The sequence below is a fragment of the Rana temporaria genome, chromosome 1 (assembly GCF_905171775.1).
Source record: "Rana temporaria chromosome 1, aRanTem1.1, whole genome shotgun sequence".
Lineage (NCBI taxonomy): Eukaryota > Metazoa > Chordata > Amphibia > Anura > Ranidae > Rana > Rana temporaria.
The window spans coordinates 154,232,104-154,376,282 of NC_053489.1; the positions used below are offsets into that span (position 1 = coordinate 154,232,104).

General features: G+C 39.4%; 1 protein-coding gene across 3 annotated transcripts; it reads right to left on the minus strand.

The window, feature by feature from the left end:
• Positions 1-15,445: 15,445 nt before the first annotated feature.
• On the minus strand, positions 15,446-118,544 carry ZNF608 (zinc finger protein 608). 3 transcript variants are annotated; one of them, XM_040344502.1, is made up of 10 exons: positions 118,376-118,544; positions 112,913-114,008; positions 76,058-76,310; positions 28,091-28,178; positions 24,326-26,774; positions 22,758-23,163; positions 21,102-21,277; positions 19,633-19,786; positions 18,531-18,612; positions 15,446-16,450 (listed from the first exon to the last, which is right to left on the minus strand). In XM_040344502.1, the coding sequence occupies exons 1-10, from the start codon at positions 118,414-118,416 to the stop codon at positions 16,444-16,446; spliced, it is 4,752 nt and encodes a 1,583-aa protein (XP_040200436.1). In that variant the 5' UTR covers positions 118,417-118,544; the 3' UTR covers positions 15,446-16,443. The 3 variants fall into 3 exon arrangements, with proteins under 3 accessions (XP_040200436.1, XP_040200453.1, XP_040200444.1); XM_040344519.1 differs by lacking the exon at positions 18,531-18,612 and having other exon boundaries at positions 118,376-118,543; XM_040344510.1 differs by lacking the exon at positions 15,446-16,450 and having other exon boundaries at positions 18,527-18,612.
• Positions 118,545-144,179: the final 25,635 nt, after the last annotated feature.

The following is a 144,179-nucleotide window of genomic DNA, read 5'->3' on the forward strand; positions in this document are numbered from 1 at the left end:
TTATTTTATTAATATTTTATTTTTTTACTAGATTACGCTATGTGCACTTTTGTTTATTTGCTTGTCATGAGCAACATTCAGATGGAGGTATGCAGAGTGTGCTATTAACAGCCATCCAACATCCACCCACGGATCCAGCCTCACCTGCTGAGAACAAACAGTAAAACATACGCTGTTAACCTGTTACCATCTGGTAAGTGTATTACCTTTTGGGGGATTCCCATACAACCAATAAGGATATTATCTGGAATTTCGATCTGCAGAGATTTGGGTTTTTCAACAACTTTTTTTCGTTTCAATAGTTTTTATTAGTTTTAACAGTTTTAAACATAAATGACATGAACAAAAATACAAAGAAACATATCCGTGAGATGGATCACAAGGTGTAGAAACAGCTTATCAACACAATACTATGATGGTATACATAACAGATGAGAGTAATTGAATTCCTGTAACCCATCATGCCCGAGGGGCTAGTTCTCATGTAGAACCAAGGTACTAAAATGAGATAGTACAACTGAAATAACAAAAACAAGAAAGAAAAAAAAAAGAAAAAGAAAACGGAATAGCAGACTAAAACTAGGGCATTAGAGACAGACGCAGTCAGTCACCCTTAGCAATGGGCGATATATCTGCCTTGTGTCAGGCAAGAACTAACTCATGGAGGGCCAAGCCTGGATTGAACCTTATACCATTCGTTCCAAGGTTCCCAGAATTTATTAATCTCTGTGTAGTTACCTACCCCGGAGGCAAATAGTTGTTCGTATGAGCCATGGGTATTGATTATTTGGATAACTTCAGATAGTGTAGGTCGTGGAGTGGTCTTCCAATGTCTGACCAAAGCTAGCCTAGCAGCTAGAAGTATGTGGGATAGCAGCATCCTCGAATGATAAGGGATCTGATCTATACCCAAGGAAAGTAGCGCCAGCCCCGGGGACAGGGTCAGATTAAGTTTAAGGACCTGTGCAACAAGGTTTTGGATTAGCTTCCAGTATTGCATTACAGTGGGGCAGGACCATAGAATATAGAACAGCGTACCTGTTCCCCCACATTCCCTCCAACACCCGGGGGAAAGAGCTTTACCGATCTTGGACAATCTGAATGGGGTGAGATACCATCTCAATAAGATTTTTTGGTATAGTTCCCAAAGATTAACACATTTGGTGGAGGAGTATGTTACCCTCAGGGCCGTCTGAAACTGATCGATTGAATATACTGCATTGAATTCTCTCTCCCAGGCTTGCATATGAGAAGATTTGGTGAATGCTAATTTGTCCTGTAGGTAAGAGTAGGACACTGATATGCCTTTGATATTTGTACGTTTCGCTAGATAATATTGAGCTATATGCCACGGAAGAAAAGTACATAGGCCGGTTTGTCGTTTCAGTAGGTGTGAAATTTAAACATATCGAAAGTATTCAGTCATGGGTATAGAGTACTCTAGTTGGAGAGCTCTGAATGTTTTAAGTGCAGGTCCCACATATAAGTCCTTCAAGTCTAGTACCCCACCCGGACTCCAGCCTGCCACAGAGATATCAGGGATAAGAAAGGATAGAGCAGTCAGCGGAAATCTCATTGGGGTGAGTTTATACTGTGGGGAAGCTTGCAAAGTTAGTATTCGCCATGCATCAGTAGATGCTCTTATAGTCGGTCCAATGTCCGGGGGAGGGTCTGGACGGAGGTTGCTCGTGATGAGATAGTCATAAAGATTCCGGCCCGGGATCTGCTGTTGTTCAAGAGCAGCCCACAGGGATGGAGTGGAGTAAGGAAACCAGCCCTTCAGTTGGGCTAAGATTGAGGCTATATAGTAATCCTTGATATGGGTATGGCCCATACCTCCCGCCCTCCTATGCTTGATAATTTTGCACATCGCGCCCGTTTACCCCCCCAAAGAAAGGAAGAAGGAGGGTGGGACCGGGATGGGCAAAGTTCTAAAGACATATAGTAGTTGTGGGAGGACTTGCATTTTGAAGGCGGCCAGTCGTCCCGACCAGGGTAGTTCAAATTTTGCCAGAGCCTCTAATTTAGTATGTAACAGTTGCAAAAATGGGGTGTAGTTTTCCCTCACTAACTCAGAGGTTGAGGATGTGAGAGTTATACCTAGGTATGATATACCTTTCTCCTTCCATGTAAAGGGGAACCTCGTGCTGAGGGCGTGTTTAGTTCGGGCAGGAATACCCAATCCTAAAATATGCGACTTGGTTTCATTGATCTTATAGTGTGACACTGTCGTAAATAATTGCAATACCTGGTGAGCCGAAGCCAGAGAGGACTCAACATCGGTGAGCATCAAAATGATGTCATCCGCAAAGAGGCTTATGGTATGTTGTATGCCTCCAACCATGAAGCCACTTATCTGGGGGTGAGAATGTATATACGTTGCCATGGGTTCCATAAGGAGATTAAATATAAGAGGGGACAATGGGCACCCCTGGCGGGTTCCATTAGAAATGTTGAATGCCTTGGAGGGCATCCCCGATATATACACCTGGGCCGAGGGAGTCGTGTAAAGTGCCATAATAGCCGAGTATATTTTGCCCTCGAACCCAAATTTGGAAAGCACTTTGGCCAAGCAATCCCAATGGACTCTGTCAAACGCCTTCTCTGCGTCCAAAGCAAGGAGCAGAGAAGGCGTCTTCATTTGATTAGCTAGGTGCACGATATTAATTAGATGCCTAGTGGCATCGGATGTCTGTCGGCCCTTTGTGAACCCCGATTGGTCCAGGTGTATCAATGACGGCAAGAGGTCCACCAATCTATTGGCGAGGATTTTGGCATACAACTTCAAATCGTTGTTGAGCAGTGAAATGGGCCTAAAATTCTGGGGTGTGTCAGGGTCCTTCCCGGGCTTCGGCAACGCCACAATCATAGCCCTGAGCATCTCCGATGGAAAAAAGGACGAGGAGGCAGCTTGGTTAAAAATACTTGCTAAATATGGGACTAGTTCCATTTTAAATGCCTTTTAATACTTCTTGGTGAAGCCATCAGGCCCAGGAGCTTCGTTGTTAGGAAGGGAATCTATGGCTTTGGCGATTTCAGTTTCTGAAAAGGGAGAATTTAAATCCTCCAGTTGGGCAGATGATATTTGGGGGAGTTCAATTCTGTTCAGAAAGTCTGAGATAATGGGTCCTGTGGGTTGGATTGTGGAAGGGTCATCTTTTAAATTGTAGAGTGAGCTATAATAGCAACTGAACGCATCAGCTATCGCTTGTGGGTGAAACAATTTATCACAGGTGAAGGGGTGACAAACAAAGGGGATATTGGTCTTATGTCTTAATGCTCTAAGGCGGTTGGCCAAGAGTTTCCCAGCCTTGTTGCCACTTACGTAGTATGTCATTTTAAGGCGTTTGGAAGATTTTTCTAAGTTGTCAAGTAGAACCAAGCGGAGCTCGCTTCTAAGTTGTGTTAATCGACTAGAGACTAGCGGGGAGGCATTTTGCTTATTCTGGGATTCTAGAGTGTGTATATTAGAGATGAGAGTTTGTATCTGCTGCCCCCTCATCCTCTTGGCCCTCGCACCCATCTTAATCAAAACCCCTCTTATAAATGCCTTATGGGCATTCCATAATACCATAGGGTCCGATACAGAACCGACATTACAAGAAAAAAATCAGTTAGTTCCTTCTGCAAGGTCTTTTTGGAGTGGTCAGCTTGAAACAACCTCGGGCTGGAACGCCAGACGAATGTAGTATTCACGCCCGGCGAATCAGTAACCAAGAGCATCACAGAGGCATGATCCGACCATGTGATAACATTAATTTTAATAACCACAATTTTAGGCAACAACCATTTGTCCGTAAGAAAAAGATCTAATCTCCTGTAAACGCCATGACTCGTTGAGAAGAAAGAATAGTCCCTCTCAGTGCTGTGGAGACATCTCCAAACATAATATTGATCCTGAGAGTGTAGTGTTGATTGTAGAGAGTGATGGTGTCTGTGTGAGTGTGACGTGGAGTCCATCTGAGGATCAGGGGGGAGATTGAAGTCTCTGCATAGGAGAAGAAAACCTTTTTGTACAGGTCTAACACTCCTGAGGACCTTTTCAGAGTCCCTAATTGCTGTCATTACCCCCCGTTTCTTAGCTGAAGTACTGGCTTTAAAGATGTGTGGATATTTAGGATGGGTACAATTAGGCGTTTTGTCACCCTGAAAGTGGGTCTCTTGGGTGCATAAGACATCACAATTAAATCGAGTCGCCTCAGCCCACAATGATTTCCCTTTGGCTGGGTGGTTGAGGCCTTTAGCGTTAATAGTCAAGAAAGTGATAGTCATCCTGGGACAGCGATCCGAGTTGATAAGCATAAAGAAAAATAAGTAACACTTACATCAGGTGGCTTAGTAGAACATACCGGTGAGCCAAGAAGAATCGCCTCCATGGTCAGAACAACTTTTTTTAAAGTAGACTATCAGTTATCCTGCATCCTGCTTTTTTTATTGACACAAGTGGAACTGTTATGCCGTGTACACACGATCGGTCTATCTGATGAGAACGGACCGATGGACCGTTTTCATTGGTTAACCGATGAAGCTGACTGATGGTCCGTCGCACCTACACACCATTGGTTAAAAAAACTATCGTGTCAGAACGCGGTGACATAAAACACAACGACGTGCTGAAAAAAACAAAGTTCAATGCTTCCAATCATGCGTCGACTTGATTCTGAGCATGCATGGATTTTTAACCGATGGTCGTGCCTACTTACGATCGGTTTTGTCCTATCGGTTAGGAATCCATCGGTTAAATTTAAAACAAGTTGGCTTTTTTTTAACCGATGGTTAAATAACCTATGGGGCCCACACACGATCGGTTTTGACCGATGAAAACGGTTCATCAGTATCTTGCCGGTCCTCTGTTTAACCTATCGTGTGTACGAGGCCTAATATCTATACATGAACTTCCTAAGCGCTACTAATGTTTTAATGATTTATTTATTTGAACAGATTTTTGTGGACCATGTGTACCTTGCTGCTGACTGCATGAACCAGCGACTTGGAAACATTGCCTTCAATGTGATAATGAAGGGCAGGGATAGCTGTACAGATAATAAAAAGGAATCTGCCACTGTGGTACAACACAAGCCGCATATTTCCAAAAACAACCAGCTGGAAAGGCAGACATTGTAAAGCTAGCAATTTGGCCAAGATTCCATTTAGGTGCTGGGCATGGCGGTGATTGGTTATGTATTATTTCCTCTCTGGGGCAGTGAAACTTGCCTTCTCAGTGCTACAGCTTATGGGGTAGGGTTGACAGAATCAGAGCAAATTTTCAGCTAATGCTTGCCCCTACACTATGTGGCCAAATACAGACCCTGTTCCATGCTAGAGGAGCTTTAGGATAAAAATCTGACACCCTTGGGTTGGTGTCATCCACCATACAAGATCCACTAGAACCTATAATAGGAAAAAAAAGTATATTTGCTTTAGTGAAGTGACTTACTTGATAAATCTGCAATGAACTCCTTATTGACTTAGTTTTGTGCATCTTAACTAATATGAAGTTGTTAATAAGTATATTTTAATTGTATAGATCCTACTTCAGTAAAAGGTTAAAGTCTAACTCCATGTTTCTTGTGACTTTAAATAGTTCACTTGGTCCAGACTGGTTCAAACAAACTATTTGCTTCACTAAAATATGTGCTTGCTGAAAAACCGTACAAACTGTTTGTAGCATCTGCTACATACGGTTTACAGTGAGTGATGTGTTCTGAAGCTACATACAGTTTACAGTGCTGTGTTCTGAAGCTACATACAGTTTATACAGCAATCCCAGGCACATTTGTTAGTAAAGCAAATAGTTTGTTGGGACCAGCTTGGACCAGTTTTTCTTTTAAGTCTGAAGAAACAGTGAGTTAAGCTTTAAAGGAAAAGAGCAGTGCATTTTTAATAGGAACACAATTCAAATTAATGTTTTTTTTATTATTTCATGTATTTGTTGATGTATTGATTGCAGAGATTTGGAAATTGGCCTCCAAGGCAAGGTCAGCTCATACAATTTTTTTGTCTCTTTGCTTTGCCATGGCTGAGGTACATGTACATTTAAAACGTTAAACTATTCACAGGAACAAGTTTTGTTTTTAAATGTATTTTTCTTTCTTTCTTTTTTTTTTGCATCAAGCTGACCCTTTTTACATATTTATCATAACCACTTTAAGACAGGCTGCCATTGTTTGATAGTGGCACAGTGGCTCTCCTGCGTGAATTGTCGTAGGTGTACAGCAGCTTGCGTGGGCTCAGTTGCGGGTGGGACGGGAGGACTCGATGTCCTCCGGTGGCTTGCGATTGCCTTATAGACGGGCAGAATGAGGAAATGTCAGGCATTTCCTTATTCTGACAGGTGATGTGACAGGGATCCACTGCTCCCTGTCATCAGGAGCAGTGATCTCTGTCATGTCTTAGGTAGCCCATCCACCCTTCAGTTAGAACACAGTGAGGTAACACAGTTAACCCCTTGATCGCCCCTAGTGTTCAAACCCTTCCCTGTCAGTGTCATGTATACAGTAATCAGTGGCTATTTATAGCACTGATCATTGTATAAATGAAAATGATCCCAAAAAAGTGTCAAAAGTGTCCAATCTGTCCGCGCAATGTCGCAGTCACAAAAAAATTGCAGATAACCTTCCAGGGCTGAAGTATTTACAAAAATAAAAAAGACAATACAGCACATTCGCTTTACGATCTAGAATCCTCTTATGGATTTAAAACCAGCTTGATGTATGTTTGGATTTGCTAAAATACAAATCAGACTGAGAGACAGATATGGTAGTTTAATAATAAGTCCATGTTATTACCTTTACTTGAGGAAAAATAAACATCTGTTCTCTGAAGGCTAGTGGATTTCTGTGAGGAAATGTGTCCACCAAACTGTAGCTGTATCCAATCAGATGCGGCCACTATTTCGGTTTTCTGACGGGCCCAGCTGCAAATTGTCAAAATACAATAGCCACAGTAGAAGATTCCCTCATCCACACTGTATAATCTATTGATTTAACAGATTTTTTTTATGTGTGTATACCCAGTTTTAGTAGTGAAAGAAAAACATGTGCCTAGAATTAAAAGTATGAGTCCATACCTCCCAACCGTCCCTGATTTGCCGGGATTGTCCCGCAAATTGGTCCCTCTCCAGGAATGGCCGCGGGGTGTGTGGGTTGCCATGGTTCTCTCGGACTACACTTTTATGGCAGCCGCATCTCTCCCCTCTGCCTCTGACACACACAGACACTGCAGGAACCCGCCCTCTGTGTACAGGAGAACATCACAGCACAGGAGGAGGGGGAGGGGAGAGGAGATATCAGAAGATCGGACATAACATGCAGGTAACCCTTGCACTGCCGGCACAGTATCTCTGCATGGATCATTTTCAACTTCAGCTGAGCTTTAACAGCATTTTCCATTTTAGGAGAGTGCTGAGGGGTTTCATGCTATGCTCTTCAAGTTTGTTAGGTGGTAGAATTGTCGCTGTGTGAAGACCGGCCCCTGCATGACACCAATTTTCAGAAACAGATTATATTTAATTTCTTATAATTTCTTATAACAAGCATCCTGGCAGTGTTGCCAGGGCTGGAGAAAAGTGCTAGCTCTTGGGGTTTTGCAAAAAGCATGTGCACTTCCCTCAAAACTTACAATACAGTGCTTAGTACCTGGGGCCACATGTAGCCCATTGCCACTTTTTGTGTGACCCATTGGTCCCTTGCAGACACTTATTTGTAATATGTCATGTACTATGTCTCCAGTCTATGATTGACTGCTGAAGCATGCCCCAGTCTTCAACATAGTCTCTGACAGTCTCTTGTATCATGTCTGTAGTCTCGGACAGTCTCTTGGAGCATGTCCTCAGTCACTGAAAGTTTCTTGGAGCATGCCCACAGTCTCTGACAGTCTCTTGGAGCATGCATGCAGTCTCTGACCATCTCCTGTATCATGTCTGCAGTCTCTGACCATCTCTTATACTACGTCTGCAGTCTCTGACCATCTAGTGTAATTTGTCTGCAGTCTCTGATCATCTCATGTATCATGACTGCAGTCTCTGACCATCTCCAGTATCATGTCTGCAGTCTCTGACCATTTCTTGTATCATGTCTGTAGTCTCTGACCATCTCTTGTATCATGTCTGCAGTCTCTGACCATTTCCTGTATTATGTCTGCAGTCTCTGATCATCTCTTGTATCATGTCTGCAGTCTCTGACTATCTCTTGTATCATGTCCGCAGTTTCTGGCCATCTTCTGTATTATGTCCATACCACTGCTATGCAGTCCCTGACAATTTTAATGAAGTTCTTTTAGTTAGGCTCAGACAAAGCAATCAAAGCATATTTTATAAGTACAAGGAAGCACAGGTTTTGTTTAATTACATCTCTTAAGCCCTTCCCACTGCTAGGCAATTGACCACACCCACAATTTGCTGCCACGTAGCATGCTAACCCCCATCCTTTATGAATAGATCCCTGAGTCATTTATCTGAACAAGTATGCAGATCAGTAAAGTCACAGCTCCTTATTTGCTACACTTTACAGGTCCATGAATCAAAGAATGAAGGTAAGATGGTCTGAAAGGCATAACAGCAACTAGCATTTTTAGAAGCAGATCTCAGCAATGACACCCCAATAAATTTAGTTCAAGATTATATGAGAATAAAAAAGTAAGAGAAAAAGGCATATTTCAGCAAAGCTTATTTCCTAATGCACTGTGCTTTTTAATAGCATATCCCCAAATATTGGCCCCACAATATTATGGACAAAGCTTATTGGCTGCAGGGACATCACATTACGTGTGTTTTTTTTAATGTAATACAGTGGAGTGTGAAAACCCAAACGCAAAGGCCTTTTCTTAGTGCAGCAATCTATTTTAGGTGTTATATCTAAAGCACAGAAGTAAAAAGAATGTCTTTGTGAAGTGTTAATAAAGCACTAAGGGCTTGTTTACACCAGTGTTTTTTATAATGTGTGTCATGACCTGCATTGCAATGCATGTTGTGGCAGTGATTAGTAACACACTGTAGGTGTGGACTGCAGTGCAAGGATAATAGCATTATGTTTTTGACCTTTTTTAACAAAGTTAAAAAGTTGTCCTGTGACCATGCTTCTTCCTGATAGTGGAGGGTCTATAAGGGGCTGGTCTCCAAATACATCACAAACATGTTGGCCATTTAAATTTACAGGAGGCAAGATACAGGCTGTGATTGAGCAGGGGGCATGTGCAAGAGGCATGCAGTAATTAGTTGGGGGTGTGTGCCATAGGCAAGCTGTGATTGGAAAGGTGTGTGTGCAAGAGCCAAGCTATGATTGGCTGAAGAACCTGGTGGCTTGACAGACTAGGGAATACAGGTATGCTGTGCATCTGCTTCTGTGCTTTCCCTGGTCAGTTTAGAAGAAGGAAGAAAGGTGACATCATCAAGATGGATGTAGGTTCAATAGTCCTGCATTGGATGTAAGGATTTAAAATTCCAATCGTTTTTATTAGGTTTTAACAATTACAGAAAATAAAAGCAAATAGGGGGGGGGGTGTTTAGATAAAGATATAGATCAACAGCTTAAAGATCATATGAGCATTGAACAAAATTTGTCAAAACTATGTTTGTACCGTACATTTCGGGTGTGTAAGTCAAGAGGACCAGTTGGAAATACATTTCTTCATTTCTGTGTTTTTCTAGCTATCTGATCCCCCCCCCCCGGGAGTTAAGGTCAGAGACTGTCTTGAATAATGTAGGAGTATCTGTGGTTCTCCATAGTCAGTCAGATGCAGTAGTGTTAAAGTCAGGTTGGGGGCGATAATTTGGCCTGTGATAGATAGAACAAATATTTGTTTCCAGAAGGATGTAAGAGATTTACAGAACCAAAGAGTATGGGCTAGGGAACCTATGCTGCCACATTGTTCCAACAGTTGGGGTAGATACTAGGGTACATCTTTGAGAGCTTGTATGGGGTTAAGTATTACTGGTGAAGAGTTTTCTGGTAGGCCTCCCTGTGATTGGAGCAAGGGGTGGCTTTGCAAGTTGCTCTGAATAAACTCTGCCACATAGTAGGTGTACACGATTCATTAAGCTTCTTCATCCATTTTGTTAGGGAAGTGACCGGTGTATATGGTTGATGGTTTCTTAGGACCTTATAGAAGGATGCAATTATTATCTTTGGCTAGGATGGGCATGTGAATAAGTTGTATATGGATTCAGGAATCTTGGTCGTTGGTGGAAGTTTAAAGGTGTTGAGGAAGTAGGCTTTTCTCATGTAGGTGTAGATGTCTGTGGCCGGGAGGTTAAATTCTTTGCACAGAGTGTCAAACAGTTTTAGAATCTTGTCTATGATAAGGTCTGGTAGTGTCATGATGCCATGCAGCTGCCAGTGATGCATCGGGTATCTGGGTGCTTAGAGCCCTCAGAGGGATTGGGAGTTTGCGGATAGGGAGAGAAGATAAGTGTGTTGAGGAAAGTTGCTTCCAAGCCTATAAGGATGCAGTGATGGAGGGAAAAGAGGATGTAAATCTATTGTAGTTAGAAGGAGGGAATTGACTAGCCCATTATGTGGATAGAGCAAGGTCTCTATGATGGACCATATTTTTTTCTGGGGTGGGATTCCACAAATAATATATTTGGTCCAGAGCTATGGCATGATTGTAGGTACAGATGTGAGGTAACCCAACACTTCCCTTGTAGTGATGACTGGTTAAGGCAGAATTAGCATAATATGGTGGTTTTGAATTCCATATAAATGTAGCAATTTGCTTTTGTAGTGCTGTAAGATATGAGTGGGGGACAGGTATAATTAAAGTGTGAAAAAGGCAGAGGAGCTTTGGTAAAATTACCATTTTGAAGGAAGCTATTCTACCTAGTTTGGAGACACCATTAAGGTGGAGAGAGATTAAAAATTGGTGAAGGTGGATGCAAGGATTTTAAGGGACAGTTCACTACTGGAGCCAGGTGACCAGAGGATCAAGTAAGTAAAAATGTGTTTACCTCCTTAGAAAAAAAACAAGCCGTTAACTGCATGGGTGTGACAACGCTGCAAGGAAGAACTTTTCGTTTCCCCAGAGTTGGGCTTTAAGCTCACATGTAATCCAAAAGTTTTGGCATTATAAACCTTCCTACCTGTACCTTGTGTTTTTCAGCTGTATAAGAGGTTTGTAGTTTCATGGTGTCATTCCTTGCTTTGTACTCACAGCCTATAATAGAATACATCTTTACATTCCTTTGTAAACCATTTCTGTTTGTGTTCAAACATAAGGCATGTGGCATGGAACTGCGGTTATTGCATGACCTCTGTCTGTAGTCTGAGAACTGACACTTCCTGTATCATATCCCACATTTTCTGGGTCTCCCAGTCTAGTGTTCTACAGGCAAAAACTAGTAATTAGATCTGTGTCAGAATCCTTTATTTCTGTACATTTATCAGGTCAGCAACTCAAAGTTCTGAAAACAGTGCATCAGCATGTCAGCCAGCAATCTAGCATTTTTAAAAGTAGAAGCCAGTGATAACAGCCTTCATTAATTTCTTACGACAGTTTCTCTTTCATTATAAAGATACTTCCTGCAACTTAAGTCTGGATTCATAATGGTGCACTGTGGTATGCACATAGTGTGAGCGTTTGCATAGTTTATGTGTATTTCACATACATTTTAATCCACGGTCCTATTGACTTCAATTATATGGTGCATTTTTGCCTCGTATTATGAAAATGCATCAGAGATGTGGCATGCAGGGCTTTTGATGCACTTTCAGAAAATATGCCAAAAACATGCAACGTAATAAAAGTCATTGAGACATAGGCTTAAAATGCATGGTGAATGCATGTAAATTGTGCATACAACTGTGCTGCGGCCAAATGCAGCACACCCAGCCTTAAAGCAGTTGTAAAGGCTCCTTAAAAAAAAACACTTACCTGCTTTGTGCACTGGACCTCCTTTTCTGGGGTCCCGCAATGGCACTCTAGGCTCCTCCTCTTCTCATGTGCACCCATAGGAAACCACTACTTATGATGTCACACCTGCAGGCTCATTCCTGAACCAGGCTGTGTGTTTACTGACACACACAGAGTGGCTTGGACACACCCCCTGCTCCCTCCTCACAGGATTTGATTGCTAGCAGCCATGGCTCAGAAAAGCCTGTGAGAGTGGGAAGAAGGGAGAAAGTCAGTACATAAGGACACAGTGCCGGATCAATTTAGGTAAGTATTTAGGGAGGTAGGGGAGGGTGATACTGCTACTGGGAAATGTTTTACCTTAATACAGGGAACGCATTAAGGTAAAAAGTATCTAGACTTTAGGATCACTTTAGTTGTATCCAAACCCCCCCCCCCCAAAAAAAATGAAAGTAATTGCAGATTACCAATTTTTAGATGTGGCTGCACTAGTTTTTTTTAGCCATTTGTTTCTTTTATTTTCACCTGTAGATACTATTAAAAACAAACTTCCTGTCTTAAAGCGGAGTTCCACCCACTTTTGAGAGGTGGTATTAAATGAAAGACCACTCCTCATTTTGGATATTACATTTTTTTCTTTCTTCTATTGTACCTTTTTTATGAAGTAAATAGTGTACTTCTGATCCATCCGGGCACAGCGCAGAACGTCATATCCTTTTGTGTGTCCCAGAAGACAGCTGGCCATTCACAAAGCGCTGTGCGTTTTGCGCAGTAGGAAATGGGAAATGAAGCCGCAAGGTTTCACTGCCGGTTTCCCTTAGTTAGAATGGTAGCGCCGGCACCTGATCCGATGGATGGATCGGCCTCGGGGGGACGACATCACAGGCTCCCTGGACAGGTAAGTGTCCTTATTAAAAGTCAGCAGCTACAGTGTTTGTAGCTGCTGACTTAATTTTTTTTTGCGGGAGGAGCACTGCTTTAAGCTGGCCATACACTAGTAGAATCTGATTCAGTTTTTAATTTTAAGAATGTTTTTTCCACTTTCTAATCATCTGTGGGATGTTGGCTTTTAGATGATCCCTGAAAACCCTCCTCTTCAGAGAAGCCTATCCTACCCACACCTAACAACTGCGTTTTAATTTTTACCATTTGATCATCCTCCACAGCTATTACCTTTTGTTTTACATTACCCTTCCTTCTAGACTGTAACCTCTAACAAGCAGAGCCCTCTGATTCCTCCTGTATTGAATTGTATTGTAACTGTACTGTCTGCCCTGATGTTGTAAAGCTCTGTGCAAACTGTTGGCGCTATATATATCCTGTATAATAATAATAATAATAATAATAATAATTTGTGGGGTCAATTTAACATACATTTTTGTTCAAAGTAAATTTGAAGGAGCAGGGCTGAATTTTTTTTAAACACATTTTTAACAGTGCATATGGTTTTCATTCATAAAATTGTATTATTTCCAAAATGGAATGTTAACAGCAAACAAAATGTAACAGTCATAGAATGTACTGAGACTTGTCATACAAGCATTTGTATGAATATTTATTTGAACGTTCATTTGAAAATCTTCTAGTGTATGGCCAGTTTTAGGGTCGCTCTACTTTATGAAGGTGAAACAGAGGCTCCCTAGGACATGAGCATTGTCGACTGGTGAAATGTGTAGTGTTAGGTGCAGTTGCAATTTTAGATGGAAATTCTAAATACAGTTTATGTTTCCTTTTGGGATAAAGGTTTTGTATAAATGTATAAAAGCTGCCCATTGTCCAGTAAGCGTTAAATGCTTTTTTTCAACCCCCTAACTGACACTTTTCTTGAACAACTTGGCCTCTTTAAGGGACTGGCTACCGCTCATTGGCAGGGATCGAAAACTGCTCAGCCTTACAGCACAGAAACATGAGCCACCAAGCAATGCATATGCGCAGTGTGTGGGTATTAAGGCACATCTCTATGTGTTACACTAGTGGCAACAGTTTAATTTGTAGATGGGGTCTGGTCTCCTCTTAAAACAAAGTTCCACCCATAGTTTCATCTTTATCAATTCCTTTCTGCTCGCAAAACATTTGACCAAATGTTTTCCCTAAGGCCTTGTACACACGACCGAACATGTCCGTCGGACCAGTTTCCGTGGACAGGTCCGACCGTGTGTAGGGCCTACCGGACAGTTTTCCGGCCTAGCAGACAGGTTTCCAGCGGACAAAAGTTTCTTAGCATGCTAAGAAACTTGTTCACTGGAAGCCTGTCCGTCTGTCCGTACTGACCATCGGACATGTCCGCTGGCCCGAAATCCCACGCATGCGTCAAAGTGAACCGTTTTCATAGGACATGTCTGGTCGTGTGTACGAGGCCTAACTGTATCTGTCTTGTTGCTTGGTCATCCTCTCTAATCTGCCATTTCCGGGCGGCGGCGATGTATGTCATATCCTGCGGCACCTGTGCTCCTAAGAGATGTGTGTCATCATTTTTAGGAGTCAGTGGGCATCACCTGCAGTATTTGTTGCCATAACAACGTGCGGGCCCTTCCTCCATCACCGCCCATTGTGATGGAAACCAGACACACTACCTGCACTACACCCTGTTTAGATGGGGAATGCGAAAAATCAGGAGGTGCAAGATGGGTAGCCAGCAGCACCTTATACCGGAAGAGAGTCCTAGTGGGCTTCATATGCCCACAATCAAGATGGAAGCACTCAGAAAGACGAAAACTAAGGTAAGTAAATTCTAAAAAGGATGTACTCAAACTGGGATTGCATTATAGAGATGATTTACTGTATATTATTTATAGAAGCAGCGGGGATGTAAAACAAACAAATATGTGGGCGGAACTCCAATTTCAGTGTCTGTTCTGTAAGGTAAATCAATGTCATTCACTTAACCTTTCCATATAGCGGAGGTTCTTCAGGCCTCATATTATATTTGCTGTCCTTTGCTAGACTCTTTCTAGGACATCCTTTTTGTTGGAATTCTTACCATGGAAATTTGTTTCCGACATTTGTGGCATTCCAGAGCTTTTACTGGACATAATACGCAAAGCAGTACAGTAACCCCTTTCCCTTTATTATCCAAAAGCAACCTGTCTTGATAGGAACCTGGATGTTTCCAAATCTGACCTCTACATTTTAAAATGCATTATTAAGCATACTTTTGTTGGATGAGTTTCTCAGAAAGTACTGAAGTAAACCCTTACATAAAACTAGTATTTGCTTCCATTAAGTCTGTTAAATAATCAATTGAAAGCATCTGCTAAATCTGTTTGATAAATGCAAAAAAATAAAATACTCACAATCACTCTGCTGGGGTTATCTCAAGGGATCTAACCAAACCTGCCTAGCTCACTTCTCTAAACTATAACCCCCTCCCCATATTTGTTGTGGAGATAAGAAGGGAGTTCTTTTGTTATATTTGAAGTGTCTTTAAAGGAATAAGACAAGGGGATATTGCATGTATTGCAGAATGTGCTGCCTTTTTTTTTTTGCCCAGAAATACACTAATAATTTCAGAAGGTGGTCAGCTAAAACAGCACCTGTGATTTTCTCATGAAAGTTTTCTAAATGAAATGAAATAACAAAACTACAATGGACAAAGCAGTACAAAAACAACTTCTTTAATTCTGATTGCCAAATTATTTAAGGCAGGTATAAAAAGAAAGCGTTCAATATACATTTTACATAAAATAAACTAGATTACAGCATAAAACAAGTAACCAGGCAATGGCATTATATTCTCTCTTCTAAAACGGGATAATTGTAAACATTAAAAAAAGACTGCAGGACTATTCAAGTAATAGAACAATCACAGATGTCTTGTGGTATGCAGGTCTTCAGGTTATTTGTCATTCAAGATTAAAAGAGACATTTTATTATTCACAGATGTTCATTATTTACTCAGATTTATACAGTATGTACAGCAGATTTACTTATACCATGGTACTGGAAACCCCATGCCTTCCATATGTACATTTTCACAATACACAATTACAATAAAACAATTATTACAATAACATTTTACACCGATGCATCTTAACGGGAGCCACCAAAGAGACATCTACATTGTACCAAAGTGTCCTCATTTTACAGCCTGCCTTACAGCCTATGGCCAATATGATTAGTTTCTGAAAATTTCAGGCACGTGAATACATAACAATATTTACATTATAAGGAAAAAAATAATCAACAGCCATTTGTAGTAAACACTAGTCAACATGACAGTTACATTTTTTTTTTCTTTTTAAATCGGGTAGTGTGCAGATTAGCAGCAGACTCTATGAGTGTTTGAGCCTGGTTATAGATACAAAAATGTAAAGAATATATATTTATTTATATATATTTGTGTGCATGTTAATATACAAACATAATGCTGTATGTATTGTACTTGCACACAGACATTTATTACAGGAACATATTATTCCGCTATTAAAAGAAAATAAAAATAAACAAGAATCTGGAATTTACAAAAAAAAAAAAATGACATGACGTGTTTTGCCTCTCATTTAGGCATTCTAGGTAAACACCATGGAACTGATGTCTGTAATTAATCACTCTCCCATGTGATCCAGTCACATGATTTAATGTACATTTTCTATGTATTCATTCCCTGAAAAAGAAAGAAAATAATTATCATTACTATTATTCGTTTTATAATTAGGGGAAAAATTAGTTACATACAAGTACACATATGCTGCTCTTTAAACTGCACTGTACAATGCACACATCCTAATCATGAGGACATTTTCATTTTATTATCACAGAAATGTTATTGCTGGTATACATTCATTTATTTATTTAATACTGAGTGGATAATCAAAGAGAAATATGGGAAATTCATTTCTAACAGTCTCATGGGTGCCCTTTGAATTGTTATCAAACAAGCTTGATTTCATGGTTGGAAAACTTCCCATTATACATACAATGAAATTTATCCTGCTGGGTCTTGTAAACCCAAGTTGCATAATTCTAAGGTGTACAGGGTTGACCAGCAAAAGGGAGTTTGAAAAATGCTCAACGATGACTTACATAAATCTGCCATTTAATTCTTATACTTTGTTTTTCAGATTCCACGTACAACTATTATTGTGGGTGTTCTTTAGGTTATCTAAATAATCGGCTCTTTATTCATTTGTTTATTGTTTTATGTGCTGACAATAATTCTTACAGAAGCAAGCACACAAATGTAACTGTTCTGCAGATTAAAGAGTAATTGTCACTTTCATATTAATCTTGGACTAAGCAGCACAAAAATGTTCAATGAAACTTGTGCTTTCGGCGATTAAAGCCAAGCATAGGGTGCTTATAGACCTGAGATGGCTGCTGCCCAATTCATCTTTTTTTTATTAGATTAGGTGACAATCTCCTGCCTGTGGGTGGCCCCTTAGGCTGCTGACTGGCCACTATCATTTGGGATCTAGTGATTAGACATGTTTACTATTGTATTACCTTCTTTTAGTAAAAATGGTGGGCTCATTGGAGCACTATTTCTAAACTGTGCTATGCTTACAGCTTGTGCATGGCACAATGTCTGTGATCACAGTGACATAAGCACAGATCAGACAAAACAATCAGAGCCAATCAGAGTGCCTCTGTATCTCAACCGATCAAATATATCACAAGTGTAAATACTGTGTGTGTTTACAAATATTCACCCCATTCACAATGGAGAAAGGGAAGGATTAAGGATTATAAGAAGGAATTAATTGGCAGCAGACTTTAGGTGTGTGAGGGGGGGGGGGGAATGAGAGATTAAAATGTCACTGACCACCAAACAGTTTTTTTAAATGTGGTTATTAATTACCACAAAAGTAAAGCATTACCTGTCTCAAACATGATGTGCAGTTCATTTGGGTAATCTACCTGCTAGTAATCAAGTGGTTACAATAACTACCCCAATTGCCACAGTTTCCCCCAATTAGCTGGCAAAAGGCCGTACTTACAGCTCTGTCTCTTGCTTAAAATATTAAAATTACTGGTAAGGTTACAAGTTAATACAGAATTCTTAAATATTCTGATGTGGACTTGCCAAAGGGTGGTGGGATCATGCTTAAGTTTGGAGTGATAACATAAGAAATTCTTAAAATGTATTGGCACCTTTGCTAGTGCTGTTACACTTAGATTTTACTTTCTCCTATAACCAACCCCAAACAAGTCATATACTCACCTGTCCTCGATCCAGTAAGCTATTGCCATGAAACTGTGAAACCACCTGTCAAAATCTGCCTGTCTGTGGATGCACAGTAACCTTTTATTTATTCCTAGGGAGACTCTGTGCTCCAGCATAGTGCAAACTATTAATCGGTTGAATAGAGGGTTTAACTAGTTTATAAAGCTTTATTCAAGTGGTCATGATTTTTTTAAACTTATAACAATAATTCTTTAATGCCTATGACTGATTAATACGAACGTTTCAACAAAATTATCTCAAATAATATGACGTAAATATCTTTCTACAATCAATTTTGCTATTATTTTATTTATATTATTTATTTATATTTATTTATATTACACGTACTGTATATACATAATGGAAAACATGCCATTGTACCTTTTTGTTTTTGTTTTTTTTGCTTGTGTTATAAAGTATTAGGGCTCCATGATGATTAAAATTTGCAATACTGAAAAGTTCCACTCAAATATATAGATATTAATAGTTTCAATGCCATTGACTAAGATACTCTATTTACCTTCTTTGTGTAGGAAACATACCGGATGCAGATGCCTGAGCAGCCACCTGTTGAGTGGCAACAAGGGTAGCAGAGGTCAACCCTAGAGGAAAAGCCCCGTGTGAGTACATTCACTTGAATGCAGTGCACATGCATCACAAACTCTCTTCCCCTAACTTTTCACAAATAAAACAGTCACACCATTACAAATATAAGACAATGAATTTCAATTTGGCTGGTGGACTGAGATAATTCACACAATCACTATGCTTTCTACTAGACAATCTTCACTCTCATACTACTTCCATAACATTATTATATTTTTTCTTAACCCATAGAGTGGACTTATTCAGTATATTAATACATATATGTATTTTATCTTTCACACCCTGAAATACATAATGAAACCTATCAGTATGCATACAGATCAGAACATATTACTCTGAAGTTTAACCAGTGTATTTAAATATACACAAAGAACAGAAAATGCATGCAATCTATCTATTCTTTTTAAATTGTATAAAGATGGTAAGGCTAGATAAGACTTTACACCCAATTGCCCTGAACAAAAGTCATCTAGATACAATGAAGTGCAAATTAGCAGTATTTTATGCTAGTTTGTGACCTTGCTACATTGTCTATTATGCCATAATGTTCATTAAAGAACATACAAACTCATTCTGCACTGTTCAAAGTCTACAGTGCATACTTGCTAATTTGCTTTCATGGGTAGTATGTATACAGCATTGGTAGGATTCTTTGTGAACAAAGGAAGGCATAGCTAAATTGCATCCTAAAACAATAAATACCACACGCTCTTGATAATGTGATACAGATGCTGCTGGATGTCCCAAAGTCATTAAACTGGCAATTTACTTGGCTTGTGCACTGCTGCTGACATGCATACAAATTATTAGACTTCGTACATACTATGCTTTTCTTTTTGACTAAAAACAGTCTTTTGGAATGCAACAAAGATCACAATAGTACTAGATACCTATCAAACACTGTGCTAAACTTGAAATCATACCAAAAACAGAAGCATCATAAAGGTAACAATCCATGAAATAGAATTAATTCAAAGATTTAAGGATCAAAGATTTAAGATAAAACAGGTACTAACCTTGAAATGGGTCATACTGTCCAGGTATGAGAGGATATCCCATCCCAACATGTGTGTGATGATGCGTATGAAGATGTCGTTGGCTAAAAGGTGAATGTCGCTCTCTCTCCCTTTCTGTTTCTCGTTCACGCTCAGTTGAAGCTTTTTCTGCCAGCTGTGTAGCAGACACAATGGATTATATAGTGTACATTTTCCAATATACCTCCTGCATAGAGTCTTAAGCTTTAGAATACTAACTAAACACAACACAGATGCTAGCACAAGACTAAAAAAATAATTAGGCACAGTAGTTATCTATATTCAGACAGCATGTTCACTCCTATTCCTGATCAGAAACTCAAAATGGTACAGGGTATGTGGTGTTTAGAAAGTATGTTGTGGCTCACAGACAATCAGAGTATCATATATTTTCAAAATAAATAAATAAATAAATAAATCCCAAAAACATGATGTCCAAATGAAATGACATGTAATGCAATAGCAAAATTCAAATGTTTATATTAAAGTGTGAATTTTATTACAGATTTATTTATTAAAGTTTAACAGGTAATAATTTTAACGTGAACTTGTTCTTTTAAAGGCTATAGATTCACTTGGCCACATAAGCAGGTTGTATTTAACTTTGCTCTTCCACACCAATATTTAACCGTTTATCAACCTCCTTGCATATGAGTATGACAACAGAGTGCCTCTCCTGTGCTGGATCATATACCTAGTAGATGATCCAGCACCTCTGGGTAAGGGGGAGCGCACACCATGGCTGTGCTGTGATTAGACACAGCACAAGCTGATCAGCACCCAATGGTTGTCCGCTGGCACCCACTAATGTAAACAAGGAAGAGCTCTGTTTGGTCAGCCAGGATGTGGTGAATTTTGTTATTTATATATATATATATATATATATATATATATATATATATATATATATATATATATATATATATATATATATATATATATATATATATATATATTTTTTTTTTTTTCCTGCAAAGCAGGCAATAAAATCCAGCACATCCCTTAGTAAAAACAAAAAATGGCCTTGGTTGGGGGGTAAATCTTCTGGAGAGCTAGTGGACATTAGCAGCTTTTATTTAACTTTGCCCTTCTATACCTATATTTAATCATCAAGAGTAAAAAAAAAAATGGGAATGACAGGTATGTGGGAGCATGTAACAGTATCCTACAGCCCATGTGAAAACGCTGGTGCTTGGCAAATGGTCCTTTAGCAGCTCTCTGTTAAATGATGACAGAGAGAGATTCCTAACCCCTGTGTGAGTTCTAGATTAACTATACAGAGATAATATTCTTCTAATTTCTGGCCCCAAATGAAGTGGCAAAATACTGTAGCATTGTAATAATAATGAACACGTGGAATAGGTTCAAAGGAAAATTGTTTTAAACATAAAATTTAAAACAAATAGAAAAAACAGATGGGTTTAAAAAAACACAGATGATATGACACTTACAGCTGGAGACTTGGTGCGGTACTGATTGGCATGCTGCTGCAGCAAGTCCAATGCTTTTGATTCAGATGATGGTTTTGAGCCCATATTAGGACTGGTGCTGGCTTTCTCAGGTTCTTCTCTTCCTGACACTTTTCCATAAACGGAGTAGTGAGGAAAGCCTGGGGAAAGATAAGCCCCTGTGACAAATAGAAACAAATATTTTTACTGTGGTTAAGGTTTCATTTTCTTTTAAATATTAGAGCATTACTTTTTACCAGAAATGACAATGCTTTTTCTAACACCTTGAAGGAGTACATACAGCTGCATAACTATATTCAGTATATTTATCTATATACAGTAGATATATCTATATATAGGTTTGGGCATGCTATTTAGGAAAGAGATGAGCTAGTGATACCACCGGACTATGCTTTGTGTGATCCCTTACATTGCCCAATTCCATTGTCTGTTGCGACTAGACAAGGACTTGGCTTTTCAGGGCTTAAAACAACAACAAGTGATTACAACCATGCTAAAGACTTGTTCTCTTACACAATGATTTTTCAACTTGTTGGGAAGTCTCTGCTTAACTTGCTCTAATCTTTTCCATTTTAATTAAGAAAAGGAAAAGAAGGCGTAAATCAGGTGTTTATCTCCTCTGTTCATCAGCAAGGATTCAAAATGCATTACAACAAGTCCAAGATGGGGACAAATATATATATATATATATATATATATATATATATATATATATATATATATATATATATATATATGTGAGATATCAGCCTGTCTGGTATTCCAAGAGTAAACCTGACCAAAGACATTAGATGTCAGTGAGATTGTGCAACAAAATCTCTAGTATATTTAAAGTGGAGCTAAACCCTGCTATATTCACTTCCTCTGTCCTCTCTAGTGATGCAACTGGCATTTGTTCCCTGGCTTGTCCCAGGTTTGGGCTTTCTGATCATCTTCTTTGGCTGCCCTAGGATAATATTACTCTGGACTTAATTTGCCATGGCACTAAGGAATGCCAAGAATGCACATTGGGTTTCACGTTTAAATCTCATTGTATATTCTAAAACAATTAGCAAAGAAGAAAATAATATGCCTTTATTGCGGTAGACAAGTATGGGATAGATTTATAGGCAAATAAGCTTTTATCTTGAATGGGAAGCTGCACTTTGCAATAAAATGTGCCCCAGAGTTTAGTGAATTAGATGAAGCACGGTTGACCATCCACTCATGTGCAAGCAAAATTTATTTTATTTTGTTTGCTTGCATATAATTGGGCATTTTTAGGCTCTAGGGTAAATTGCCGCGCAAATTACAACATCCCTTACAAGGTAAACAGACTATTTGCCATTAGTAAATCAACCTCTGTGTCTATTCTGAAATAAAATCTTTCCTTTCAGGGCTAAGTTCAACAGTAAGCAATGCGCTAACATGAGCACTGTAGCTAAAATCTATACTGAGAAACAACTTTCTATGGCTGACCAAAAAACATTTAGTTGACTAAATTAACACACAATTGCAATAAAGTAACTGCTCTGTTTTGAAGACTTTAAAAGGTGAGCATTTGGATATAAAAAAAAACTTGAAAAACAAATATTCCTTTTCCCTACAGATGTTTGAAAAAGATATAAAAACTGTATGGTTTGAATGTATGTTATTTACCTGGATAACTGTGCATCAAAACTGGAGACACTGCTCGATATGCTGGGTGATTGGGATCATACATCTGCGTATATGGATAGGCATGCAAATACTGAATATATGATTGATGTTGGCTCATAGGTGAGGAAACAGCAACTCTTGCATTTCTTGAATCTTTCCAGTTTACAGGAGTCTTCCTGTCCTCATTCCTACTCTTGTTTTCTTCTGCTAACTGGGATTCTGGACGCTTGACCTCTTTGGTCTCTTCTTTTGTGACTGGTAATGTCACTGGTAACAGACTCTCTTTGGAAGGAGTTTTCTGCAAATGTTCTTCCTTTATCTTTTTGTCTCTCTCTACTTCCTCAGATTTTTGCTGTTCTATGTACTTCGACTGGTAAATATAGTGGTGCCACCTTGAGTCAGCATCCTTAATAGAGGAACATTTCATTCAGTTAAACCAGATATTAATTGTCAGAAGCCTTAATGTGCAAATACATGTAATCTACAGCTGATAAAAATCTACATTTAAGTTTTCATTAACATTGGGATTACTTGTAAGAAAAACAAAACTGAAAAAAAAAATACTGCTTGATTGTTATGGACTCTCTTTACTCGTTGGTAAACCCTAGTCATTAAATCTGAACAACGCAGATATATCTGTAGTGTTTACTGTCTATCGCCAAAGTGTCATTCCTCTCTGGTGCTTTGTTTCTCTGTTATCAGCATGTGGAGAGCTTAAAGGAGTTGTAAAGGAAAATGTTTTTTCACCTTAATACAATCTATGCATTAAGGTGAAAAAACTTCAGTGTATACCGCCACCCCCCCCCCCGAGCCCCCGTTTTACTTACCTGACACGTCCAAAAGCCCACACGCGGTCCGGAGATCCTCTTTGCCGCTCAGCCTGGCCGCTGATTGGCTAGAGCGGATGGATTGAGAGCAGCGCAGCCATTGGTCAATCACATCCAGTGACACGGCGCGCAGAGGGGCGGGCCCGAGTGATACAGTGAGCGGCTAAGGCCGCTCGCTGTATCACAGGAGCGCGCCCGCAAGTATATGTGATACCCAATGATAGAAAGAAGGGACCCTAGACCAGTTTCTGGCATCTAAGGTGTTCCATATTAAACTGGGATGTTCAATTTGTTAGAGAATGTCTCTGTAAGTGGATTTTAATCTTTTTTCCTTTTAGTACCATTGGTTGAGAGTCACAGCAGATCCTAGTATCATAGCGCAAATATCCTATCTGTTGTTTTTAGGAAGACATCTGCCTGTAATTGCTTACCTTAAGTCTACTAAGATTAGTAACATGTTCCTCATGTGTCAGATATACTTTATGCCTTTGTATGATTTTAGAATAAATGTGAGCTTTGCAAAATAGAAAAAGTACAAATAAACTAATATGGAATCTTACAAAAGTAAAACTGTAATAGCCGATAAAGAATAATGCAAATGAACCAAAATTGAAACAATCCAATTGTTTCAAAGACCAGCTGTAACTGTAATTCAAGTCTGAAGAACCAATAGAGCAATATTTCATAGTGCAAACCTTAACAAACCAGGCAAATCTCTCATTAATTAATTATAGGTCTTACCTGTTTAAATCGTGCAGTGGGGTCTACTCCTGTTTGCTTCATTGAATCCATTACAGATTTCATTTCAACTGCCTCTTTTATAAGTTGGTGGTTTTCCATTTGCTTTGCCTTGAAGCTATCACACGAAAGTTGTTGATGATTAGGCAACATTTGGGGTTTTACTTGATCTTCTGTTTTACTGACAACACCTATTTTAGAGTTCACTTTACTTGGTTCAGGAGTAGAAGGTGCTTTTGAAATGGTAGCAGATGGCATAGTTTTCATTTTGCTATCATCTTTTCCTGGCTCCTTAGAAGAACTGTCAGTTTTTCTTTCACACTCCCTTCCAGTTTGTGCTATTTTTTGTTCTGCCATTCTCTGGTCTTCATAATATTTTTCATACTGTTGCCTATATGCAGGGTTTGATGCAATTAAAGACTTTTGGTCCATATATAGTCCATAGGCATACTGTCCATAGTAAAGTGACTGGGCTAGTGCAGGGTGCCTCTGTGTTATAACAGATTGATGCTGAGGTGGCACATTATTAGAAATTATGTCATTCTTTTTACTCTCCATATTGTCCAAGTTCTCTTTCTTTTCAACTTCTTCATCTGCTTCCTTTTTGCTTTTACCACCCTGAGGGGAATTTATATTTCCAGTTACAGTAGTGTTGACTTGTCCAGAATGCACATAGGTTGGGGAATAATAAGGGTCATAACCATGATAATATGGAGAATGAGATTCTTTCATTTGAGATGATTGAGAAATAGGTGTAGAATGACCCTTAACAACATTGTCTTTATTACATATAATTTCCGAGGGAGAGCTAGTCTTTGACCTCATGCCCTCTGATCTGCTATCAGAACCACCATCATCAGCAGCATCTGAAATATCGGAGTATGCTGGACTATTTGTCTTAGCAGCAGAACTATCACCACCATTTTGTGTCATGACATGCAATGGAGCCATGGGAGACTGTCCATTTATCACAGTGCTGCATTCAACCCTAGAGGCACTTCCTATAGATGGGCTTGGCGCATTGTCTGTAAATGTATAGACCTTATCGGCTTCAGCTTTGATACTAGCCATTCGGCTTTCTTGTGTTTCTGGCAGTCCATTAGTAAGACATTCACTCTTGTTAAGATTATCTTTTACAAAATTACCAGATAAATCCACTCCAGATTCTTTTAAATCCTCTACTTTACACATTTTAGAGTCTGCTGTAGGGCTTTCAGCATCTTTACTTTCCTTCTCCTTTAGTTTCCTTTTTTCCTTTTTCTTTTTGTCCTTGAGTGATGCGAGAGAAGGATTTACAGTGCTTGGCTCACCCATAATTGTAGGCTTTGGTTGAATAGGTTTTAATGGGGGGCTCTTTGGTGTTGCCTGGCCAACAGGAGTTGTTAAAGAGGGTAATCCTGTTATTGTTCCTGTAGTAGTGTTTGTAAAGGCTGGACTAGGTATAGCTATTAATTGAGGAGGTGTCGGAGCTGGAGCCGGAGCGATTGGCCGAGCCATTTTCAGTTTTGAAAGGTTTTTATCAACCTTACAGTTGTTGGATTTTTTACCTTTTTCATTTTTCTTATCAATTAGTCCTTCTGCTTCCAGTTTTGGCATTTCTACTGTAAGATTGCCATCTAAGACTGCACAATTGTCCAGTGAAACTGACATGTTTGATATTATGGGAAGGTTATTAAGTTCCACATTAAGAACTTTCTTTTTTCCAGAATTCTTGCCTGCTTTGGAAGTCATTTGGTTTGGACAGTTGTTTGCTAAATCTCGTTTGCCCTTTGGTGTGCCAGGTGCACTTTGTGAACCAGGCGACATGGGTGTTTTTATTTGATCCAAACTTGTGCTTGACTCATTGCATTCAAGTGCCACATTGCTCAGTGCTTCCTCACAGTCTGAAACTTTGTCCTCGCTATCCTGCTCAAACTCCAGTTTGTTTTCAGCATCCAAATGTGCATGTGCCTGGTGATATCTCAGCCCATTTATGTGCTTGTACTTTTTGTTGCAGTTTGGATGTGGACAGTCTATTAAAACGGGAGATGAGCAGCCTTGATCCGAAAAAGAAGAGTCATTTTTGCCTTGTGGAGTTGTTGGCATGCTACGAGAATTTGTTCTAACCCTTTTTCCTGATTTATTGTCCTCTGAACCGGAATTAAGATCTAGTTCCATTGAAGGCTTGTTTTTCCTTTTGCCAACAGGAGAAGGGCTTGCTTTAACATCCTCCATTGAACAGTTTGGAGGGGTACGACGACCACTAGTATTAATGCTTCCACGTCTCCCTTTACCATTAGCTCCTCCTCTATTTTTATTGTGGAGCCCTCTTAATTCTGTAAAATTTGCATCACCACCAGGAGCTGCTGCTGCTGCTGCTGCTGCTGGTGGGCCTGGTGCTGCCGACCTTGCCCTTTTTCCTCTTCCACGGCCCCCGCGCATTTCAAGGTCACTTGTAGGTGAATCACAAAACCTGTATATAAAAAAGAAAAGTTTAAATAATGTATGGTCCCTAAGAGAGATGCACTTTTCACTATGTTACAGCCTTCTAGCATCTAAAAAAATCAAGTTGACTTTAATGCCAGCCCTTGTAACCATTTACACATTTTATTTTTTAACTTTGTCTACTTTGAATATTACCCTGGGTATCAGGAAGTACCTTCATCCATGTAATTGTGCTTGTGTTTAGGGACTGTCATTTAAGCCCCCCATGCTGGTACATGGTGATTTGAAAAGAGCTGTCAGACCTCCGCAAACTCCAAGTCATATTATGGAATTCAGTTGGTGTATAGGGAAATATAGCCAGCTATGGGGATACAAATTAAACTGAACCTGTTGTTTTGCCCTGTATAATACTTTCATCCCAGTTGCTAGCCAGTTGTTGAGGGCAACATCCAGTGGTACAATGACTATGTTTGATGGTCAATCCAGAAGCACATTCCAGATGTTTTGTGAAGGAAATTAACATCTGTGTAAATATGGCCCTATATGTGTATGGTCACCATCTGTTGCAGAACAGGTTGCCAAGTTTTAGCCGACCCGTCTTTATGTAAAGACTTGAGTTTCATTTAGTGAGTTTCCTTTAATCATTACAGTATGTCAAATATAATTTATTTTAATTAATCTAAGAAGACCTGTTCCATGAACTGATTTCTGCTATGTCTCTTTTGTGTTATAATTTTCATATTAGACTAGTGTGGAGGAGTCGTAGTATAGAAAAAGTATACTTATGACATAAGGGGGACATATTGCCTAAACAGTAATGCCGCGTACACACGATCGGTCAATCCGATGAGAACGTTCTGATGGACCATTTTCATCAGACCAAACCGATCGTGTGTGGGCCCCATCGGTTATTTATCCATCGGTTAAAAAAATTGAAACTTGTTTTAACTTGGTTAAAAATACACGCATGCTCAGAATCAAGTCGACGCATGCTTGGAAGCATTGAACTTTGTTTTTTTCAGCAAGTCGTTGTGTTTTACGTCACCGCGTTCTGACACAATCGTTTTTTTAACTGATGGTGTGTAGGCACGACGAACCATCAGTCAGCTTCATTGGTTAACTGATGGAAAAATCTATCAGACCGTTCTTATCGGATTGACCGATCATGTGTACAGGGCATTAGGGTTCAAAAATGTATCAAATATGGGGAAAGTAAAGTAAGAGTCATATGCTCTGATCCTGTATATAAAATGTACAGAGGCGTGACTCAAAGCTGTATGTATCTCATCCACAGGGTACAGTTAGGCAAAGTTGGCTCCGTTTGGATTTAAGTCAGTATCTTACCTTGGAGGTGCCCAGTCATGCTTCGTGCAATCCAGTAAAGTACCAACGTATGTCTTATTCCGCCATGTGACATTAACAACCAACACACCTGCAAGTTAAAAGAACACTTGTGAGTTTGTATATTTTGGCAGTTTATGAACCCATTGAATCAATCCATTATATACAATTTTACTGATTTCGTTTTCTTCCTTTTTTTGGTTTTATTGGCCTCTGAAATTAACAGGAAATAGTTTATGCGTATGCACAATTAAGATTGAAACAAAGAATTGACAGCAGGTAATAGCTGTTTCTATGTCCCGCAGTAAAACATTACTTTTTACAGTTAATATTATTATACAAAAATTACTTATTTTCTTTCTCTTTTTGACTCTTTTTTAAAAAAACATATCAGCATAAACAGGATGAAATGTGCAGTAATATGTAAAACATTTAAAAAATAAACAATTTTGCCAAATGAGAGTTAATCCCACACAAAGTAAACTGATTTTATGCCTATACTAAATCATGAGAATACAATTTAGTGACTTGCATAAAAAAATTAACACAATATGCATTAAAAAAGTGTAAGATTAACATGTATTTTTTGTAATTTAGTATATATTATTATCATTTTTATTATTATTCAGGATTTAATATAGTGCTGGCAGCTTGAGCTTAAAAAAGGTATAAAGCTATTCTCTATTGCGTACAAAATTATCATACCTATATACAAATTTTACAATAGTATGTGCAGCCATTTGTTTTAGATTATTATTCAATTTAACTGAATTTAAATGTCCACCCATAAACATTTTACCTGTGTGTTTAGAAAAAAATGTGATTCTTCATAAATCTCTTTTTGTAAAGAAGGAAAATAAAAAGGGCCATAATTCCCCCCCTCCCCTACGTCCTGGGACATTTACTCTTCATACATGTATAAGTACATGTAAGTAAATACAGAGGAATACTTTATGCATTTTGCACTACAAGTACAGTAAACTGGACTATGTTACTAAGTCTGTAATTAAGCATATGTGTGTAATGAAGACTGCTTAAGAGAAAACATAAAAGACACAAAAATCTCACCATTCAATTACTAATAGAAAACATAAAAGCTTGCACAAATACTTAAACTGGATCCTTAGTAAAAAGGCTTTTGTTATTTCCTTTTCCCTGCAGGCTTCAAGATTCTCAAAATAAGTCAATGAAGGATTGGTGGTGAGCTGTTGCTGCAAACAATTCAAAGTGACTAACTATAGATGCAGCTACAAAACAACAAATGGTTCACAGCTTTTACATTAATGGTTTGTAGCAGCTAAACTGTTTATCTTTGAGAAGTCAACCAATATGGTAAACCTAATTTTCATGTTGGTATTAAAATGCTAAAATATCTAAACCCCACTACAGAACACAAAGATACCTGGAATATAAAAAACAAATGAAATATACAGTATACAAGCATTAAAAATATGTCTTATGTTGCTCACAATGCCTTTGAGGGGAAAAAAAACTCTTACATTCAGATGTTAACTGAATTTAGTCATGCGAGCTCTGCTATTACTCTCATTAGGCATCCCAGCAAGACAAGGTTTTATTAATATTCCCAGACTACCTTGGGTATCCACAGGGAATAATCACTCCTGGGCCCCATAGAATTCCAATATGCTATGAAAATCACAACAACAATAACAAAAGTTTCCAAGGCTCATACATGCTTGTTATCACTAGAATACTAAACAATGTACTGTCTTGATTATTGTGTTCTTTATACTGATTACAGGGGAAATGGAAAAGGTTTAGGTACTCTACAGTATATCACTAACAATAATTTACATCAATCTTATTCTCTGATTTTCTTTCCTGCATATTCAAATTTTTCAATTTTCATTAATGTCAAAAATTGAAACGATTACTGGGAAAGGGTGAAATCTAAATGAACACAATAACAAACCAAACTGGTAAAAAAGGCTTTTTACAAATATGTATAAAAGTTGCCAAACTCATAGGGCCAGATTCACCAAAGAGATACGACGGCGTATCTCCTGATACGCCGTCTTATCTCTGTTTCTATCTATGCGACTGATTCATAGAATCAGTTACGCATAGATATCCATAAGATCCGACAGGTGTAATTCTTTTACACTGTCGGATCTTAGGATGCAGTACCGCGGCCGCCGCTGGGGGGAGTTTGCGTCGTAAACCAGCGTCGGGTATGCAAATTAGGAGTTACGGCGATTCCCGACGGATTTTCGCGTTCGCTACGTCGCTGCTACTCTAGTTTCCCGTCGCAAAGTTAGTCGTCGTTTGACCTGCCCTAACTTTACTCAGCAATCGTATTGCTGTTTAAAGTATGGCCGTTGTTCCCGCGTCAAAATTTAAAAGTTAACGTCGTTTGCGTAACATGTCCGGGAATACGGAAGTACGCTACGTGCGTCGCCGTTCGAAAAAATGAGGTCACGGCGCACAAAGCACGACGGGAATTGCAAAACTGAGCATGCGCAGTAGGTCCGGCGCGGGAGCACGCCTAATTTAAATGGCACACGCCCATTTGAATTGGCCCGCCTTGCGCCGGAGGCTGCCAGCGTAGTTTTCATCGCAAGTGCTTTGTGAATCAGGCACTTGCGATGAAAACTTGCGGCGGTGTAACGTATCTACGATACGTTACGCCGCCGCAGTTCTATGTGAATCTGGCCCATAGATTGCATTTTGCAGAGAAAGCAATTAGTCTGTAATGTATTTTTCACATCCTTATCCTAATCCTTAAACAAAAGTTGGATGACTGGTCACTATTGCTATTAAATAATATTATATCTTAAATACTTCCTAGATCAGTAACATACACTCGATCAGACTCCTTTGCTGTATATTTAATTCTTGTCTTTTAATTTTTTTTTAACTGAAGAGCAAAACAATATATATATTGTGGCTTACTAGTCCCTGTATTTTTTTCCTGCATTTTTCCTTATTTTAACTTGGTGACCTAGCCAGTAACATACATCCTAAAATAGTGTGACCACCCACTCTTACTGTATATGTATGGAGCAGCACCCTAGAACAGGACTTCAGAACACTTCCCCATCTTTTCCAAAACAATGATATTTTGTAGTCTATTGAGATATCAGGGAACAAAGTAGCTCCCTAATTGTGTTGTGCATATGTTTGTCCTATAAAAAGGAAACAAAAATGATAGCAACAACATTCTCTTTGCAACTATAGCGTAGATAGAGTTGTGAGACAAAAACTACATAAGTGAGAACTGTTTGACAATATAGGGAATTCAGGTGTGAAAACCTGAAAACACATATCTAGGTTACAAAAAACAAATCCACGCAAGGTTGACTGACTGACTGAATATTTTCCATCTTTGTAAAACAAACTCCCTGCTGCTTACTTTAAATTACCTTCAGAGCTTCTCAAGTATTCAACTAAATGCATTCACAATGTCTATTTCCCCATAGAAAAGTGTAAAAATGCTGATGTGACTTTATATATATCCTAACTATGGCATTTTGTTTGTTTGTACTATTTGGAAGATGTTACTACATAAGGGCTTCAGTGTGAGATATGCAGACTATTCTGAACTGAAACAAAAATAAAGCTATCCAATTTTCATGATGGCTACCAGCATAGCTGGTAACTGAAAGTGCTGTAAACATAGGTATTAAAAAAGGGTTTACTACTGTGTTACTGCTGCTCCCAAGGTAATGTGATCCTGCCCCTAGTGTATATAATCCCCAACTTGATAGATGCAACAACAGTTGCCTCAGACTGATGCAGAACTTATGTTTTAGTGCTTATTTTTACTACTCTGATCACGGCTGTGTGTGAAGTGTGACTGATTATTAATGCACAATTGAGCCATATGATAGGTTACAATCACGATTATCTAGCAGTTAGAGATGTGAGTAAGTGCCATTTTAAATCCATATATCTCCAAAGCAGTTTAGATTTTAAGCAAAGAAATATCTCTTGAGAGATTGTTTTTTTTAAACTATATTTCTATAATAAATAGCCCCAAAAAATATAAAAAAAAATATTTTTTCCTCAGTTTAGGCCAATACGTATTCTTCCACATTTTTGGTAAAAAAAATCGTCATAAGCGTTTATTGATCAGTTTGCGCAAAAGTTATAGCGTCTATAAAATAGGGGATAGTTTTATGGCATGTTTATTAATATTTTTTTTTACTAGTAATGGCGTTGATCAGCGTTTTTTATCGTGATTGCGCCATTATGGGAAACACAATGGGCACTTTCGATCAGTGCTATAAAAATGCACTGATTACTGTGAAAATGACACTGGCAGTGAAGGGGTTAACCACTAGGTGGTGTTGTAGGGGTTAAGTGTTTCCTAGGGAGTACTTCTAACTGTAGGGGGGATGGGCTGTGTGTGACAGGACAGTGATCACTGCTTCCAATTACAGGAAGCTGTGTTCACTGTCCTATCACTTGGAAGACTTGGAAGACTGGGGAAATGCTTGTTTACATAAGCATTTCCCCCTTCTTCCTTACCGTGACACGATCGCGGGTATGCCCACGGACATCGAGTCCGCGGGACCCGCTGTCGGAGTCACAGAGCTTTCGGCGGGCGCGCGCTTCCACAATGCTGCTTCTTAAAGGAGACATATATATACGTCCTTTTGCCTGCCCGTGCCTTTCTGCTGATGTATATATCTGCGTGCGGCAGTCGGCATGTGGTTAAAGAAAAAAATAGACTTTACAATCACTTTAATACCTACAGAGTCAGCTGAAAATAATCATTTGTATCTGATATAATATCTATCAGTAGTGTAAAAATGCAAAATGCAATTGTGTTGCGCAAAAGAAAAAAAAACTGCAACCTTGGGTTAAAAGGTTATTCTTTTATAATGACTCTAAAAGTCATTGTAGAATGGAAGTTTAACTAGTTACTATGCCAAGTATAAAGAGCTTTCTGATAACTATGTAAAGTATAACGTAGAACTATGGGCAAAACTTTTTTTTTACATTTTGGATGGAGCAAGGAAGGATTATAACCCCTGTCAGATTTTTTTTCTCCATCTGTGTCCCATTGTGGAGATTTCCCTTCCTGTCCCATAGCCAAACAGGAAATGAGAAGAAATCCCTTCAAATTAAGGAAATTTCTTAGGGACCCCAGGTCACCAGAACCAGTGTCCCCATTGGAAGATTTCCCCTCTATTACTTTACTGGGGACAACCCAAAATTGGGGATTTTCTTTTGCTTCAATGATAATGGTAAACAGGACAAACAGAAAGGGTGAATCTCCTTAATGGGGACACAGACAGCAATAAAAACTGACAGGTGTTTTAATCCCTCTCCACTCTACCCAAAACTAAAAAAAACTGTTTTGCCTTTAGTTAGACTTTAAGAATCAAGGCTGTCTAGATTTGCTAAAGCAAAACAAAACCTAAAAAGTGAAAGATTCAATAGGTCAGGAAACCCCAACTTGTTCAAAGAGTCTACAGGCACTGCACAAGTAGTGACAAAACTACTAAAAACTGTATGTAAGTCTAAACTTTTTTGTTGTTTATGGATACAATTTAGAGAGACGTTAGAACAATCATTCGGTATTTATCTCATTTCCCAACTGGGGAAATTTATACACACTTTTTAGATTTTTTGTCGCATTAGAGAAATTTGCATTCACTTCCTGCCTCATAGATATAGCCAGAAGTAAGAGGAGATTTCTTGAAAGCATAATTCCGTATAAAAATTTAATAAAATCGAAAAAGAAATGTACTTACAAACATGGATTGTTTAAAAGCATGTAAAAAAATGCCGGCCGGCATTATAGGAGCCCTTCCTCCTTCCGCTGAGTGCGGTGACGTCAGTGTATACCTTCCCAGGCGCGTTTCATCATAAGCAGACGTTCTCAATGGGGATGATATTCAATTGTCATTACTATAGGTATCCCCGTTGGGACAAGCTATAGATTTGGGTGGAAATGTATAGCTTGTCCCGATGGGGACACCTATAGTAATGACAACTGAATATCAATGCTCTTTGAAGAAATGTCCTCTTCTGCCTGGCTATATTTATGACACAGGAAGTAAATGCAAATTTCTCTAATGGGACAGAAACTGATTCAGTTCTTAACCATTCCATACTCTAACTAAATCTTAAAATGAAGTTTTGGCTTTGCATACACTTCAAGATTTGTTTCATTATTTTTTAATATTTAAAGGTGCAAATATGGGTTGCTTATCCAAGAAAAAGTTAACAACTTTGCATTAGTTTGATAAATGCTCCCATTTTAAGTTAGCAAAGGTACACCCAGTCTCTTTATGTATGAAAACCGCACTGATAGACATAATACACAGGACACTTTGGGGTTTATTTACTAAAGCTGGAGAGTGCAAAATCAGGCTCACTCCTGCATAAAATCCAATCAGCTTCTAACCTCAGCCAATTAAGCTTTGGCAATAAAACCTGGAAGCTGATTGGTTTCTATGCAGAAGTGAGCCTGACTTTGCACTCTCCAGCTTTAGTAAATAAACCCCTTTGCATCACAAGGAACTACTAATCCCCTGTTGGTAATAAAGGCATGGGAAGTCGACATACAAATTAATCCAGACATCCTTCCTATTCCTAGCAAAATGTGATGCTGTTAAATTCTTAATCATCTCCATCACAGAACCAACATTTGGGATCTTAGCTTCTAAATAAATACTAAGCAAGAATGGACGAGGGTCATGGTTTATTTCTCTTTAAGAATACATCATATTAACCTTTTATCCCCCCTCAAAGACACTTTGTGAAACAATAAATTACATTGACAGAGAAGAGTACAAGACATCTTCAAGCATTACTAAATGTTGTAAAAAAAACACAATCTAACTTGGTGGACAAAATTAAGAATTCAAACAAGAATCACAACTGTGTTTTTTTTTTTATGTAAGCAAATGTTAATAGGGCACAACTGTTTTTAAATGTAAAAAACATCTACAAATATTGAAAGGACAAGTGTATAATGAAACATACGTGTACTGTATGTAATCCACTTTAATGGTAAACCTAAGTAACATAATATCTTACAAATAATGTAAAAAGAGAAATCTGTGCAAGATTGTATTATATACAGACTGTCTAATGAATGATTTAATACATCTGTCTCATTTTATTTCTAGCTTGCAAAAGAGGTGTATAGCTATATGGTTCCTAATTTTAGGACATATAAATTACTAATTTCTTTATTACCATTGTCTCAGACTGGAGTGACGTTTGTTAATTGCCATATAAAGCAATGTTAGCTGCTCCACTTTGGCTAAGAAGTAATAATTGGAACTCCACCTTCTTTAGGTTTGGAAAAAGGAAATCATAATAGCTCAGATGTAAAAATCTGATACCACAGTTTTTTTTAAGAGGCTTGCTGCTGAGCCAAATGTTTTAAGAGTCATTTTAACCACATCCAGTAATCAAACCATCTGGAGCACAGGGCTGCTGATTAGTCACCCTTAACACTGGGCTTTAGCTGGACAAATAATGTACTGCAATGGAGCTCAGGAGATAGGGCAGAGCTGACAAAAAGACACATAATGAAACACTTTATGCCCTAGTGAGCTCCTGCAACTACAGTTGTAAACCTTTGAGACACATTGCTCTTGTGTTTATGTACTAAGCAGAGATTAAAATCATTGAAAGGGCTAGGCATTGCTGTTTGCACTGTTGGTGGTTACAGAGGAAAGACTTTATTCGACATTTATTAATTACATCTCCTTAAGCAGAAAAACAGGCTAAACAGTGTAATTCCTCTCTTTATTTGTAAATAGCCATTTAGAACGTTCATGGAAAGACAGGCAATGAGGTGTTTAGGAATAACTGTTGTCTGGGTGATTGCCATTTATTTTTTCAGGCTCTGTACGGGCAGACAGCAAAGGCTAATAGGCAGCCAAGTAGGAAAACTGAGTGGCATGGCTTAATACAAGGGCAAGAAAAATCTTCTCAGCCTTTATGCATCCTTTACAAAATAAAAAAAGCAAGATCTTTGAAGACCTTCTCTGAAAGAAACACACAGAGAAAGCAATGAAAAGCATAACACAGACTTAGGTTTCCCCTGGGTCTGCCTGCTCTTAAACACAAAAGAACCTATCACCACCTCAATCACTGTCGCATCCCCCGCAGCCTTTGTTCTGAAGCCTGATGAGCTGTATTGATTTGGGAAAATCGTTCAGCTTCTTGGAAAACTAGACTCAAGCTTATTCACTACCATCTATTTCTTCCTCATGAAAAGACAGTTGGTCAATATCCAGTTGACTGGTCAGCTAAAAGCATCTCTTGCTGCTTTCCTTTTTCCCTGCTTCCATAGTAACAGCCTCCCTCCTTCCACAAGATATAATGAATTACATTGTGTCAATAGGCAATGTGGCTCTGTGGCTAAAGAACCTTGCTCATAGATCTTGTTCAGTACATTACAGGACGTACAAGGAAGACTTCAATCTGTCTAAATTAATAAAACATATGTTTAACAGAAATTATGGATGAAACCCTATGTGCTCGGTTTTCATTTTGCCTACAATGGCACTGTTCAAATTATGGCTAGGAGGTAACAAAAGCAACAAAACCTTTATCATTTATAACATACTGCAACATGAATCAAAATGTTATTCAAATGTCTTCAGTATTTTATTCTTATCTTTAAATGGATTATGAAGATCAGTGCCATAAAGATATGTGTTGCATAATTTACAATATGTATGATGCAGCTTCAAGTCAATGCATGTTAGTGTTATCGGATACCTAGCACGTAAACCATGATGTAATGAAGAAATTCTAGACAGAACAAAGCAGACATTTTCTCTTCAGTGCTGGAAAACACACAGCTTAAAAGCACTCTGCTGCCCAGTGTTTCCTCTACAACCCAGGACCCCCCTGTCCCTTAAGACAAGCAATAATTTACAGAACCATCAGTTTATTTGTCAGGCTAACTTCCTGTACTTTGCATTAATCACAGGATTTTACCTGCAAGATTATTTTCCACTATATAGCTTTGGTAAAAAAAAAAAAAAAGAAAAAAAAAAAAGAACATTGATTATTTACATAAAACCAACACAGACTGGAAAAAATAAATCAATAATAAAACATCTGGAAAACCACACCAATTACAGTATATATTAATTATTCTCATATAGCTAATTTCCTGGATTCATAGACCATGTGCTTTTGATTAATTGGTCATGATTAGACTTATTGAAAAAGGTTGTAGTTAACAAAAGGGTAGTACCTTACTCTAATAAATCAATAGTAAATATCTGATGTATGGCCTTTTATTCACTAAATCAATTCAGAATTTTGTTTAAACGCTATGATTCAACTGGTATACAGTGTTTGATTATAAATATTTATACAATAAAAAGCTGTCCTAATGCATAGATAATTTATGTCTAATCCAGTCAGTTTAGGAAGCAATTCTATACAGTATCTGTGAGAAGTCTGCTGCATCTGTGGGTACCTCCTGGCTTACTACGATTGTTCGAATGGCATGAATGTTCCTGACTAATTGCTAATCATCTTCCTCTGAGGTAAGGTTGGCACTGAGGTTTTCTGCTCAGTACTAAAATATGCATGCCGGGCAGACACAAGCATGCACATTTATGCCACAATTAAATCAGTCAGATCTTACAACTACAGTCTCACAGCTATGGACAGATTTAATGCTGGCCTGGCAACAGTGAGACATGAACGCAAAACTCAACAACATATTTTTGCCCAGCTTTAACTTTTTCAGCTATTCAGAAGAGAGGACAGTCTCATGGACCATACATAGAAATTTTCTAGGCAGATTAGGAGACATGTCCATAGGCACAGAAATAATGAGATAAAGAAAAAAACATGCACTTCCCCTCTCTCCTTTCAGTGTTGGAATAATAGCATCATTGCAATTTACTGGTCTATATAATGATTGGTGTAAATAATGATTATTATGATTGATGTATACTAACAGAATGAAATAGAGTAGGGGATGAAGCATCAGGTTCATGTCACCTGCTATGCATACCTCCCCTCCCTTACAGCCTAAATGTCTATCCATATGTTTTTAATCATCAAAATGGTCTTTAAAGGGATGCCATTTAAATATATTGCAATAACTATGGTTGTTTTAACCAAAACTAAGTAAAAAAGTAAATTGTCTGACAAATATATCCATACCTAGTCTGCCAGGACTGTCTAGAAGCTGGGGCATGCTTTGGATAATTGTTTTTTTTTTTTTGTACTTTTGGAGGTTAGAAGTTTTCTGATAAAATGTTAATGTTTGTTGATCTTAAAGGGACCCTGTTACCACAGGATCCAAACAGCAAATATTGATACCTGCGGAAAGAAGAGGTAATATACTTACCTTTCTCATGGACTCTGTCACCTCGAAAATGCAAGTCCTGTATTTATCGGCGTATAACACAAACTTTTTTCCCCTGAAAATCGGGAACAAAGCAGGAGTGCGTGTTATACGCCGATAGCGCACCTCGGACTCGGAGGGGAATGAGTGCCGCCGGAATTCACCAAGCTGTCATATTCCCTTTACTCGGCTTTGACGTCACACACACAGTCCTGCCTCCACCACCAGCATTGGACCAGTGTTCTGTCAATCACAGGAGCTGGTCCAATGCTGATGGTGGAGGCGGGACTGTGTATGTGACTGCAGACGCCGAGTGAACAGGAGATGACGACTGTACGAGATGACGGGCGGCTGCATGAGGAGATAGTGAGTCTGCAAATGGACATCAGGCTGCAGAGGGACACACAGGCTGCAGAGGGACACACAGGTTGCAGAGGGACACACAGGCTGCAGATGGACACTGACCATTATTTTGCTTCTAAGTGGTTTATTTTTAAATTTTTTTAATCCTGAAATTTCTCTCTTAAATTGGGGTGCGTGTTATATGCCGCCGCGTGTTATATGCTGATACATACGGTATTTAGCCATCCAGAAGGTTTAAATTCCTATTCCTCTTCCCTCAGTGGTTCCTCCTACCAACCTGTTGACGTAATGTGCTTTAATGGTTAAAAGCCAGTTTAGTGCACACCTCCTCCCCCCACTCCCACATAATAAATAAATAATAAATAAATCATACATATTCTTGTTTCATTTAGACCAGTATGCACAAGTAGACATGCATTTTTACTTGAATGGCAAACTGCACTCAAATGCAGCATGCAAGTCTGAGGAGTTCTTTTTTTTTTGCCTAATGCAACACATTGGTGTGAACAAAAAAAATATTGTTGACTATCAAGTAGAATTTTTTGAGTAATCTGACCCATTAAAAAGTATCTTCTTGCTTCACTACATTTGTGTTCATACCGTCCATGCCATTAACACTGTGGAGTACAGCCTACATTGCATCCTTTATTATCAAGTACTGACAAGAGAGAAGTAGATATAAGCCATGGAATTCAAAGTTTTGTGTTAGATATAAACACAAAATATTATATCAAGCTCCTCAAACTGTGATCCGTGGTAACAGCTTATTTCTACATGGCTCCTTACAAAGGATAACAAATCATAATAACAGTAACAATACTAACCTCTCTCTCCATAAATAGGTACCCTAAGTTATTTCAAGATAAATGATCTACCTGCTGTTAACACTGTGAAAAAAAGATCTCAGCTAAAGCCTGACCACTTATTCTGTTGTAGGAATGAAACATTACACATTCATGATAGATATGTGGAGCTCACTATAAAAAGGACATGCTGAAAAGCAGCACATATTCTGTGCTAGAGCAAAAACTGTTATCTATTCATGCTGTGCTGGAGAGTGTGAAAGCAGCCTCATAAATTATGATGTTTTAGTTAAAGTCAAAGCATTTATTTGCTTTTTTGCCAGCTCTGGGTCCTTTTCATCTTGTGCTACCAGGCCCCAGAGAACACATTCCTAAACCTCTGCTGGCAGCCAGCTGAGACCTCGCTAAATCATGAAGCTTCCTAATATGCAATTCTTTAAAGAGCTGCAATTGCCTTTACTAAAAATGATCTCTTTCCATTAGGTCTCCTAGGTGGAAGTCTGAGCAATGGAAATGCTGTACTGGCAAGAAAAAGAAATGGTTGCTTACCCCCTTACAAAAAAATGCAATATAAAATGTGAATGGAAGCTAATATTTAAAAAAAAAGTATATTTATACTACTGTTGACATTTCAAAAATGTGAAGGTTAAAAAAGTATCCATTTAACCACTGTAGCGTTGGGAGATTTTACCCACTTCATGACCAGGCCATTTTTTGTGATACAGCACTGCGTTGCTTTAACTGACAATTTTGTGGTCGTGCAAAGCTGTACCCAAACAAAATTGATGTACTTTTTTCCCCAAAAAATAGAGCTTTCTTTTACTAGTAATGGTGGTGATCAGTGATTTTTAGTGGGACTGCGACACTGTGTCAGAAAAGTCTGACCCTAAGTGTGACTTTTTGGGGACCAGTCACACCAATACAGTGATCACTGTTGAAAAAAATGCAATGATCACTGTATAAATGACACTGGCAGGGAAGGGGTTAACACCAGGGGCGATCAGGGTTAACACCAGGGGCGAAAAGTTAACTGTGTCCTAGGTAGGTGCTTTCTAACTGTGGGGAGGTGTTACACTGGAGGAAAACAGAGATCGTTTTTCAGCTTAGCTGAAACAGAAGAATTCTCTTTTCCTCACTGACAGATCAGCGGTGTGCCTTGTTTACATGGGAACACCACTGCTCATTGTCTCCTGTGAATGATCGGCAGGTTGTGGTGGCCATCACGGCCGCTGGACCCACTGACTTGCTTCCTCTGTGTCCAATCATATCGGGAGCGGTGCTCCGGCTGGGTGCACATGCCCCGACTCCGCGTGCACAAAATCATGTACAGGTATGTGATTTTGCGCATCCGGGCCACACTGCCGCAGTATATGTACAGAGGGCGGTCCAGAAGCGGTTAAAAAAAAGCACTTCTGTAAAGAAAAAAAATCAGTTTAAACAGCCCTTTGTAATAATAATAATAAAACAGGCCATGCATAGCATTTATTGTAGCTAATGAAAAACAAATGATAGAATTGCCAGTTACTGCAATGACCAGTAAGCACCCTAAACCTCTGTAAAGTCCAGAGCAGACAAATATGTCCCTGACACTATCATACTTACAGTAGGGCTCATTCACACCATATGCATTAGGCTGGGCTAGGCAGCCTTTCCCAAAATGCAGTCCCAATGCATAGACCAATCTACATTAGTGTACACTGAAAAAAGTAAGACATGCTGTCATTTAATTTAAAAAAAAATTCAACATGTTTAAATGCAGTATACCACATTGCAACCTTCTGGGTGAATAATGATAAAATGCGCCTGCTGGTGTGAGCGAGCCTGAATGGTTTGCATGATCTAACACAAGATATCCTAGAGATTTTTTTAGCTGATGCAACCAAATTTCATTTTCACTAAACACTTGTCATTCATTAAAACACAACATGTAAATTAAACTATATTGTTCTGCAGTATTGTAAATACTGTGCAATATAGGGTCATGTGTATGACCATATACAGGAAAACAAAATCTGTTTGGCCACTAGACAGATTAGAGCAGATGATGGTTTTCCAAACAGTTAAACCAAATGATCTGTTTTATTTTCTTTATTTACCCTCACCCACAAATGCACACAAGGAAGGGCTCCTCAATACTTATGCAAGAAAATAAAACACTACACCCCCAATCGCACTCTCCGATCGTTTGATCAAAACCTCCTCTACATCCCCAAGTCCCACTACAAATCGAAGGGAGAACAAAGATTTGCAGTCCAAGAACCACGGCTATGGAACGCTCTACCAACGAACATCCGCGTGGAAGAAAACCATCGGGCCTTCAGGAAAAAACTTAAGACTTACTTCTTTTGAAGGATAAGAAGGACACCGGATGGAAAAAGCGCCTTGAGGCGATTTAGTTCGCATTTGTAGCGCTGTACAAGTTATTCACTCACTCTATTAAACAGCCAATTCAATGACACTAAACACAGTACATTATAGCATTAACTTTAGTCCCTGCTCCTGAAGGAGCATGCAATCTACAGTAGTTGCCCCGTCATTTTCAGGCATACAAAGTCAAATTTAAAATGGGCTATACCAAACATAACAAAATATTTTGTCACACTAAAGGAAATGATGAACTAGTTCAAAACAATTCCCTGGAATTGAAAGTTAATTTTTTTATGTTTCATAATACAGGAACATCAAAGTATGCTCAGTTTTGATTAGCAAAGGGACTTTAATGTCAACAATAATTGAATATAACTTCCAGGAACAGTGGATGAACATTTTGCATTTAGTTATATCTTAACCATTCTGTTCTAAATACATATAATATGCTCATAGTATAAGGATAGTTTCCGACTCTATTTAAGATTAACAATTTTTGTGACTGTTATGAAACAGGGTTGGTCAAGAATTGTTTCTTTTACACAAAACAGTAGAATGTTTCTGTCTGACAAATTCTGTGATTTATGATTTGCTCATTAATGTTTTACCTAGTCCCCAAAGGCAGATCTCCTAGCAAAGATTACGTGCATTATTTAGCTACTTTATACTTAGATTTGTTAGAATTCATAGCCCTCTAAGCAAGTAATTCCCTTTCTCTGTGAAAGCCTTCAACTTTCTATTTACACATTAAGTAATGTTACTTCAATTTCATATATAAAGTAATGCTGTATGTAGCACATTACTGAGAAATCTGAGCAGCTTAGGAATTGCGTGAGAATGTCCTTTATTGTCTTGTGTATTTGAATTCCTTCCAGCAAGCAGCTGGTTTGTTCTGTAGAAACACATTTGAGGCATGTTTTAAGGCTAACAAAGCAGTACTATATAAAATAAAGAAGGAATAAAGCAGTGGGGGGAAATAAAGCCTCGATCTTTTATCTTGAGCTAAAAAACCTGTGCAGGTCTTTGTACAATTATGCCATTTTATCCTTTACTATCAGTTTACAATTAAAGGAACACTAAAGGTTCATTTTTTATTAGATCAATTGATTGCTGTAAGCTAGAGCATTTAAATATCACTTACCTCGTTTTTCCTTTTGACCTCCAAAATACAGTAATCCAGGTTTGAAAATGCCATTTCCTGTCTCTCCTCTTCTTGGTTTCCACCAGCATCTGAGCCGTTTTGCATGGTGGAAAGCGGAATGTGCTCACCCCCTCCCTATGACTACAGCTCTGCGTGAAGATGCTCTCTTATCCCTTACAGGCATGGAGGCTAAGCCTAATGGGAACTGTAGTTCCCATTAGGCCGTGATGTAGCAAGAATGAATGTGCACCGCAAACCAGGAAGTCAGTGAGAATAATGATTCAGGAGTGACAGAGGTGAATAAAATGGCTCGATTTCAACAGGTATCAAACTAGTTATAATCCAAAACATTACTTTTTACTTTATCAGCTACTGTCAGACTTTAATTTAAGAGGAACATATTTTTGTCTTTACAACCCCTTTAAGTAATTCAAGTAAACTTTTTTGTTTTTGTTTTTTTACAATATACTATGGAACAGGTACTTCCACTCAGTATGTCTGAAGAATAGAATCTTGTAAGCAATATAGTCTGTAACAACAAGACCTGGTCTACATTCCAGACCTGCTTATCTCTAAAAGGAAAATGGCAACACTATTTCAGAAGCAAGCTAGCTCTATCCTGTAAACAATGCTAATGAAGTGTGACTAATTGTGACATTTAAACAGAAAGAAAAATTGTTTTGACTCTGCATGCAGTTGTCTTGTAGAGGCAAGGCTATGTTAACTGAAATAAGCTTTTAAAATCTAGTGGGGTAATAAGAAAACTGCAATTCCAGGCCACAGACAAAAAGTGCCAGATAAACTCAGCGGTTTATTGGTTAACTGTGCAGCAATAATATTTCTATTGACTTGTCATTGCTTTAATCAACACAACACTTTGAAGCATGAATGTTTTACACAAAACCAATGTTAAAGCTTAGAGCTACACTAATAGCCTACCACTGTAAAAAAAAAAATGCAAATAAAAATAAAATGCACTTGATAACTTTGAAGGTCTGACTTAAAGTGGATGTAAACCCTAAATTTAGTATTTTTTTTTGCTGTCACAATGTAGAGTATAAGATTTCCTATCATCTGTGCCAAGTCTTGCCACAAAGAGTTAATCCAGCTGTGAGCAATCCTCTTTTCTTTTTTCAGTGAGATAAACGGACAAACAGGAGAAAACTTTTGTCCGTTCTTCCCCCTTGCTGTGAATGACAGGTTATTTACCCAACTCATGCACTAGCCTGAGACAGGCGTTATTTTTTTAATTCCCACCTTACTTCTTTTCTGAAGTCATGTGGTTACTTTTCTGGATTTTGACTGGATGTTAGTGGTCATAGCAGAATTTAGTGTAAGGAATACACAGAAGAAAATGCATGTTGACAAGGGAATGTAGAGGTGGGCGGGGACTCTACTGACATCACAACTCCACCCACCATGCTCCAGACAACAGACCTCTCCACAGAATCTGCAGTTTTTCAGTTCTTATCACAGGCAGAGGGGAGACATTTGACAGGTAAGGATACATGCAGGAGGCATGTATATCTTTATAGATCAGCACTATGGCAGTAGTTTAGAAAGGATGAGAGTGGGTTTACATCCACTTTAATAAGTACACAGAAAGCAAATGCGGTAAAGTGATTTTGTGGCTAAAATAAATGTTCTACATACAGAATCCCCTGTCCACATGATCTCTAATGTTTTGAAAAAAAAAATCCACTGACTAAAGATCCTACAGAATCAAATTTTTCTTGGAAGTGTTGATTTCCTGGTCCCCTGCTGCATGTTGTGGTTCCTCCCTCCAGCAATATAAGACACATAAGTGAGGTAGGAGCCAGAGCACTAAACTAGTGAGTGCAGTGGGGTACCAAGAAATCAAAGTACAAGATTCTGGATTTTGAGCTGGTGATTGCTCTTCTGTAAGAACACATTCACAGGACCCTTTTGGAATGCGGACAGAGGCTGTCCCGGACATGTGTGAATCGGCTTTATCGAGTGCCAGTCACACTTGCATGTCATGCAAATTGGATGTGGGGAAACTGCATCCAATTTGCTCATATGTGAGCCCAGCCTAAAGCAGTTGTTAGTTGCACTTGAGAAGAAGAGGCCACTATTCCATTTTTTGTTTGCAGGATGTCCTGTATTTAGAAATGTGACAGAGTCACTTTAACCACTTCAATACATGGCACTTGTACCCCCTTCCTTACCAGGCCAATTTTCAGCGCTGTCCCACCTTAAATGCAACACTATACCCATAAGAAACTTTTATCACTTTTTTCACACAAATAGAGATTTCTTTTGGTTATATTTAGAGCCCATTCACACAGGGGCAACACAACTTCCAGCACGACTTTGGGAGGCAACTTGGACACGACTTCAGTATGAATCATCAGGCAACTTACAAGGCAACTTCAAGTTGCCTCCAGGACAGTACAAGGCAATGTCAAGTCGCCTCCAGGACAGGAGGCTTTCCAGTCGCCAATCAAACAACAATCAGCTCTGTGGGAGGGAGGGGGAGGGAGGGGTTTGCCTGAGAAATGTATGTTTTCTTCCTGTATTGTTGCTTCAGTTAAGACATTGATCCGACTTCTGAGGCGACTTCAATTGAGTCTACAAGTCGCCTAGAAGTCGGATTGAAGTAGTACAGGAACCTTTTTTGAAGTTAGAGCGACTGCGGTAGTGTGCATTAAGACGGCTCCATTCACTTACATTGATTTTCTCATGCAGCGCAACTTGAGGCGACCAGGGGCGACTTGAAGTCGGATCCAAAGTCGTCCCTGTGTGAATGGGCTCTTAATCGCCACTGGGTTTATTATTTACGTAAATAAACAAAAACATACCATAATTAAAAATAAAAAATAAATACAAATCTTTGTTAGAAGATTATGCAAATAATCTTTCTTCATTCTTCATATATTTAGTTCAAAATGTATTCTGCTACATCTCTTTGGGTAAAAAAAAGTGATTTTTATTTAATCTGTATGAAAGAGTCCATATATCTGAAAATTGATCAATCCTGATGTACTGACACCCTATCTAATTTCTTGAGGCCCGAAAATGCCAGGACTGTAGAAATATCCCCCAAATGACCCCATTTGGTTCAAAAAGTAATAACTGCAGAGAATGATTTGATGGGGGTGGCTCGGGGACAGTTGTTAGGTGGGTGTGGGATATGCGTCCCTGAATAAATGAGTTTTCAGGGATCTCCTAAAGGTGGAAAGGGTAGGGGCTGATTCAACATACCGGAAAAGGGAGTTCCAGAAGATGGGAGAGGCTCTGGAGAAGTCCTGACGGTGAGCATGGGAGGAGGTAACAAGGGAGCTAGAGAGCATGAGCAATACTGTATTACTCTGGGAAAGTAATCAGGATTTTTTTTTCTTACACATTATGATTGCTTATACCAATGAATTGGTATAAGCAACCATTTTTACTAAATAAAAATGGTTCATTTAGTGACTTTTGTTGTGATTAGCTGTGATTGGCCAAAGCTAATCACATGGTACAGATGGGCTGTGATTGTCTGTCTGTACCATGTGATCACTGTGAACAATCACAGCTAGCAACACAATTGCACACAATGTCTGGCATTAAAAGAAGCCATCCATTGTTTACAATTGTCATGTGATCTGCTGTGATTGGTCACAGCTATCATATTGGACTGGCAGTGGGCCTGTACAGTGATCAGTCGTTGGCTGTGTCCAGTGACAGATTGCAGCGTTGCGTGGCATCACTGTCATGCAAAAGAGCCACGTTCTGGGAGGACATCATATGATGTTCTACCAGAACAACAGTTTTCATTGTACTATAGGCCAGGCGGGAAGGTGTTAAAGTGCCTTTAGGCTTGAGATGACATTTTGCTGATTCAATTACTGAGTGTATTAAGTCATCACATGACTGGTTTAATGTACATTCCACAAACTCAGCTCAAGTGACAAATACTCCGATTTTATGGATATTGGCAAATGTGTCAAAAACATTCACTCAGTGTTTGGAATGAATTCCAGACACTGATGTGTGTGGGCACCTCAAAGATGAGCAAAGTTAAACAGAGAAAACAAAAACAAAATATTGTCAAGTTCCTTGGGTGATGTAACTGGCAAAACAAAATAAATTAATAAAATACATTGTTCTTGCAATGATTCATATATCCAAGAGCTATACTTTGTTAGCTTTTATTTAAAAAAAAATCTTTTAATGTATGTTCCAAAAAATACACAAAAAATCACACTGGCAGGTTTCAAATGTATGTTGCCACATAATGACTTATTAATGCACAATTAATATTTCCATTAAATGTTTTACTGCAAGCTTTTATGTTAAACCCCGACACATCAAAATAGCACATTTATCAAAAACTATTTGGAAACACTTAAGAAAGGGTGCAATTATAGGGTGTAAGTATTATCTTGATTTTGTGATGTTAAAAACAAGTAGTAGAGTGCTGGTAAATCCCGTGAGATTGATGATTAATGGCAAAGAGGGTGGCAGAGAAATCCAAACGGTTGGATAACAGTCTTCTAAAATCAGTGTAGTAAGATTTCTGGCACCAATGTGCAAAATATGTCATCTTGTGGTTTTTCTAGTATATGTGCAAGTAATGCTAACTATTCTGACAGATGCACTCCAAGCACTTACAGCAGTCTAAATGACTACCCATAATGCACTGTTATCTACAATATCGGCTTTTCCAGCAGATAATCTGTAACCCTGAGTGGCACATGAAATCCTCTCAGAAAGAGAACAAGAGCATTATTGCTTTGTTCTGGAGACTGCAGTGTAGACGCCAATCAATCAAGACCTTTGACAGTTTTTACAGCCTAGTCCCATTAGGCCTTAACTCAAGCTGCAGGGTTTCTATTCAGATTATTTGCCTCTTTTTAGAATGACGTTAAGGCAAGTCCAAAGTTTCAGTAAGTAAAGAAATATGCCTCTGTAATCTGGTTATCTTGTATTGACTTAGTAGCACACAGAAAGCAAAGCTGTAGGTGTCAGTCAATGAAAAAATATAATAGTTACTAGGATAATTAAGACTTGATCCTTGTAGCTTTCATTTGCTGGATGGATGATATTGGAGACTGTAAAGGTCTTTGTTGTATTGATTTTCATAGAAATAGGTTATGTAGTTCAAAAAAAGGAATTGGCTTCAATAAGTGTAACATATCCAATATATTGCAGATTTCAAGGAACACAGGTATGACAGTAAATTGTATGGTATTGTTTAAAACTTTATTTTACATGTGGCATTGAAAATATTTTGGCATATATATCTTTGCACAACCACTAAAATTTTACATAGACACTTAAAATTACAGTATATTTTATTATTTGCCAGTTTTGCCGTTTTGTACGTACAAAAATAGCAATTTTCACACCTATGCATGTCATGTACAAGTGCATAGTTGGTGTGTAGTGATGTGTTTCCATCCATTCGGTATGCTGTCCCAATGCACATATACAGTATAACAAATTGTAACTGCCTTTAACCACTTCAATAACGGACACTTTTACCCTTTGCTGCCTAGACCAATTTTCAGCTTTTTTGCGCTTTGAATGACAATTGGGCAGTGATGCAACACAACCCATATGAATTGTTTTTCACACAAATAGAGCTTGTATTTGATGGTAGCTAATCATCACTGGGTTTTAGATTTTTTGCTAAATAAATGAAAAAAGACTCAACATTTTCTGTTATAACATTTTGCAAATAAATAATCTTTCTTCATAAATTTAGGCCAAAATGTATACTGCTACACTTCTTTGGTGAAATGAAACCCAAATCAGTGTCTATTATTTAGTCTTTAGAACGTTATAGAGTCCACAAACTATGCTATATACATCTGAAAATCAATCAGTCATGATGTATTTTACAAAGGAGTTTTTTTTTTGTTCTTTTTTCTTAATGTGTTCTTAATGTGAGTTTTCTTAATTTTCTAAATTTTCTAAATTTTCTTAATGTGAGTTTGTATTGAGTTTAGATTTACATTAAAGCCCTCTTGTAAGCAGACTTATCTACATTTGGATAGAGCAGACAGGGTTAGAACCCCTGTCAGGTTTTAACTGATGTCTGTGTTTTCTTTAAAATATTTACTTTCTGCCCCTCTAGTAATCTGGATTGGAAGGGAGAGGAGGGGAAATTTTCCAAACAAGGAAACAGCAACAGAAGCAATTATAACAAGTTGGCATAAAATAGTTTGGTGAACTGAGGTATTACACACAGATTGCTACCACGGTCTTTAGGATCACTATTTTAAAAAAGAGGAAGAGGAATCACTGGGTAGATTTCCCCTGACTTCACCCACTAACATCTTGTGTGTTAAAAAATTATATGGTGTCACTAGGACAGGAAGTGAGAGAAAATCTCTCAACAGAAGATTTTGGATTTTTGAAGTTGGGCTTTGAGAAACATACATTTTCAGTGTGGAAGTCAGAATATGCACAGTATTGCCGAGTACACATGATCGGTCAAAACGGTGAGAATGGGCTGATGGACCGTTCTCATCAGACCAAACCGATCATGTGTGGGCCCCATCGGTTATTTATCCATAGGTTAAAAAAAGCAATCTTGTTTTAAATTTAACCGATGGATACCTAGCCGATAGAAAAAAAAACGATCGTTTGTAGGCACGTCCATTGGTTAAAAATCCACGCATGCTCAGAATCAAGTCGATGCGTGCTTGGAAGCATTGAACTTCGTTTTTTTTCAGCACGTCGTTGTGTTTTACGTCTCCGCGTTCTGACACGATCGTTTTTTTAACCGGTGGTGTGTAGGCACGGCTGACCATCAGTCAGCTTCATCGGTTAGCCGATGAAAATGGTCCATCAGACCGTTTTCATCGGATAGACCAATCGTGTGTACAGGGCTTAAGTCTTATCAAAGTACTGAAATAATACACATACATATGAAGCGGGGCTATAAATACTCAATGACCCAACAAAGCTACATAGTTTGTTAACTAAAACATGTAAATAATTACCTAGTACAGTCACTTATAATTAGACAATTTAGTTATAGCAAATGTAAAATGAAAATATTTAGGATTTAAAAAAAGGACTGTGCTAATACATTGTAAGATATTAGGCATTGTCGAAAATTTCATGCCTAAAATAGACTGTCAGCTCTTACAGTTCATCTGCTATTCCCTAAAGATTTGGCATTAACTAAGCACTTTTTCTTTCTAGCATAGGAGCTGGCGAAGCCCCAAAGGGTTTTTATACTGGGAAGTGCCAAGAGAGATAAAGTCTCTTTTAATGTTTTTGGAAACTAGAAAAGCTTCTTGTTTCAGCCATCAGCCAGCACGTGACTTCACTAAAAATTGAATTCACTAAGACCTTAAAGCTGAGCATATCTTTTCAAATCTGAAGACTCCATGACAATACTGGAAGATCAAGATTATACACCAATAAGCAGCAGTGCTTATACCATTCCATATAGCATGCCACAAACAAAAGAGCTTTCTGAATTGCCTTCCAATAGTAAATCCTGTCTCATTGCTCTGCTTTCCCTTCTAAATAAATAAAATAAGATGTGAATTTAAGAACAATATCCGTTCTTATTCAATCAACTAAGGATTAGTGCAGCTGTATGCATGCCAGCATTCTTCTAATCTAAATGGGTTCTTTGTAAAACAAATGGCGAAAGAGCTTAAAACATAAGAAAGCTGTTGCTTTCCAAACCAAATATATATTCAATGGATAGACTGACATGAAGCTTTAGTCATTTGTATTTCTGAGCTGATTTATGGTGTTAACAATAGTCTAACTAATGTGATCTCTTAGCTACAATATGTATATATTTAATTCAATCTGAATTTGTTCTTTCTTATTCAGATTAACAGACTGCAGTAAGAGCACCACATCAGTGGCAACATAGTCCAGAAATATATTTTATTGGATAATTAGCAGTGTAATTTGTATACATTTTTGGCCATCCCTGATCAACTTCTGTCAAACAGGAATGTCTTTTGTCAATCAGCTGAAGCCTCTGATGTATTCTGACAGCAGAAAGTCCTTCAGTATGAATACAATCTGTCAGCTGGGGGGATTCCTTCATCCACCTTATTTGTGTTGATGGAAGAATACGTTTGTTTTTGTTTTTTTCAGCCTGGCTGGCCTGGCTGAATAAAAAAAATGTCATATATGTGGGCAGTCTAAATGTCTGAATATTGGGCAGCATGTGAATGGGCAGGGTGGCAGTGTGTCTTTAACCACTTAAGGACTAGCCGCCACAGTTTTACTGTGGCAGGTTGGCTCCCCTGGGCAAATTGCCGTTCCTGTATTTTGGCCGCTTTAAGAGCTGTAGGGGGCGCGTACCCGATGCGTGACACTGGAGTCGATGTGCATGGCTGGCGGACGCGATGCCCGCCGACCACCTGCGATCGCTCCTGATAGAGACAGAACAGAGATCTGTCAATGTAAATATGTGTATATCCAGGGCGCTCCAAGCATTTGAATCCTAACAGATAAAGTCTGTGTTGGAGAGGATAGCAAATCTTCACACACTTTAGGCAGCACTCGGGGAGACAAGCAATCTCTAATGCAAACAGAAAACAAACAAGGCGCCTCTAAGTATAAAACTTTTAATATCCCCTAAAGGGGTTAAAAACATATACAAGATAGTGGATGAAACAGGCATGTATCAGGTGAGTGCTTCCAGGAGATGTTCCAGTGGCAGGGCAGTCCCAGTCTGTGATGGTAAAGCTTCCAGGGCTGAAGAAGGAACCAATGAGCTGTTCCGAAACACGTCCCGCCTCTATGACACACTTCCTGTCCACTTCCTGTTTGTGTTCCATGCTGGTTTCTGTCTCGCTTCCTCTGACGTCATCCCCAGGCTCCAGCGTTATTGTGTCCTCTGAACATTCACAGCACAAGTCGACTGTTATCTCATGGACTTCCTGGAAGCTTTACCATCACAGACTGGGACTGCCCTGCCACTGGAACATCTCCTGGATGCACTTACCTGCTACATGCCGGTTTCATCTACTATCTTGTAAATGTTTTAACCCCTTTAGGGGATATTAAAAGTTTTATACTTCTGCATTTAGAGGCGCCTTGTTTGTTTTTCTGTGTCAATGTAAATAGACAGATCTATGTTCTGTCAGGGGAGGAACGACAGATACCCTGTTCCTACTGATTAGGAACAGTGATCAGTCTCTTCCTCCAGGCAGTCCTATCCCCCAACAGTTAGAAACACTCCCTAGGTAACACGTTTAACCTCTTGATTGCCCCCTAGTGTCAGTGACATTAATAGAGTAATCATTGGCTATTTTTAGCTCTGATCGCTGTATAAATATCAATGGTCCCAAAAAAGTGTCCGATCTGTCTGCCACAATGTCGCAGCCCCGCTATAAAAACGCAGATCACCGCCATTACTAGTAAAACAAAAATACTAATAAAAATGCCATAAATCTATTCCCTATTTTGTAGATGTTATAACTTTTGCGCAAACAAATCAATGTGTGCTTATTGAGTTTTTTTTTTCCAAAAATATGTAGAAGAATATATATCAGCCTCAACTGAGGAAGAAATTAGTTTTTTTTTATATTTTTGGGGGGATATTTATTATAGTAAAAGTAAACAATTTAGCCTTTTTTTCAAAATTGTTGCTCTTTTTTTGTTTATAGCACAAAAAATAAAAATAAATACCACCAAAAGAAAAGGGTCATAAATTTTGTTTGGGTACAGTATTGCACGACTGCGCAATTGTCAGTTAAATTGTTGCAGTGCCGTATAACAAAAAAATTGCCTGGTCGTTAAGGGGATAATTCCTTCCGGTCCTTAAGTGGTTAATACTTAAAGAGATGCCATTTTTGGCTCTGTATTTTTCATGACTTTGCTTTAAATGTTAATGCAGTCCCACCATTGTTCTCATGCTTTGCTTATTTTCTCAGCCTTTCCAAAAAATATTAATTGAAGCATATGGAAGCACAGAGAACACTATATCAGTTGTCAGTTATCATGTCTGCATAAGTTATAGTTGCTATATTAATTTCTTCACAAAGAAAATTGGGTCAACCAGTGGGTTGAATGAAAAAACTGACTAATGTATGGGCAATTGTTTATTTATTTTCAGCACAAAATTGCTATATTTTCTTTAGAATTAATCTCTTAACTTAAACAGCTAAACACTCAGACTCACCCGCTATTTTCTCCCACTGGTAATATTATGGAAAACTAAGACAAACAAACACCACTTTTCTGACCAAGCTTATTACAATACTGCCAGGTATTTATTCCACACTGTTTCAGGCTTGTTGACCATCAATATATGCAATATATATAGTAAAGTAAACTCCTATAGCTAGATTCAGGATGGCGAGCGCATAGTTGAGGCGGCGTAGCGTATGGCATTTACACTACGCTGCCGTAAGTTAGCAAGGCAAGTACATGATTCACAAAGTACTTGCCTGCTAAGTTACAGTGGCGTAGCGTAAATTGGGCGGGCATACGGGCAGCTAATTCAAATTCGGCTGAGGGGGCGTGTTTTATGTTAATGGGGCTTGACATGACGTGATTGACGTATTTTACGAACGGCGCGTGCGCCGTCCGCCTACATATCCCAGTGTGCATTGCGGCAAAGTACGCCGCATGGTCCTATTGATTTTGACGTGGACGTAAATGACGTAAAACCCTATTCACAGACGACTTACACAAACAACGTAAAATTTTCAAATTTCGACGCGGGAACTTAACATTACTATTCCAGCTATTTGATGGAATAACTTATGTAAACGGCGTATCTGTACTGCATCGGCCGGGCGTACGTTCGTGAATAGGCGTATCTACTCATTTACATATTCTACGCCGACCGCAATGGAAGCGCCACCTAGCGGTCAGCCTAAAAATTACACTTTAGGATACGACGGTGTAAGACAGACGCAAATTCAGACGATACGCCAGCCTAAGTCTCTCTGAATCTAGCTACTTGTCTCTTTTAACCTTTACTACAACTTTTAAGTATAACCATGATGATTGCTCTAAGAAAAAACATTCTCTTTTTTTTTTGAGCTTGTACCAGTATCAGAATGATGTTTAGACACCTGGAGGGTAAGGAAGGACTGGATCTAACTTCATAAAAATGGACATTGATCAAACTGCCTTTACAGTAGGATATCTGCCCCATTCACACCTGCCTATAAAAGTTGCAGTCAAATGTTTCACAAAAAAATTAAGTAGCAAATGTAGTTTATTAAATTATGTTTAGCTATACTAATATATATTTCACAAAATAATTTATTAAATATAAGACATTCAATAAAAAGAATGCAATAAAACCCACATTGTTTCAAATTTTACACATAGTGCTAGCAAGTCAATGCTTAAAAGGTTAATTTAAATTCACAATGCAAAAGTACACAACCCAAATGATTTGAGAATAATTATACAGTACAGACTGTATGTTACACAATACATTTAAAAAATGCCCTTCTGCTCTTATTCCTTGTAATATTAATACATATTTCCAGTGCCTCAGCGCTTAAAGCTGCCATTCTACTCAAGGAAATGTGCAGGGGCCCTTATGTCTGAGATATTTTCCATTACAAGCTATAATTTTGTGAGTTTGCAGATGTAATCAGAATACCTCACACACGGATATGAAATGACAGTTTACCAGGACAGTTTGCCTTTTGCTTTACCAGCAATGACTGACAGTTTACAACCACAAAGCTTTAACCAAAAAAGAAAACAATCCCTATTTTTTTTGCATGCAATAAAACTACAGATGCTAAGCCTTTCCAACCGGAAAAAAAAAAAACTTGTTTGGACTTAACAACTTGCACTGTGACATTTTTATATGCACATCAAATGAAATGCAGTTTTTGGTTTGTTATAATGACAATGTCAACCCCTCCACCAATCGAATCATCTGTGCATATAAGGCCTATTAGTACTGAATTGCTGATCTCACTGATCTCTACATTCATATTTAAGGCAACCTCAGATACTAGGTGATCATCCTAAATTCAATATTAAAAATGTCAGTGCTTGTCAGAAAAGTGTTATCTTAATCTGCTAAATTGGATATCTTTGGCTAGTAACATTTTGTTTCTCTAATACAGGAATGGTGCAGATGTCTCTTTTTCTCACAAACAAAGTTGCTCATTAGAAAATACATTTCTTGCCTACTTGTCATTTGAGCAAGAAAAGGCAATGTGCTGGCTTGATTACTTTCTAACATCCAAATGCTTTTGTCCTCCAGATCCCAAATACACAGAAATAGATATATGTGTAATGATCCGAAAGATCCAGACACACTATCACTGAATAAAACTTACAAAAGTGTGGTTAAAACTGAAAATTTCCGATGGTCAAGTGATTAATCTCTAAGGCTGACCATAGATGGTTCAAATCTCAGCCGATACACCAGGAACCGGCTAAGATTCAAACCGTGTATGGGCTGAATGTACCAAATTAATCACTCGATCAACCTTGTTACAACCAACCTGCCGGATTTACTTGCGACTATCACTAGTATCTGCTATAGCAACTAGGATATGAAATGCAACCCAGGGTTGCAAGAAAGAAATTCACACCATCTATGGCTGGGTTAATGGATGCCATAAAAATAAGAAAGATACTGTTACAGTAGGGAACAGTAATACTCAGGAGGTATCAGACAGCTTTTAGATAACACTTACACATTAAAATTGTATTCTATACTTTTTCTCCAATGAATAGAAAACATTTGTGTCCAGTTACACAGAAATAAAAGAAGCAATTGTTCTTCTTGTTCAATTGTTTAGCCTGCAAAATACCCTAATAGCATAACGGCTGTTTCAAGCAATTCTGCTTGCAACTACTGACCACACATATAAGGTAAAGTACTGTTTGAATAAAATATATTGTCTTGCGTATGTTTATATATATTTAAGATCACCTTGATGTCAATTATCACATCAGTATGAAACCCAAAGGCAGACATTTTTTTATATTTCAGCTTACTAATTCTTAGACGTAATGGCTGTATTAGTTCCCCTTTTTAGGTGTTCTTTCTTCTATTTTCATCTGGTAATCCAGCCAGCAAGTCTGTTATTTTTCACTATTCAAGCTCTCCAATAGAATGTGTCAGTTTACATGGATGAGACAAACCACTTAACACTGACAGGGGTGAATTAAAAAGATCAACTTTTAGTTATTCACACAAAACCTTTTTCCCAAAGAAAGAAAAACGGCATGCGGCCACCACATCTTATGATTGATAAGCTGCAATATATTATATTTTTGGCTTTGGGTTTAATACCAATTTACATTTGTAATGATATATTTATTTTGGGATGTGGAGCCCTTTTCAGGCTGAGACTTGAACAGTATGCACCATAAGATAGCTCCACTGGTCTGGACACTTGTTCACACTCATGATTTCTGATTGCTTCCACCTCCCATACCCTGAAGAAGACTTTATATAAGTTGAAATGCGTTGGTTGATTTGGTGGTTGTGAAATTTAGTTTATAACCCTTCTTTCTTATCTACTGTATTCCTACTTCATGTGAGGTTAGCAGGAAATATTTTACAGAATAGGACCTTAACTTCATAGATCAGCTATTTTTTTAATTCATTGTTTAATAAAGATTTCTTATTTTTATACATATATTTATATTGTGTGATTTCTATCGCTGCAACAAAGTCCCAAGGGAGATATCTTTTTCCACAATTGAATAGGGATGGAGCAGCTACCATACCCATGATATAATTGCTACTCTTTGTTTCCAGAATGGCATAGTATAGAAAATGTTTATTTTGGGGTATAGGAAAGTTTTAGGCAGTTGTTGACCCTCCCTCTAGGTATTCACATACTGATCCCAATAATAAATATAAGAACTATAATAGGTAAGAGCAAACATATAGAAATCTGCTCACTAGAAATATATTATGCTCTCCCTTTAACAATAAACCTTAGGTATGAATTTTATATAATGTGTCAGATTTTTCCAATATCAGTTATTTACACTATAAAGTGGAAAATCATGATAGGTTTAAAAACAAATCCAAAATTGTATAATACATTTACCTAATGGTTCAGTTACATACCAGAGGCTTTATAGAAAAATACTATTAATCTATCAAATCCATATCAGCCGTTAAGTAATTTGGAATCTATTTACAATTTTGCTTTAGCTACTTTTCTACTTAAAACTTCCTTCTCCTTTATCTGCCTGGAAAATGTGGTTACCATAGTTTCTGTGTCATGCTGAGACTTGATCTGTAGAGCTGCTATTAAGCTGCTGATAACAGTGTTTCTGTCGCAATTTATGAGAAATGTCTGTTGAAGACACAGAGAATTGTACACGCTATATTTTCCCAGCTGGAGAGATCTGTGAATGGAAAGGTAAAACATGAATACACATGCTCTGAAGGTTACAAAAGGCAACAGCTTGCTTTTGTTGGGTGGTTGATTGTACAAATAGTGGAATATGGATTGGAAAATAGGAACATTGCACCAAATTAACACATAAATATATTACTCTGGTGCCGCTTGCTTGTGTATTTATAGTATATATTTTTACTAGCTACATACATCAATGAATAATGTATTCAGAAGACATTTATACTTAAAAAAAGCATGCGTTTTTAACATGAAATTTTTAAGTGCATGTTTATGTATTTTTATGGTTACCATGTGTGTTAATGCACCTGGGATGCATGTTTTTTTCATGCTTTTTAAGGGTGCTTCTTGCTTTTAGTGTGAGGATTTCCTTTTAGTCAAATTCAGGATGTAGTTTTTTTTTCTACTACAAATTGGAGCATCCCCTGGATTGTTTGAGATTCTTTTAGGACTTAAATTTTTTAACTCAAGTTTCAAATCTTTTAAGTATGGCTGCTCTATTTGATAATTAGTCCTTTGGGAATGGACCTTCCAGACATTCTCTTTTGACATTCTCTTTTGATTCCTCCCATCAATTTTGAAAGCTCTTCCATAATACTCTTATTCTCAGATTTGTTTTTGTTTGGATTTAAAAAAAATGATTGAAAAAATAACTAAAATAATTTCTAGAACACAACTTACCTAAATATCTAAGGCAGGCCATACACAGTGCAAATTTCTTTTCTTCAAGCACAGGTTGTCCCTCATCAACACAGACAGCGCTGACAGGGGAATACCTCCTGCCAAGCAAATATCTGCTCCCGGGAGGGCAGGCAGGGTAAGCCATTCCAGCCGGGAGAAGACAGTGATCACTAGCAACTACAGCAGCTGCTGGCGATAATCAAAAGAGAATCCAGCAGGCTGGTTGTACCTAAGTTGATCGATTGATCAACTTGGTACATTCAGACAGTTCAAATCTCAGCTGGTTCGGCAGGAAATATGAACCATGTATGGCCGGTCCTATACTTTAGAAGGAGAAGAAGCACTACAAATGATTTTTTTAATAACGTGATAAATGTACAGTATAAGGAGCCTGTATCCTGGCTATGTAGAAACAAACTTCTCAGTTAGAGAATGCACTTTTCAAGAAATGTGAACTGTTCACCATTCTATAAACAGATATAGAAAACATTATTTAAGACTGGGAATAGTACAGGATACTACTTATTGATGCACACAACTTAATAAAAACGACTGAAACATGGTACTGACTGTATTTAAACCATGACAACCAACAGGCTGTTATGGATAAATCTCCAGTCTTTAAACTCCTAATGAACAGCGCTATCCAAGAATTTCTGGGCATTGATCGTGTGCATCTGGCAACAAAAATGAATGCTGTGGCAAACTGCCCTACTGCTTATTCTTTTCTGCAAAAGCAAGAATGTAGATGTTAGATGATAGCAATCATATTTATACTAGAAAATATATGTCTTGATAATATTTTTTTTTTTATATGTATTATGATTGCTCTATATGAAGCAATAGGGTAACCAATAAACAACCACTCTCTGCTAATGTATGCTATAAAAGAGTATATTGAAAAATAAAGAAAAAGTAATAGACATTCAAGTAACCCCCTGTAATCTGAAATTTAACAATAGGGTTATAATAAACAGTATTTATTAGTAAAAAATCGTGGGTAAAACACATTAAAAGCACTCTCTGATTACTCCTGTATTGAATTGTATTATACATTTACTGTCTGCCCCCATGTTGTTAAGCTCAGTGCAAACTGTTTGTGCTAAAAAAAATCCTGTACAATAAAAAAAAATGTCCAAAGCTAATTGAGCCAAACAACCACAACTAAAACATCAATGTGTTTAAAAAAGCAAAAAAAACACAAGGCTATCAGGAAAAATCAAGTGTTTTTCTTTCCATGGATAAACATGAATTCCCCATAGCAACAAACAATTTTCAATACTGAAATCATCTATTATTAAAGTAGTTGTAAATATCAGATATTAAATAAATATCGACAAAGTATATCCCTCTATAGTGTGTACTTGTGCCAATTAAGAGCCCTAAGTGTAATTTCTGTCTGCTGCGTCATTCCTCTGCTATCATTATATATATAGTCGAAAAATGTCTAAAAAATTATCAAACCGCGTCTTCCAGGCTTTTGCAATAGTCTATTTTGTCTATCAGGACATAGGTTTTTAGCTTGAATTGAGACTTGGTGAGATCTTTTGTTTAAAGGGGTTGTAAAGGTTCGTGTTTTTTCACCTTAATGCAACCCCCTCATTTACTTACCTGAGCGTCCTCTTCTGAACAGAGTCTGGCCATTGATTGGATAAATTGATAGCAGCACAGCCATTGGCTCACACTGCTGTCAATCACATCCAATGACGCGGCCGCCGGGGGCGGAACTGAGTCATACATGCTGTGTCTATGGACGCAACGCGTATGACAAGGAGCGCACCCGCAAGCTAACCCCCTCGGGATAGAGATTCCCACAGGGTTAGCTATTCTGGGAAGGAGCTGAGACAGCCGCCAAAGGAACCCCAGAACAGGAGGATCGGGGTCACTCTGTGTAAAACGAACTGCACAGTGGAGGTAAGTAGGACATGTTTGTTATAAAAAAAAAAAACATACAACCCCTTTAAGATGCAGCAGAACATGCCAAGGATCTCTAGAGAAAGAGAAATTAAACAGATACTGCAAGAGCTTGAGAACCTTGGTCCAGTACCGTGTGAGAATGTGGCAGTTCCACCATATGTGTAAGACATCTCCCAAGGGGTATCAACCTTAAAAACATATGCCAGAAAAATAGGAGTGGAAATGTGCTAATCAGGATGGAATCATGTACTGCCTTGCAGTGGTCTTGAATGCAGACTCAGTTGTGTTTATGTTAATAGGGCAGGAGGCCATTGTAGCCAATTTTCTCTGTCTTTAGTGAACTGATGGTCTTTTTCCCACTTGAAAACATAAGTGGGAATTGCATGATTATTAGAGTTTAGTTTTGAGTAGAACATGGATATCAATTTGGGAAGAGAGACTTATAATAGTAGATGTGTTTAAAAAGTAAGAGCGATCTTGTTGGCTAACATGGTGATGAGACAATGTTTTATTTGCAGGAAGCAAAAGAGTCCAGAAGATGGGGCTTGATATTTTCTATAATTTCTGCCCAGGTGTAAGTGGTACAACCGTTGAAGAAAGAGTAAGTGTAATGTAGCTTGTGGAGATGCCACCAGTGGAAGGCGAAAACCTTGTATTTTTTACAGTGAATACAACATTCTCTGATTGTATGAGATGGAGATCGTGATATCACAGCCCCTCCTCTCCAACGTTTCCAATCAGAGTGCTCCTTGAATTATTTTCCCATTTTGAATATTTTAACATCATTACCAGCAAAGAAAGGTAAACAGTTTACCAAACTAATAAGGATTCTGTCAAAATATTCACTGATTTGAGAGACTTAAAAAATATATTTTCATTTCCTGGACATAATCTTCAGTAAGGAGGACATAATTAACCCCTTTATTACTGAATTTGTTTATTTTCCTGAAGTTTTTTTAATGTACAGGTTACATAAAATGGGAAGGTGGAGAGGAAGAGCTTAATCTTAAGATGAGCAGTATAAGGGAGGTAAAGGGTTAATATACAGGTTACAATCAGAGACAGGGTGGAGCTTAGATGTGTGGAAGAGGGGACTGGACAAAGGGCTAACAAAACCTTCTCACAGTCAGTGAAAATGAATGAATAATCCCATTTATAGAATGCTACAATTCCTCTTGTTCCTGTGCTGTAAGAGGAAGGGGAGGAAATAACAATCTAAATAGTAGTATGTGATTGCTGTGATTGGTTACTACAGCAATCACATGCTACAGAGCCACTCAAATCAACTTAGTCTATTCTGTCTGTGAACTGAGCTATCTAACAATGGCTTGGTTCACAGCCATTGATGGGCAGAAAAGCTGCCTAAGTCCCCTTTCACACGGAGACGGATCCGTTTTCAGTGGTCCACCAGCTCAGAGGGAGATCTCTCCACAGATCTCCGCTGAGCCGGTGGAACAGCATGTCCGTTTTCATCAGACCTCACGCGTTCCGATCCGCCATGGATGGCGTTGTATCGCCATCCGTCTGATTTTAGCGGATCGGACCGGGTCAGATGTCAGCTGCCAGTCTCCACTAACATCCGACGTTCCATGAAAGGGGCCTTAGGGCTGTGTATACAGAGAAGTTTATAAACAGCAGTGGGTGAATAAACAGTGGGTGAATAACAGTCCACCACTGATAAACACACTGTGGTAGAAAAAAATAATTCTGGCTATCTACACCTTCAACCTCTGTTGGTAATTTTTCATCATATATTCTTTTCTCCAAAAGTTATTCCAAAACCTTTAATACTTTTGTTTCCTCTTATTTTTACCAAGAGATGAGGTTTTTCTTTATTAAATCATAAAAAAATGACTCCCAGAAGCATTATACATCTGAAATGTATTTCATGTATCAGTGGGGAAAAACCAAATTGGTACGGCTTAATTTCAAAACTGGTCAGATTACTAATGTTTAATGGTCTTCCCCTATTTCACTACTGTGTATTTCTTTGTTCTGTGCTTCTATTTAGTTTCCATTCTCTATAAAACAATATATATGTCTTCTTATTCTATTCCTTTCTTTTTTTCACTTATTTTATACCTCTAGCCTTTCCTATGACTAGAGAATCTCAACCTTTTCCCAAACCAGTGTATCTCGTTTACATTTATTTTGCATTGTTGCTTTTTTCCCCCTAAGATTTATTAACTAATCTTTCAGAACTCTGATTAGTCTTCTGTTCTAAATACTTTAGCTGAGCTCTCATTTACAATTGGTTGCATCACTTTAAACCCATGGAGATATACATTCCTCTTTCCAACTTCGTAAGTATAATTTTTTATGCTAAAAGGGAGTTCCTTTTATTTTTACTTGAACTTGTTTTGACTTAATGTATTCCATTTGCTAGAATTACAAGGAATAAACTCCAGATCTCTGCAGGCAATTGAGCTTGTTGATGTCATAAACTTCCACATTTCAGGGTCAGCATGGCACATTGCAGCAACATCTATTTAACAAGCACACATTTTACAGGAAACCAAGGATTAGCTTTCCTGAACAGCCTTACAGGAAAGCTCTTGCAAACAGGGAAAAAGGAGAATGTTACTTATCCATAGAAATCAAAACACACTAACTTGTGGCAGGCAGCCAGCAAAACTATTTCAGATCTGTTATCCCATCTGGTTGGCTTGTAAGTCATTGAAATATGCATGTTAATATCTACTTAAGAAACAAATACTCACTGGGACTCATAAAAGTCTTGGGGTGCTGTTTATTATGACTGTATAGCTTGTGATCCATAAAGAACAGTGTTCCGGTACTTGCAGAGAATCTAACAGTTAGCCAAAGCACCTCAGCAACTGAAGAAAAAAAGCCTTGACAATTCCCATGGCAGAAAGCCATAAAAGTCTCACATATCAAGCAACAAGTATTATATTTTCATCGTTCTGTTAGCAAACCCAACCTCATTTTCAAATCCTGTGGTCCTTCTTTATTGTAATTGAGTGCAGACTGTTCATCTATATATGTAAATATAAGTAAACGCGAGTCTAACATAATTTTGGCAAGATTTCAATGCTACAAAGTAATGTCAACAGCTACTTAAAACTCTATTATGTTGGCTTTAAGTATGGATTTCAGGGTACCAAATATTAAAAAGTTTACTCTAAGTGTTCCCTAAGAACAAAAATAGGCCTTATAACTACAGTCATGTACGTCATTGAAAGATTCTTTCTTCTTCAGACACTCTTTTGCATATTTTTCTTCTTTTCCTTCCCTTTTTATCCATTTTCCTCCTGTTGTTACTTCTATGTCATTCAAAATCATTTTGCTACTTTGCCTAAAATGTTCATTCCTTTCATAAACTCTGCCTGATGGCTACATCCTGAATTTCTAAACTATTGGGTTGATTTACTAAAGGTGCACTGCAAGTGCACTTTGAGGTGCGGTCACTGTAGATCTGAGGAGAAGATCTGAAATGAGGGGAAGCTCTGCTGATTTTATCATCCAATCATTTACATGCAAAAATTATGTTTTTTATTGTTCTTGCATGTCCCCCTCAGATGTACAGCGACTGCACTTCCAAGTGCACTTGCAGTGCATTGTAGTGCAATTTTATTTAAAGATACCATCCTTTTTTTATCACCTAAAGATAAAATATAAATAATTGTATGATCCACCTTTGCTGTTCCCTATGCATATATGCTATATGGAGAGTGACAACACTTATTACAATATTCAATCCTGCCCCTGCATGCTTTTGGAGCACAAGTATATGTGTCCAGGTATTACTCATTTTTATTTCAAACCTACCCCTCTAGATCACATCCTAGCAATAATTGTTCTTCTTTACAATGTTCCTGTAATGATGAACAACTTTTATTAGCCCATGTGACATCATCACCAGGCTGGTAAAATTATTGCAAAGACAACTAATCAATTCCTACTGAAGTAGCATAGCACCGCAATCACTCCTAACAACCTTTTCCCCATAGTGTGAAAAGTCACTCTTGGAAGTGGAGGCAACAGCATTTTTTATGGAAAAAAAATAAAAGAATACATATGGATAAAGAGGTGGAGATAAGTGTTTATCTGTAATATGAGAGGCAGGGAAAATTGGGGAATAGGTGGAGTTCTGCAGTCTAGCAGACAATGCTGGTTGAGATTTCAATTCAACAAAAGCAATGTCTTGTCAGCCCAAACAGAAAGTTAGGAGCTCACTGGATTTCTGATATTTCTGATATCAGATCATATATATATTTATGTGCTTCCATTATTTAGTGATACAATATGTGGAAATATGCAAGTATTGCAGATATGCACTAAATATATATATTTAAAATTTTGCCCTAAAGTACACTAACATCTACACACTAATGATGACCATCTTGAGTGCACCTGCCTGGTTTAAAGGGTTTGTAAAAGTTTGTTTTTTATTTTCTAAATAGGTTCCTTTAAGCTAGTGCATTGTTGGTTCACTTACCTTTTCCTTCAATTTCCCTTCTAAAAAAAAAATCTTTGTCTGAATTTCTCACTTCCTGTTTTTCCTCAGTAAGCTTGCCCCCATCATCTGAGCTGTTCTGGCTGAGGGTACGTCAGACAGAACAACTTACTGAGGAGGAACAGGAAGTGAGAAATTCAGGCAAAGAAAACAAAGAAAAAAATTATTTAGAAGGGAAAGTGAAGGAAAAGGTAAGTGAACCAACAATTCACTACCTTAAAGGAACCCATTTAGAAAATAAAAAACAAACCTTTACAACCCATTTAAGCTTGATTTCAAGTTTCACCTGGAATGTAGATTTAATTATCAAGATATAATTTAGGCAATTACAATAATGTTAATGAAAGGTGATTTAAAGACATGTGATTAATACATAACTGAACAATTTATTTACATTTGTCTGTAAGTAATTAATATATTTATGGTTATAAGCCGGGAAAAAAAAAAACTGGTTGTCTAGCCCTACTAACGTTTTTTTACATGTTAAAAGTATGCCATACCAGCTCTCCAACATCAATGTAAAAACATAAGTTTGGAACCAGTGGGATAAGTTTTGTTATTTTGCCCTTTTGACCCCAGATAATGTAACACTCTCCCAGCTGGTTGCAAAATTGACATGAAAACAAAGTTGACTTTTTCTCCTTCATGTTCTACCTCCTCTAACTACAATAACAGTAACAGGTTGTGCTGAGAGAAAAGACTGTCAGCTTGTGGATGTGAGAAGTGTGTGGCATGCTGACAGCTTGTTCAGCACACAAAAGCTGCAAAGTGAAAAATGGCTGCCTGCTGAACAGTTTTCTAACGCACAAATTATCAGACATGCTATAATTCAATCTGAGCCAGAGAACAGCTCAAACGATTGGTTGGATAACTGCAGTCATTCTGCTTTCTATTATTTTGCTTTTAACAGGAAAAAACACACACACTCATTGCTTTCACACATTTCTAAAAGAATCATTACACACCAAGCTGAGAATTTTACAGTAATACAAATTCTTACTTTTAAAGAAACTAAATCGTTCCAAGTATTCAACTGTTTAACAATCTTAAAAATAGTTTTGCAAATACAAAAAGTGTAACAGTAAATTAAACAAAAATTTAAAAGAACAATATTACAAAATTGCAAAAATGCACAATTACCATATTTATCGGCATATAACACGCACAAGCGTATAACACGCACCTTCATTTTAAGAGGGACGTTTCAGGAAAAAAACTTAAATTTTAAATAAAGAACTTTGAAGCAAATTAAGGGTCAGTGTCCATCAATGCAATCTGATCAATGCCCATCTGCAGCTTCAAAATTGCCCATCAATGCAGCTTTATTAATGCCCATCTGCAGCCTCCCCATTGCCATGAATGCAGCCTGATCAATGCCCATCTCAGTGGGGGGGGTGGTATGAGTGGCATCAGATTACATACAGTGAGAATCTCCTGTTTACTCAGCGGCCTCTTTAATACAAAGCACGCCTCCTGGATCGGCTTCTATGATAGACAGAACACTGGCCCAATACCGGCCCAGGAGATGGGACTTCCTATTACAGAGGCCACTGAGTAAACAGGAGCTTCTCGATGTATGTAATCTGACAGCGTTCGTCCCGCTCCCCCTCCCCGTTCTATCCGAGACAGCCCAAATTGCAGTATCGGCGTATAACACGCACACACTATTTGCAACACATTTTCTGTTATACGCCAATAGATACAGTAAATACCATATTGATAAATAGTGTTTCAAACCCCGATTAGTACTAACATCAAGTAAAGGTCGAGCACATAATTGAAAATAGCAATACTGTATATTCCTCTCTATTCAAGTTATACACTGCTAAGGGGCAGAAATAAGTGAGATGTATGGCCTGTCCACTAACCTAAAAGTAAGAAAGCCTAGTGAATAAAAGACGTGTAGATAAGGCTCTACTGTCCCTCACATTGGCTCAGTGGAGGGATTTTTGGTTGTTTTTGGTCTTCTTGATCATAACCGGTTGGATTGTACCTTCATGGAATTTTGAAAAGCTTTCCTATGTAATATACAAAAGGAACTTAAAAACACTCTGAGCATGAAATGAGGAAGGAAATTGTATGCATTTAATTTTTTCAACAGCATATACTTTAAATTTTTATACAAAACCTTGATTAATTACAAGCAAGGTAATGTTTATGATAATCCCTGAATTGATTGATCATTTCACAGTTGGATTTTAAATTTAAAGTGGTTGTAAACTTTAGACATGGAATTTGAATAAAGTATATGCTTCTATACTGTGTACTTGTCTCTATCCAAAGCACTGAGAGTCATTTCTTTCTGTGGTCTAGTTCATCTGGCAAGTTTTCCTGACACAGGGGGTAAAAAGATGACAGGGAGGAAGCTCCAGTACACAGCTTGTAATTCATATCCTCAGCTCTGCATTGTTTCTGTGTGCTGTGAGGATGAGGGTGTGTCCTTACCCTCCAAGCACCTTTCAGAGCTCTTGTGTAACTTCAGTTCCCCACCCCCTGCTTTGTGGGTCTGTGAAAAATCCTCTCTATTTCTGAGTTTTAGAAGGCTGTACAGGACAAATGGCTGTAGATAAACATGTACAACATTTTAGGAGGATACTAAGTTCACTGGGTATATGTAAGGGTTTACAATCACTTTAAAGGATAAGTTCACTTTTCAAAAAAAAAAAGGGATTTTTTTTGTTGCAGGTCAAGAAATTTGCATTTTTTGAGCCTGTAAAACATTGCACCAGTGATCAGCAAATCACTGGTGCCATGCAGGTCTCCTGCAGATCTTTCAGTTTATCTGTGTGCCCGTACATCCCATGCAGGCATGCAGATACACTGCACAGAATCAATGAACTACCATTGAGTACTACAAGTCAACTGCCGTAAAGGGTGACAGGGCTTGAAGTTCATTCACACACAGAGCTGTGTGAATAAATGACATGGCCTTGTAGGCGGAGCCCCGCATGGCCACGCTGATTTCAAAACATGACAGCTAGTACAGGGAACGTTTCACTATACTGCTGTCATGGGGGGGGGGGGTTGTAACTGCAGCATTGGGAACATGTTATACGTTCCCAAAAGTGAACTTATCCTTTAAGATATAACCACCACATTTCATCTTCTCAATGTATTCAAGCCATATTCAAGTAGTACAAAACATGTACAAATTGATTGTGGACAGGATGGGATTTTCAAGCATTGACCTTTGCTTGAATTCATGGCGACATGGTGACATTAAATACTTAATGATCCTATTTTTCAGTGCTTATTTTTGCAATTTATACAGCTTAAATGAATTAAATTTGCTTTAATGTTGATGCATTTGAAGAACAGGTTGTTAAGTTAAAAGAGAAGTGTGTGTTTTTTTGCAGAATCTTACTTACCTAGGTGAATGCATCGGTCCAATGCTGCATCTGTCTGCCGCCGGCTCTAAGACTGAGAACCAAGTGATCAAATACTGCCGATCACTCGGTTCTCAGTGTTCCATGAGCAGAGAGCTGGTGAATGTGAGTCACCGCTGTCTGCTCTGCCCCCCATGCTCACTGGAGCGCCGGGCTGTGGAGGGGGTGGGAGTGGCTGGCTGTGTCTCTCAGCGGCTGTCTGAGAGGCTGATCTGGGTGCCATGTCAGACATATGGGTGGATATCGATTTCAATGTCAAAATCTTGTCCAAGCCTGGACTGGCTCTGTGATGTCACCTGGCAGCAGGCTTCAGCCCGCTGTCTGCTCAGAATGAACTGCACTGTGATCCACAAGAGAAGTATAGTCAAATGAGCTTTGGTTGTACTTATTTAAAAATGTACATTGGATCTTTAACCTTTAATGTTGTCCTTCAATTTATAATGCACTTGTCTTTTCTGGCAAGAAAACTGTTCATTATGACAGAAAAAGTTGCATTGCTTTTTTGGCACCCGACCAAGATTTAGGGGCCTCTCATGTTCATCATCACATATATGGATAATAAATGACTGTAGACTCACATTTTGAAATGTCAAGACATGAGCTGAATTGTTAAAAATATTGTTTCCAAGTAGTGATGATCCCTACGTACAAAAGCAGATTTTTTTCATATGAATAAGTCAGTTGGTTAGTAATAGAATACTGACTTATTTTAGGGTGTTAAATATCAAGTGAGTATGTTACATATGTACCAATTTTATACAGTTTTACGTTTATTCTGGTCAACCTATTATGCAAATGGCCTTGCTTAATAAACAGTGCAAGCAGCAGAATACAAATCAGCCTATAGACCTCAGAGTTCATATTGTTCAAGCAAAACCAACGCAAGATTGATTCTGGTTGGTTGCTAAGAGTACTTCACTCTGCACTTATTTTTTTTATTGAAGTCTAACCATCCTAAATTATTAGTTTTGGAGCTTAAGTACATCAGGGCTGTCAAATAAATAATTTGGTCAGACAGTTTTGCCATTTACTTACAGAAGAGGTTCTAATTGCTCTATATATTTTAGCACAAGCCACTACCCTGCATAAGCCATATGCGTAGTACAGATGGCATAAAACAACATCAATTCTGCAGTTAGGATAAAGGAAAAAAATATAGGAGTCAAAGTCTGCTAGCTTCTATTGATTTTATAATATAACATTTCAATATAATGTACTCACAGTCTAAGTACTCAATACCCTCTTACTGGCTTTCATGAGTCATTTTATAAACATTAAATCTCTGTCATTAGTTATAACAAAGTACTCATGGTAGAAAGAGAAAATGGACACAAAACAAGATCAAATAAAAGATGAACTGATGCCTAGAAAACATTGTTATGATGTAAAGATATCCAAAAGCAAAAATACCATAACTGCATCTATAATTCTTTCAGGTTGTTGTTATGGCAATACCAAAAACAGAATTGTCTAACAAAAAACACGATTCTCTATTAGTTCCTTCTTTTAGCAATACCTTATGGCATATATCTCTGCCTTTATTCATTAAACAGATAGAGCTTTTATGAAATGGAGTATATTTGCTAAACTGCACTGCTCAATGACCGGAGGAAAGATGGTCAGTATATGCAGATATTTTGATTTATCAATTGATATTTTGATATTTAAAATGCCATTTAGAGTTAAAAGTTACATCCACCATATCTTGGAAGATTTAGGTCTTAAAATTACAACTCCACTCAAATAAATATCCAACCTCTTTAAAAAAAAATTTTTCACAGACGTGAGTGGGTAGCATACATCTTTACTTCCACAGCTGACAAGGCACACAATATTATCTAATATATGTTTTAGAAACTTCCCTTACCTTATCCTTATATATATCTAAAAAGACCAGTAGCATTAGCTGTAGAAATCTGTGGCTGTAGAATGAGTTTTTCAGTAATGTTTTGTTGTGTTTTTTTTTTGTGTTTTTTTGCGCTTACATTTTTAGCAAAACTATACTATCAAAAAAGCTTAAGGCTCAAAAATGCTTGTAAACATAGGATAGCTGCGGTTTGCCACTTTTTTGCATTTTTCAGCGTTAGATCATTTTTAAAACTGAAAAACTTCAATTGCAGTAGTTCTGGGTTTTATTTTCTGCTTGAAAACACCCCTACCAAAAACACTGATAAAAGCCTGTGTCCATGGACACATAGAATAACATGCTGGGGGGGGGGGGGGTTACTGCTGTTGAAAAAAAATGCCTGACATCCAAAACAGCAATGTAAAATTTCCCAGTGTGCACAAGGCCTTATTATTGCTTTCAAATCAGACAAATAGTCCAGTGTATTTATTTGGTATTGACGAACAGTACTGAACAACAACACAATCAGGCAAGTTGGAAAACCTTGACCACTGCTGGTGTTTCTTGGCTATTTCTCCACTTGGATCTCCCTCCCTCCTCTATTGCCTTAGACATGAGCACTTGCATGAATAAAGTGAATCTGTGATAATACCTGCCCAGAAAACATCATGAGCTAGTCAGTGTGTGAATGCAAAACTGTTGGCTAGCTCAGAATGAGTCACACAATTCATACAATTACTATGCTTTCCCCCATAGAACAAAGCACATGTAGCACTTTTCCCAATGTCAAATGGTTCAGTGGATCCAGAGCTAGCATGGCCAATAATGCCTTCACTGTCTGACTAGACTGCTCTGTAACAGACCAATAGTGTGCTTAGCCAAGACAAGCACAGGTGGACTCACAGAATATGGAAGTGAAGCAAGTGAGCTCTGTTGGAGCAGAACAAACATGTCTAGTAAATAATTATGTAAGAGAAAGGAGCATGTCAACACTCTCCTCCCAATGGAACACATATGCAGATCCCTGTCAGCAGCACAGAGCTTTATGAGACCCACAAAGTAAGTGCAGGACATAAATATAGCCAAAGAAAAAGAGAATACATATCTAAAAATATATTTATGACTATGTAGAGGTAGCTTTGCTTCAGAGCTTTGCCTGAACAAGATATAGACAAATCGGGCCCCTGGCAGGGGAGAAACTGACAGGCAGGGATGCAATATGTAAATATATTCTGCACAGCATTTCTGTGAAAAAGCAATGCGATGAATTTCTACATGTACAGTATTTATAGACAGGTATTACATTTTTCACTTTTAATGAGACTTATTTAAATAGATCTTGTCACCAACGTATACAATTACAAGTAAAAGCAAAGAAGCACAAAGTATTTTAAATTGCTTTTTTGCCATGTTTTTCCTTTCCTAACTAATTTGTATTCACTTGAATTGTGCCTTTGAACTTGCTAGAAGAATTGACTAGTCAATCCCTTAGCACGGTACCCTCTCTCTCTGAACATTATAGCTACAGTATTTTTTTTTTTCAGGGAGTGTCTACTTACTAGCAGCATATATAAAACATTTTAAGTTTTTCCATGATGGTATACATTTATCCAGGTTATAGTATATCCAGCAGTAGTTAGCCACATTTACTTGGGCATGATGTGTAATGTTGAAGAGCTTTTGGAGCTCACAAAGCCACTTCTTCAGTTCTAGTGTATGTCAGAAGATAACTTAGCATTTATTTTGACACCTCAACCCAATCACCATGGAATGTGTAGATGTTGATTGTTTAAGAATATGATGTGAGGTGGGAACATTTTAGAACCATTCCTTAGGTAGCTGCTGGGGAAGGAAGTCAATGAAATGATTTAGTAAATCACTTGAAAGACAGCTTCTAGGGCTGATGACATCACATCCTACATGGTGGAACCCCTCCCTTCCCCCTTCCCCCACAGCAGTCTCAGGGCTTTTAGATTTATATTCAAAGAAGGCTTTTAGAAGTAAATAACATACATAAAATAGAATATGTTTTGTTCAAACAAATGGCACCAGGATCTCTTTAAGGCTACCATGATTTTGAGAAAAACAAAAATGTATACACACATACATGCACACTCACTTATATGTACACGTGCATGTCACTTAGAAAAAAGAAAAACCATATGCATTAGCCTGATATACAATACATTACCATAATGTAGACATTTCTCTTTGAAAAATAAACTAATGTAACTCTAAACATATGCTTCCCTGCTCTCCATCTTTCCATGAAGGGAAATGAGAAACACAGCAGCTTGTGACAAGTTGAGTAACAGGTCTCATTTAATAGGAAGCTCCTCCAGAGTATTAGGTTCCCAAGCTTATGTCTAACCAAAGAAACAACTGGATTTAGTGGAGGTCAGAGAACCCTCAGAAGTACAGGGTTTTTATTTTAAATCACAGTTCCTGGAGCTGAACAAAATTTTGTGTTCATAGTAACTGTAAAAAGGCAATTGAAGCACAGCTCGGAGCTATCATGTGGTTCAGGATCCCCTTGGCCCAAATACAGACACATTTTAATTAGCAGTAAACAACTCATTTACATAACTTCAAACAGTGCAATTGGTTTTTCACAGATGAAGTGGAATAGACACAACATGCAGTTAACATCTATGCTGATCAGAGCTCATATAACCAATTTAGTGCCCACAGATTTGCAGAAAGAAGAAATAAAGCAGACAGGATTCTAATAATAGGAATACTTTTAAACTACATTGTGTTGACTTTTGAATAGATAGAACAACTAATGTGCAAAAAAAAGAAAAAAAAACAACTACAAGGACCAGCATAAGAATTTAAGGGGCCAGGTATACTAATATTAATAATAAAGACAAGGGCCCTAAAAACAGACTGGATAGAGGCAATCCTAAAAAAAATCTGACTACACATATTCCTGCAAATCCATGTGTGCCCCAAATGTTACAGTGCAAATGTTATGGAAATTCTTCTATGCATCTGCAAACAATTGTACACAGTGTTTTCTTGTGCCAATGAACTTTTAAAACAAAGCACATCAAAAAGTAAGGAAACCCAAAACATCCTCAGACAATTTTATATGTGAACAGAAGAATTTACATTTCTTCCATTTAGACATTTGCTTTTTACTTCTGAGTAGCATGAATGTCTCATTTTCTAGAAGAAAGCCCTGAAGGGCAATAGCAAGTCACTTGAATTACAGAGATGTCTGAAACAACTAGCTACAGTTTGACACAGCAACAACTTATTTGTCATTTAACAACCAGTTCTACTTAGATCCCTATAATCATTCTTTGCAGCAAAAAGCTGAGAGCATTTAAATAGATTGTGGTGGGCTGGGAAGTGATTGAAACTTTCTTCTCGTATGGTAAACACAGTACAGAAGGAGCTTGAAAATGGTGTCATTGATCTTTGTCGACTGGAAAGATAGCCATTAGAGGAAGTACTGTATATTACAAAGCAATGATCATGTTCCCCTATTTCATTCTGCAACATTTTAAAAACATTAACTATTTAGTATAGACATCAGTGTTTCCTATTAAATCCCTTACATGAGCAGATACGTGCACAATAATTAGTAATTCCCTGAAAATTAGGTAGATCACATAAATCTCTAATCATATCCTACCTTTTTTTGCCAGTGTTGCTGAACCAGATAGTAAACATCTGAACATTAAGTGTTTTACACCCAAAACACTTAACAACTCATAGACCGCCTATATCTTTGACCTCGTCCATGTGCACTTCCCAAACTGCCCTTTCTGTTCCTCTATTGATCTTCTAATGTCTACTCTATTTATAACCTCATCCCATGCACATCTATAAGATTTCTCTCAACTGCTGCCATTAGGTATCTTATCTAACCCGCTACTCCCGCCACCACCTTATAATATTTAAAAATCACTTTCCAATGCATATCTACAAAACTGCTCATCCATATTCCCCTTTATTCCAATGATCATCTTCCTTACCTATTAGATCTAACCATTTTCAGATAGATTACAAGCCCTTTCAGGAAAAGTTATTTTCCCTTCTGGTTTTAGATTTTTGCAAAGGTTTAATTTCACGTTTTATATTTGCACATCTGATTTCTTTAAATACCCTGCTGCATAGGTGTGCACAAACTATTGCATTAGGGTGTGCACCTCAAAGCTCAAACACACATGCCTTTCTCTGCAGCCTCAGCTGCACTGGACAATAAATTAATGGGAAATGCTCTGTGCTAAGCGGCTTACTGTTTATTTACAAATTGAAGCCTAGCAAACACTAAATTGTGTGAATCATTCTGGTAAATGGATATTTAAATATTCAGACATGAAAAGTCTCATTGTGTCAGTTTCTCCAGATCTTGAGGACTCTATAACGAACAGTTTGTTTATTTTTAGGAGCCTGAAACTTGTAAACTAAAACCATCCATTAATGGATCGACATTAATGGACTTCTGTTCTACCAGCCTTCTGGATTTTTTTATCTATAGCTGTCAGCAGTACTCATTGGGTTCTGCCCGCAGGGAAGGTACTCCGCTGCCAAAACACAATAGTGCTGCAGGAATAATTCCCCATCAACACGTAGTTGCAGAAATAACATTTTATCATTTATGGCTTGCTTAACTCCCTGTATTAATTAATCTATTACACAGAATCACATGTTTCCTCTCTAGATAGGACAGCAATAATTATATTCTCATCAGACAGCATTCTGAATGAATGTGCATAGATGAAATATTAGAAAACATATAATGGCTTTTAATGGCCTAATATAATTGGTCACTAGTATAAATGATATCACAAAGAATACAGGACATTATAATCTATGTTTGAATATGAAGCTGTTTTGACTTCCCATTGCAAAAATTTAAAATGGGAAATTTATCGAAAATAAAAATTGTATGTTGTGAAAGAAAATAGCCATTTGTTTTTTGCTATAGCCACCCTAAAAGGCTTGGAAAATACATCCTAACCACTAGGTTAAGTGTCCCTGCCCCAAACTAGTAAAAGTACCAGGAATAATTCTGGCTTGATCCCAATGCTAAGTGAAGTGCTTTAATTGCAGCAACATGGGAATTCTTCTGCTGTCTCAGATGTTTTAACATTATTCCATTGCAGACTACAAAGCACAAGAGTATTTGCTGCTGGCACATCTGTAAATAGAAATGGTCCAGCGCACAAGAAGCACTCTTTAATTCAGTGAAGGTCAGAAGTTTAGTTTATTCAACTGGAACAACTCCTCCAAAAGCTAACCTGCTTTTTCTTCTCTATAGTAAACTATTGCTTATCTCAGCACTGGCTAGTGAGCAGAAAGGTTAAAGCTACAGTTTTTATTAATGCCTGTGCCATAGCAGCAAGTCAAGTGCACATGCTTAAAAGAAAGGGGAACATAGTGGAATATACATTCTGAAAAGAACCCCAAGGATCAGTAATATTTAAATAATTCAGAATTTCAAAAATAAATAAGGTTCCTTTATACAGATCAGTTTTAACCACGCTTTTAATATGACTGAGTATACCGCTACTCTCCCACAAACTATTGCAGCCTTTTAAAAAGCAGGAACGTTGCTAGGTAGACAACACCTATCACATGCTATATTGTGCAATCAATTCAATCTTGGGTCCCGGTGACCCATGTAATAAAAAAGTAATTTGCTTGCTTCAAAGCATTTTATAAATGAAGGAAACTCAAGGCAAACAGCTAAATACACACATACAGTATACATTCAGTACATATGTACATACACTGTATACTAGCTTCCAACATTTGTTTTTTATATTTGTTAAATCACTTGCCTTCATAACACATTTTTATACAAAAAACAACACATACCAACAGACTTTCTAAGCAAAAAAATCAAAAAGAACACCCCGGTATCAATGTAACCCAGTCTAATTTCAAATAAATTAATCTTTTTTTAGAAACCTATTGTAGATAGCCAGTATTAAATGTGTCATAAAAGTAATTCAATGATTTCAGTACTGGAAATGATAATAAATTGAATCATTACAAAAAACACCTAGCCACCATCAAAGGGGGTAAGCTACTCACAATACATTAGTGATTAAAAAACACAAGATTACATAACATAAACAAATGGCTTGGGACCATTTCAGTATCTATGAAATAAGGTAAGCAATGTAATAATCAACATCAGCAAGACAGCTTTTGCTCAACACAGGTAACAGAATTGTACAAAATTTTAATTATGTCTGAATGGACACAGAATATTTCTGTATAAATTAATTATGTCATTTATAACTACAGAATGCAACAATGGGAATTATTTGTAGAGATTAAAGTCTGAGCAAAATAAATCATCAGGGACATTTAAAATATAAACATTTGCAAGCATGAAAATATTAAACACATACCTTCTTCAGTTTCATGCCAGACAATTCCTTCCAAGTTAACACTGGTTCCTGGTTCACAAGGCCCAAGGCAGTCTGGTTCTGTTACTACTCCTACATCACATGTATTTACACCAACTGATCGTGTCCGTACTAATAGCTGCTCCACTGGTGCAGCAATGGTTGAAGATGGTGAAAAGTAAGATGGCAGAATCTGAGGTGAGATGCTGCTGGAAACTGGCGGTGGAGGGGCAGGCACTGTAAACAAGGGATCAACCTGACAAAAAAAAGATATGTTTTTCAGTATAAAATGTATTTTAATGTAACGTTAATACATTACAAATAACTATGTTTGTTGAGCAGATGAAAAAAATGTTAAGGTATGAGGCATAGCCTTCTCCTCTTGGTGAAATTAGTTTACGTTTTGTAGGAAAAACAGATGTGTTACCCTTTGCAACCAATCATATTGATTTCAGCTGTCACTTTTCTGGCACAGATTTAAAAATAAAAACTACTGGGGCAAAACATTCCATGTACAGAATCTCAAAAGTGAGTTTGTCGACAGATGGCAAGAGCTAACAAAAAAACAACCTACTGATAGATAGCAAATACCCAATATTAAGCATAAAAACAACTTACAGTACAAAGGAAAAAATATACATCACAATGTCACAGATAATTTGATTCAAAGATAGAATAATTGTAACTTAATCAGGCTGATTTCCAGGCTCAACGTTTCTTCTCCACCCTCTCTACATAGTCTTGAGCATGCACAACTGGGTGATCAGAGCAGAAATGAATAGATACTTCACCTAAAATGTTTTGGTGGGTGAAATGATCTTGCACAAATTTCCCTATCAATCTTATCCCATACAAGTGAAGAAGTCTTAGAAACGTATAGCTTCTTTTTTTTTTTTTTTTAAATAATGTAAAAAAGCTTAGCTCTCCTAATTTTATGTACAGCTAATATATTTCACTGATTAGGCCATATCTGCTTCTTACCCATTTTGGCTTTGCATCATGCTAACCAGTGCTACACACCAATGTTATAACATAACAATGTTACATAACATTGTTATACAGCACACTGTTAACATTGTTATTTATTTTTCCTTTTAGGGCTGCAGGTTTGCCCACTAAATGATACTGTGCACTGCCGCATTGCTGATAGCGTGTCTCAACAGGAACTAAGCAGAACGATTCGGATGTTTCCCACTCCTAAATATCTTATCTAATATGTGTTAAAGCCAGTTTATTTCCTAATTATCTACAGTCCTGTACATTTATAGGTTATGGGGCAGATCCACATACATCGGCACAGGGCACAGTGTATGTAAGATACGCTACGCCGCTGTAACTTACTTTGCTTTTCTTTGAATCCTCAACGAATTTGCGCCATAAGTTACGGTGGCGTAGCATATCTCTCGCGGCATAAGGGCGCGGAATTCAAATTTGGCGGGTAGGGGGCGTGTTTCATTTAAATGAAGCACATCCCCGCGCCGAACGAACTGCGCATGCGCCATCCGTAAAAACTCCCAGGGTGCATTGCTCCAAATGACGTCGCAAGGACGTCATTGTTTTCGACGTGAACGTAAATGGCGTCCAGCCCCATTCACGGACGACTTACGCAAACGACGTCAAATTTTCAAAATTATACGCGGGAATGACGGCCATACTTAACATTGAGTACGCCACCATATAGCAGCTTTAACTATACACCGGAAAAAGCCGAACGGAAACGACGTAAAAAAATGCGACAGCCGGTCGTACGTTCGTGGATCGTCGGAAATAGCTAATTTGCATACTCGACGCGGATTACGACGGGAACGCCACCTAGTGGATGCCGAAAAATTGCATCTTAGATCCGACGGCGTACGAAGACGTACGCTTATCGGATCTAGCCGAGATGCCGTTGTATCTTGTTTTGAGGATTCAAAACAAAGATACAACGCGGGAATTTTGAAATTATGCCGGCGTATCAGTGGATCTACCCCTATATGTCTTAAATAATTTTTGCATCAAAATGCATAAAATAAATGTTTCTTTTACTGGAAATGTGTTTCCTGCCCTCCCAGTCTATTGCTGTAGGCTGGAAATAATGAGGTACTAGGATATGTTGTACTGTCTTACTTTCAGCACACACTCTGACCTCCCATGGAAATGAGAAGGTGTGTTTTCTAAAAAGGGTTTAATGATTCAAACAGGTACCAAGTTGGTGGCATTTGCTGCTCAGGAGTGAATGCACCTTACTTTATAAATGTTAAGTGTGAAAAAATATTACACTGCTCCACACTTACTATTTTCCGAAAGATCATGGAAGCCAAATTGCCTAATAAATAATGATTTCTCCTGTAATGTTACAGTTCCTCCAAGAAATATAGTAACTGCTTTACATGAAAAAAGCTACAGTCAACATTCACAAAATACATTAAAAAATAACACACATGTTAGAACAGCATTTGAGATGAACCATCTATCTTGAGAGAAGCATACTTGCTGAAGTGAAAAGCTTCAACAGCTGCTTAAAAGAGATAACATTTGTGTAATATCCAGAGAGCTGCTAAAGTATAGAATAAATGTGCACTCGTCAGTATGCTAAACATGCTCTTTTGCTTACACAATCCTGGCTGACTGATTGTGGTGAACAACCAATCAGTGGGTGAGATTTTTCTAGTTAAACATTGGAGAAATTGGTAAAATCGTTACTAATGCTAGCCCTGTGTGCATAGATTCTAATCTATTTTTCCATTCACACCGTTTAAGAATCTCTCCTGGGAATTTTCTTTGGTTTTGTGTGACATGTGTCGCCCTTCCATGTGCTCCTTGCTGCAAAGGCCAGTTATAAGTGGGGGCAGTGGCTACTGGTGAGGGGACGCACTGTACACCTTTGCTCCCATAGTGCTATATGCTGGGTGTCCAGTGTGCCCCTGTGCCTTTAAGGAGGGGTGGGTTCCCTCCAGGCTTCCCTCCAGGCTTAATTGCCCTCTATCTATTCATTATTAATGTGCTCCTGATATGGAGGCTCTCAAAAATTTGGGATTGCAGATAATACTGGGGTGCCGTGGAGTGGGCATGTATTTGTAAATGTGTGCAAACTAAACACTTGTTTTTTTAAACACAAACTGTTAAGCCTTGTACTCACGGACCAGAATCTTGTCAGGAAAAAACTGTAATTTTTCCTGATGAGATTCTTAGCAAGAATCTCTTGCCACCCGAGTGTACAGACACTCCATTTAAAAGAACCGCGGTTATTTTGAATGGCAAGAACACAGTGATGTCATCACGTATGATGAGCATGCACTCGTCACATTCGATGCCGTCGCCGCCATCTTGCTGCACCCTACCTATGCCTAGGAAGCTACCGCGCATGCGTCAAAGTAATTTCGAGCATGCGCAGAAGGGAAAGGGAAAACACTGCCGAGAATCACAACGAGAAAATAGAGAGCAGGTTCTCTATTTTTCTTGTCAAGATTTTAGGCAGTTTTCTTAACGAGAAACCTGAAAGCCTTGTACACACGCATGGTTTACACGGCAAAAAAACTCTGCCAGCAGTTTTCTTGCTGGTTCTTGCCAAGTAAACCGAGTGTGTGTACGAGGCTTCAGACATAATAATTCAGTGAGTTGCAGGCTGGTTGGTAAGTTGAGCTGGGAATTTTCTTTGGTTTTGTTTGATAAGAATCTCTCCTTGTCTGCTGATTATTGAATTCAGAAGCTGAAATGCCTACAGCAGTCTGAATGATCATATAGTGACTGCATCTGATGGTCTGCAGTTAATTGAAATGAGTGGTGCTGATAGGCCACCCACAGCTCAAAATTTGTGTATGGCCAGCTTTAGCTTATTCTTTGAGACATTAACATGCACCACTGACCAATACAGGCGCATAGGTTTATGACAAATTTGTTTGTCATCTGCATCTTCCATAAATAATTTAATAGGTACCTTAAGGAAAAGTATTGTAAGGTTATCAAAAACTAAACATAGAAAACATTGGTAAATTAAAATGTAATCTGATGTCCACCAGATGCATGTGTACAACAGAACACGTCAAGGTTAAAACATAATATCCTTAAAACAATCTAGAATTAGTTATATAGAATAACCTTGCAAAATCTTTAGTATACAGTAGTTCTAAAAATAAAAAATATATTTTTGAAGCCTTATTCAGCAAAGATGTTTAAACACAATTAATTAAAAGAAAACAAAAGGTATAAAATAAAACACATTTTAGGAGTAATTAAATGGCAGAAACATTATAAGCCAATGAAGGAATTATGGTTTCAAAAGGCATGTGGAACAAACTGTTTCTAAGCTACATATTTGTCAAGGGATATGCTAATTTATTTTATTTTACAAGCTGTTAGAAGAAAACATATAGCAAATCATATTGGTTTCCTGAAGAGGATAAACATGGAAGTGATCCAAGGTGAAGACATTATGAACTGCCTCTTTCAATTATTTTACTCCTCATATATGTATATATTCTTTCTTGTATTAAAAGAAGAAACAGATACACCGTGGAAAGCAAAAGACTGCAGTTCATCAAGTATGATTTATAAGCCACACTGATTTAGCTGTAGGATAACACCACTGTCTAATTATGAGTAGTCAGAAAACAGCTACGTGAACACATCAATTATGGGCGACTGCCAAAAGCCCTTGAGATCATGGAGATTAGCATCCAATCCTCTGTTTCACAAGCTTGCATCATACAGAATATTAATAAGAATAGGGATGAGCCATTGCATTCCAGCCACTGAACCAAGACATTATTTTCTGTTTTCAGATACATTGGGTCCAGAACAGGACTGGCATGACTTGTTAAGTGAGGATCTGCCAATACTGCTGAAACAGCTTTTACAGACATTAGAGAAAATGTAAAAAGTCTGATCACTCAACACTTGGCCACAAAACCAAGATGCAAAATAGTGATTGATCATAAAAGAGCCCAGTTGCCTTAACCACTTAACTCACTTAAACCCCCCTCCTGCCCAGACCTATTTTCAGCTCTCAGCACTCTCACACTTTGAATGACAATTGCCCAGTCATACAACACTGTACACAAATGACATTTTTTGAATTTTATTCCCAAAAATATAGCTTTCTTTTGGTGGTATGTGATCACCTCTGCGTTTTTTATTCTTTGTTATTTTTTTTATTTTTTTTAAACCGAATAAAAAAAAATACAAATACATTGTTTTTGTTATAAAATTGTACTGATGGGCACCGATAGGCTGCACTGATGAGCACTGTTGGGCTTCACTGATGGGCATCGATGGGCTGCATTGATGGGCACCGATAGGCTGCATTGATGGACACTGATAAGGCGGCACTGGTGGGCACTGTTAGGCAGCACTGGTGGGCACTAAAAGGTGACACTTAGAGGTGGCACTGAAGGGCATTGATAGATGGCACTTGTGGGCACTGAAAAGTGGCACTGATAGGTGGCACTGATAACTGGCAGTGATGGGCACTGATGGGTGGCAGTGATGAGCACTGATGTGTGGCAATGATGGGCACTGATCGGCACTGGTAGGTGACACTGACAGGCAGCACTGCTTGGTGGTACTGATCAGGCACTGATTGGCACCACTGGTGGGCACTGATAGGTGGCACTGTTTTGCACTGGTGGACACTGATTTGTGGCACTGTGAGCACTGGCAGGTGGTACTGCTTGGCACAGATGAGGCGGATGTGCCTCTTCCTCTTTGGGACTGATGTCCCTTGCACAGAAGCCGGCGATTGCTGTCAGCATGAGAAGAAAAAAAAGTTTACAAGCTTCTGTTTGTCATTGACTAACATCTGATCACATGGTAAGGGAATGGGATCAGCCCCTTTCTCTGATCTGTGATCACCTGAGTCTCAGTGACTCATCATTTGTCTGTAGCGTGGATCTGAAGGTGTTAAAGATCTATTTTAATCATTATTAGTATGCAAAATGATTACAGTATTTATCGGCGTATAACACGCACAGGTGTATAATACGCACCCCAACTTTAAAAGGGAAGTTTCAGGAAAAAAACGTTCCACAGCCCCCTGAGTATAACACGCAGGTACAGTTTACCCTGTAAAAAAGGGTAAAAAAGTGAGTGTTATATGCCAATAAATACAGTATATAGGTTAGCAACCATTTTAAATTTGAAATGAACCACATATTTGTACACATGAACATTTCGGTCCCATGTTGTCACTACTTCTCTCAGCATGTCTGAACAAAGAAGGTCTGAAATAAGAAGAAAGATTAACTCCCAAGATGCAACCCACTCCTTGAGATCTTTCCCTAGTCTTTTCCAATTAAATTGAGTAACAAAAAAAAGGGGGTTAGATATAAAAGTCCACACTTTTGGCCCAAAAGCCTGGACCCTCTCAACAGCAGCATACATGCAGTACTTTTGCACCTTGGCTTTCCATTTAAAATAAAGGATCAAGCCTCCTCACAAGCACATTATTTTCAGTCCCAGTGGCGGCTGGTGCTCAAAATTTTTTGGGGGGGGCGCAAACAAACGAAAAAAAAATCATCAATTGCAGCCTCACTGTGCCCATCGAACGCAGCTACTGTGCCCATCAATTGCCGCCACTGTGCCCATCAAATGCAGCCACTGTTCCCATCAATGGTCACAACCGTGCCATAAATTGTCGCCACTGTGCCATCAAACGCAGCCACTGTGCCCATCAATTGTCACCAATGTGCCATGCTATCAAACGCAGCCACTGTGCCATCAATTGTCGCAAATGTGTCAATAAATTGTCACCACTGTGCCATGCCATCAATTATCGCCACTGTGTCCATCAATTGTCGCCACTGTGCCATGCCATCAATTGTCGCCACTGTGCCCATCAATTGTCGCCAATGTGCCATGCAATCAATTGTTGCCACTGTGCCCATCAATTGTCGCCACTGTGCCCATCAATTGTCGCCACTGTGCCCATCAATTGTCGCCACTGCGCCATGACATCAGATGTTGCTACTGCATGAATCTATGTATTGTTGACTTGAGTGACGGGTGCAGGGGAGAAAGGGGCGGCGCTCCTGCGCCCACTATGGACGCACCACCACTGATCAGTCCTTCAATTCAGAAATGGCCCAATATTCTCAAATGATACTAAAATTCATCAACATTGACAGGTTTTATTGAATTAGAATTTTTATTTCAAACAATAGTATAGTCATCCTTAGGAGCTATACACAGTCCAATTTAATCACTAGCTGCAAAGTTTGGGTGAGAATCTAGCTGTGCATGGATTATTTACAAAGTGATAACAAACACTATCAGCTCATTTAAATCTCTAAATACCACAGTGCAATGGATGCCAGCCCTTCCCTTTCCCCATAGAAAAAAAAAGAAAAGAAGATCTAACCATGTACCAGTATGTAATGTAATTTATCAGAGTTCCAGCCTTTTTAGGCAGACAAAAGACAAGCAATGCAGCTGACTGAGTTGAGAATCTTTATACAAAATTTGTGAATAATTATTCACTTAAATTATTCAGTCATGTTCAGATGACATCAGGGCTGATTCTATACGGGGTGTAGTGGGTGCCCCGCACCCCAGTGCTGTTAGCTGCCGCAGAGAAGGGGTGCCGAGCCGCCAAAGCTACTGTTGCTAGACTCGGGCTCCTAACAACCTGTGCCTAAGGCCGTGGCCGCCTCAGCATCCACAGCGCACCGCCTCTGCGGCTGGAGATTTAGCTTGGCTCCACCCACCTCTGCTATCTTCAGACAGCGTGGCTAAGAGGGAGGGGAGCGAGCAGAGAATTTCACACCTGCCACCTGATTGAGCCTGCCTCTGGCTGGTCTGCCATCTGCCTGCAGTGCCTTGCTGACTGCACCTGACCTGGCTGCCCTTCACCCTGTTGTAAGTAATTTATTTACTGTGAGCCATTAAATGCAGCCATTGTGCCCATCAAAACCCAGCTACTGTGTGCCCATCAAAACCCAGCTACTGTGCCCATAAAAACGCAGCCAATGTGCCATCAAACGCAGCCACTGTGCCCATCAAAACACAGCTACTGTGCCCATCAAAACCCAGCTAGTGTCCCCATCAAAACCCAGCTACTGTGTGCCCATCAAAACCCAGCTACTGTGTGCCCATCAAAACCCAGATACTGTGCCCATCAAAACGCAGCCACTGTGCCCATCAAATGCATCCACTGTGCCCGTCAAACACAGCCACTGTGCCCATCAAAACGCAGCCACTGTGCCGGTCAAAACGCAGCCACTGTGCCCATCAAAACACAGCCACTGTGCCCATCAAAACGCAGCCACTGTGCCGGTCAAAACGCAGCCACTGTGCCCATCAAAACACAGCCACTGTGCCCATCAAACGCAGCTACTGTGCCCATCAAAACCCAGCTACTGTGTGCCCATCAAAACCAAGCTACTGTGTCCATCAAAACACAGCCACTACTGTGTGCCCATCAAAACACAGCTACTGTGCCCATCAAAACGCAGCCACTGTGCCCGTCAAAACACAGCCACTGTGCCCGTCAAAACACAGCCACTGTGCCCATAAAAACGCAGCCACTGTACCCATCAAAATGCAGTTACTGTGCCTGTCAAAACACAGCCACTGTGCCTGTCAAAACACAGCCACTGTGACAATCAAAACACCGCCACTGTGCCCTTCAAAACACAGCCACTGTGCCCATCAAACGCAGCCACTGTGTCCATTAAACACAGCCACTGTGCCCATCAAAACCCAGCTACTGTGCCCATCAAAACCAAGCTACTGTGCCCATCAAAACACAGCCACTGTGCCAATCAAAACACAGCCACTGTGCCCGTCAAATGCAGCTACTGTGCCCATCAAAACCCAGCTACTGTGTGCCCATCAAAACACAGCTTCTGTGCCCATAAAAATGGAGCCACTGTGCCCGTCAAAATGCAGCCACTGTGCCCATCAAAACGCAGCCACTGTGCCCGTCAAAACGCAGCCACTGTGCCCATCAAAACACAGCCACTGTACCCATCAAAACGCAGCTACTGTGCCTGTCAAAAAAAGCCACTGTGCCTGTCAAAACCCAGCTACTGTGCTCATCAAAACACAGCCACTGTGCCAATCAAAACTCAGCCACTGTGCCCTTCAAAACACAGCCACTGTGCCAATCAAAATGCAGCCACTGTGCCAATCAAAACACAGCCACTGTGCCCGTCAAACGCAGCCACTGTGCCCATTAAACACAGCCACTGTGCCCATCAAAACCCAGCTACTATGCCCATCAAAACACAGCCACTGTACCCATCAAAACCCAGCTACTGTGCCCATCAAAACACAGCCACTGTGTCCATCAAAACACAGCTACTGTGCCCGTCAAAACACAGCCACTGTGCCTGTCAAACGCAGCCACTGTGCCCGTCAAACACAGCCACTGTGCCCATCAAAACCCAGCTACTGTGCCCATCAAAACACAGCCACTGTGCCCATCAAAACACAGCTACTGTGCCTGTCAAAACACAGCCACTGTGCCCGTCAAAACACAGCCACTGTGCCCATCAAAACACAGCTACTGTGCCCATCAAAACACAGACACTGTGCCCGCCAGTTGTTGCCATAGAAACATTGCATGCATGGATTTATAACCGATGGACGTGCCTACAGACGATCGTTTTTTTTCTATAGGTTTTTTATCCATCCGATAATTTTAAAACAAGTTCCCAATTTTTTAACCGATGGATAAATAACCGATGGGGCCCACACACAATCGGTTGAGTCTGATGTAAACGGTCCATAGGACCGTTTTCATCAGACAAACCGATTGTGTGTACGCAGTATTAGAAAAAATTTGCAGTTTGTCCATTTAAAAAATTGAATTTGGAAAGTCTGAATCAGATGTTGAAAGTTGTGTACACACTATACGGAAAATGCAATTATTATTCCTGGTACAGAATTTTTCTTATGATTTTCTCATAGTGTATACCCCACTTAACTTAGTTGGTCAAATAATTAGCATGAGCATGGATAGCCACCACAAATCTATACGACTTCCCTGCATGCGGCAGTATTGTCCAGCAGCTTCTAGAACAAGAGTAAGGACATTTGGAAATTTCCTGTTCATGTGAATGGAGAGGAGACTTGAAAGAAGATAAGAGATGCTAGTACACACTGCCAGAATTGATTTTCCCAGGGGTGATCGAGAACAATCTAGGCAGGTTTTCAAAACACTGTTGGGAGCTCCCTATGGACATGAAATTATCAGTAATGATGTCTCTGGGAACATTAGAAAATATACAATACAAGACTTTAGCTGGGAAAAAATACATGGAAGAATGTGCCATGTAATTATATGTTATAAAGTATAAAGTTATAATAAAAAATAGGAAAAACAAAATAGCATAACTTTGCTTGGCTATCTTTAACCATGTCTGTTTGAATACACAATGTTTCTGTACATTGAGAGGCTATGGTGTTCAAATTCAAAAGCATTCTCCTTTCACACTTTTTTTTATAATTCACACAATTAAACAAAAGAGACAAGCCACCCTGCCAATAACTGAAGTGCTATTGCTGAGAGTAGCCTGGGTTATCTGGTTCCAAGCAGACAGCATAAACAAACCAATACATTTCCCTACCCCCAACACCTTTGTTATTTTAAGAGACACAGAAAGCTTAGAAGTAGTGTCCTCACAATTCATTAATGTGCCTCTCTTGGACAAGGAGGGAGAAAAACACAACAGTGACAAAATCCATAGCCAGACATTCATTTCCTGAACCTCAGTGCTTTTTTAACTGCTTTGTCTGTAGCAGTTGGCTACCAACTAGGTCTTAATCTGTAAACAAATGATTTGCTCTACAATTAAACTATTCAGTTCTTTTCTTTCCCTCCTTCTTGGAGGTAGTTGGCAGCTCTCCAATCCAAAGGCTCATAGGTTTTTCTATTATTTAGTACTCATGATGGTTAAAAGGCAATAAGCTCATTCAGAGTTTATAAAACTGTAAGCCGTCAACAAAAGCATTTAATGCTTCTGAGAAGCACTGTGGCTTCTGCTTGCAGAATTAATAATGTAAAAAATGTACTTGCTCTTTTGAAGTGCTAGTATAAGCAAAATCTTCTTGAATTGGAAAACGTGTATTACATTTCATTCTGGCCAAAATTCACAAAGTAACAAAACTATAGAGATGATAGGTTGCCAACTAGAAAGTCAAATTATTTTGATTGACAAATCAATGTCAGCATGCAAAACATTTATAAGGTATGATATCTGCACAAATGTATTATTGATGCAGATGTCCAACCACATGGAAAAGTATTACACTTTATTGAAATAAAACCTTGCCCATTGCCCTAAATATAACTATTGCATAATTAGCACACATAGGTTGAGAAACACCTTAAGAGCCTCAAAAACAGTGATGGACAGCTCAAAAAATGTAAACCAAAACAGTAAAGGTTGTTATATTTTTTGAGCAAAAACAGCCCATACATTAGTCATTAGTACAACAAAACAATTACTTGATTCCCCCATGCACACATTTGATGTAATTGGGTAAAAATGATTTTTCATTTCAAAGGTAGGATTTAACATTACTAATTACAGTGAGACTTTATTACATACTAATAGTACTTAGTGTTTTTCTTACCATTAAAACATACAAAACATTATTTTAGCTTTTAAACTAATGATCTTGATCACCACTTCCAGAGTACATGAGCCTTCAAAAGCAATTTTTACTATTGAGCTGATGCTACATGTACATTCATAGTGAGGTATCTTGAAAGGACATAAGGCAACCCATACCGTGATCTTTTTGTTCAACCAGCGAGTTGAACAAAAAAAAATAACTGATTCCCCCATCCACACAGATCTGATTCTCTCATGTGTGGATGGGGGAATTCTTCCCCCTATGATATTGTATCCTAACAGCAGGGAGCCTTCCCTGCTATCAGAAAACAATGATCAATGTTGCTGGCTATAGCAACAGACTGGTTGTAAACAAGGCTCTGCTGAACCAGCTAAATTTCAATCCATGTATGGCCGGTATAACACTGGCATTGTAAGGCTGATAACTTGTGGTTTCACTACATTTGTTTACTTAGGAGAAAAAAATAAAAGTGATGTGAAATAGTCACAATAAACATATTGCAGTGACATTTGCACAAGGGTGCTATACTCGGCAGTCAGTCTGCATAAATAGCTGTTAAATGTGACCCTAAGTAAATTTGTTAGATTTATCAGGTAAGGGTGAATTCATGAGGAACAGACAGACATGGAGTGTCAAAGAAGTGAGAAGTGTTGAGAATTCTCAGACCTTTGGGAATGTCTTGCCAGCAAATTGCTGACTACTATTTCACAATCATACAGTATTGCCCAGCATATAAGCATCAAATAAATGAAAAATATTGACCTTAAAAGAAGTGTAACAGTTGGTTATAAATACTCAAATATATAAGATCACAACTTTTAATTAAACATGCAAATATATCCAACCCATTGATAGCCGTGCTATACCAGAGACTATAATTTTACAGTAATGTTATCCAGGTCTATTTTTGCAAAGTGCAGATTTGTTTCTGAAACTAACATTTATAACCTTGAGGTGAAAAAAGTGAAGATTTAAAGTAAAAGCTGCAATTGGCTAGATTTACTAAAGTAACATTTCCCTTACTTCAGCACATTTACCAGTGTTTACATTCAACATTCCTTAGTTTAGCCCATTTTTGCACTTTGATCCTATTTTCAATCATCTATTTCTGGGTCAAGCTTTCAATATTTCTGCCTAATTTTTGAACTGTAACAGCCATGCACTGTAAAATGCAATTAACAAGCAACTGAAATGTGTAGAATTATCTTTGGTCTGTAGAGGATCAGTGTCACCCTGTATCTGCAGTGAATTCTTGACTTCCAAAAAGGAGCCATAAAACGATCTCTTGCCTTATAGGACCACCATATGAATAGCTAAATATAGTCTATGGTTGCCAGCCCAGCAGATATTCACTAGATACCAAGTCATTGCACATACAGTACTGTATACATCTAGCAATTTATAGTGTTCCTGAAACAGTTGTAAGAAAAGTACACATTTAAATAGGAAATTGAGATTTGAAAATATCTTGAGAATGGATATAAAATAATGCATAAGGCGCATTTACACATATTAAGTTTCAACCATTTTCTCCACTTTTCTTTATTCTGAACCAGATCATCACCATTTTTCTGAATGCATGTGTTATAATTTACACCATTATCAGTGATTATTAAAACTTATTACAGAATTTAATGTAGCAGATGCTCTCAAAACACCACAGTTCAGAGCTTATATACTGTAATACAACCTTCTCATGTAAATGGTTTGTTAATGTGTAGATATATTATCAATAAAATAACATATCAATTATTACCTGCATTTTACCAAAACATTTTTTTTAACTTTCAGAAATGTTTTGCCCCAAAGCTTTTTGTTTGAAATTACCAGTTATAAAAATGATAATCCATTTGCTATGAATGAGCATTATAGGCGTATCTGAACCTTTCCAGGGAAGCATGACTTTCATGAATTCAAGGAGTAGTTGTTGGGAATACTACAATTCTAAACAGAGAGAACATCCATATGCTTCAAAAATAAGTATGTTTTTCCTGGAAGGAATCAGATTAGCTTGATTCATAGTTAATCACAGACTGTTGCAATGCTTTTTCCCATAATCAAGACATTAAGGAAAAAATGCTGGCTGAAAAAAAACAGAGTAACCCAGGTATAAGAACATATTGACAAGCAATATAGGTAACTACAAATCCAATGAGCCTGAGAGCCACAGTTATGACTTCCAGAGGCAGAGGCATGATGGGATTTGCGGTTTCACCACAGTTGGGATGCAGGGGGTTGCCTACCCTTGGGCTAAACAATCTTTGATTGCAATGCATATTGCAAAAGTTGGCATAGCATGGTTTCGATTTTTTTTAAGTTTGTCAAACTGAGTAGTCATGTGATAAGCAAATATAGCCGGATTCACGTAGATCGGCGCATCTTTGTGCCGGCGTAGCACATCTCATATGCGCTACGCCGACATAACTCTGAGAGGCAAGTGCAGTATTCACAAAGCACTCGCTCTCTGCGTTGCGCCAGCGTAACGTAAATTGGCCGGCGTAAGCCCGCCTAATTCAAAGTAGGAAGGTAGTGGGCGTGATACATTTAAATTAACAGTGACCCCATGTAAATGAAGGGCCAAACGAACGGCGCATGCACGCGCATGCTCAAAATCACGTCGCATATACTCCCTAAGATACGACGGCTCAATGCGTATGACATAAACGTAACCTACGCCCAGCCCCATTCACGTACGACTTACGTAAAATACGACGGCTGTTCCGACGTCCATACCCTAACATGACTTACACCTGCTTTATTAGGAATAACTTAACGCCGGACCTATGCCTTACGTAAACAGCGTAGATTACAGCGAAGGGCGCAAGTACGTTTGTGAATCGGCGTATCTCGGTCATTTGCATATTCGACGCGTAAATCAATGGAAGCGCCCCTTGCAGCCAGCATAAATATGCGCCCAAGATACGACGGCATAGGAGACTTACGTCGGTCGTATGAAGCCCAAATTTAGGCGTATCTTGTTTGCTGAATAAGGCGCATAGATACGACGGCACATCCGTGGACTTACGCGGCGTATCAGTAGATACGTCGGCGTAAGTTCTTTCTGAATCTGGGCCATACTGTCTAAATACTTTGCTTTGTGTATTTTATGCTCATATGTTGACAACAGTTATTGTTGGGCAACCACAGTCTACAGGTTATGAAGAAACATTTTAGATATTGGTAAGTTGTAACCAGAGCAAAACCACATCCGTCTAACCTTAGCTATCATATTTTCTAAATTAAGTCTCTTTTACATGAGATGATTATTGGAAAAATTTGACCTTTTCCAATGAGCTCACAATGCAATATAAGGTCATAAATTCTATATGACTGCAGTTATATCACAACAATTATGTCAATAACATCTAAGTATCATACTGACAAATGTACATTTATATCTTCCTTTTTAATATGAATTCAAATAGTTTAATATAATACTTAGTGTAATGTGAATTAAGTTGACACTGAGCCGGTACCAGTTAGGTCACCCTTTCAAAAAGGTCAGAGATGTGAAGCATGCACTCGAAAGATTATGTTCCCTGAGTGTATATACCCAGATTATTCAGCTCTGGCAGATTACCCAAGCAGTAAATCAAAATGATCCCTGCTTCTACCTGTTAAGAATCCTTTATATTTATGCATACTATACAGTGATCTGTACTTGAATTATGCATTGATGACACAGTTTAATCAAGTTACTGAAAGAGAGACTTTGTCAGCACAAAACCATTTGAGTTCTTGTCACCATCTGATAAATATTATAATAGAAGGTATAAATGCCATGGAAGTCACTTAAAAGTAGCTAGTTACTTTAAAACTGTAGTCTGCACCAAAATAAAATACATATTCCAAAAAAAAAATGTAAGTACCAGAAAAATAACAGCAGCTAGAATGTGGAAATTTCAGTCACATTTGAAACTAATTGGAAGCAGATTAGGATTCTGCCTCAGGGGAATGTTGTCAAACTAGGAGTTGGAGTAAATGAAGAAAGAGGTGAAAGTATTGTGAAGAGCTGACAGATTTACAGTGCTTAAGGCAATAAACGGGTACTAGATGAAAATGAATATGCTTTACTGTAATGCATGCAGTTCTGTCAGTCACATCTGAGCAATAACAGCATATGACCTGGAAACAATGTATTTTAACTTATGGAAAAAGGAGGGAGTGAGGCTCAAGTGAAGATTCTGGCCAGCATGTTAAGCAAAATAAATGGTAATACAATACTGTGCAAAGCAGGAGGAAGAAAAATAGATAATCAAGGTGATCTAATGGAAAGTATTATTTTTCTGATTTAGTGCCAACCAATAAAAAATTATCATCATGTTTCTTATGAACTGCGTTGATTATGTGTATAAGCAAAAAAGATTGTGTAAATTACTAGCAATGGCATTTATCAATTTATCATTTATCATTTATCAATTTGTAAAGCTGTCAATTTACTGCTTACGATCTATAGCAAACTTTTTTTTTTTTTTTTGTAGAGTGGAGGAGTGTTAAAACCCCTGTCAGGTTGGTGGAGCATGGCAAACGCCAAGCAATATGAGAAAGGGGCTCCGAAAGGGGGTCCAGGCTCCTACATGATGAGCAAAGTCTAGAGCACAGTTAAATGCCTCTGCCAACGAGGACATGGACACAACCTATACTGATCTTATTGCCTCCTTTCCTATTATTAGGCCAGCCTGAATCTAATACAACTATGAAGGAAATTCTGCTGTCCCTGAAGGCCTCATTGCAAGTGGACTCTCCATTATACAAGAATAAAAAACATGGGGTACATGATTTAGGGAAGAGAGTGAATAATGTGGAGGATAAATTGTCTGAATTTTTCAAATCTTTCAACGCACTGGTGGATGCCCATACTGTACAAAAAGAAGATGCTTCCTAGCTCAAGGCTAAAATTGCAGACCTAACAGACAGGTCACAGTGAAACAATCTCAAAATTTGAGTAATTCCAGATTCCATACAGCCTTCTCAACCACCTCACTATGTCCATGAGATATTGCTTAAGGCAATCTCATCTCTTACATCTGCAAACCTCACCATAGAGATTTATCTAGACATATTAATATGTACTATCATACACTGGTAATGGTTTATGCACCCAACTTGAACCAATTGAGATTTCTTCTAAAGCTTTTTACAAAGGTCTCCTAGGTGCAATATCACAATCTAGTCTTTTGTGGGGACTTTAACTTAATGGTGAACCCTACCCTTAAAAGTACCTTTTTGGTAAGGGGCCGCAACCCTTCCTTACACAGACTATTACACAAAGAGGATGTATATGATGTAAGCATTCTAACAATACTGGTACTGCTTGACCTCTCCGCGGCTTTCGATACTGTCAGCCACAAGATCCTCCTGGCTCGGCTGCAGGACAAGTTCTATATTACAGGCCTACCCCTTACTTGGATATGCAATTTCCTGACAGGCAGAACATTCCAAGTAATATTGGGCTCATTTAGGTCAGCGAGGGTGCCCCTTCTCTGCGGGGTCCCTCAGGGCTCGGCAATTTCGCCGTGGCTGTTTAATTGCTATGTGAGGCCAGTGGTAGATATCATCTCTTCATGGGGATTGGCCACTCAGGTATACGCTGATGACATACAAATTGTGGCCAGTGATGCTCTTAACCCCACGGCAGCCCACCTTCTTTCCTGTTGCCTCTCATCTATCCAGATATGGATGAAGGACAATCGTTTGGCCCTGAACGTATCCAAAACTGAGGTACTTCTTACAGGTCCAACACAAAGTTTAAACCTGCTTGCAGAGTGGCCCGTATCAATGGGCCCGTGCCCCACTCCATCCAGCCAAGTAAGAAACCTGGGTGTCATATTTGACAATAAACTTTCATGGATTCCACAGGTGAGGAGCTGTACCAAGAATGCCCTTTACTATCTTCGGATGCTGCGACGGGTAAAACATCTGCTCTCCCAAACACACAGAAATACACTAGTACAGGCCTTAGTCATCTCACGTCTTGACTTTTGCAATGTGGTATACCTTGGACTCCCTATTAAATGGCTCTCCAAGCTGCAGCTGGTGCAGAACCAGGCAGCTAGGTTGATTACGGGGACCTCAAGATGGGACCATATATCACCCGTTCTCAGACTACTTCATTGGCTCCCATGCGCAAGGAGGATCGAATTCAAGGCTTTGTGTGTTATGTTCAGGGCCTTCAAACAACATGGCCCACTGTTCATTAATAACATGGCCATACATTACCACCCCCCCAGGGCACTGAGATCGACCGATCAGGACTTTGCTGTCATCCCTCTAGTAAGGTTGATTTTGTTCGGTGGCCGATCCTTCAGAGCCAGAGCCGCCTCGCTTTGGAACCTTCTCCCGTTGCCTTTGAGGAAGTCCACTGTTCTTATTACCTTCAGAAAGTCTCTGAAAACCTTCCTCTTTGGGGCAAGTTGATTATGACCACGCCTATTAAACTGACCTGGCCCCTCCTCCCCTCACCCTATGTCCCCCTCACTCCAAACCCCCTTGCTACCGTTTGTTTTTATTGTTGATATTTTATATGGTTTCTCTTTCTTTTATGTACACGAGCCATCAGTTCGTCTACGAAGTCTTTTTTCTTTTTTCTCTTGGATTGCTTTTTGGTCCAGCATAGACCAGCGGACCTCCTTCCAGCGCTTAGACACACCCTTCAGGGTGTATGTGGCGCTGTAAAGAAATATTAAAATCAATCAATCAATCAATCAATCAATAGGGATTTTACTTTTTTCTTCTAAACACAACTCATATTCCCACCATTGACAAATGGCTACTACAGCAGGTGTCCCATTCCTCCATCTCTGATATCACCTGGTCGGACCACACAGCCATATCTAACACTGTAGAGGAGTGTGACTCCTGATCCCCTGAGTATCTCCAGCAATATAATAACTCTGTTATGTAATATCCCAACTACCAACAGTCGTTCACTGAGCATAGCCAAGGTTATTTTCAGGACAATACCTCCCCTGAAACCGGGTATTTACACTATGGAACGCCAATAAGGTGTACATGCGTGGCATTCTCATTCAACTCCAGAGCCAAGAAACTATGGGCCAGATCCACAAAAGAGATACTCCGACTTAACTGCTGTTCAGTCTGTGTGTAACTTTGGAAACGATCCTCAAAAGGCTTTTTCCAAAGTTAGGCAGAAGATCCGGCATGTGTAATTGAATTACACTGCCGAATCTTAGGATGCAGTACCGCATCCGCCGCTGGGGGCATTTCGAGTCGAAATGCCGTTTCTAGTATGCAAATTAGCACTTAAGGCGATCCACAAAGCTTTCTAGCTTCCTTTTTGCGCCGTAAGTGTTATTTTGCAAGTGTAAAATTAGGGCTGGTTCTACAAAGTGTAAACTAGTCACACCATGTAAAAGCCCATTCCAGCGACGGCATTTGGTATGCTTTCCCGAGGGAGAACTCCACGGCAATTTGTAAAAACAAAACCGGCATGGGTTCCCCCCCAGGAGCATACCAGGCCCTTAGGTCTGGTATGGGTTGTAAGGGTACCCCCCCTACGCCGAAAAATTGACGTAGGGGGTCCCCCTACAATCCATACCAGACCCGTATCCAAAGCACGCTACCCGGCCGGCCAGGAAAGGAGTGGGGACGAGCGAGCGCCCCCCCCCCCTCCTGAGCCGTGCCAGGCCGCGTGCCCTCAACATGGGGGGGTTGGGTGCTCTGGGGCAGGGGGGCGCACTGCGGGCCCCCCCACCCCAGAGCACCCTGTCCCCATGTTGATGAGGACAGGACCTCTTCCCGACAACCCTTGCCATTGGTTGTCGGGGTCTGCGGGCGGAGGCTTATCGGAATCTGGGAGTCCCCTCAAATAAGGGGGCCCCCAGATACCGGCCCCCCACCCTAAGTGAATGGATATGGGGTACATCGTACCCCTATCCATTCACCTGTAGGCAAAAAGTTAGTTAGTAAACACACAACACAAGGCTTTTTAAAATATGTTATTATTCTGCTCCGGATGCACCCCCCTGTCTTCGTTATTAGCTCAATTAGCAGGGGGGGCTTCTTCTTCCGCTCTCCGGGGGTCTTCCACTCTCCGGGGGTCTTCCGCTCTCCGGGGGTCTTCTCCGCTCTCCGGGGGGGGCTTCTCCGGACTCCGGGGGGCTTCTTCCATCTTCTCCCCTCTTCCGCTCTTGACTCGGCGGTTCTTCTGCAGCTCTCCGGTGCCTTCTTCTTCAGCGCTGGCTGCCTGCTATGTTTGTGTGTTAGCTCGATTTCAAACAGGCAGCCAGCGCGGTCTTCTGTGGCGTCAGGGTCTTCTCTTCCTTTCTTCCGATGTTGCCTCGTCGCCTGTTGTCGCTGTAATGATGGAAGCGCGCCTTGCATCACATTTATATAGGCATCACCGTCCCATCATGCTCCGGTAGGTACCCACGTGGTGGGTGCCTACCCACGTGCACCCACCACGTGGGTACCTACCGGAGCATGATGGGACGGTGATGCCTATATAAATGTGATGCAAGGCGCGCTTCCATCATTGCAGCGACAACAGGCGACGAGGCAACATCGGAAGAAAGGAAGAGAAGACCCTGACGCCACAGAAGACCGCGCTGGCTGCCTGTTTGAAATCGAGCTAACACACAAACATAGCAGGCAGCCAGCGCTGAAGAAGAAGGCACCGGAGAGCTGCAGAAGAACCGGGGTTCGCCGAGTCAAGAGCGGAAGAGGGGAGAAGATGGAAGAAGCCCCCCGGAGTCCGGAGAAGCCCCCCCCGGAGAGCGGAGAAGACCCCCGGAGAGCGGAAGACCCCCGGAGAGTGGAAGACCCCCGGAGAGCGGAAGAAGAAGCCCCCCCTGCTAATTGAGCTAATAACGAAGACAGGGGGGTGCATCCGGAGCAGAATAATAAAATATTTTAAAAAGCCTTGTGTTGTGTGTTTACTAACTAACTTTTTGCCTACAGGTGAATGGATAGGGGTACGATGTACCCCATATCCATTCACTTAGGGTGGGGGGCCGGTATCTGGGGGCCCCCTTATTTGAGGGGACTCCCAGATTCCGATAAGCCTCCGCCCGCAGACCCCGACAACCAATGGCAAGGGTTGTCGGGAAGAGGTCCTGTCCTCATCAACATGGGGACAGGGTGCTCTGGGGTGGGGGGGCCCGCAGTGCGCCCCCCTGCCCCAGAGCACCCAACCCCCCCATGTTGAGAGCACGCGGCCTGGCACGGCTCAGGAGGGGGGGGGGCGCTCGCTCGTCCCCACTCCTTTCCTGGCCGGCCGGGTAGCGTGCTTTGGATACGGTTCTGGTATGGATTGTAGGGGGACCCCCTACGTCAATTTTTCGGCGTGGGGGGGTCTCCTTACAACCCATGCCAGACCTAAGGGCCTGGTATGCTCCTGGGGGGGGAACCCATGCCGGTTTTTTCTTTGAAAATTGGCATGGAGTTCTCCCTCAGGAATGCATGCCGCTGTCATTTTTTTTTTTCCCCGACGCAACTTTTTTAAGCCGTCGCGATCCTCAAAACTCGGCGTAACGTAACTTCGCGCATGCGCAGTACGGCCGGCGCGGGAGCGCGCCTCATTTAAATGGGACTCGCCCCATTTGAATAGGAACGCCTTGCGCCGGCGGAATTTTAGTTACACAGCCTGAAATTTATAGATAAGTGCTTTGTGGATCAGGCACTTAGGTAGAAACTTTAAGGCAGTGTAACTTAAATGGGATTTTTTAAGTTACGCCAGGTTTTTGTGGATCTGGCCCTATAAACCTCCTTACTCAACGACCTTCTGACAGAAATCCACAACCTGGATCTCCAAAAGAAAGCCTCACCTACAGGAGCCACTGCCACATCCTTATCTAAACTGCAGAATGAACTAAGGAGGTTGTGAACGCCATGATTAATACTCAAGTCACCCTTAATTTACCCTCAATGCTAATAGCAGTAAAGCAGTCAAATTCCTAATGACAAAAATTAAGGAGTAAAAATCTAGAGCTAGAATATTCTACTTACTACCTTTACCAAACATAGGCTTACAAATCCACAAACTATGGTGGATGTCTTTGCGGATTACTATGGCTCACTTTATAATCTAAAAGATTATGCCTTCACACTTCAACCCTCTGAAACTGATGTCCAAGCCTTTTTTACTCAGTTACAACTCCTCACCCTCTCTGAATCCCAACTTAAGGATCTAAGGCCCAGATCCACAAACGAGATACGACGGCGTATCTACTGATACGCCGTCGTATCTCTGTTTCTAACTATGCGACTGATTCATAGAATCAGTTACGCATAGCTAGCCCTAAAATCCGACAGGTGTAATTGAATTACACTGTCGGATCTTAAGGATGCAATTCTAGGCCGGCCGCTAGGTGGCGAGGCCATTGCGGCCGGCGTAGAATATGCAAATGAAGATTTACGGCGATCCCTGAACGTCCCGAGCGGCCCGTCGATCTAAATCTACGTAGTTTCCGTCGGGGTTACGCCGCGTAAAACTAGGGCTGAGCCCTGGTTCTCTTAAGCCATGTTAAGTATGGCCGTCGTTCCCGCGTCGAAATTTAAACATCAATGCCGTTTGCGTAAGACGTCCGTGAATGGCGCTGGACGCCATTTACGTTACCGTCTAAGCAAATGACGTTGGTGCGACGTCAGTTAGCGCAATGCACGTCGGGTAATTTACCCGACGGAGCATGTGCAGTACGTCCGGTGCGGGAGCGCGCCTAATTTAAATGGGACTCGCCCCATTCTATTTGGCCCGCCTTGCGCCGGACAGATTTAAGTTACACCGCTGCAAATTTCAAGGTAAGTGCTTTGTGGATCGGGCACTAACTTGGACAGTTTGCGACAGTGTAACTTAAATGGGAAAAGTTAAGTTACGCCCGCTATTTGTGGATCTGGCCCTAAATTCACCTTTTACTCCCTCTGAAGTTAAAACGTCTATAAATCACCAGGCCCAGATGGGTTCACAATGGAGTATTATAAAACTTTAACGCCCCTTCTGGTATTTTACATAGTGACCCTATTGCACACAGCTGCATCCACAGCATTCTTTCCCTCGATAATGCTGAGAACACATATTGTCACAATTCCTAATCTGTGCAAAGATCCTACTACCCCAGTAAATTTTCATCTAATTTCCTTAGTGAATTCTGGTGTAAAAATCTTTAATAAATTGTTGGCCAGATGTCTGCTAGATGTCATCCCTATATTTGTCAGACCCAACCAAATAGGTTTCATGAAATGTAGGCAGGCCTCTGATGCCACAAGATGTATTCCCAATACAGTAAATCATGCAGAGAGTAGTCAAACACCCTCTCTTCTTCTCTCAATAGATGCGGAAAAAGGCGTTTTACAGGGTACATCACAAAAGTCCTCACGAAATTTGGTTTCATTGGAACTATGAAAACAAGACAGTACAAATAAAACACAGATACCCTACTCATGGGTAAAAACAAAGTATACAATATTTGGGTATAGTACTGACCTCCACAACAGCTTCTCTAGCCAAGGCCAACTATAATCACTAATATCAGTAAGGAACTACAACATATTGCTCAACATGAGTTATTATGGGGGGCAAATTGGTTTCCTTCAAAATGATGATTTTATACCTACTTCGTACCCTGCCAATACTCTTCAAGCCCTCATATTTTTCCTCACTAAATTCTCTATTTAAATATTACATTTGGCAAGGCAGGAATACATAGCAACTCAGTTGGCTTGGCTCTTGTTTCATTCCATATCAGAAGCTCTATGGGTGGACATTGAGTGTGTACTTGTGCGGACTCCGTATATACATTTACTTTGTGCGGCAGAGTGGCCAGATGAGCTGTATACTAGACATGTGAAGAATGGAAAAAATGTATTTAACCTCCCTGGCGGTATAATTATTTCAGATTTTAGGTGCTGAAAGCGGTACCATTATTTTGCAAGAAAATTTGGCGTTTTATACTGTAGGCCTGTAATTCTTAGTCAGGTACAGAACTTTTTTTTTCCTTCAGGACAGCAGCATTCATTGTCATTGATGCAAGATATACTTAGGATGATGTTATTTTTGTTATTGTCAAAAACTGTCTCTGTGTTTATATTTTTTTTGACACTTTTTTGGGTGAATGAGTAGGGGTACAATGTACTATATACTTATTCCCATGGGGGTGGGGTCTGGGGGCTCTTTGTTGCCCTCCTACCCCAAAACACCCCCCAATGTTGAAGGCACGTGGCCTGGTATGGTTTAGGAGGGGGGCCACTCGCTCATCCCTTCCTTTCCTGACCTGCCAGGCTGCATGCTCAGATATGGGTCTAGTATGGATTTTGGGGGGGCCAAGCCGTTTTCTTTTTATTTTGCTGGTGTTTTTTGGGTTGAAAAATAGCAAATAATAAATAATAACATAGCATATACAGTTGTGACTCAAGTCATGTCGTAATTGAATGTTATTACAAATTATCTTTCCTTTTAAATCTTTCTCTGTAACTTTCTGTAAAATGCAATGCAATATGACTACCTGGAAGTGTAGGAAATGCCCCCCAGAATTATAATTTCCTACTTGTATGATTGGCTCACTGATAAAGTCAATCAAGTCTAAAGGGATGCAAACCCTGCAAACCCTGCAATGTTCCTTATTAGAGCAATGCACGTGCAGCAGCTGATTGATAATTAAGAAACCACTCCTGTTAGAATTACTGACTACATGGACACAGACAAACACACAGGGATTTCTTCAGAATAACAAAAGGTGGGAATCTGCAACAAAGTTTGTTAAAATCCTTGTTATGTGCATAGATCACCCAAAGGGGAATGTTTGTTTTTCTCAATAACAGTGGAACTACTTTTTAAAATCCATACCAGACCTAAAGGGCCTGGTATGGATAGTGGGGTGTCGCAACACTTTTTTTTTTCATTGCTGGCATTCTTTTGTTTACACTCAGCTGTCAGTGGGGAAAACGGTTGACAGCTGATGAGTAATCAGTTATTAAGGTTTCCCAGCCCACTCCTTAACAACCATCTATTCTTCACACAGAATGCGGATTGGTCTATACATTTTCGACTGATTCAAATTCAAATCATTCTGAAAATTTGGAATTACCAGTAGTTTAAAAATAAATAAATGAAACAAAAGAAATTTTAATTACATTTGTTACTCTTGTCATTCGGAAATTCAGATACATTTGAATCTCCAAATAACCAAAAATGTGTCCAAACACTGTATACTATATAATGGACCTTGAGAGGTTCTAGAGGACCTAAAATGGAATGTTTTTATTGAGTTTAGTGGATTTTTTTTTATCATTATGTATGAAAAATAAATGATGAAAAATGTTATCTATCATTTAATCTATATGACTGACACCTTAAAAATCCCAGCTCTTTTGAGTATGTGTCTCTTTTTTTCTTGTCTAAAATACTTTGCATATGCTTGCATATCTTATCTAAATACCCTCTCCACAAAATCTCCATTGCCTGGCCTGCATGGAATGTTTTCACCTCCCCCATTACCTCACAATGGGGTATATCACTACTTTATAATATTCTCCAGCAAAAATCATTGTTTATGAAGACATCTCTCATTTTGAAATGAAACCTGATATCCAGTGCTCCTTTTCACCCTCACAATGGTGCATAGCCTTTCATTATACTTACTCTGTCACCCACTGTGTTAACCACTAGGAGCTGGCACAGAAACTTGTGTCACACTGGTACATAGCTCTTTACCAATTGGCCTAATTCTCCAACTCCAAATATCTAGTTTACTGGAGGGGATGTGGACAAGTAGGCTGTCTTTACCATGCAGGGCTTGTTGAAGCCCTACAGAATTCATAACTATATTGTTACATTCTGTATGTATATGTATGTATGTACAGAATATATATATTTTCTTACACACATACATACACTCACCCATGTGTCATATGAGTATGCACAGCAATGCAAATAAAAGGCATTTTTTTTTATATTCACCTCCCCTTAATGAATGTACTTGGGTGTATTTAGATTAAATGATTTAGGCAATGTTAGGACCTATATAGCATACACTTTTAATAAAATGGTGATTGTTCTGTTATGAACGCCTTCTGTACACACTAATCATCCCTTACAAAGCAGCAACAGCTTTAAATGCTTCTTTTGATTTACATCAGTGATCACAATGGCACAGAAATGAATCTCAGGCAAAACACACAAGAAAAGTGCAGCTACACTGCAGTAACAAGCCTATAAAAAAGCCCAGATTTGATAGCATTATCTATGTAGTGCGGTGAACCACAGACAAACAAACAGCTTTGTATGAAGAATGAAAGCTGAAAGACCAAACCCTTCCAATTCAAACATCATTATTGCTTTTTAACATCAGCTTTCCAAAATTATCCAGCCAGGGAGGTAAAAGGGAAATCCAAAAATAATTTGGTCTGGCTGGATATTTTGTAAAATGAAACTATGGGTTACTAAACACACCACTTAGTTAACCCTTTTTATGTGTTTATAATTTCCTTTAATAAAAAAACATGATCACACACGAGCAAGAACCCAAAGTTCCTGCACACCTAATTCCTTCCCCAAATTCACTTCCATGGCTGTAATATCAACAATCCAGGCCAATGTCATAATATTTAGAGGAAATTCTGCTTTTAGAGGGCAAAGAATGATATTTTAATACAAGCCCTTTCTGAGAGTGTAAATATTACATCTGTATTCTAAATTTAGGCTTGAAGAGAAATTGCTTTCAAAGGGTTTTGAAATGATTTTCTTTGATCAGGAGCTATTTGATAGTTGAAAGGGTATTCTTCGGAGAGAGACCTGGAGAGCATTATGAAAGGTTAAAATGTGCAGAATTCATATACTGTATGATATTCATTAAGGCACTTTTCAGTGTGTTCAGTAAAGGGCTCTTTGTTAGTAGCACTGGATATCAGCATTTTTTTTCTTCCGACAGTATAATAGATATCTAAATATCTAAATTAAAGCTTTTTTCTTGCTTTGGATTCACTGTGACATTGATGATCAGGGCAATTAGAAATAGCAGCTCCCCTTATTAGGGTATAAACAGCAATTAAATCCTGACAGTGGTTCTAACCCCTCACCACCCTACCCAAATATAAAAAATATAATGTTTTGCCTTAAGTTAAGTTATACTTTAAGTTGTTCATAGCCATGTATTATATTGTGCCAAGTGATATATACCTACTGAAGAGTAATGTCTGAAAGACCATTTGGGTTGGCTATTTAGAACCCATCAATGTTTACAGATTTAAAGTGGAATAATGTGGAAGTGGAGTAACAACCTAAGTTTAAAATATTATTTTCCTCCTACTTGCCTAGTAAGTCCAGTCACATGATTCTGCAACTCTGGATCAGAGAGCATTCGTCAACAGCTGGGAATTCTGGGAGCCATGACATATATATGTTATATATATTCATTAACAATTCTTAGTGCTCCCTCTTTCCCTTCAGCAGATGCTCACTGACACAAGGATGTCAGAGCTGTGGGATCACATGACTGGATTAAAAATAGGTAAGTACACACATATTTTTGTGTAAAAAGGTTAGGCAGGATAGGTAGGTTGGAGGAATGGGAGAGGACATTTAAGAATATGTAGACTAAAGACCTGTACACACTAGTAGTTTTTTTGTTGTTCAACCCAACAGGGATGAATAAAAAAAACTGACAGGTCAGGAGTAACCGATGTACTAACTACTTGATGTTAGTATAGTGATCTCCCCTGCTGTTCTAGTGTGTTCTTACAGGGGCATACCCCCCCACCAGAACACTCTAGTCAGTGTTTTCAGCCATTGGCTGGGAGTGCTGATTGGGGGCGGTCAGCAGACCTTTTTTGGTCATGCCCCTTCGGACTGACTCCAATACACACGGGCTGAATGTTGGCTGGTTTATATCGACATTCGGACCATGTGTGCTAGGCTTTAGGCTTTTCTTCCACTTGAATAAATATTACCACTAATTCCACTAATGAATTATTATCATTTAAGCTGCCAATATGAGTGGCCATTCTAATGATAATCAAAGCAGTTACTACGATATCTTTTCAACTAAATGTTTGAAAAAACGTGGGTTACCTTGTCCCACCACTGAATCTCCTTGACACATATACATATTACATGCCACCCTTCCCTATATTATATAACAGCACTAAATTTAGATGCAGGTTTTTCAATCTGCCTCTGAACTACATGGAAATAAATAGAGTACATTTTAAAAACATCATTTTTTTCCCCTGTATCTTCATGTGAAACACCAGAACTTCTATATTGGACAAAAACATGTCACTGCCTATGGGGAGGGGGGGTGTAAATTCCAAACAGACAGATCTTCTATGAGAGACTATCTAGACTAGTTCAATAGGCTTATGTACAGGAATAGAGGACCCTTGTTATCTCTATGGGGTTTTATTTTTGTGTCCCAATTAATTTACATATGCTCATCACCATGGAAATCAAAGTGATCAGTCTTTATATATTCAACTGGTGTCTCTAACATGTTGAATAAATAGTTTGTCTTAAGATTAATCCATATCTATTAAAATTGAAGGACAGTATGGTAGAGGTTTTAAAAATGTTAGCAGACCACTGTGTTCTTTGGTGTTAAATCCGATTTCAGTAAAACTTACATTCCCACAATCCCATTATGCTGCTGGATTCACAGTGTAACATGAGTATTTGTACCTGAATAGAACAATGATTTTGCATTCAAATGCAAAACATACCATTCCCATTACAATGGCCACTAAGTGAGAACTAAGGTGCTATCAGCCTTTTCCTTCTCTAAATCACTCACAATACAGGACTGCAAATAACACTGCTGGAGGTAAAATTTTCTGAATAACAAGCTGGATCTACTACCTTACACTAGAATGTACTGGTTTCCTCAATGATCACATACCAACAAAACTATACACTTTACTAAGCAGCCAAAAACAATTATCAAGCCTGCTAGAATTTCACAAGTACTCTCAGATTTCAAGTAGTAAAATAAGAGATATGAAAGCCTACATCTTCAGATTGTACGGGTAAAAAAAAGAATAGCGTTATCCCGCACTCTAAGTAAAACCACTAGAGCACTTTACATGAATTACTTTTTTTGTATAGAGTCAAGTTTTCTCATTTCAGTTTTTTTTTTGACATTAGACTGGTTAATGCACATCGAAAAAAAAAAATATTAATATTAAAAAATATATATTAATATTGTTTTTTATGGTAACAAAATAACAGTTAAGAAAAGTCATAATGAATACATCCATGACATCCATAACGTTTTCAACAGATTTAATTCAGTCAAGTCTAGAACTAGTCTGCTCAAATTACTAAAATATGGCATATGAAGTAATGTTTGGTCAAGAACCTGAAAACAAATATTTCCTTAACTAGATTTTTTCTGTTAAGTTTAAAATGATGCCCCCTTACTTCCTATTGCTCTTTCTCACTCGATAGATAAATAAAATATATAAAGGGATGGAGTTCTCTTTAAAATTCCCAAACATATAATGCATGACTTTCATCTGTTAGGGATCCCAAAACTATCACAGAAAAATGTAGACATTATGTGCAGAAAAAATAATATGTTTTTTCTGAATGAAGAGACGAGTCCATTGTGGTATTCATAGTCTGTGATTCATTTGTATAATAGAACACAACATAGTATGAGAATGACAAAAAACAAACAAATCATTCATAAATAACATTCATATCCCGAGTCCTGCATAGGCATGCTTTGAGAACATCAGACAAACTATAAATCTACCTAATTGACTTATTAAACTAGGGTTCTTCAAAAAGTTTACACACGTTTTTAACTCTATTAAAATTTAAAAAAATGCAGAGAATTTGTATGTCATAAGAAGATAGTTGAGAATACAGCAACTGAACCACAACAATCTCTGTATAAACAACAATGTTTATAGTAGACAAGGGATTTGATTGACTGCTGATTTCACTATTGACAGATTGGGTGATGACTCTGTCATATTTATGGCCACCTTAAAGTGAAATTCCACTTTATATAACTTTTAAATCTGGGAAGGCCAGTTATATATACTTCAAGGATGTTTAGCAAACATAATTACACATTCTTAAATGGCAAGTTCACCTGTAATCTGTAAGTCTGTAAATCTGTAAGATGAATTTACAGAGGACCCCCTCATTACCCCCCCTCCAGTCCCACTGACCTGGAGTGCAGCAATCTCCCATTCTGAGCCCTGGTGTAGCCATGTCAGGGGTTTGGGGCTTAGAAATCCCAAAATGTATCCCATTAGGGGGGACGTTTCGGAGCATTCTAATTAGTTGGGGCCGACCAATTAGAACCTGCGTAGCCTGTCCTGTCAGCGGGGAAGAAGACACACGAATGCCAAGAGGATTTCTAAGCCCCGAATCTGTGACGCGGATATAACAGGGCTCAGAAGGGGAGATTGCCACACTCCAGGTCAGTGGGACGGAAGGATGAGGGGGGGTTCTGTGAAAGTTGACCGTACAGATTTTTCTGTAAAGGTGAACTTACACTTTAAATATACAATACATTCAAACTCATTACAGGTTAGGTGCATCTGCCTGCTAAAAGCCTTTGGTTTGTCCCAGTGCTGCATGGCAGGTTGCCTTTCAAGGAATTAACAATTACTTTATAATCTATTGAATATCACTACTGTTCCTGTAGACTGAGGTATAGAACCTCCACTTCCCCTAAAAGTAGTGTTGGTCTGAATACACAACCCTCAGACAAGTGGGAAGGGTCTGTAACCTGTTTGCCATCATTCTTTATGCACCAAAACATATCTACCTGACTGTATCCTGCACACACAGTCCGGCACTAATCCTAGGAGCAGGGGTACAAGGGGCACATGTGTGCACGCTATATGGTACACTGATACTATTTTGTAGATACTTACCGCTGGAAAGATAGCCCACGCCTTCCATTTGCATATTTCAGGTTTTTCAGTAGGACAATTGCTGAAATTTCTGATTTCTGTAGTAAATCAATCAAGTTCCCCATCTGCATGCATCTGCAACAGTATGGGTGAAGACATCTACACTAAGAGCTATAGTATTCTGTCTACATTCAAGCTATGTATGGCCAACTTAACAAAGTTCCAAAATCCAGAAATGGTGCCTTAGCAGAGTGTAAAGCTGGCCATACACTGATCAAAATTCACCTGATTCAGCAATGACTGGACACATTTTGATCAGTGTGTGGCCACCTCTGCTTGGCAGAAGCTGATCATTTGATTGACTTCTTTTGAAAGGATATGTTGAAAATTGTTCCTTAATCTGCAACTGCCGATGTCAGAAAAATTGTCCTAGGGAGGGGGAGGATTTCTACAGCCACCTTGTTTGTGGATGGCTAAATTAAAGGAAAAACTAACCACGTACTGCAAGAAGATAACTCAGCTAAGTCAACAATACTTACATTATAAACAAACCTTAATAGATAGTTATACTTTGTGCTCATTCTTTTAGGAAATACTATTACAGAATAAGCATTACTACCCCCGAATCAACCTTACACACACTGTTTTACATCTGTTAAAACAAGAAACTACTTCTCTATTATGCTATGTCAAAAGATCTGTGTTTTCCCTTTTGTTACAGCTATGACAAACCCTCCCTGCAGCTTCAACATTAACATGTCTGTTGCCTGTCAGACCACTCAAAGATAATGTCATTTATCTCAGGGTGGCACAAGACCAGTCATTAGCCTCAATAAAAGGCCTCAAACAAAGGCCAGATGATGTTTTCCTTTTCAAGGCTTGTATGCTGGCAGGTCACAGTTGTAATGGATGAATGACTAAAATTTAAGTTTGTCTAAAAACCTTCTCAACAGGGAAAAAATGTAGAGACACATAACATTTTTATTAGGTGATTTGCCACTTACCAGACCGCAAACCTAAACATTAATTTGCCCATTGAACATTTGACAGGAAGTATGCCTCATACTCATGGATTGTCATTTTCTGGAGAAAGATTATGATAGGCTATGCTATTCAGAAATCAATTAAACTGGAAATTATCCAAATCAAGAAAATCCTCTCATTGATGTGGTGCACATTTTGTAATAACAAAAGTATACGCAATAGCAGAAAACACCGGCCATAATAAAAGCCTTGTGTGGCTTAGAATATAGTGGTGAAAATGAAAAGCAGATGTAGTGTTTGTAGTAGAATAACATTTACCATTTCTGTATGCAGTTAACATATACACACAGCTAAGACATTTAAGAACAATTGTAGCACAAATCAAGACAAAGTTGGACCAATTCCAGTAGGCTAGTAAATTTAGAGGAAAGGAGCTCACAACATGCAAGTTAGTTTTAAACTTGCCTAAGTCACTAAATATTACTCTTACTGGTGAGTTAGGGAAAAATGGTAGACTAGGTGTGGCCATGTGCTGAAAGGTAAAGACAAACTACAGGCTTGTAAATCATCTTTGAAATTACGGATAGCTATGCCTCCTGCATCAATATTGCGTGGACTTATAATAATTTAGTGCTGGAGCACATATTTTTAATAATTGGGAAACCATAGTTCTACTTTACTGTGCATAGGCAATAGACTGGGCATCCCCTTTACAAAAAAAAATGACATAACAAACAGTCTCTTGTAATGAAGCTAAATGGCAACAACTTAAGCTGTTAACTTCTCATGCTATAGTTAGTATGTCTTCCTGTCACAATGTAGAGAAAACCATGATAGACATGCTCATAAGCACTCACAAAGTGTAAGTGTTCTGTAAATGAGAATTTTTATTATTGACGAAGGCTGTTAAATATTCAATTTATTTCACACAGCATTTTTAATTCCACAGGCAATTTTTGTTTTACAATTAAAAAAAAATTTTGTTTTACAATTAAAAAAATGAGTTGTTCCTCATAAAAATAATAACATTAGTAAAATAATAATAATAATAATAATAATAATAATAATAATAATAATAACAGCTGTGCTAGTGATTCAAGAAAGTAAAACTGTATGATTTTGATTTACACAGCTTTTATCAGCAGCCAAATGCCAGGACAACTCAGCTAGGGCCTTCAGTTGGGCTTATTGGTAGACACCCATATTTAGCAGTGCTTTAACTGTTAAATCACTTATGTAGATTCAACAACTAGCTGCTGTGAAGCCTCAACAGATTTTGTATTTCAATTATACCCAGTGACCTCTCTGACCCACTGCTTTAGTCTGAATAAACTACACCTTACGTTCAAAGAATTGAAAAGACACACTATAATCAAGACCATCAATTCAAGTAAACTCAACTTAGACTTTCTACAAAACAAAAGGCAGTTTGCTGGCCTCAATATATAATCCAATAACATATTAGACTTTGAAATTAAAAATAAAAAGCAAAAATATGCAGTTAAGTCTTTCTTTATCTTGAGTGATAAAGTGTTGGAAGCCAGTAAATTCACAATGACTGCTCAAGATATAATGTTACCTACTGAACTTTGTAACCTAGCTCTTGAGAAACATTGCTTTGATCAATCGGATATACAAAATCACTGGGTCCAAAGTTAAGTCTTATTGTTAAATCCTTGGCCATTACAAATTCAGGAACACACACCAAACAGGTATCAAAGAGAAAATGAAGTGAAACATTTCCTGAGGTGTACAAAGAAACCATAAACTCCAACCATTTGCTACTTAATCCTTCCAAAATCATTGTATCATATTCAGATATAAAACTGACCACCTTGGGAAAATGATTTTTTTTCTAGGTATTCCTTTCATCATTAACACTCTACATTAAAAACACTTATGTGTGAACTAGGTGTGTTAACCCTACAGGCTAACTTAATAAGGCATAAAGCAAAGCACAGCACCCCCCCCCCCCCAATATATATATATATATATATATATATAGATAGATAGATAGATAGATAGATAGATAGATAGATAGATAGATAGATATTTTTTTTATTCATCTGCAACAAAATAGATCTAACTGATCACTATAAGCACAACTGGTGGAGTTTGTCAACCATAGACATTTGCATCATTCAGTAAAAATGCAAAAATCTAAGTATTTTAAATAATTTCTCCTACATTTGCTACAACATCACCAAAACATAAGGCCAAATTCACTAAGCTATAGTATATGTGTTATTTGTCATGATTTCAGTTATTTTCAGTAATGTGAATGCTATTCTTAGCTCTCATTGGCTGTTACTGTGTAAAACAAAAGTTATGGCAAGTGCTGAAGCAAATTTGTGTTGTAAAGATTTCCAAATAGTTATGAAACCTTTATGAATGCACATTTTTGTCAGAAACATAACTTCAATTAACAGTAATACAAAACATTTGGTCCTTGTGGTCCACTTTACAATCTTCACTTACCTAGTTTGCAGGCTGCCAAATTGTAGAAAGAAGTACATTAAACTAACATCTATTTACTTTGACTCATTTGGAATGATAGGAGAAGAAAAACAACCAATTTTGTAGTATTTACCCAAGGACCTCTTTTGCAGGGTTCATCCTAGGACCTCTAATGTTTAACATAAGTATCAATCTTCTGTTAACAGAAATATAAGTATCTTTATTTTAGCCATGTGATAGTAACGTTCAAATCTCATTGAAACCAACTTAAATTAAGTGTCACTTAATAACTGTCACTTAATAAGTATGTGTTAGTTTGAATTGAGCCTATTTTTTTTCAAATTATGAAGAAGAGAATTGGAGCTACGAAGTGATAGGTAGGTAGCGAGAACAGACTTATGACAGTCACAGAAAATGAAAATGTCTCTGATATATGAGGCGACACCTTGACTTCACCTTCTCCATGCTGTGTGGGAGGCAAGATGGTGGAACCCAATGGGGAAATAACTGGGTCTCTGGGACATACTGGAGCAGGGTTTTTTATCACTTAGAGAAATATGATATATGTTTTGACACGATTACTTTACTTTTTTTACACAGTGTGAGAGGCAAGACAGTAGAAACCAATCGGGGAAATAACTAGGTCTGTAGGAAATACTGGGGCAGGGTTTTTGTTCACTAAGAGAAGTGACACGTTGTCACAGAAAATGTAAAAATCTCTGATGTACGGGAAGACACCCTGACTTCACCTGCTCCATGCTGTTCGAGACGCAAGATGGGGAAATAACTGGGATCTTTTGGTCATTAATTATGCACTGGTTTGTTGTTTATAAGCTGAATAGTTCATACATGGCAGCAGTGTCTATTACCATTGACAAAGGAAAGGTTTACTTTTCGAAAACACAATATGTATCAGGATAAACCTAGAAATAATGACTTGTATTTTTATTTATTTAGGATAAACAGGATGTTCTAGCACTCAATGGACTCTCTTTTGTAGAAAATTTGAAATGTTTATTTTATTTCAAAGGACACAATCTACTAATGACCATTACCATGTTTTGTGACTTTCTTAAAATAACAAGCAAACACAGAAGAAAAATGTTTCTATTTTCTTCTCTATTCTAGATAGTCTTTCCCATTATTCTTGGTTACTCAGTTCCTAATGATTCTGAAGAGTCAAACAGCCAAGATAAGTTATCACAAGAATCTGGCTGGTTCAAAAGGAAATATTTGCTTGAGGCAAGGAAGGGAAAAAAAACAAGAAAAAAAAAACACACACACATTCTGATGTGAAGCACAACTTCACCCTTACAAGGCCAGAAAAAGCTATAGCAACTGCTTTGTAATTGAATTCACTGTGGAGTTAATAACTGCAACCATAAAAACACAATGGCTAAAAATATACTTCTCACACACATTTTTCTCTGAAGAAGTATTGTGAAAAGAATTATTAAGAGAAGCAGGGAAACCACAGCATGCTAATCTTTGTTGCCATGACAGCAGCCTTTCAGATACTGAAATGTACAGATTGCCAGCTAAACAAAATTGTAGATTGTGAACATTTGGCTGGAAGATTAAAAGGCTAAAGGGGATATAAAAGGGCAGTACCTCCCACATTCCAGGAAGCCACTAAATCCAATCGAAAAGACCTGACTCCTTAACCAGTGCTATTATAATCACTGGATTAGGGCAATTTATCTGGACTGTTAAGGCTGATTAAGAAACTGCGCATTAGAGATTATTGACAGACAGAATACCTATGGTAAAAGAGCTAACATATAAACAAAAGGGTGACAAATGTATTACAGAGAGTGCCTCTGTAAAATGTGATTATTTTCCGGAATCTTCCCAGAAACCCTAATAGTATGACACACTCAACCGTGTGCTATTTTTCTGTTAATACATCAAGTGGGGACATGACATAATTATAGCGAGTCATTTCCAAAGCTGCAATCAAAGGCAAAGAGCTTTTTATTAACACACACAAAAAACTGCTGCCAATATAAAAGAGATACACTGTGAACAAATAAAAAATAGCAATGCCGCTTTTATTTGAAATATGTTCAGTGATTTTGGATGAAGCAAGATTTCTTGTAAATGTTAAACAGTGAATCAAATGATGAACACAGAATACATAATCACCACAGTACTTCAATTCATGAAAGAGGAAAGAGAAAAAAAAAAAGGAAAAAAACACACAGGGTTCACAGCCTGTAGAATGCATTTGACCCTTAATTATCAATCAACAAAAGCACTAGTTCCCCAGAGAAACCTTACGCCCTCTGGATAACTGCTAGTAAATAACCTGCCTCAATGAGCAGCAAGAATAGCCATTCTCCATAACCAGTCCTAACATTTGATTTGCTCATGTGCTTTCAGGCTACTTAGCATTCACACCGTTCAAGACAGACTGGTTGAAATCAAAGGAGTGCCTCAAACAGTGCTGTCTTGCATTTCTTGAAATAGCTCTCTAGTTACATCGTTAGAGGGGAAAAAAGTCATTTTTTTCACAGTGCAATACTATCTAGTACAGCTCTGCCAATGCAAGAGGATACATGAGACACCTCCCCCACCCCATAGGCAAACAGAGCAGATTATTGTAACCATGTCATCTCTCACTGGTTGTTTATACTCTAGCCTGTTGTGCAAATAGAGCTGGCTGCTACAGGCAATAAGGATTATGGGGGAGGGGTAGCATAGTAGCTACTTTAACACCAGATAAACATAGGGAAACAAAACAAAGCTGAAGAAATTAACTGAAATAGTGCAACTAAGCAAGATATTATTTGAAAAGACAAGAAAAGGACACAACCTGCTGAGTGGTTAACAATAAAGACAATAACAGCTTCTACAAATAAATAAGGGGTCATAGCAAGCATTGACAAAACATAAAGATTTGCTATGGGCATGCCAGCATTTCTACAACCTCAATATGTGCCTTGCCCCTACATGCCTCCTTACCTGCCAGTGTAAAAGTTAAACATAGTGATTTTTGCAGGGATCAATATGACAAGCCAAAATACAAAAGTTTCTTACCTTTTCTGTTTTTAACTTTTTGTTTCGCCTGTGACATTCTTCATCCTCATCTTCATTTTTTGCCAATACAGAGGTCCCCATAATCCCTGAATCAACAGAATTCTTGGCCAACTCCCCTTGAAGGCTACTGCCACAGTGGAAAGGACTACCATTTCCTGGGGTCTTGCCACTTCCAAATCCATACAAATGCACAACTGCCTGGGTATTCACTCCATTGTTAGCATGCCCAAGGTCATACAATTTATTAGTGCTGTCCTTTCTGGATTTTCCAGAATCCTTATCCCTTTTGGAGCCTCTAGTGCTTTGGCTTTTTCCTCCAGTCCTTTCCTCTTTAATATTTTTCCCACAAGTAGTATTAGCTGCAAGGCCAACTCCATTGGTGTTGGGGCCCAGTGTGGTACTCATGCCAACTGTAGATGCCACTTCCACAAGCCGCCCTGCTTCCTGCTGCCGTTTACCAGTGCTGCTACTAATTTCAGGAATCCCATATAAAGATGCAGAAGGCAATGACTTATTAACATCCTTAGAAGCTTTACTCCTTTTCACTTTTGATTTGCTTGTCTCTTTGTGACTGCTCCCTTGGGGCCCCGAGGGCTGCTGAACAGAGGCAAATTTGAGACTGTCAACCAATGTAGAGGAGGTAGAATTAACTGGTCCACTAGATGCCAAGCAATGTCCACTGTCCTTGGATGCACAGCCACTGCCTGTTGAGTTGCTCATCTCAAATTTCTGTCTGTCCTTTTCCAAATCAGCATCCAGATCGATAATCAAATTTCCCACACCAATTTCCCAATCATCCCCACTGTCATAGACATCAACTGCATTCGAATCCACACCTTTACCTATAGCAGAAGTGCTTACTGACATCCTGAACATGAGATTGGAGGTATTACATTCCCATAAACTTGCTTCCAAATAAAAGTTGACATTTGTCAAATTCCATGGAGATGTGTCACAGTTTTCACGATGATCAAAAAATAAAAGAAAGTTGAAAGAAAATAATAAATCCAATTTATTCCACTGAAATAATAGGTCTTTTGTCCTAAGTAATACAATAACTGTCCAAATGTGACTTTCTGTTGTTGGATTACACCTCCTGTGGGGGAAGGGGAAAGATATAATGAAGACATAGACATGTGTTTTACAGGACATTGGATGTAGATTTATAACACCACAATATTTTTACTTGTAATGAGGTAATAAATAATAAAACATATCCAAATCATTACATGATGTAACAGGACCTTGCAGCAAAATGTATCAACTAAATTGCTTAAATGCCTGAGAACAGTCATGAGAGAGAGAGAGAGAGAGAGAGAGAGAGAGAGAGAAAAATCAAATTGCAGCAGGATCAGGCAGCAGAGAAATGCTAAGTGTGTTAAATATAGTATTACTGACTGCACAGGAAACTGATTAAGACATATACTTTAAGTGATCTGCACCAAGGTGGCCTCGGTGACCGCAAACAAGACAGGTTTTGACAAAGATGAGTTAAAGGGATTTTTACAGGGACAAACAATATGCAAGCATCAGAGGGATTATTACAAACATAGGCAAATGGCTTACCTTATTACTTCTGTTTTGTCATGTTTTCCCCCTTAATAAGGCCACCAGGATAGAATCCGACAAAGCATACAATCAGTATAAGCTGCCCTCATTTTATTTAAACACCGCTGATGAGCCAGAAGACAGCAAGTCATGTATCCCAACCAGAGGGCAATCATGTAATTCACAAGATCCCTTCTCAAGAAAAACATCAGTTCCCCCCCCCCTTCTATATTCCTCTTTTGCCAGTCTTCTCTCCTTTTCAGTTTTTACATATCGAATTTAAAGTGAAGACAAAAACAGTAGCAGAAATGGTCTCAAAATTTCAACCATAAAAAAAAAAAAAAAAAATTATGACATGCAAAAAAAAAATGCATGGGATAAAAAAAGTTGTGGGTTTTATTTCCTTGCCACCACTTCAATCACGTCTTTTCTTTAAACAGAGATTTCACAGCCATCCTGATCAGTTAAGTAATGATCCCTATGAACAAACCTACAGGCGTCCGCTTGTAACAAGACAGAATGTGCTAACATCGGGATAAATTAGTGAAAGGGAGAGAGAGGGGGTGAAGAAAGAGAGAGAGAGAGAGACAGAGAGAGAGAGAGAGAGAAAAAAAAAGAGGGACTGAAACTCTGGTCTGGATTCAGCTCCCTGCTTACTCAGGAAGTGGCATTTCCCACACCCTCCCCCAACCACCAGTTTTCCTGACAAATCTGCTTTCTTGAACAACACATGAAGAGCAAAAGTAGGAGGGGGTGCTGCCTGGAACAGTGATGGATCTGAGATCTGATAAACCTATTATCAAAACATTTTTAAGTGTGATGTTCAGTCTTCAGAGGGAGGTGAACCTTATCCTCTGTGCACTATCATTTGTTTGTGCTGCTTCAGCAAGTCATGGTGGGATTTAACTGTTTCTATTCAAACTGCAGAACTGACTACATCACAGATCAGTACTTGCAAAAAAATAAATAAATAATAATGTTAAATATCTTTTGATCTCCGAGCGACCCTACTTCATTTCATTTTCCCCTTTTCTCTTTATCTGTGGCAGTGAAAATGATCTCTGTGCATGCTCAGTATTTTTAATTAGCTGACATTCTCGCTTAAAAAGCTGTAATGAATTGCTGATGGATTGGAAGCCTAGAGTGGTTTGTTAGAAATGGAAGAGGAGAGGGCAGTGGGGGGATGGGCAGCTAGCAACAAGCAGCCAGCTGAAAGCTACAGCAGCTATTTTGTTGCGGCTCAAGCTTTTACATCACGTGAGGATCAAGGGCTCAACTGCTTGTCGTGACGTGAAAACACAAAGTGGGTGACAGGCAATATCAGGAAAATGCTCATCCCTCTCTCTCTAACACAAGCCTCTTTAGGTTGTGTTGCTCTCCCTTCCTCTACTGCCATAACTATTACTCATGAATGTGAAACAGTTCTCTCTGCAGCTGTACATCTGTGTCTCAGGGAGAAAAAAAATGAGGCAACGTGCTATGCATGCATACGAGGTGTGTGTCTCAGCGTAATATATCTATCTATATATAAAGTATAAATATATATATATTTACACAATCTCAACGCCAAATGTTTCCTGTATGCCACACGGGTTAACAGAGCTAATCTTAGGAAATAAAAGAGAAAAGATCCACAATATAGATTTAAGCCTTGTAAAATGTGCTGTATGGACAAGCCATCTTTTTTTTCTAAATGTTAATCACAAGTCATCTCTATGTAAGGATGATATTAATGGCCCTGGGGTTTTACAGGATCATAGTAGATATCTCAAAGCTAAACATTTCTCTCTCCCACACACGTTAATAAGCTGATTTTTAGGAAAGGGAGAAAATAGATCAACATACAGATTTAAGCCATCTTTCTTTAAATATAATAACCAAAAGTTATCTCTTTGTTTTATAGGCTTCCACTGTGAGAGCGGAGATGGAAAAAACTAAAATTCTGATCTATATGCAGTGTGGGTGCGTTGAGCTGGCAGCATACCCAGCCAGCAATAAGCTGCTACACATTCAGCACTTTCTGCCTTGTGCACAGCTTGGTATTAGATTTAGGTCTATATTAGTGGATGGTTTAGTATTAGAATTAGATCTATATTAGTATACAGTTCAGTATTAGATTTAGGTCTGTATTAGTGGACAGTATAGTATTAAATTTAGGTCTATATTAGTTGACAGTTCAGAATAAAATGTAAGTTTTTATTGGTGGATAGTTTAGTATTAGATTTCAGTTTATATTAGTGGACAGTTTAGCATTCTATTTAGGTCTAGGTTAGTGAACTGTTTTGTGTTACATTAGTGGACAGCTTAGCATTTTTGTAGGTCTATATTAGTATTACATTTATGTTGATATTGGTTAACAGTTTAGTATATTTAGATCTACACCAGTTAACACTTTGGTATTATATTATATTGAGGTCTATTATACTTGGCAGCTTAGTATTTTGTTTGGGTCTATATTAGTGGACAGTTTAGTATTCTATTTAGGTATACAGGTATGCCTCACTTAAAGTGGTTGTAAACCCACTTTTTTTACTTTTACCTACAGGTAAGCCTATAACAAGGCTTACCTGTAGGTAAGGAGAATATCTCCTAAACCTGCACGGTTTAGGAGATATTCCCCTCGCAATGCGCCATGGTGCATGCGCAGGGGGATCTACGGCGAAAGGACCGGCAGCCGCCGGACCTTGCCGAGTTTTAAATCTGCCGCGCGCACGCGCGGGACTGACGTCATCGCCGCTCCAGCCAATCACAGCGCTGGAGCGGCGATACCCGGAAAACACGCCGAGGCAAGATGAAATCTCGCTCGGCGTGGACCAGGTAAGTGCTACACACCTCGTTCCGAGGTAAGTATTTCATAATGAGCTAATATGTGGTGCATATTAGCTCATTATGACTTTTGCCTTACAGGAGAAAAAAAAATTGATGCAGGTTTACAACCGCTTTAACAATCAGGTTCCGTTTCAATGACCAGGTTGTTGGCCGTTAAACGAATTGGCCGTTAAACGAGGAGCCACAAGTAATCAATATTTTAATCATTCGTAACTACTGTACTGTATTGTGAAAAAAGGTCTAAAACACAAAACTTCAACTCAATAATGTTGTTTTAGTTTGCATAAGTGCAGAACCCAAACAAAAATTCTGTATTGTACTATACAATATAATGATGTACAGTGCGCCGTTCAGGTGAGGAGAGCTGGTCATGAGTCTGAGTGGTCGTTAAACAGGTAAGTCATTAGTATCTGAATATTGGTGAACATCTTAGTATTTTATTTGGGTCTATATTAGTGGACATTTTAGTTTTCTATTTGGGTCTATATAGTGGACAGTTTAGAATTATATTTAAGTTGATATTAATGAATAGTTTACTATTATCTTACAGTATTATATGTAGGTGTATATTAGTGGGCAGCTTGGTATTATATGTAGGTCTGTATTAGTGGACAGACATTTAGTATTCTATGTTGTCTATCTTATTGAACAGTTTAGTAATATAATAGTGAACAACTTAGTATTCTGTGCATGCCTATATTAATGAATAGGTTCGTATTATTTTAATGGACAGTTTAGTATTCTATTTATTACTATATTAGTGGACAGTTTAGAAATATAGTAGTGGACAGTTTAGTGTTCTATTAAGGTGTATGCTAGTGAACAGTTTAGTATTATACTAGTGGAGAGTTTAGTTTTTATGTGTAGGTCTATATTAGTGGGTAGCTTAGTATTCAGTTTAAGTCTATATTAGTGGTGTGGAGTTTGTTTCTGTATAAAATGCCCTGAGTGTTCCATTGAGACTATGCTGCACACTCACTCTTTTATTCCTCATGGCTTAGGCTGATCTAGAACAAACAGCTTCATAGTTCTTTTTACAGTTCAGAATCAATCATTTGACACAGCGTTGCACACATCTGTACTTACGATCTGAATAGGATCAAGATGACCTTTGCTTCTAATTGCATCAATGTTTTATGTTGCTGCCGAGGGCTTTTTTATATACACCTATTTTGTTTTCACGTTTCTTCCACTGGTACATTACTTGTACAGAAAAGTTACACAATGCTTTCTTCTTAATGATCAATAACACAGCTCACTAGGCGAGCAGCAGAACTGCCTGAAAAAGAGAGAAAAAAGCATGACACAGTCTTTCTACCTGAAAGGACTTTTCTTTGTTCCTAATGCCCTTTCTCAGGCAGCCAATCAAAGTGGAGCATTTGTGGAACTAGGCTCACTGATTGGCTCTGTGTTTCTTTAGCCTTAGTGGGGGAAGGCAAACGAGAGCGTTGTCTGTATATACATATAACAAACACTCATGTAAAAGGAGAAGCCAGCAAGCAGTTACACAGCAGGCTGCAAGAAAAAAAAATTATCCTAGCAATAAACACATGTTCCTAACTGAATTATGAGCAGTGTAAAATGCAAACCTGCTCAGCACAAAGAAATTGCCTGTCAGAATACAGCTCTGAGCACAGTCCTAACTGTGAAAAATGAATATTGTGCCAGAAAACATGTGCAATTACTGTATGTTTGGCATCCAGTCTGCCTACAAATAGAGCAAGCCGTTTATGTGTATTTGCTAAAGGGTGACTGCAAGTATACAGTAAATAAAGGATGTTAAATTAATACATACAAATTACAATGATGTTAAAATGTAATGCTTTTAGGACATGGGGTATGAAAACTTGGCAGGCTTGTTTTAGTACTGCTCCCAAACTTATTTTTTAAATATGGAAATCTATTTCATATTTCCACTCTGACTTCATAAATCATGGCCATTGTATAACTAAAACAGCTGTATATACCATGAAAATAAAACCTAAAAATAATCTAGATTTTCATATATATACAGCGAAGACAACCCATTTCACATTTTATTTGTTAGAATTGTTCCGTGTAAAATAAATATATTATAGGAAAAAAATGGTTTTATTGATCCCAGCATATGTAACAATAAAAATGAGCTCTGACTGCTATACTCACCAAATCTCCAGCACTGTCCTTCACAGGCTAACCGCTCTGTAATCCAGTGCAGGCCTCTTGGGATGAGTAAGGCCCAGCGTCATCCAACGAACTTCCTTTAAGCCCACAGTGTCATGGACATGCTCCCTGGGGTTGTATCTCAATGCATGCCTGCCAGAGCTCACGACACCCATGAGCACTGTGGCGGTCACATGTGAGTGCCACACTGTCCGTAAGTAAAGACTGTCACCAGACCTGCCATTATCCTGAAGTCTGCAGAAAAGGGGTATATATATAGTTGAATTTGTAGGGGTATAAAACATTTCTGGAGTTAAGCTAGGTACACACCATTATATTTTTTCTTTTCAACATGGGGTTGGATGAACAAATATATCAAACAGATTTCTATATGCACATTCTGACAGCAGGGACTCTGCACTGTCAGAATACACTGTTCAGCACTTCAGCTGATTGGCTGCAAGCCACTGATAAAGGCAGGTTTTTCAGTAGGTCCAGTAGGTTCATTCACCAGAAACCAATCTAAGGAAGCCAGTTCTAATAATTGGCTTATGTCAAATATGGAGGGCTACACACAGATCAAAATTCATCCCGTCAATGCTGAACTGGCTGAATTTCAATCCGTGTGTAACCAGTTTCAGGCGTTAACATCACTAGACATTTACTATAGACTGAACAACAATCACTATGTCTATAAGTGGGTCAGTCATTCTGTGAGGGATAATTGATCAGCATTGTTTGTTCAAAACAGAAGCTGGAGATCAATTGTCTGCTAAGTCTCCTCCTTTAAAAGAACTTTCAAAAGCTTTGTAGTTCGATTGTCTTTCCACATCTAACAACCATATTGTGCTAAAGGCCTGTTTTACCACAGACAAACATGTGAAATAATATAAAAATTACATAACAATATTCATAAACATAATTTTATCACACCCAAAATCATATGCCTTTTTAGCTTATAATGAAGGAAACAAATTTAATAGATCAATATACACATGAATAAATAAACAAATATGGTGAAATTATAGACACCTTGGCCCGGATTCACGTAGATGCGTGTAACTTTGTGCGGGCATAACGTATCCTATTTACGTTACGCCTCCGCAACTTTTACAGGCAAGTGCCGTATTCTCAAAAGAAAGTTGCGGCGGCGTAGCGTAAATAGGCCGGCGTAAGCCCGCCTAATTCAAATGCGATAGATATGGGCGTGTGTTATGTTTATTTACTGTGACCCCACGCAAATGACGCTTTTTACGAACAGCACATGCGCCGTCCTTGAAAGTATCCCAGTGCGCATGCTCCAAATTAACCCGCAAGAAGCCAATGCTTTTGACGTGAACGTAAATGACGCCCAGCCCCATTCGCCAACGAGTTACGCAAACAACGTAAAATGTAAAAAATTTGACGCGGGAACGACGTCCATACTTAACATTGATACGCTGCATGTACGCCTCATATAGCAGGGGTAACTTTACGCCTAAAGCCTAACGTAAACGGCGTATCTGTACTGCGTCGGCCGGGCGTACGTTTGTGAATTTGCGTATCTTGCACATTTGCATATTCGACACTGTAAACAATGGAAGCACCACCTAGCGGCCAGCGTAAATATGCAGCCTAAGATACAACGGTGTAAGAGACTTACGCCGGTCGGATCTTAGGGAAATCTATGCGTAACTGATTCTATGAATCAGTCGCATAGATACGACGGCTCAGACTCCGAGATACGCCGGCGTATCTGGATATACGCGTCGTATCTCCTACGAGAATCTGGGCCCTTGTCAGTGACCTAGTCGTTTTTTGTAATCTACTAAAGCCAGAGACAGGTGACTATCTTATTTCTCATTAGAAGTATACCTTCAGAAACCTGTTTTGCACGTTTTAGCTTAGGTTCACACTGCTGCGAATTCAAAATCGCGGCTGCGATTTTGCAGCGATTTTGCCGCGATTTCGGCCGCAATTTAATGTAAATCGCGGCCCGAAATCGCAAAAAGTAGTACAGGAACTACTTTTTGAAATCGCAGATGCGGCGTCGCACTGATTAGGACAGTGCCATTGCCGACAATTGCCGCCGATTTGAGATGCGATTTGACATGTCAAATCGCATCTCAAATCGTTCCAAATCGTACCCAGTGTGAACCAGGGCTTAATCTAATTGGTGGCTCTACATTTTAGTATTGTTTTTTTTTTTGGTATTTGAGAGACAAAAGGAAAAATACAATAAGCCTGTAATGTATGTATATGGCAATTACTCAGATTACTGTAAAAAGGGACTGAGGAAGTCTATTGTACTAAAAAAATGGCCAGATTAAAAATTGAAGTGCTGAGCATGGAGTCTGTACTCTCTCTAAGCATCTCACAGAATAATCTTCAATGTTGCCTGGAGTGAGCCTTTATTTAATCAAATTGAATAGTTCTGACCATGTCCACATAATCATTTGAATCAATATAACTACAACCATTTAAAGCAGATCTTGCAGTAAAATGCAAGGTCCTGCTTATTAGCCCCACCTCTTGTAAACATTTTCATATATTACAATACAAAAATTTAATGAGCAGGGCCCTCTGATCCCTCCTGTATTGATTTGTAGTGTGACTGTACTGTCTTCCCTCATGTTATAAAGTGCTGCAGAAACTGTTGGCTCTATATAAATCCTGTAAAATAATAATAGTAATATTTAAGGAGAAAGTTCGAATTTACACCCAGATAACCTTTTGTTTCTGCTTGCAGCAGTAAGGTCAAGATGCTGTAATCCTTTCTTGGATCTCTTAGGCCTCGTACTCACGACCAAACATGTCTGCTGAAACTGGTCCGCGGACCAGTTTCAGCGGACATGTTCGTTCGTGTGTAGGCAGTAACGTACTGAATTCCAGCAAACAATCGTCGGCCAGACCGTTTTCCAACGAACAACTGTTTCCTGGTCTTGCTTTAAAACAGTCTGCTGGAATCGTGTCCGTCAGACATGTTCGGTCGTCTGTACACAAAAGCAGCGTACAAAAACCCCGCGCATGCTCAGTCCAAATGAGGAGACGGGAGCGCTCGTTCAGGTAAAACTCGCGTTTCTTTGGGATATGGCACATTCGTCATTAGAAACCTTTTATTCTAGCAAGAGAACAATGTCTTAAAAAGGCGCACTAAACCACATTTTAAAGCCTCGTTTTATTAATTCTTCTCTTGCTAGAATAACCCCGTTCTCTTGCTGATGCAATTTCAATAGAGTTGTCCCATACTGAAATGTCACATTTCTTGCTTGTGATGTAATCCTTTAATAATGTTTTCTATGCCAGACGTGTGTTTTGGTTGGTGGTCCTCCATAATTTAGAGTAGTCATTTTTGTAAAGGAATGTGCATTTTTTTAATTTTTTTTTTGGTTTCTAGTTATGTCACCATTTAAACTATTTTTTTTTAACATGTTTTTTTCATTTTTTTTTTTTTATTTTTTTTTTGGTGTTTCATTAGAGAATATTAAACCATGTTGGCACACCAAATGTCCCCCCCCCCCCAAGGAGTGTGTCCTTTGTAAATTACCCATTGTATATTTATTAAAGGTTTGCTGCCTAATAATCCCCACAGTATATCAAACAATAGACATGTTTTCAAATGAAAGCAAAAAGCCTTTTATTCTGGCAAATGTCAGCACAAAAAATAAAAAGAACGGCAGCACTAGAATAGATAGCAAACTATATGCAAACTTGCATTTCCAACATGGTGAAGGATAAACTTCCAAGCCTCAGGAGCCAAACACTAAAATATGAAGCAGCAGCACACAAACAAAGGAACCCAAACTGTGGTAGTACAAACAAGATGTCCTTTATGTGGAAGGAAATGGAAGGCAGAAAATCAACGTTTCCTCCTCTTTCCAGCCTTCCCTCCAGGCAGCCTTCCAGCGGATCGAACACGGGGTCTTGCAGGTGGGGTTGATGTGGCAGCAGGAGGATGGTGTTCCGCAAGCCGGGCCGGGTCACATAGCCCAGTGTCTGGGGTCAGCAGGCCCCTCTGCATCCACCAAAGGACCTGGTTCATCAGGGCCTTTGCCAGTCTTCTCTGGTCCTCCTCCCCTTCATTTAAATCATGGGCCAATGAGGCACTGAAGGCCTCTGTGGGGTTGAGGGGGGCCCTCATGATGGCGCTTGCCTCCTGGATCATGCGGAGGCTTGCCTCCTCCACAGGCCTCAACTGCCTCCTTCGGCCTGATGGCCTCACCTGGGGGGGAGAAGACTGGCTGGTGGTGGTTCTCCTGGCCGGGTGGACCTGCTGCAGGCCACTGGGCCCAGCCTCCTCCTGGCTGCCACTGACCCCGGCCTCCTCCTGGCTGCCACTGACCCCGGCCTCCTCCTGGCTGCCACTGACCCCGGCCTCCTCCTGGCTGACAGACACCTGAGGATCTGCCACCTCCTGGCTGATCTCTTCTTCCTGTGTGGAAAAAAAAGGAATTTTTTTACAATTTCGCTAAATAAAACCACACTCATTTTCATGTTTTTCGTTTAGTATTTTCTGTTCATTCTTACTTGAATACACTCTACTTCTGACCCCTGCAGTTGTCATCCCTGACACCTATTTGTCTGTACACCTTTTTGTTTGCTTTTTCCCAGCTTGGTTTTTTTTTTACAATATCTAATCATTAATCCACCAAGAATTATTTACGCCATAAATATACAGGAAACTACTATACCTCCTCATCGAAGGGTGGCAGATCTGCATCTCTGTCAGCCAGGCCCTCTTCCTCCGACTCTGCAGGGCTGTGGTCATCTGGGGAATGTCCGCTGGAAGGTAGCATGGAGGAAAGGTTGGAAGAAAGACTGGACATCGTTTTCCTGCCTTCCATTTCGTCCCGCAAAAAAGCCATCTGTTTATAATACCACAGTTTGGGTTCCTTTGCTTGTCTTGCTGCTGCTCCCGATTTTTTGATTTTATTAGCTTTGTATGCTCTCCTGTATGTGCTTCTGAGGTTGGCAAGTTTATCCTTCACCATGTTGGCAGTGCATCCTGGCACCCAAGTTTGCATATAATTTGCTAGCTCTTCTAGTGCTGCCGCTCGTACCTCTTTATTGCAATATAAAGAGTGCTTAGAATTCCACAGGATGGGCGTGTCCTGGTATTTTTGAAGTAAGGCCTCTATAGATTCCTTGCTTTGTAGGAGGTCCATTGCAATTGTTTCAAAATTATATTTCTTTTTGAGTCTAGATTACAAAAACATAAACCACAGAAAAATAAATATTCCAAAGGATCAGCGTTGACCTTGATCTAATATGTGTCTTCAAATTTATTACCTATATCTAATTCCAAACACAGTCTCTCTTGTTTAAACAATGATTGGCAGCTCGGCCGCATTGCTTGTACCAAACATTGATTTGCTAGATGCAGAGCCATTGTTCACATTGCAGTAAATATTTTAAATATATAAAATTAAACAATGCTTACAAATGACAGTTTTCATCTAGGCACTCTTTCATGTGTAAATCTCATGCCCCTGACAATGGATGACATAAAAGACACTTCCTAATGACCTCTGTACAACCAACACTTGAACAATACTTTGCCTGATCTGAATACACCATTCAAAAACGTGTCAATGAGGTACAGCATTGTTCACATCTCTATTTTGTGAGGTGTCCAAAAGCATTTGGATACCAAAATAACATTGTGGTACCCCATAGACAGAATAGCTTAAAAAGGGTGCAACCAACAGCCCAAACCCCCATCCCATGTGTCTACATTTTCAAGGCCTCTGCTGATCACATTTTTAATTTCCTTACCTTCCTGTCTCTCGCTCCTCGTTTCTCACGCTCGCCTAATTACCGCGTAAGATGCGTAATCACGGCGTAAACCTTTTAAACACTCCGCGTATTTATGAAACCCCGCCCTCGTCACCTTTGCGAGGCCCCTAATCAATGAGTTTAGGAAATATGGCGTTAACTGTGTATGTTCTGGATGCGCTCGAAGATTCTCCGCGTAACGGACGTAAACACGTTGTTTGCATTCTCTACACTCCGCGTATGTATTAAACGCCGCCCTCTTCTCCGCCCATGGCGTAACAATTCATCTTTTCCACGCCCATAATCACTGTGGGAAAGGAAAGATGGCGATGTCACACGAGCGGGCACGATGCTCTCATGCCACAAGTGAAGGGACAGAGGCAGGGACGTCCCGATCAAGGAAAAGAAGATATAAAGCCACTAATATGCGGTTCCAGGAAATGGTGGAGTTAGTTTACATCATGCGAAAGAAGGACTATGATGGTGAATTAGGGCCATACAAGACCCCTAACCGCCGAAAGGCACATATTATGGACAAGGTGGCGAGGAGAATGCAGAGGATGTTTGGGATCACCAGGTCCAAGGAACAGCTGAGGAAACGATGGTCAGACTTAAAATTGAGGGAGCCACATCAGATGAAGAAAATACTTAAAATTCTGCGTAAAAGTAAGTAAATATATTTTGGGGTTGGGGGGGGGGGGGTGATTGTCTGCAATAATGTGTTGCCATGTATATTTCACCATCTGCCTCCTTGGCCTGCTTGTAATTTTAAAGACATTTTGTCATTTATTTTTTAGGACATAAATAACTACATATTTACAAATAGTGTTCTTAGTAAACAACGTAACATCACATAGTTTATCATAAAGGCTCGGTTATTCCAGGAACAACACACCTGGACATGGCTCACTGGCCAAAAACTTTGTTTGTAAACATTGTGTAAAAGCTAGTTCTAGAAAAAAAAAGTATGAGAATGGGAAAGGCAAACAGGATTCATTCTAAAAACAGTGGTACTAAAGCAGATGTTTTCACATCTGCAATGCAGAGCACCTGTGTCTCCCCAAATCAAAAATGGGTTTTGGTAGGGTCTCCCAGAAATACAGTTTAGGGGGGACATCCATGTGTGTCACTTTGCTAAAAAGGGGCAGGATCAGAGCTTGCCATATAGAAGTAATTGCAAAATGTAGGTTTGGTGAAAGATAAAAGTAACTAAATGAAAGCATCTTCTAAGCAATGTGTGCGATTTATGCTCTCCAATATCTGTGTGCTGATGAGTCTACATTTTTTTTGGTTTATTTCAGGGGAAAGAAGTCGCCAGCATTTGGAGGAGGCAGAGAGGGCCAGACAAGGCCAAAATCTGCCATCTCAACATGTGGAGGAGGAGGAGGATGTGGAAGGAGAAGAGGATGTGGAAGGAGAAGAGGATGTGGAAGGAGAAGAGGATGTGGAAGGAGAAGAGGATGTGGAAGGAGAGGAGGAAGGAAGAAAGGAGGAAGGAAGAGAGGAGGAAGAAGTAATTTTGGACTTAGAAGTCATAGCAGATGAAGGGCAAGTGGCGGAAGAACAATTTGGCGAATTGAAAGAAGGTGGATTGATGGATGAAGGAGGAGTCCAAGATGATGGGGAAGTGGTGGAAGAAGGAGGAGTGATTGAAGATGATGGGGAGGTGGTGGAAGAAGGAGGAGTGATAGAAGATGTCGAAGAGGTGGAAAGGAGAAGCCCATCAGGTCAGTGTCACCCTAGCTTGATTCAAAAAAACATATGTAGATAGGCCTCATCGAAAAATAATGTTGTAAATGCCATTTTTTTTTTTTGTTTTAGGGGAGGAGGATGGTGTGCCAATATTTTCACGTGCAAGTGCTGCTATAATTATTCAGCAGGTAATGGAGTGCAGCACTGAAATGCACAATATGCGTGAAAGGATGTTTCTCATGGAACAGAATGTAACAAATGTCCTTTTGGAATGCAGCACGGAAATGGACAATATGCGGCAAAGAATGATGGTCATCGAATCTAATTTTAAGAACATTATTGACATGATGGGCCGTGTCAAAGACTGAAACACCCCCCGCCCATCCCCCGCCCCCACAAACATTTTTACAGTTTGAATAATGGATACGCCAAAATTTGAAGATACACACACAGTGTGCCAACATGTGCTATCTGCCATCACAGAATATCTAATGTCTGTGCTTTGTGGGTCCAACCCCCTCCTCCATCCTCAAGTAGTTGAGAGGAAGGGTTTGCTCCCACAAAACACAGACATTGATCACCCATGATGTCAGATAGCACATGTGGCCATTTGTCTGTTGAACCAATGACATTTGGCGAGTTTGCACTGAATGTGTGTATCTTCCAATTTTGGCGTGTTCCAGTGTGAAAGCACACCATGACTGACTGCTGTTGTGAGTTTTTAAGATTTTTGGAATTGGATTTTCTTACTTTTTGACCATGTTGAAAATTTTGGGATACTATAAAGTTTAGACCATAAAGAATAAACAACGCCAAAAATTTTTAAAAATATATATATAGAATTATAAATCTCTCTAATCACTGAATTTAGTGAAGTAGAGATTTGACTCCAAATTATCACCTAAAAATTTACTTTTAGAAAAACACACCAAAAACAAAAAAAATGGTAAAAAAATTATTGTTTTTTGTGCATAAAAAATATGCCAAAAAAAAAAATTAAGGCGGTAAACACCCCACCAAAAATAATCTATATATATATATATATATATATATGTAAACAATAAATCTAACTATATTTGCTAAAAAAAAAAGTGAACTTGTTAATAAATGTATAATCTGCATAATATTTTTGGTTGAATTACCTGAAAAAAAAAAAAAAGTATAAAAAAATTTTGTAGACTCCTAAGTACAAAAGCAGGGAGTAATGAAAAAAATATAAAATAATTTTTGTGGTCATGAACAAGCAAAAATTAAAAAAATTGACCTCAAAATTTACAAATGGAGTTGCTTCTTATTTCTAGACTCAATACCCTGTTTGTAGATGAGTGAATACTGTGCAAAATGTGGTTAGTTACTAAAAGTGGAGAAATCAATTATGCATTACAATTGAAGAAGTTAGTTAGAGAACCAGGAAGACAGAAAAAGAGAAAAAGCATTAATGACAAACAACTGTATAAAGTCCAATGGTCTAATTATTTATTATTTTTTAGAATATTCCTTTCTTTGGGGGCCGAATTAGAAAGAAATATGATCTGGCATAGCAATGGCCCCCCGACCCATGAAGTACTCAACATATTTGTCGCGTACCTCACGAGCTGATTGGGGGGCCAAGCCAGCGCGACCAGTGTCCAGCCCGGGAAGGGGATCTGAGGGTAGTCTTGCCTCAGAACCGATGTCGGGTAGGTACGTCTGGGAGTGCCTGCGTAAAAAGTTGTGCAAAATGCAGCAGGCAAATACAACGGTGTCCAATTTATATTCCGCCAGATGTATCGATGTCCTGAACAGGCGGAACCGGTTGGTGAGTATCCCAAAGGCATTCTCGACTACCCTCCGAGCCCTGGCCAACCGAAAATTAAACACACTCCTCTCTGAGGTGAGGGTCCTCTGGGGAAAAGGCCGCATGAGGTGAGGACCAAGCCCGAAAGCCTCGTCCGCTAGGAACACAAACGGAAGTCCTTCCACATTATCTTCATCTGGTGGCAATGCCAGACCACCAGCTTGGAGACGATCATAGAAATCAGTCCGTGCGAACACTCCCCCATCAGACATCCGGCCGTTCTTCCCCACGTCCACATATAGAAACTCATACTGTGCCGACACCACCGCCATCAACACAATACTATGATAACCCTTGTAATTATAATAGTAGGACCCCGAGCGGGGTGGGGGCACAATGCGGACGTGTTTCCCATCTATTGCTCCACCGCAGTTTGGAAAATCACACCGCTGGGCAAATTGGGAAGCCACAGACTGCCATTCCTGTGGTGTGGAGGGTAGCTGTGGGGACAAACAAAATTAGAGATTTAGTACTTTGTAACAAATACATCCTACAAGCATCCTTGTGACAGTTCACAGTATTAAAATTGCATTAGAAAAATGTGCATGGAGAATTTTGGAAATGAAATATATAGGGCCACTTCATTAAGAGACTCCACAGCCCTCTGATGGGGACAATAAAAGTTTGAAGGGGGGGGGGGGGGACACAAAAACCAAAAAGTCCTGTTTGAAAAAATGGCAAGGTGGGTTTGTCCCTAGGATAGCATGCTGGACAGGTTAATATTGGGTAAGGGACAAATATGCAGGTAGGCCAAGAATAAAACATGTAAAGCTGATATCAACATGCATAGGGAGAAAAGGTAACGTTAGTTAAACACACAGCATATCTGGGAAAATAAAAAGAAAGTTAGTTGGCCACATTATTAGAGCCAGGAAACTTACCTTAATATACTCCTCATGCATAACTTTGATGATGGCAGCACACGTGTCCGGTATGATGACCCCAAGCGCCTGCGGAGAGATGCCTGTCGAGAACTTGAGGTCCTGCAGGCTCCTCCCAGTCGCCAGGTACCGCAACGTGGCAATAAGCCTCTGCTCGGCCGTGATGGCTTGGCGCATCACAGTGTCCTGCCTCGTGATATAGGGGGACAGAAGATCCAGCAGACGGTTGAATACGGGGTCCGTCATGCGGAGAAAATTCCTAAAGTCATTAGGATTATTCTCCTGGAGTTCCCTAAGCAGAGGCATATGTGAGAACTGGTCACGCTGGCGCAACCAATTCTTGGTCCAGAAACGCCTCCGCCCCCTGTTTCTGGCCAAAGTACTGGACAAATGAACATATCCAGCAGCCATCCCATAAACAGCACCAACTCGCGAAAATTGACGCTGCTGCTCCATCATGGCTTCAAACCGGCCGGCTGGTCAGTCAAGAACACACTGAAACAGAAAGCACTCGCAAATCCAGCACTACCTGCGACAAACGCGTGACAAACAGATACGAGCGCACAGGATGCAACTGCTAAAGCAGAAACAACCTGCTTGCCTATAGCCGAATGACAACTACGTTACCGCAAGCACACGCACTGAACCCGTGAATACACGCTGTCAAAGCCTGGAGACCGAGAAGCGCGAATCAGCTCTAACCAAACCTTCACTAACACGAGCAAACCCGTAACTAGCAAAAGAGGAACAGAGGGCGGCGCCATTAACTTTGGTCTTCCCCTTTATAGTGACGTCGTACGTAGTTTACGTGCACGCGTTCCGGTACGACGGGAATTTGGTCCGCTGGTGTGTACACGCCAGCGGAACAAAACAAAAATCAGCCTTGTACGCCGGAAACTGTCGGGCAGACAGTTTCCAGCGCACAGATCCGGTCGTGAGTACAAGGCCTTAGAGCTATCCTAAGGATCCCAAATCTCACGTGAATATGATTTTGCTCTGGGCTGGAGTGTCTTCTCCTAAAATTTGGGATCATTCCTCCCTTTAGGAATGTTGCTGGAATGATAATGATGTCATGCTCTGAAGTGTAAAGCCAATGATTAGGTATAGTAAGTAGGGGTGGGCCGAACGACCCCCACACACACCAGAACTTTCGAACATCGCAAAAGTTTGGAACCAAATAACGAACCCCATTAAAGTCTATGGTACCCGAATGTGAAAAATCAAAAGTGCTAATTTTAAAGGCTTATATGCAAGTAATTGGGTATACAATGGTTATGGGGGTTCGGGTACTGTCCACAGGGACATATATAAATGAAAAAAGTTTGTAAAAAACAGCATTTTTAAATGAGCAGTTATTTATTGATGCTTAAAGTTAAACCATAAAAATGAAAAATTCCTTTCAATATAGTGCATGGGGGGTCTCCTTAGACTACCTGTAAAGTGGCACATCTGTACTGTGTATAGAAGCTGCTGCAGCAATAATTGCATTTATAAAGCCAACAAAAAAACCTAAAAATTCCTAGAAATGTATTTTTGTAAGCAACGGCTTGCAGAGCCAGTCTGTATGATGAGGCTACAATGTAGTGCACTGGGAACAAGATTAGAGATGTTTTGGATAAATTCTGGTGTCTCTTCCACATACTTTGGATAGAAGTAACAGGTGCAGAAAAATTGGTCTTTGGGTGTCGGTGGAGCATTCACATCCTAACCCTATTGAGGTACTTTTGATGAAAGAAAGAATTAACCTTGCTGTTGAAAATTAAAATGATATGCACCTGTCAAACAGGTGCAGAAAAATTGGTCTTTGGGTGTGGTTGGCACCTTCACATCGTAACCTTATGGAGGTGCTCTTGATGAAAGCAAGAATTGGCCTTGCTGTCAAAAATTGCACTTGTCAAACAGGTGTGGAAACAATTGGTCTTTCTTTGGGTGTTAATTGTGCCCATGAAACCTACACCAAAAAAATTCTTCCAGATTAAATTAACACCCACAATGCTAGGGAGCCTAGAAACCCTGCAGAGATTCCACTTTCTAAAAACATTTAATCAGTGGCATCGGCATCAGGGGCTCCATAGCTGCTGGGTCCACAGAGTCTGTGAACAGACGCGTTCTATGATCAGTAACAAAACCTCCAGCAGCACTGAATCCCGTTCAGAAAGCATGCTGGATGCAGGGAAGCACAGCAGCTCTATTGCATACTAGGCAAGTTCTGTTGCAGACTGCCAATTGGATGTGGAAGCTGACAGCCCTGAGCGGCAAAGACTAAAAAAATTCAGAAATGCATCACTTAGAGGGCCACCTTCTTCCTCGCTCCTCTCTTGAACAACAGAAGCCTCAAAACTACATTTTCCACAACAGTGTAACCTACCAGAGTTGGAAAAAGCATTAGATAAACTCCTCTTCAAGGTTTCCTCAAGAGATTTAATCTTATGCGCTCTCTGTGGGTATGATTGAGTACGGAGTCTTTCCCCTTGTAACAGTGGTCAAGAGGAGTTTGCAACCAATAGTGATCCTTCCTCTTTATGTCACGTATTCTTGGCTCCTTTGCAGGCTTTGAAGCATGAGGGAGCCCATGCACCGCAAATTTGTATCTGGAACTGCCACGTCCCAGTCTTGTACTACTCCCAAGGGTTCTGGGGATGGAAAAACATCTCTTAGGCCGCGTACACACGGTCGTTCCAAACCGATGAGAATGGTCCGACGGGCCATTTCCATCGGTTCACCTCTGAAGTGGCCTGATGGTCTGTGCGTACACACCATCGTTCCAAAAACCGATCGGGTCAGAACGCGGTGACGTCAAACACACGATGTGCTGAATAAAACGAAGTTCATTGCTTCCAAGCATGCGTCGAATTGATTCTGAGCATGCGCGGGTTTTGAACTGATGCTTTCTGTACTAACCGTCGGTTTGGACCGATCGGGCAGCGGTGTTTTTGCCATGCTTGATGGGTTGGAGACAAATTTTGCAAATTACAACAGTATGATCAGCTGCACATGTGCTAAAAAAGGCCCAGACAGCTGAGCTGTGGGAAGTGGCACAGAGATATCAGCTCCACAATGTGATGGAATAGGGTGGCTGCTCTTTACTCTTCCATGATGGCTGGCTCATTGGGGTTGTGCCTCAGGCCTCGTACACACGACTGAGGAACTCGACGAGCGAAACACATTGTTTTGCTCGTCGAGTTCCTTGTTAGGCTGTCAAGGAACTCGATGTGCCAATTTTCTCCATTGCCGTTGAGGAAAAAGAGAACATGCTCTCTTTTTGGCTCGTCGAGTTCCTCGACAGTTTCCTCGTCGAAAAATGTACACACGACCGGTTTCCTTGGCAAAAAAAAAACCAGCAAGTTTCTTGCTGTTTTTTGCCGAGAAACTCAGTCGTGTGTACGAGGCTTCACTCTTGCATTACTCCTCTGCTCTATCTGGCACTTAAGTCACGTCAGTGACCTCATCATCATCATCATCTCCTCCATTCTCATTACCACTGGAGAAAACTTGGCAATATGTTGCAGCTGGAGGAACATGACTGCAAATTTGTGTACCAGTGTTCTCCCCTCTCCATAGGCTCATCTGAATCAAGTAATGCGCCCGTTAATCGTCAAGGGTCAAGTGGCTAACTCTGTGCTCAAATGACTCAGCTGACTCCTCCATGCCTGATGCTGGGGCTATGACAGGAATAGCTGTGGACAAGGAGGCAGGTTTAGCCACTCTGGCAGTTGCAGTGGACTGTGCTCCAGTCTCTGTATGGGTGAGGATGAGGAGAATGGTTTAGTAAGCCAGTCCACCACCTCCTCTGCATGCTGTGGCTGGATAGCACGGGCAACATTACTAATTATAGGAAATTATGCATTGCATGAGGACTGACCTTGTCCACCTTTGCTTGTGGACACATACATTTCTGGTCCCCTCACAGTGCCATGGGAACGTCTGCCTCTCCTTGTTGTCCTGTTGGGGGGGTGCTAATTAGCAAAATGTAATATAGTTGTGGAAATGTGTATGTGGATGCACTTTAATCAATGGAAAGTGGTGTTCTGTGCACTTTATCTTGAGTATTCACCACACAGACACACTCCACTGGTACACTATAATATACTGCAGTAAAACTGCAGTGACGCACTGCAATATACTGCGTCAAACGTGCAGTAATGCACAGTAATATACTGTGTTAAATGGAAGTTAACAAACTGAACCTGTACTACGTTAAAAGGAAGGTAACGTAATGAAAATATACGCCATTAAAATTGTAGTAACGCACTGAACTTTACTGCGTTAAACAGATGATAATGCACTGAAATATATACTGAAAAACTTGCAGTAATGTTCCCACATTGCACCTGAATCGCACATTGGTTCACACTGACATGAGCAAACTGATGGGGGTGTCAATGTAAAGTTAATGACACCCCCAAATCAGTTCGCAGATTGCAGTGCAAACTATGAAATGGTAAAGGAATTGGTTTGCAATCCAATTCCAGTGCAGACCAAAAAAAGGGTCCTGCACTATTGTGGTGCAAATGCAATGCGAACTTAGCCATACAATTTGTATGGCTGAATTCACATCGTACAGACATTGCATGTGATCTGCATAGCAATGTGGTGGGAATCACATGCAATGTCTATCATCGCACAAGTGTGAACCCAGCCTTAAGGTGCCCTTAAATACTGTATGACAGTTTTCCAGTCTGACCATTTAGGCATGGATCATGATCTAATTTCTTTAAACAGCAGCAGGCACATCCATATCCCCATAATCCTTGTCAAATCTGTGGGCCATATCCACAAAAGAGATACTCCGGCGTAAGCCGTCGTATCTCTGGTTCTAACTTTGGAACTGATCCTCAGAAGCAGTTTTCCTAAGTTAGGCAGAAGATCCGACATCTGTAAGGGACTTACACTGCCGGATCTTAGGATGCAGTACCGCATCCGCCACTGGGGGCATTTTGAGTCGAAATGCCTCTTCTAGTATGCAAATTAGCACTTAGGGCGATCCTCAAAGCTTTTGTGCTTAGTTTTTTCGCCGTAAGTGTTAGTTTGCCTGGTGTAAAACTAGGGCTGCTTTTACAAAGTGTAAAGTTAGTCACACCTTGTAAAGGCCCATTCAAGCGACGGCATTTGGTATGCATTCCCGAGGGAGAACTCCACGGCAATTTGTAAAATCCAAACCGGCATGGGTTCCCCCCCAGGAGCATACCAGGCCCGTAGGTCTGTTATGGGTTGTAAGGAGACCCCCCTACGCCGAAAAATTGACGTAGGGGGTCCCCCTACAATCCATACCAGACCCGTATCCAAAGCACGCTACCCGGCCGGTCAGGAATGGGAGTGGGGACGAGCGAGCGTCCCCCCCCCTCCTGAGCCGTGCCAGGCCGCATGCCCTCAACATGGGGGGGTTGGGTGCTCTGGGGCAGGGGGGCGCACTGCGCCCCCCCAGAGCACCCTGTCCCCATGTTGATGAGGACAGGACCTCTTCCCGACAACCCTTGCCGTTGGTTGTCGGGGTATGCGGGCGGGGGCTTATCGGAATCTGGGAGTCCCCTTTAATAAGGGGGCCCCCAGATACCGGCCCCCCACCCTAAGTGAATGGATATGGGGTACATCGTACCCCTATCCATTCACCTGTAGGCAAAAAGTAAAATGTAGTAAACACACAACACAAGGGTTTTTAAAATAATTTATTATTCTGCTCTGGATGCCCCCCCTGTCTTCGTTATTAGCTCAATTACCAGGGGGGGCTTCTTCTTCCACTCTCCGGGGGTCTTCTTCCACTCTCCGGGGGTCTTCTCCGCTCTCCGGGGGGGTTTCTTCTTCCGCTCTCCGGGGGGGGGGGGGCTTCTCCGGACTCCGGGGGGCTTCTTCCATCTTCTCCCCTCTTCCGCTGTTGACTCGGCGAACCCCGGTTCTTCTGCAGATGTCCGTTGCCTTCTTCTTCAGCCTTCTTCTATACTATAGAGTATAGTGGCTTAATAGTGCCATATATTATATGGTTTTGGTAAATCTAAAGGAAAATTGTATAATGTATGGCCAGCCTTATAGTTACTAAAGCATGTGTGCATTAGTATAAAATATAACATAACTCCAATAGAATTGCTACAATAGGTGTACATTCTGTAAATTATAAAATATAGTATAATTCTCTTATGATGCGTACACACAATCGGAATTTTCGACAACAAAACCGTGGAAAAATGCGGCATTAGAATTGTTACAGCAGATGTGTAGTTCCAAAAACCCCACTAAGGCTGGGCATTATACAATTTTCTTGTACAATTTTCCATAAAATTTACCAAAACTATATAATATGAGGTCAAATTTAAACACTTTCAATTTCTTTGCAATCAGGCAGGCTCTTGCACTACATAGTTGAAGGTAAATCTAAAGTAAAGTGAATAAGAAAATTGTGTAACGTATGGACATGTTAACAAAGTCTCCATGCAATATATGATATGGCCAGGTTGTTTAATTCATTGTTGTGGCTGCCTATTGACAGATAGTTGCCTGATCTGGTAAAACAAGACTAAATCAGGCAACTGTCATCTTATGTCTATAGGTACCTCTAGGGCTGCTTACAAGTATAATTTTCAGCTATGCAGTAAACCTGTTTTGATTGATTGTGCTTTTTGTTTGCACAGTAAAGCTGTAAAAAATGCACATTTGGCCAAGTCTTTAGGTTCAGACTGGGCACTTAGCAGAAAAAGCTTAGCATAGATTGATTGGGAGTAGCTCCACTTGTCACACAAATGGAGTTTGTTGTAGTTTTCATATCAGCATGAGGAATGTATGCCATGCTTTCCAATTAGGAAAGAAACCATTCACCTGACCTCAACTTTAATTACATTTTCTCATTATGCTGAACATCTTTTCGTTTATTTAAATACTATAAACATGCCATCTATAATGTCTACTTGGCATCTTATCTTGAAGAATGAATGTTTCCTGCCCTTTGCTCTCTATCCATTTACACCTAATTTAGGCTCAAATATACATGCAAATGATTTATAATGAACTGCCTGGATCTCATGTTTAACCTTCATTTGCAGAAATGAACACTTTCTTTAATTAGTATTCTAGATTTTTATCTATGACATTTGAATATGTCTAAATATTGTAGTTTATTTTTTAAATTTGTAGATAACCCTACCATTGTGCGCTAAGAAGGTGAAACATTGTTTTTTTTGTACGTGCCATATTTGCTTATTACATATGTTTATTGTGTTTTTTTTTGTTGCCTATTTTGATTGTGATTGGTCTTCAGTGCTTCTCATGCATATCTATGGGGTTGATTTATTGAAGTAATAGAGGTTGTTCTCATTAAATATCTAATTATGTACTATTAACCACTTGACCTCCGGAAGATTTACCCCACTTCCTGACTAGGCGCCTTTTTGCTATACGGCATTGTGTTACTTTAATTGACAATTGCGGGAGCATGCAATGCTGTACATAAATGAAATGTATTTATTTTGGTGGTATTTGATCACCACAGTTTTTTTCCCCCTTTAACCAAATAAAATGCCAATTGCTATAATACGATGGGTAAAGTAGTTATTCCTGCGCTACAGTGGAAACTATGTGTGCAGAGGTTAAAGGTGTGGCCAGTGTTGCAAGTAACGGCATTTAAATAAACGCCGTTACGTAACGATTGGCCTCCTCTGGGTAACTAGTAATCTACCTGATTACTTTTACCCTCTCGGCAACGCCGTTCCCACTACATTGGCGGTGTTACCGAGATTACCGCCCCCCCCCGCCGCCGTCGCCGCCGCCTAATTAATCAGCGTGCGGGGAACATTACAGCTTTCATTTGAATAGCTGTCTGTTCCCCGCCGCGCCGCGTATAGACACTCCCCCTTGCTCGGGATTGGACGGGTGACCTGTCTATCAAAGTGCAGATCACCCGGCCGTCCAATCCCGAGCAAGGGGGAGTGTCTATACAAGGCACGACGGGGAACAGACAGCTATTCAAATGAAAGCTGTAATGTTCCCCGCACTGTGATTAACTAGGCGGCGACGGACGGCATCTAGGTATGGTGAGACACATGGCTGCATACTGTATGTGGGGGGGGGGAGAAGACACATGGCTGCATACTGTATGTGGGGGGGGGAGAAGACACATGGCTGCATACTGTATGTGGGGGGGGAGAAGACACATGGCTGCATACTGTATGTGGGGGGGGAGAAGACACATGGCTGCATACTGTATGTGGGGGGACATGGCTGCATTCTGTATGTGGGGGGACATGGCTGCATACTGTATGTGGGGGGACATGGCTGCATTCTGTATGTGGGGGGACATGGCTGCATACTGTATGTGGGGGGGGGACAAGACACATGGCTGCATTCTGTATGTGGGGGGACATGGCTGCATTCTGTATGTGGGGGGACATGGCTGCATTCTGTATGTGGGGGGACATGGCTGCATACTGTATGTGGGGGGACATGGCTGCATACTGTATGTGGGGGGACATGGCTGCATACTGTATGTGGGGGGCAGGCCCAGCAAATGCAATACTGTGTACAATTATTAATATCATCATCACACTCCAGTGCCCAGCAATACTGTACAATATAGATTCAGTGTGCAGTGTGAGTGACACTGCTGCAGTGCACACTGAATCTATATTGTACAGTATTGCTGCCTGGGCAGGTGGAGTGTGATGATGATGATATTAATAATTGTACACAGTATTGCATTTGCTGGGCCTGCCATATACTGTACTGTATTATACTGTATAACTGCACTACAAAATTCCTTTACAAATAATGCATATTTTAAAAAGTTATTAGTAATAACTTATTAGTAATAACATTTTAAAATATGCATTATTTGTAAAGGAATTTTGTAGTGCAGTTATACAGTATAGTACAGTATATGGCAGGCCCATCAAATGCAATACTGTGTACAATTATTGATATCATCATCACACTCCAGTGCCCAGCAGTACTGTACAATATAGATTCAGTGTGCACTGCAGCAGTGTCACTCACACTGCACACTGAATCTATATTGTACAGTACTGCTGGGCACTGGAGTGTGATGATGATATTAATAATTGTACACAGTACGAAATGTTCTAAAATACTGTATATAGTGTTTTTATTCTTCAATCAGTTAATATAAACATCTTTGATACTAAAGATGTTATAGAACGTAATAGCATTGTAGAATATAAAAAAAAATCTCAGTTACTTTTCTGAGTAACTAGTTACTTTGCTAATAAAGTAACTGAGTCACTAACTCAATTACTTTTTCGGACAAGTAACTTGTAATTGTAACTAGTTACTTTTTTAAAGAAGGATGAACAACACTGGGTGTGGCAAATACCGTATGGGCCAACCATTACCCACAGTGAGACATGGAAAAAATCAAGAGATGGTGTTGCGCTCCAGCACTTCACTTACACTTTGCAATTTTTTTTGATTAAATTGAATCACCTCTTGGACTGAGTCGCAGTTGCATCATCCATCATTGGTGTATATCAGTTATATTCAGTCATTCATGTTGATGGGAGCATAACACCATCCTGCGATTTCCTCTGCGACTGCATATATTATCTTTATGCTGTGAATCTATTTCTGCACCCAGCACTCTACTTGCACCTTGCAATTTCTTCACCTCTTGGACTGAGTCGCAGTTGCACCATTTACACTTTATAACAATTGGACAATCTTGCGGTTCCATTCACCATTCATATGATGTGATTTTACTTAAATTATACAGTCACCTATTAGTATTTATTTTCACTTTTATTCAGTTCACTGTTTTATTCATCCATCATTTTTGTATATCAGTTATGTCCAGTCATTCATTTTGATTGGAGCATAACACAATCCTGCGATTTTCTCTGCGACTGCATATACTATTATCTTTACGTTGTGATTTTATTTATGCACCTGAGTCACCTTATCTGCACTGTTTGCACATTCATTCAGTACACCTTTGGATGCACCTTATCTTAGCATTTATAGCGATTTTTATTTTTCAGTCAGTCTATTTGCATATTTGCACATTCATTTATCAATTATACTGTTTTGGTTATTTATACATTTTACACCATTCTATGTTATTGGAGCACAACACCATCTCTTGATGTTTTCCGATTGCTATAATACACAGCCATTAAAAAAAAATCTAATCTTTTCATAAATTTAGACCACAATGCATTCTGCTACATATTTTTGGTAAAAAAAATCTCAATAAGCAAATAAGTTATAGTGTCTACAAACTATAATATATATATATATATATTAGAATTTTTATTTACGTTTATTTCTTTATGTTATCAGCAGAGATCAGTGACATATAGCAGGACTGCGATATTGCTGCAGACAATCTGACACTAACTGACACTTTGTGGGAACCAGTGATACAGTGACCAATGCTAAACATATGTGCTGTCACTGTACTAATGGTTACTGGTGCCTAACCAGTGTTTTCGTGTTTACCTTTAGGTGTTTTTACTAAGGAATGTGCACATCTCCGCTGACAGGACGGAGCTCTGCACTGTTTACATATGTGGTCTCCTCACCAATCAGCGGGGCATTGGACATCCATTGGCTGGAACCTGCTGTCACTAGTCACAGAAGACCTGACTACAAAGTGCAGAATCATATATATATATATATATATATATATATATATATACAGTATATATATATATATATATATATATATATATATGAACAGAATGACCTCCCTGTATCAGTAAAAACTTCTATAGGGTGGTCGAAAAGTGGTTAAATACTTTTTAAAATTTGTAGTGAAGTGAAGATACGCTTTCCAAATAAAACATTTGCTTTGCTAGATTAATAGCTTTTATATCTTTACTAAATTAACTGCTGCATGCCTGCTCAGACCCTTAAGCCTGGTACACACTATGGTTAGTACAGCTGCTGTACTAACCATCCAAAGTTAGTACACCGATCTCCCTTGCTGAACTGTTGTTTTCTGACAAGGGGACGCCCCCCCCCCCACCAGAATACTCTGATCAGTGCTCTCTGCCATTGGCTGAGAGCGCTGATCAGAAGTCAGTTGGCTGCTGGTTTTCCAACATTCACACTGCCCGAATGTTGGCCAGTTTTTATTGAACCTGCCGAAGTCTCCCAATATTTGGCCCATGTGTATGGGGCTGGTAGCTTGTCATGTAATATATTTTATGTCAGCACTCAATTAGCAAGAACACTCTTTACAGTGCTTGATGTAAAGATGAAGGCCTAGATTCAGGTACGGCCGATCTACGTTGTGCGGGCGTAGCATACCATATTTACGCTACGCCACCGCCACTTAGAGAGGCAAGTGCTGTATTCACAAAGCACTTGGGGCCTGATCCTCAAAAGGGATACGCCGTCGTATCCCTGTTTCTATCTATGGAACTGATCCACAGAATCAGTTTCCCATAGATAGGCAGAAGATCCGACATGTGTAAGGGACTTACACTGTCGGATCTTAGGATGCAGTACCGCATCCGCCGCTGGGGGCATTTCTCGTCGAAATGCCGCTTCGGGTATGCAAATTAGCACTTACGGAGATCCACGAAGCTTTTATGCTTTGTTTTTTCTCCGTAAGTATTAGTTTGCAATCATAAAATTAGGGCTGCTTTTACAAGGCCTAAACTGTTTACACCTTGTAAAAGCAGACCCTTCTACCCCGCGTCGCTGTCTTTTTTATTTTTTATCTTTTTTTTCCCGCCGCGACTCGTATTTTTTTTTTACGCCCGTCGCGATTCTCAAAACCCGGCGCAACGTAAAACCGCGCAATGCACGTCAGGAAAATGACATCGGGAGCATGCGCAGTACGTCCGGCGCGGGAGCGCGCCTAATTTAAATGGGACTCGCCCCATTAAATTAGGAACGTCTTGCGCCGGACGATTTTAAGTTACACCGCTGCAAATTTCAAGGTAAGTGCTTTGTGGATCGGGCACTACCTAGTGTAATTTGCGGCGGTGTAACTTAAAAGACCAAAGTTACATTGCGCCGGGTCGTTGTGGATTACCCCCTTGCCTCCTAAGTTACGGCGGTGTAGCGTAAATGGGCCGGCGTAAGCGTGCATAATTCAAAGTAGGCTGTAGGGGGCGTGTTGTATTTAAATGAGGCTTGACCCCATGTAGATGCATGTCCGAACGAATGGCGCATGCACGTGCATGCTCAGTATCACGTCGTATTTACGCCCAAAGATACGTCGGCTCAATGCCTGTGACGTGGATGTAATTTACGCACAGCCCTATTCACGTACGACTTACGCAAACGACGTAAAAAGATACGCTTGTTCCGACGTCCATACTTTGCATGGGATGCGCCACCTAGAGACCAGCTTTATCTTTACGCTGGCGTATCTCTAACAGAAACGGCGTAACTAATTGCGACGGGCGCACATACGTTCGTGAATCGGCGTATCTAGTCATTTGCATATTCTACGCCGAACTCAACGGAAGCGCCACCTAGCGGCCAGCGTAAATATGCACCCTAAGATACGACGGCGTAGGAGACTTACGCTGCTCGTATCTTAGCCTAATTTAAGCGTGTCTGGTTTCCAGAATACGCTTAAATTTACGACGGCGCAGATTCGGACTTACGACAGCGTATCTACTGATACGCCAATGTAAGTCTCTGAGAATCTGGCCCGAAGTGTCTATAAATATAAAATATAAATATGTACATTAAATATCATTATGTAAATCTGACAACACTAGCAAATATCGTGTAAAAGTCACATAAAAAGCCCTTTCAAGTAACTGTTGCAGTATTCAGAACTGTTGTAGTAGTATCATGGCTAATTCAATTTCCATTATCCATCTGCAGAATCATTTTTTTTTGTTGCACATATAGGTACACAAATATGAACTTATATTGCTCACATGTTTATATGAAATAAGCAGAGTCCTGCCAACTGATAGTAAGTCACTAAGAAAGTCTAGGTCTGTCACTGGAATTCATGTCATCCAACAATATTTAGCCTTGGGTATGATGCCATTGAATAGATGAGGGAGGTTAAATCTTGTATTAAAACCACAGTGATCATATGTGAGAATTGAATTGGGGGCATGGCAAGCATAGTGGTTTTGGCATTACCATGAATGCTGAGATATGATAATAATTTTAAAGATTGATTTATGTATTTAGTTTAAATTTTAGCATCTTCTTGAAGGATACCGTTGCTAAAGGCTTTTATCACTATGCTCATTCACTTAAGCCTACACAATGAGATTATCGGAGGAATGATCATCCGTTTTTATTTTTTGCATGCTAGCCTCTATACCCAAAACGAATAGGTTACTAAAGTGCGAAAATTCTCGTACAACAGAATATAAATTCGGAAGTGATGCAATGTATTTGGATTGTATTTTCGGTCGGAAACTGTACCAAGTTTTTAAATTTTGGAAGAAAGTTGTGTACTAACAATCAGATTATGGTACGATCGCTTCAAAATAAATATTTTTTGTACGATATTCTGATTGTGTGTACAAGGCTTTAAGGGGACCCTTTCACCGATCTCAAATTCCAAATGAAACAGCTCTCATGTGATGAAGAAAGGATAAACATATCACTCCTGCTTTCCTTGATGTCCATCCCCACTCCATTGAAGAGGAACAAGTGGAGTTGCTTTTGAAGCTGTCACAGTAATGATGTGGAGGTAGCACTGAGCGCTGCAGGGCTAAACAAGACTGAGTTAGACATCTGTCATTTTATATCAGTAAGTACCTTTAAAGCTCAGTACATGTGTTGATTTTTAATTGTGCAGCAAATCTGTCTCAATTGCAATATGTAAAACTTTTACATCTGATGCATTCTACTGCTGGGTGAAGTTTTACCTGAAGCCCTCACGGTAATGACATGGACTGACACCCCCATAAGTGTCAGTTTCAGAGGAAACTTCACCTGACAATTTTTTTATGGATCTGTGCTGAGTGTTGCAGCAGTAGGAGAGATAAGTATATGCTTTCTTTTTTACATCAGTAGTAAAATCCAACACAGAAGTTATAAACTGTCTTCCTTCGACTAGAAAAAGCACTATGGAATTCTCCTCTTCTGTCTGACACCTGAAAAATAGACTGGAAATAACAAGATTTTCCCACAATTCCTGTTCTGCCTGCCATCTATCAAATAGACCAGAAATTGGAGCTATACCCTCACTTTATGCTCTGTTTGATACCCATAAAAAAACGGGACAGGAGAAATAATTGAAATGTATTAGGCCTTTCAAACTCTATCCAAGACAAAAAATAAAAAATGTGCTATTAAAAGCATTTAGCTTGTGCCATTGTGCTATGAGCCACTCTGATGAAATGTTTCTCTCACACCTACAGCAGAAGCAAACAGTCTTCCAGTGCTTGGCATACCATGGATGTTTGAAAAGCATGTGATTTTTTATATTTTTTTGCCCGCTGATCTCATAAACATTGATTGTGCTGGATTTCTGAATCCATTTTTATTTTGGGAAAAAAGTTCATAGTTGCGCAACCACACAAATAAATCTAACTTAACATCCCTGAAAAGCGTAAGATGTTACTAAATGAGTTAAAACACCTTAACACATATGTAGAATTTATCCAGGAAATGCACTTTAAGGAGGGGGTTTACCCCTATCTCCAAAATAGAT

Coding starts and splice junctions, on each gene's coding strand:
- ZNF608 (XM_040344502.1), bottom strand. CDS start 118,416: ATGCAATTAGAAGCAAAGGTCATCTTGATCCTATTCAGATC. Junction 26,775..28,090: donor CATGACTGGGCACCTCCAAG/GTAAGATACTGA, acceptor TTTTATATACAG/GTTTTGTGATTCACCTACAA. Junction 18,613..19,632: donor ACAGTATGACCCATTTCAAG/GTTAGTACCTGT, acceptor CTTTTCCTCTAG/GGTTGACCTCTGCTACCCTT.